Below are 144179 nucleotides of genomic sequence, written 5' to 3' on the forward strand. Positions count from 1 at the left end.
ACAAATTGTTCACTAAGTTTCCGAGTTAATGCCTTCCAACACTTTAATTTCTTCCTTATCCACTGGACAGTCCACATGACTGCAGGACTTTACAGATTTATAAACAACGTAACTTTGAGGCTAATGTATGTTACAATAAAGAAAAAGATAACCTCACTTTCTCTCTATTTGACATGAATGTTATTGTTTTGAACTTCCTGTTCTCCTCTAGTTTTGTGAACTGAACGATCACGAAAGTCGATAGACAGTTCTTTGCGCCTTAGATACAGCGTGTGACGTCAAAATGACGACATGTGTGCACAAAGTTTTGTGAATTGTAGGTTACCATGTTTAGCCACAGTCTAATATATCAGTTGTAACACTCTGTCTCGTTTTTATCACCCCAAGACGCAGCAGCACCCCAAGTGACCAGCAAGCGACATTTCTGAATACGATATCAGATGAAAACGAACACATCTCATAGGGGGGGAAGGGGGGAGGGGGCGCAGTAAGCAATGAGCAGAAAGGAAAGTAACACGTGTTCTCGGTTGTGCGTATGATGTCAAAGTAGAAGTAACCGCACCAAACAGAGCACTAGTTCGCATTGTGTGCAATAGTTTTTCCTTTATTCCATGGAATACTTTGATTTAGTTCTTCCCTTGGAAGTATACAGTCAATAGTGAAACGAGTTCAGGAGTGTTGCGATTTTTGCTGTAATTGCATAGTTTTCTTTCGGAACTTAAATAGTTAGAAAACAATGGAGAGTTGGATCAACATTGCGTTAGCCAGCTTTGTGGTTTATCCTGTAAAGTAACTACCTACTGTGTCAATGATGGATGTGTAGAAAGCAAATGTAAGTCTTAAGTCTGTAAACATTGGAAGTACATAATGTGACAGTTCTTAACTGAGGATAATTGAAATGAATAATTTACTTTAATTTTTGACAATACTTGGTTGTAATAGCCAAGTAACTAGCTACTGTGTGAATGATGGATTTAATGAAAGCAGATGTAAGTATCAAACCTGTAAATATAAGAAGTTTAATTTTAATTCATGTACAGAATTGTACTGTTTATTGACTGAGGATCATTAAAATTAATGAAACTCAAGTTTTTCTAATTACATTTTTGTAATGTGTTTATCTGACATGTTCCACACCCAAGAGGACCCCTCTTTTGTGGGTCTATGGAATGAATAATTAATCTAATCTAATCTTATACACTCGGTGTAGAATTTACAAGTGAGTGTGAAAATTTATTTTTACATTGGCAGGTTCTGTTGTTAAAGCCTGTTTTTCCTACAACTGGAACGCATAGGGAACTGGCATAACGTATCACAATTTCCCGTGTAATGAAATATTACAAGAACTATGACTGTCCAAATGTTATAGGAAAGACACGATTATGCTCTCACCATATCGCGTAAGTACAGTACATGAGGGATTTACGGTCTGAATTGGTCAGTTTGCCGCCAAAAAAAGTACACAACTCAGACCCAGTTTTATTGTGCGATTTGCCGTGTAGCAGTGCGATTTTCAATGTGTCACCTGCAACAGAAGGCGGAAGCAAACGGAATAAGAAACGAGAACTACATAAAGGATCTCTTGAGACTCTGGAAAAGCTGTCACCAAATAAGAAACACCTTAATAAGGGCATGTTTATGGGTGGCAGTCTTTCTTCTGGCACAGATTTAGTTGCTTTGATTAATGCTATAGCGGTGATAGAAAGAAGGAATGCTGGTCTTACAAACAAGTATGCAACTTAAAGCATGTAATAAGGATCTATGGAGTCAGCTATGAAGAACACAACTACTTCTGCATGAGGAAGAAATTACAAGGTGGTTCTTGTATCTTATAAAATTCCTCGTGTGTTGCGAAAATATTTTCACCCAATCAAATTGAAAGTTTATTAAATGACTGAAAAAGAGTTCGAGGGAGCAATTAGGACATTAGTGAAGCATTAGTCTGCATGCTATATTGCGGAAATGTTATATTTTCTGAGGATAAAAATCGAGTGTTCCCTATTGGCAGTGTCGACGTTGAGGACCTCGATAAGCCGCCCTTTTAGTTGCAGTCCTTGCATTTTGAAAGATGTTTTGATTATGAGGGAAATGTAGGATAAAAATTTCACCGACAGAGAAAGTGTGTGTTTTCGCTAGGGGACTGACTTTGAGAACTCCACAGTAATGTTTTAGTTGTTATAATGTGTGGACTGTTTGCAAATTGATATTCGCGTGACAGCTGACCTCTTGAATGAAATTTTTGTCACCTTAGCCAGTAATTCATATAAGCTTGTAGTCTGTGTTGCAGACATCAGTATAATATACAAGCTTTGCGTGATGCATGTAATGTTGTTTCCCTTTTCCTAGCGACATACGGAAACGTGGATGAGTGTTCGTTGATGCCCCACATTTGCTGATGCTCTTACGGTATCATTTGCTGGATGAAGGCATTATTATAGAAAATAAGGCAGTGACGAAATTCGTGTTCGAGGGGCTTTTGACTTTAGACTGTGGCGAGATGAAAGTGTGTCCAAAGTTAACACAGCAGCACATCACCTTTAAGGGCAGAGAGTAACAGAGGGTGCGTTTAGCAGCTGAGTTGCTGTCTTACACAACTTCTCAGGTCGTTCTGTATTTAATGCCAGGAGGAGACGCTAGTGAGTTCATACAACGGTCGATGATACTTTAGATGTCCTCAATTCAAGGACCTTCGAAAGAAAGAAACGTCTGGTGTGTGCCTTTGGAACTCATTTCGATGCACATGAAGAATGTCTGCACAAGTTCTGCAAATACTGAATTCTGAGAGCATGCGCATTCGTCATCAAGACAATTGTTACCTTTTCTGAAGGGATTCATGAAGTGTATTCAGTCATTTATAGGTATATACAGTGACTTAGGAGAATACAGTATCAAGTATATATTCATTACTAGGCTGAATCAGTACCATCTGAAAACTTCTTTTCTCTTGTAAGGGGTCTGGGACATTTTCATGACTATCCAACTCTAGTAGATGTAAAAACTAGAATGACACAATCATCGTTAAGTGCCAATACTTTAGATATTCCTCTATCTAATGCTTCTTTTGTAGAACCTGATGAAGAAGGAACATTTGTGACTGCAACAGTGTTCAGCGACATTCTTTCTGATATGTCTGAAGTACTAACAGCGCTTGAAGGACAGAAAAAAACTGAGGGGATAAAACTGATTGCAGAAATTTGTGAGAGTTCCTCAGCATCTGTGGGTTCGCACTGTAGTACAGAGGCATTTCAGGACTTTGTTGGATATTTAGGTCATTGGTGCTGGCAGTACGACAGAACACTGGGCACACCTTTTGAAGAGCTAATGTGAATCCCCAGAGAGAAACCCATCAGCTGGCTGTGCATGATTCCTAGCAGGAAGTTTAGTTGTGCCTTCAGAAACACGTTTCGAGACAATGAGCCAGTTCAAGCTGACTTTTGCTCAGCTTCATGGCAATGACTGTTTGTCTAGAGGAAAGTAAGTTGCATGCAACACTTGGTGTCCGGGTCCCCAATATATACAAGGAGATAATTAGAATTTACACTAGAACTCGCACCTTTATTAATTTCCGCCATCGAAAAAAAGGGAGAAAATGGCATGTTTCATCACAATAATAATTTCAGTACAAAGTCTAACTGTTTTGTAAATAACAGTTGTGTATATAGGTATGTACATTTTTGACCGAACCGTTGTGAATAGAAGGTATTGCGTGTGATAATGTGTTTGAAAACATCTCGCGAATTTTGTCACAGCTTACAAGACTGACGTAACAAATGTTAATACTAATTTACAGCACTGCTTAATAACTTCACTGCAGAGGATAAATGGTAGTAACAGTGTTTTTTATTTATATGGTCGTAATGAGCAGCAATTATGCTCTTAAGTAAATTTATTTCAACGTATTATATTAATAGTTTCTCATTAAATTTTGGGGCAACGTTTCGCATTTCAATTGTGTGTCAGTGTGATTGTAATCTGATATTTTAACTATGCGTAAGGCATAAGCTCATCAGTTTTAACTGTAATGTTTTAGCAGCAGAAAAGCAGTTTAGACATCTAAATTCCGGTATTCTGGCACTAAGAACATTTTCGTCAAGAACCTCGAATAAACGTGCTGCTTGTGATTGCCTGTTTCCATGCTGACACCACAGTGTCAGCCAATAGCAGAGCAGAGCGTTTACTGCCCAGCTTTATTATTTACATCTTTGACTGGCATTTCTATTGATTTGTAAAATAGTTTTTACAATAAGGAGGGTATGTAGTGCTACAAAAATTGACAATAACTGAAAGATTACAACATGTTTGTGATTATTTAGTTTCCTATGAGTCATGGGAGATACGAAATTACAGGACAGTTTACTTACGATTCTCTTGCAAAGTACAGACAATTACTGAATTTACTAAGAAAAAGTTGCTAGTAAACACCAGAAGACCTGACCTTTTACAGAAAGACGTCCTGTGTCTATCCAAATCAATGAATATGCAACGTAGTAAACCTAAATGGAATGTAATACCTGCGTTATATAATGTATCAAGTAATGAGTCACCACAACTGTAGCTTAAGAGAAAGCCTCACAGACGTGATAATAAATCGTCAATAGCTATAAAACCGTTTCGCAACACAGGAGAAACCAGTTCCGCAATTGTTGCTAAATCTGAACCAGAAACGGCAAGACTGTTCACACATTCGCTTTTGAAGCAAATAATTACATTTACAAAAATATTCGCGCATTAGCAAGTCGAGCGAAGCGTAAGAAAGGACTTCATTGGATAATTTTAGGTATCAAAGAAAGTGCCTGTGATAATAACAGCAGAATTTTCACGGAAATAAGCCGCACATTTTGAAATATTCGATAGTATTTCTCCATGAATTATTTGTAGCTTATGTCATTGACTCAGAGTGATTCGGCTGTTTTAAATGTATTTCACGATAATTCATGTCTCTTGGTAACTTACTAACACAGGGAACGCATTAATATGACAACCATTTCGTTCATTCAGTAGAGAATAATGAAAACCAAACATTATCCCTATGACCGCAGTGACTGTCTCGTTCCTGAACACTTGGAGCGCTGGTGTAACTCCAGCTGTCGAACGGTAAAAATCTCGCACCAGAGGGTGTAGTGAGATGAGTCGTGACTGTGGTTTAGCTCTCGAGCTGTTTATAAATATGAATAGGATGTTTGGGATGTTTTGTAGTCTCTGGTCGATTGCGTTGTAGCGCGGTGAATTTGTTTATTAGTTAACGAAGATGAATGGTTCGTTGTCGAAGTTATGTGACGGCGAAGATCAGTCGTATATACAAGGTTGGTAGTGCGAATTTTATTGGAAGTTGCTGTATTGTCTTCTATATTCTACAACTATGTAGACTGATGAAAACTCTTGGCTTTCGACAGTGTTTGGAAATGACAGAGAAAGGATTCTGAGTGTTTGATGTGTCAACTGTGACGACTGTTGAGAAACTGTTTTCTTTTTATTACTAACGACAAGTTATTGTATATTTTTTTATTCCAGAAAATATGTGCCGTTGATTTGGTCATGTAGAAATGAAATATTAGGTCTCATTGCTGTGGGCTGAAATAAAACAAATGCTGAGTTAAATCGGAAATTGTGCTATATATACACTGTGTACATATATAACTCCTTATAAAGAAAGTTAGGGAACAGATTTAATAACGCTTGGACATCAATTTTTGTGAAAACATCGTTACTTGGTTAAATTTTATAGGATTTCGTGAAGTAAAGTCAACACACGCGTAGATGTAATCCATTGAAAATTGTACTGAACTGCTTTTATTCTTTTTGAGCTTACCAAACTATTCTTTAACCCATTAACAGGAATACGTTGGAATCTGAAATGGGTTGTGACAGCTCGGCCCTCCCCTTAGAATTTTGGTTGTGATTATAGTGTGGTCTGTATTGTAGCTAGAGATTTCTTTTAAGTAGGAAGGTGGTAGTTATTTCTGTTCAAGAATTCGACGGTGGTTTCGAGGGAGTCATTAAGGAGAAACATCGTTACTAGTCACCACATTTCTCCATGACAAAGATAGACGTAGGATAATGTTGATCATTTTTTACTTCCAGTGTGGGATCCTTCTCCCACCCCCCATCACCCTTGGAATATTTGTTGTCATGACAGACTGATCCCTCGCGTAATCCGAGGTCTAGCTAAAAGTGAGTGATAATTTCTTTGAGTTAACAAAGTGAAATAAATTTTGTAGAAACACATTGATCTGTAGTGAACCTTCACGTCATCTTTATCGCACTTTTCATTATAAAAACAAAATTCAGAAACCGCATATAGCAAAAAAGTTAAATCCCAAGTAATTTAATGAATTTTGTGTGCGCGCATTTACAGTGCTTGAGTACTGTGCTTGCCAGGGATGTTTTTGAAATTTAGACTTCCTAAAACTTCATTTTAACACTTTTCTGGGCATTTTAAAAGTGTGAATTCAACATTTGTTTTACATAGGCCTAGCTTCTAGTGCGGCAAAAGTTCTGTCGTATCCGTACCATATCTCAAAATCTGCGGTTCTTGTCAAAGTTACCAGTACAGTGTACAGGCTCAAATCAAGTCTTGCTTATCTGACAAAAACTACAAAAAATGGAATGGGGTATCATTATGTAACTTCGACTACAGGCTTCATAAGGGAACAAATTTAATGTGAAGCTATTGTTGTTATTCCTGTCTGCTTAAAGAGGTGCATACAAGATGTATTTGTGTAACCCCACACACAATTAAAATACCTCTTCCCCCCTCCCCCCTCCCTCCCACCCTAGAAATTCATGTTTCTTATGTTTACATGTTGCCGAAGAGAGGAGTTGTCGCAGAACATGATTCCATAAGACAAGAGTGAATGAAAATATTCAAAATGTGTTAGTTACCTCTTTTCTATAACCCTAAAGTTGATATTATTCTTATGGTAAATGTAGGCAAACTATATGGTATTTGGGTGAACAGGAATATTTGATAAGAGTAATCATCTTTTTTTACTAACGTAATGTTAATGGCTGCTGTGACATCGCGTTTTGGTGCTTATATTCACCGTTTTCTTGTTGATAAAGGCATCAAATTTGAAAGGAAAAAGACCTACTTGTAGTGACAAATTGGTCTGTAGCCCACCCCAAAGTCTAGTGTAAGTTGGAAGGTGACAGTTTGGTTGTGAGTTGGTTGAGCCAATGAATGTGAAACTAAAAAATCTGGTTGTGGTGACAGACCGATCTGTAGCTTAACCCATTTGGAAAAATTGCCACTAATATTACATTGTAGTCACCATGTTGTTTACAACATTTGTCATGTTTCCTAAGTCACTGGTCAAAGTCGGTGACTTATGTTGAATGTTGCTCTTTATCCAGTTTTTCAATTTAAAATTTTAATCACTATACAGACTTTGAACATCTGAGGCAGTACAATAGTGGATGAGCAATTATTTTTCAAAGTTTCAAGAGTAGCATATTTGTACAAAACCAGTCAGTAATTTCTGCAAAGTGTCATTAACTATTTTCTCTGACACTTCTTTACTCGGTGCCATCTGCAAGCAGGACTAATTCTGTGTCTTGATTTGAATAAAATGGCAGGTTATTAACTTAAAAGTGAGAACAGCAGTGGGGCAATGCCAAATCGTGCAGGAATTCTGTTGTACTTTCTCCTCATCCAAATGGTGTAGCAGTTCTCTTTCTATTACTTGAACAGTCTAGGATAATTTTCTGCCTTTCTGTTTCTTAAATAAGAATAAAACAATGCATGTGCTGAATTATGTATTCCATAAAACTTAACTTCTCTAATAGAGTATTACGGCTGACAGTCAAACGCCTTTGATAGTCGCAGAAGATCCCAACTGTTGATAGTGCTTCATTTAAAGATTTTGTTATGGGCTCAGTTACTATATAAGTAGCTGGCTCAGTGGAGAGGGCATTTTGGAATCCAAACTGTGATTGGCGAACCACCTTATATATACATATTTTTGAAAATGGTGTATGGAGTGAACTGGGTGGTAATAAATGACATTGTATAGTCACCCTTCTTGTAGAGATGCCTAACAATGGCTGGGATAAACACGCGTACTTAATTATGATTTATGTAAGTGACTAAGAACATGTTGTAGTGTATGCCATGTTTTTTAGTGTTCCATTCCATGTGAACTTAGGATGAGGCCTCATCTTTATTTTAAGTAAGGGTGTGAGATTAATATTTGTTTCACTAAATTCCATGTACTGGTTTGCTATTTCTTATTAACTATTTACACCAATTTAAAAGAAAATTAATTATTAAAAATTCTACTGCACATGAGCTGTCTTTTACAATGCTCCTGTTCTCTTTAACAGCAAGGATATCTACAGCTTCTTTCACTGTCTGTTTCTTAACAGTATTTTATTTTATTGTCTGATCTGTCAATTTCAGACAAGACGTACATGTTCTGGGATTCTTTTAAAAATTTTCGGTATTACGGGAGTGTCAGATTCCACCCGTCTGCTTTGACCCATGATGTCATCAATATGGCGGAAATGGCTATTCTAAGTATTCCAATATGGCGCCTATGGTGTCACTACATACACGCGGCAACAAACACAATAATACGTATAAATAAGACAGTAACATCTCCTTCCAAATACACAATCAAACTAACGGGACAACCGTGGGAAATTTGGTGTTTTAGGGAGGGAACAAGCTAAACAAAATAGTAAAAAAATAAAAAGTTCCAAAGCACACAAAATGAAAAAAATTACAGAATCTACAGAAATCGGACACTTCCATTGAACTATATAGGTCAACCGCAGCTGACAGTACAAAAACAAACGCCTGCAGCAAAAACTATGATAATTGGAATCAGACATTTCCCTTAACCACAGCTGATGATACCAAAGCACCAATACCTACATATAAAACTATGAAAATTGCAATCAGTAATTTCCACTGACCTATATAGGTCAACCATAACTATTGACATGAAAAAACCACCACCTACATCTATGAAAACCAAAACCACAACACCTGAAAAATTTAAAAGTCAAACATCCCTATGTAAATTAAATAAACATTCAGTACACAGTAAAATACAGAAAACATTACAATTTGAGAAAGTTAGACCCAAAAAAAACAATTGCTTACCACCAACAAATGTCTGCACTGCAAAGTATTATCCAACATCCATTTACCACAAAGTTTACCTTGTATTAAAATATGACAAAATTAAGGGTATTACTATCTTGAGCAAATTGGATAGGGAAATTTGTCACTGATGCCATGTTCTTCAACATGGCTAATGGCACCTCTAGATCACTTTTTCTGCTGTATTTAGTCTAGAAGTTGATCATGGGATCAGGTCCTGCTTGGACTATGGATTTTCACTCTTTGTTATAACCATCCGTCATCTCTCAATGATATTAGAAGTAAACAGAAATGACATGTGGTTTGGATTTCACATTAAACTGTAGGTTACCTTTCCCTCGTTGGATAATGTACGTAGTTTAGGGACATGCAAGTCACCAAAATGTCATTCAATTGAGACTTTCACCAGGCAAATGAGCCTTACAAAGTTATTATATACCAGCTGAGGAACCCAACTTTGCCTAGATATTTGTAGCTATGCCTGGACTTCATTGTGTGAATTTTGTTTTCTTTGTGTAGATTGTATGAAGTAGTATGATTGCGGCATAAATGAAGAGCTTGTTTGCCTCACAAACACAGGAGAGTCATGTATACCTGGCCATGTGAAAAGCAACTGACAACAAGGACGACACCCACAATGCTCAGTTCTGACTTTATGATTTGTTTATGGTCATGCCATAATGTAAGCTCACCGGGCATTGTACATGTTTAAAGTGAAATAATAAATTGTTAGGAATAAGCTGGATTTGGGGTATAAAAACTCTCGCCTGCGCCACATGCCATCAAAATTGCCACTTCTATGACATTAGATTGAAGAGAAACAACTTTAAGCCTTTGTGAGTGCAGAGTTCTGAGGAGCGAAATAATGCATGACATTATCATCCAGAGATGTGTATGCCTTGCTTTAGGAAAGAGTTCACAAAGCTGGATGTTCTCGAGCTGCAGCAAGTCTCGCCTCAGAATCTTCACCAGAATTGCAATACTGTATGGTCCTCAGTATTTAACCAGTCTGATGTATTCAGAAAGACTTAGCCATTTTTTAAAATTCTTAATCAAAACAAAATTTAAAAAAAAAAATACATGTAGGCTTATCAAAAAGCAGACTCTCAAAATGAAATCGGTAAATCTGTATATCATAACCATGTAAATTTGATGTTAATTTGTGTTCGCAAAGTTGAGATTGCTGCACATAATTCTGTCTCTGGTGTAAACTTTTGAAAATATGTTTGTCACTGAGGGAAGAAAAAACTTGCTACTGTATTTGTTCTTTGGTGTACTATGAAACGTAACAGTGCTATCTGTTGGGTCTTTGGTGTACTACGCCGTGATTATTTAAATGTGAGAACTACTAACCTGAGCAGACATTTTAAATAAAGCTTTAATTTAGAACTTTTTTGTTTTGTTTTGTAAAGCCTACGTGTTACCACAAGCTACACTCAAGTTACCTGTGAAAACCCCATAGTAGTTGTGGAGATCAGTGATTCAGAGACACACAACATTTTTACAGTTTTATTATTAGTATTTATTATTATTCAAGAAATTTACAGCAAAATCACCGCACATTAATAATCCCTTCTTTTTCAGTGACAGCACAATAAACCATCGAAGTTTCATGTTACCATTTGTCAGTGTAGACATGCATACAATTGCTACATTCCCAATACTAACTCACAAACACACCCATAATCACTTGTATTAAGATTTTCTATCCCTGAGGTTGCAAGGCATTCAAAGAGAGAAATGACATTAATTTCTTTCCTACTGCTAAGATCAAGCGAACAAATTAACAAATCATTTACTTTATTTTAATGCACTCTCTTATACAAATTAATCCTGCAAGATAAATTCAGAAAACCAGTACTATACAATGGACAAGTCTCAGTGTTTTGGTACACATTATGTTTGAATATCACATACTGTTTAGTAGTGATAGAAAACAGCAGTAAGCTTTCTTCAGGTCGACCGAAGCGTTCGATGTTTTTGGTTTAGTTTGCGTGTGTGGAGTGTTTTTAGGTGGCGTATTGTTGCGGTCGGTGGTTTTCTCTGGTGGTGTGTTTATGGGTAGCGTGTTACGTGGCGTATGGGGTTCATTTGCGTGATAGCATTGCACGTGTGTGGTATCGGGACTGTGTTTTCAGCGGAATATTTTTCAGTGAGTTAACGATTTTAGTTTTGTTGTATCGACGTTATTGTAGGTTTTTTTTTATGTTTGTCGTGTGTGACTTTTGATAAAATGCTGTTTTTTATGTCTTTGGTAGGTATGGATATGACTGACAGGGTCAACAGTTTTCAGTTGTCAGCGATGATGGGGGACAGTGTGTTGTCTCTAATAAAATTTCTTCAACTATTCGGATTTTTGGATGAAGCCGTGAAGTGTTCAGTATGTCGTGAAGAAATGAGGCTTACTTAAAGTTCCGGCGTCTCGGACCAGGGACGGCTGTATGTGGAGATGTCGTAAGGATAACAGATCAAAGGAAGTGACTTACCATACGAAAGCGCTGGCAAGTCGATAGAAACACAAACACACACATACATACACACAAAATTCTAGCTTTCGCAACCAATGGTTGTTTCGTCAGGAAAGAGGGAAGGAGAGGGAAAGACGAAAGGATGTGGGTTTTTAAGGGAGAGAGTAAGGAGTCATTCCAATCCCGGGAGCAGAAAGACTTACCTTAGGGGGAAAAAAGGACAAGTATACACTCGCGCGCGCGCACACACACACACACACACACACACACACACACACACACACACACACACACACACACACACACACACACACACACACACACACACACACACACACAAGCAGACATTTGCCTTTACAAATGTCTGCTTGTGTCTGTGTTGGATATGTGTATATATGTGTGTGTGTGTGTGTGTGTGTGTGCGCGCGAGTGTATACCTGTCCTTTTTTCCCCCCAAGGTAAGTCTTTCCGCTCCCGGGATTGGAATGACTCTTTACCCTCTCCCTTAAAAACCCACATCCTTTCGTCTTTCCCTCTCCTTCCCTCTTTCCTGACGAAGCAACCATTGGTTACGAAAGCTAGAATTTTGTGTGTATGTATGTGTCTGTTTGTGTTTCTGTCGACCTGCCAGCGCTTTCGTATGGTAAGTCACATCATCTTTGTTTTTAAATATATTTTTCCCGCGTGGAATGTTTCCCTATTATAGATCAAAGGAAGTGTTAGATTCCAATTTTGTTGGTTTGTTGTGTTTTTTTGATGTAGTGATGATTGTGGACGTGGTTGTAGTTTTGGGTTTTATGATTTTGTATCGGTAGTTTCTGTTAACCTATATAGGTCAAGGGAAGTGTTAGATTCCAATGTGTGGTTGTGGCTGTGGGTTTTCCGGTATCTGGAGTTGCTGTTAAGCTATATAGGTCAAGGGAAATGTTAGATTCCAATTTGTGGGATCGGGAGCTGCTGTTGAGCTATAGGTCAAGGGAAGGGTCAGATTCCAGAGGATATTGTGTTTAGTGGAATTTGGGGAGTTTTGTGTTGTCGGTTTTTTTCGTCGTTTTGTGTGGTTGGTATGGTGGTGTGTGTCTAAATTTGTTTATATTTACTTTGTCCCCACCCAAAAACCCTTAATTTCCCACGCTTGTCCAGTTAGTTTCATTAGGTTTTTTGTGGAACGTGTGTGTGTGTGTGTGTGTGTGTGTGTGTGTGTGTGTGTGTGTGTGTGTGTGTGTGTTGGTTTGTCAATGTATTTTCGTGTTTGTGGTCATTTACGTGATGACGTCATAGGCGCCATATTGGAGTCGTCGTGTATGGTCGTTTCCGCCATATTTGTGATGTCATGGGTCAAAGCAGACGGGTGGAATTGGGCGCTTCTGTATTTCCCCTTCTTCTTTAAAACAAAACTCAACAGATTATATTTATGACACTGTGCGTGGCAGTTACACGTTTCAACCATTTTAACAATATGGAAAGATACTTTTAATTGAAATTCATCTATTATGAATAGCAGTATTAAATCATATATTTTAAAAATAAAATGGCCATTAAAGTATTCAAGTAGTAATTGAAATTATTTATTTTGCAGCTTTACAAAAGATGATGCACGCTGATGGCGATAGTCCAAGACCTCTTGAATGCTCTGCAGCTCACATAGAAAAAGTATTGTACCAGCAAATGAAGTCCCTCTTAAATCAAGCAAATGAAGTTGCTAAAATGAGAGGAGCAAAATCAATTGAAGCAATTGATTTTCTTTTCTTAATGCGAAAGAATAGAGTGAAAGTCCGTCGATTACTTGATTATTTTGGTAAGTATATTCATATATTTATTGCAAATTGTCATTTCTCATATAATCTATGTATTAAAAAGTTAGATCGAATTGCAATATCTGCCTCCCTTTCTCTTCATAATTCGCAGGCCCACCATATGTTGGATAAGAGTACAATTTTGAATGATTGTAGCAAATGCTCTCATCGTTATGAAAAGAGCTGCAACCAGAAGAACCCATCTGACCCACTGCAACTGGATGGGTATGTTGCTCACCCTTGACTTTGCCAATGATAAGGTTTTCATGATTCACTGTGCACTTGGGGAGGCAGATGGGGCAGTCGGGTTGTGCCCATCAATTGATGTAACAAGGTTCCAAATGACGCTGATGACCAGTGCATCAGCGGGTAGCATTACTAGATCATCACCTGAATGTACTCTGTGGGGCCACTGGAGCCTGAGGGTCCTATTTTTGTATTATGTGCCACACCAGTCGCACAGATACCACTAGTGCTTATTGTTGACAGCAGAGGATTCAAGAAGGCATGCATGTGTGGGTTTTAGGATCTGGATGTGTGACAAGCATCAAAAGCCGCCACTAACTCTTTGTCCTCTTCCGAAATATTTATTGAGTGAGGAAAGTGCTGGTCAAATTTACAAACATGTCGTGCCATACTCAAGGTTCCTGAATGAGTGTTCAGTAAGTTTTTACACAATTTGCATTGAGACACCTACTGATTTATTTGAAGCTGCCTCATACACAACTTTTCCCTGCTGGACTTGTGCTCGTATTTCATGACTTAGTATATATTTTTCAATTCTTAGTTTCTTCTCTGTGTCCTTTAAGTTTGGTGTCTTCATTTTTCTGCTCTTACCATTATGATAAATGAGCTGCAGAGAAAATTGTTACACAGACATATAGCTGACTAGTCATGTAAATTGACAGTGCAACCTGTTGTCAGGTGCAGCAGGCTGAACGGGTCCCATGAAGCTTGTCAGACTAGCAGGAACCTAGATCTCATGAAGCTTGCCAGACTAGCAGAAACCCAAGTTGGCCTGCTTTAACCACTGTGCTTCAGTACATGTATACTTGTGTGTCTCCATTGCAGCAGGTTGAGCTGCTTTAGTGGTTGAGGCAGAGATAGGAGCAGGCAGGCTGGAAATAAAATTTGTACACCTGATTTCAACAGGACAAAGCTTATCATAATGCAGCAACCTCCCATGCATGCATTGCAGCTTTGAACACTCTGCCATGGGCAGCTGCTTCACCCAGTCTCTGCCCGATCGATAGTGTGTGGGGTGCCATTAAGCATTTCATCGGGACTCACTTCCACCCTCTGATACATGAGAAATGTGCATCCAGGTGCAAGCAGCATGGGATGCAGTATCATAGGACTACATCAAAGACCTGTAGAACTCCATGCTGTGATGTCTGGACACTTGTATTCACAGCCACGGGGGCTCGGACACCATAGTAACATGTACATTTTGTGGCCATGTAGCGCAATAAATGTTAATCTTTCAGAGGTGAAACTGTAATTATTCTGTATGAGTGATACTATCTACCTGCTTGCATCACAATCTGCCTTGTCCTTCTGAGTTCAGCTCTTATTCTGACGATCAGTGTACTTTGATCCTATGGGTCGGAATGTCACACAGTGCAGTTTTCACATTGGGTCAATTCGACAAAGTGGTGTTTCTCTTTTGGATGTTGAGCATCTGTTCATATACCTATTCCATGGACATTCTACCTCCAATTATAGCAGAAACAATGAAGTTTCAATCTTGGCGAGGAACACAAATTTTTAGCATCAAACATCTGTTGTGTAAGGTCTCAGTGCTGACTGCCATGAGCCCTCATTACAGCAGAGCCAGACATGAAAAAATACAATTTTGGGGAAAGGAACCATTTTCAGTGTGATTTGGTTTACTTCTTCATTCAGGGATCCTCCCACAATGATACAAGATTTAAAAAATCTTGAATTCTTGGTGCTCCGCAGCTTGAAGATATTCATTAAAGGACTTCTTCCATGCAGCATGAACTCTGCTACAAATGTTTGTGTCAAAATTGGTTTTTGGGTTTATAACTCATCATCAGTGGCATTTTATGTACCTCTTTAGCACTGACATGCATGTCAGTTAATACAACAGGGTATGGAATCGGTTCTTTCACGTAGTATACGGGTTGTCTTGTATGTTGCTGCTGTCAGATGTTAGGCAGTGACAATTCTTGATTTCTTTTGACATAACTGTCATGTAGTGTAAACATGGAACTGGCAAATAAACATTTGTAATGCAGCTAATGTTGTATAGAAAATGTCCTTAAAGAGAGAGAGGATTTGTCACCATAATACAATGAAAATAAATATCTCAGAATATACATATACATAGAATATGTAAGTAAGCTTTTATGAGGATATAACTGGTAGTCAGCCATGGCCTTAATGAAGGAACCACCCTGGCATTTGCATGAAACCGTTTAGGAAAAATTATTGAAAACTTAAATCAGGATGACAGGAAAGAGCAAACTCCATCCTCCCAGATATATCATTGTCTTATCAACTGCACTGTCTCATTCAGTTTGTCTGTATTGGACAGTGTTCTTTTGATTTACACATACTTTTCTCCAGATAACTTATCATATGGAACCAAGTTTTGTATTTCATCATCACATACACTAAGGATTTTGTATTTCATTGTTGCATACACTAAGGCCGCCCACTGGTGACTCGTGAACCATGAACATGGTGCTATGCCCCTTGCACTAGCTTATATCTATTTGGAAAACTGCTTCTAGTCCCTTAAACATGCAACTATGTCTTCTGTAATAATCATGTCCTCGCCTCAATCTGTCTGAAGAAACTGAGTCAGTATCCCATCATACTGAGTGAGGTGTTGAACTTGCTGTATATCTCAGCACATAATTTTCTTGTCAAGTGTGACATTGTGATCATATATTGTAAAGTGTAGGGTGTTGCTCTGTCATTATCAACCACTACTCTGAGTCCTCTAAGTAATCTTTAATTGTGTAGTGTGCATTACTTGTGAAGAATGTATTAGCAACCTTTTTGAGCATATGTGTGTATCTCCTTGGGCAGTTTATTATTCGATTTCATTCCTTGATAGAAAATGCTGTGTTGAATTTGTTATTTTTTTATATGGTGTTTCACCAGTGACTAATGTTATCAGCAAAAATAACTTTTTCGCTTTGTCTTATCCTACTGGAAAAGTCACAGGTGAACAGACAGAATTTGGCCCAATACACTACCCAGATGGATGCCTGTGTTTGTGTGTTTCTTATCTGACAACTGTTTTACTAAAATATTATTATCAGCGGGCATGTCAACTATCTCTACCTTTTGTGCTCTGTTTCCCAGGTAAGACTGAAACCACTAATTTGCTGTTCCTCTTACACCTAGTGCTTGCTGGTTCAGTAATATTTTATAGTCAACACTGTCAGAAGTCCTGGACATGTCTAAAAATATGCCTGTAACATCATCATTGTTATCAGGAATTTAAAGTACCACTCTGTTAACTTTATGGCCAGATTTGCTTCACCCACTTTGGAAACCAAACTGTGCCTCATTAAAAACATTACACTTGAAACTTCCTGGCAGATTAAAACTGTGTGCCAGACCTCGACTCGAACTCAAGGTACTGGCAGAAGTAATGCTGTGAGGACAGGGCGTGAGTCGTGCTTGGGTAGCTCAGTTGGCAGAGCACTTGCCCGCAAAAGGCAAAGGTCGTGAGTTCGAGTCTCGGTCCGGCACACAGTTTTAATGTCAGGAAGTTTCATATAAGCACGCACTCAGCTGCAGAGTGAAAATCTCATTCAAGATTACACTTACTCGCGTAACTCTTAGCATGTCTTTCATGAGTCATCCAGTTATTTTTTTAGAGTGCAGATAATAGTGAAATTTGCCTGTAGTTTTAAATACTGCCTGCATGACCTTATTTTTTTACTGAGGGTACAACTTGTGCATGCTTTTAGAATTCTGAAAAAATATCTGAACTATATGAGCCATTTACTATGTTTGTTAATGGGCTTGTGTACATGCCTTCAGATCAGTGTCTGATTCTCATCTATACCTGCTGACTTCCCATTTTGTAATTTCTTCTTGACTTCAGGCCCTGTTGTGGGAAACATCATCACTGTGCCAGCTGTTTTGTAATTCATCATGAGTGCTACATGTTTTTAGGTAGATTTTGTTGCAACTTCTCTAAACTACCAGGCATTTATGAAATTTTCAAATTTCTGAGGATTTTCTATTACTCTACACCAATCTTTGATTTGCATGTTGTTATACTTGTCTGTCTTTTTCCAGTTTCATGTTTTATGACACTCCATACTACTTGGCTTTTATTTTCTGCATTACATATTATTTTGTAACTGAATGATTTTTTTTGCAACAAGCAGTACCCTCCTGTAGGCTACACTTTCTAAATCAGTGATAGTAATTTAGGAACTGTGGATTCATTTAGCACTTTTATAAATAACTGACAAATTTGTCTGGGAGGTCCTCCCAATGCCTGCAGTTGTCAATCTATTTTCCTGAGCTGCTACTGACGAAGTGGCAACTTTTGAGAATGTTTTTTGAAAAATTAATTTAAACAATTTGCAGAATTTAGACAACTTGGTGTCTACATTCTTTTCCATTTACAGTTCCTTAAAGTTGTCAGTGCCCTAGAGAAGTCAAGCATTTTGCATTCTGATAAGATCTTTTTTGTAGGCCTGCAGTTTCTCCAGGTTTTACCAAGCCTGCTTTTAGCTTTAATATTTGATAGTAATGATAAGAAAGGCCAAGTTCTTTTATAAATACTTTACAGTTTTCCCTGCCGATGTCTGTAAAATTACGTGATCTAAGATTGATGCCTCCCCCCATGAACCATGGACCTTGCCGTTGGTGGGGAGGCTTGCGTGCCTCAGCGATACAGATAGCCGTACCATAGGTGCAACCACAACGGAGGGGTATCTGTTGAGAGGCCAGACAAACGTGTGGTTCCTGAAGAGGGGCAGCAGCCTTTTCAGTAGTTGCAAGGGCAACAGTCTGGATGATTGACTGATCTGGCCTTGTAACAATAACCAAAACGGCCTTGCTGTGCTGGTACTGCGAACGGCTGAAAGCAAGGGGAAACTACAGCCGTAATTTTTCCCGAGGGCATGCAGCTTTACTGTATGATTACATGATGATGGCGTCCTCTTGGGTAAAATATTCCGGAGGTAAAATAGTCCCCCATTCGGATCTCCGGGCGGGGACTACTCAAGAGGATGTCGTTATCAGGAGAAAGAAAACTGGCGTTCTACGGATCGGAGCGTGGAATGTCAGATCCCTTAATCGGGCAGGTAGGTTAGAAAATTTAAAAAGGGAAATGGATAGGTTGAAGTTAGATATAGTGGGAATTAGTGAAGTTCGGTGGCAGGAGGAACAAGACTTCTGGTCAGGTGACTACAGGGTTATAAACACAAAATCAAATAGGGGTAATGCAGGAGTAGGTTTAATAATGAATAGGAAAATAGGAATGCGGGTAAGCTACTACAAACAGCATAGTGAACGCATTATTGTGGCCAAGATAGATACGAAGCCCACACCTACTACAGTAGTACAAGTTTATATGCCAACTAGCTCTGCAGATGACGAAGAAATTGAAGAAATGTATGATGAAATAAAAGAAATTATTCAGATTGTGAAGGGAGACGAAAATTTAATAGTCATGGGTGACTGGAATTCGAGTGTAGGAAAAGGGAGAGAAGGAAACATAGTAGGTGAATATGGATTGGGGGACAGAAATGAAAGAGGAAGCCGCCTGGTAGAATTTTGCACAGAGCACAACATAATCATAACTAACACTTGGTTTAAGAATCATGAAAGACGGTTGTATACATGGAAGAACCCTGGAGATACTAAAAGGTATCAGATAGATTATATAATGGTAAGACAGAGATTTAGGAACCAGGTTTTAAATTGTAAGACATTTCCAGGGGCAGATGTGGACTCTGACCACAATCTATTGGTTATGACCTGTAGATTAAAACTGAAGAAACTGCAAAAAGGTGAGAATGTAAGGAGATGGGACCTGGATAAACTAAAAGAACCAGAGGTTGTACAGAGATTCAGGGAGAGCATAAGGGAGCAATTGACAGGAATGGGGGAAATAAATACAGTAGAAGAAGAATGGGTAACTTTGAGGGATGAAGTAGTGAAGGCAGCAGTGGATCAAGTAGGTAAAAAGACGAGGGCTAGTAGAAATCCTTGGGTAACAGAAGAAATATTGAATTTAATTGATGAAAGGAGAAAATATAAAAATGCAGTAAGTGAAACAGGCAAAAAGGAATACAAACGTCTCAAAAATGAGATCGACAGGAAATGCAAAATGGCTAAGCAGGGATGGCTAGAGGACAAATGTAAGGATGTAGAGGCCTATCTCACTAGGGGTAAGATAGATACCGCCTACAGGAAAATTAAAGAGACCTTTGGAGATAAGAGAACGACTTGTATGAATATCAAGAGCTCAGATGGAAACACAGTTCTTAGCAAAGAAGGGAAAGCAGAAAGGTGGAAGGAGTATATAGAGGGTCTATACAAGGGCGAGGTACTTGAGGACAATATTATGGAAATGGAAGAGGATGTAGATGAAGATGAAATGGGAGATATGATACTGCGTGAAGAGTTTGACAGAGCACTGAAAGACCTGAGTCGAAACAAGGCCCCCGGAGTAGACAATATTCCATTGGAACTACTGACGGCCGTGGGAGAGCCAGTCCTGACAAAACTCTACCATCTGGTGAGCAAGATGTATGAAACAGGCGAAATACCCACAGACTTCAAGAAGAATATAATAATTCCAATCCCAAAGAAAGCAGGTGTTGACAGATGTGAAAATTACCGAACTATCAGCTTAATAAGCCACAGCTGCAAAATACTAACACGAATTCTTTACAGACGAATGGAAAAACTAGTAGAAGCCAACCTCGGGGAAGATCAGTTTGGATTCCGTAGAAACACTGGAACACGTGAGGCAATACTGACCTTACGACTTATCTTAGAAGAAAGATTAAGGAAAGGCAAACCTACGTTTCTAGCATTTGTAGACTTAGAGAAAGCTTTTGACAATGTTGACTGGAATACTCTCTTTCAAATTCTAAAGGTGGCAGGGGTAAAATACAGGGAGCGAAAGGCTATCTACAATTTGTACAGAAACCAGATGGCAGTTATAAGAGTCGAGGGACATGAAAGGGAAGCAGTGGTTGGGAAGGGAGTAAGACAGGGTTGTAGCCTCTCCCCGATGTTGTTCAATCTGTATATTGAGCAAGCAGTAAAGGAAATAAAAGAAAAATTCGGAGTAGGTATTAAAATTCATGGAGTAGAAATAAAAACTTTGAGGTTCGCCGATGACATTGTAATTCTGTCAGAGACAGCAAAGGACTTGGAAGAGCAGTTGAATGGAATGGACAGTGTCTTGAAAGGAGGATATAAGATGAACATCAACAAAAGCAAAACAAGGATAATGGAATGTAGTCTAATTAAGTCGGGTGATGCTGAGGGAATTAGATTAGGAAATGAGGCACTTAAAGTAGTAAAGGAGTTTTGCTATTTGGGGAGCAAAATAACTGATGATGGTCGAAGTAGAGAGGATATAAAATGTAGACTGGCAATGGCAAGGAAAGCGTTTCTGAAGAAGAGAAATTTGTTAACATCCAGTATTGATTTAAGTGTCAGGAAGTCATTTCTGAAAGTATTCGTATGGAGTGTAGCCATGTATGGAAGTGAAACATGGACGATAAATAGTTTGGACAAGAAGAGAATAGAAGCTTTCGAAATGTGGTGCTACAGAAGAATGCTGAAGATTAGATGGGTAGATCACATAACTAATGAGGAAGTATTGAATAGGATTGGGGAGAAGAGAAGTTTGTGGCACAACTTGACCAGAAGAAGGGATCGGTTGGTAGGACATGTTCTGAGGCACCAAGGGATCACCAGTTTAGTATTGGAGGGGAGCGTGGAGGGTAAAAATCGTAGAGGGAGACCAAGAGATGAATACACTAAGCAGATTCAGAAGGATGTAGGTTGCAGTAGGTACTGGGAGATGAAAAAGCTTGCACAGGATAGAGTAGCATGGAGAGCTGCATCAAACCAGTCTCAGGACTGAAGACCACAACACAAGATTGATGCCGAATTTTTTGATGCCCTAGTGGCTGTATTTTCAATTTGTGCCATGCCACAAGTGTTCAGAATATTTTTGAAGTTATTACTAATTTCAGTCTCAACACTTTCATATCTCCATCTATTATTATGTTCATTTTCGAGACTGAGGCTCTTTCCTGGACTACAGTTAATTCAGTTAAGAAAGTGTCCACATTACCAATAGGTGAGTCCTACTCTCACAGAATGAACTTTCAGTTAGTGGCTGTTAATTCAAAATGTTTATCTACACGAATTGTGATCAGATCATCCCTAACTTTAAAATGTGTGCCACCTCTGATATAAATACATGATCCCATGCCCTTTAAGGCAGTTCGACAGTAGCAACTTTCACATTCATAGGATAACAGCACTATATACTGTATTTCATTAGATTAGGTTAATTATTCATTCCATAGACCCACAAAAGAGAGGATGCTCCTGGATGTGGAACATGTCAGATAAACACATTACAAAAATGAAATTAGAAAAACTTGAGTTTCATTAATTTTAATGATCCTCAATCAATAAACAGTAAAATTATGTACATGAATTACAGTTAAACTTCTAATATTTACAGGTTTAATACTTACATCTGCTTTCATTAAATTCATCATTCGCACAGTGGCTAGTTACTTGGCTATTACAACCAAGTATTGTCAAAAATTAAAGTAAATTATTCATTTCAATGATCCTCAGTTAAGAACAGTAAATTATGTACAAGATTTAAAATTAAACTTCCACTATTTACAGACTTATGACTTACATCTGCTTTCCATACATTGGTAGGTAGTTTACTTGGCTGTTGCAACCAAGTATTGTCAAAAATTAAAGTATAATAAATTTTCATTAAAATGGTCTACTGCACTTGTTGACAAATTCATGGATGGAATAAGAGTTGTCCACCAAAAATTCTTTTAATTATGTTTAAATTGTGTATTGTCTGTACACCAGTCCTCTATAATGCATACCACTGTGTTGTTCAGACTGTAATTCAGCTTGAAGCTGGTGTCCTTTATTTTTAAGAGACTGACCATTTTGACAAAGATAAGGTAATTCTGAGCAAGTTTCTGCAGTGAACATTCTGTCTTTTGTAAACAAGTTGAAAAAATCCCAAAATTGCCTCACACACATTCTAGGTAGCCAATTGTCATGATTCATTTTTTTTTTATTTTTTTTATTTTATTATTTTTTTTTTTTTTAAAAAAAACCTGGTCCTGTGACAACAGGCTTTTGGCCACATGTGGCCCCACACCCACCTGCTTTACTCTGTCCACCAACTTCCCTTTTGCAGTCCTGTTGAGTTGAGGACCATGTCTAATGTGAGCCCATCTCCCAACATTCCCCAGTGGTACCAGTGCAATGTGCACTTTGTCAGCAGCCTCCAGCTCTGCACTGGCTCACTGTTCAGCACTACAGAGACAAGGCTGATCGTGCCACCAGAACAGATCAAACATACTCACTTTGGTGCTACCGATTAGCGGAAACTATCTTACTCAGGTCACCACCTATGTTGTACTCCCTGTCCCTATCCGACCTGTTCCCTGCCCCACTCACTATCACTATTTGATCATATTCTGTGAAATCCTTACACAAAGGTCCTAAATCCTCACTCACCTGATCCAGGCCAGCATTTGGCTTGAAAATGTTGGTTACCTTACACTCTTCCTCTAGCTTCTCCTTTGAGGCCCTATACCTCTACCATGACTGCAACCCAGTGACAGTAATCTCACATTAGTGTTATTTACAGATGTTGTGTAGGGATGGACAAGTATATTGAGTAGGTCCGGTGGACGACGGAATACTACTGTGGGAGAGGTGGGAAGGATTTTGGACAGGACATTCCTCATTTCAGGGCACGGCAAGAAGCAGTCGAAATCCTGGTGGAGAATGTAATTCAGTTGCTCTAGTCCTGGGTGGTATCGAGTTACAAGGGTAATGCTCCTCTGTAGCCGGACAGTGGAACTTCGGGAGGTGGAGGGATACTGAATGGATAAGGAACAGGAGATTTGTTTTTGAACAAGGTTGGAAGGATATTTACGCTGTGTGAAGACTTCAGTGAGACCCTCAGTATATTTCAAGAGGAACCACTCATCACTATAGATGCAATAGCCACAAGTGGCTAGGATGTATGGAAGGGACTTCTTGGTATGGAATGGGTGGCAGCTGTTGAAGTGGAGGTATTGCTGGTGGTTAGTAGGTTTGATATGGACAGAGGTACTGATGTAGCCATCTTTGAGGTGGAGGTTAACACATAGGAAGGTGGCTTGTTAGGTTGAGTAGGACCAGATGTAGCAAATGGGGGAGAAGTTGTTGACGTTGTGGAGGAATGTGGATATGTTGTTCTCACCCTCAATCCACACTGCAAAGATGTCATCAATGAATCTGAACCAGTTTAGGGGCATAGGATTCTGGGTGTTTAGGAAGGATTCATCTAGATGGCTCATGAATAGGTTGGTGCCATGCGGGTGCCTATAGCTGTACCCTGGATTTGTTTGTAGCTAATGCCTTCAAAGGAGAAGTAATCATGGCTGAGGATATAGTTGGTCGTGGCGACTAGGAAGGATGTTGTTGGTTTGGAATTCGTCGGGCACTGGGAAAGTTAGTGTTCAGTAACGGTAAGGCTATGGACATTAGGGATGTTACTGTTAAGGGAGGTGGCATCAGTAGTGACGAGCAGGGCACCGTGTGGTAAAGGGACAGGAATGGTGGAGAGGCGGTGGAGGAAATGGTTGATATCCTTTATACAGGAGGATAGGTTCTGTGTAATGGTTGAACGTGTTGGTTTATGGGAACAGAGATTCTCTTGGTGGGGAAGTTACAGAATAAAATTGAGGAAAATGTTAAAATCTCGCAAAATGTGAGCAAAAATGCATGTAATTGGCATACAGGATCAAAAACCACAATTCTCTCCAATACTTTGTATAAAATCCGTCTAAGTGAAGGAAATTAAAAGTTGAATACAAAGTTCGTATGATAATTTGTGGTAATGAACTTCATCAGTTCGTAATAACGGCAAGGAAAAACTCATCAAAAAATTGAATTGTAATTGAGCTGTTTTCTGACATGGTATGACTACAAATTATACCAACTTCCAGGATGGTGGTGTAACTAGGAAGCAACTTCTGTTAATCAATAGAACGAAAAACCAGTACAAGTTGCAAATATCTTATTTTTCACTCAATGACAAGTTGTGGGCCAAGACCCATTTTCAAACCAACACAACAAAGTCGAAAATGGCAGTTCTGAAGATGTTGAAAAACGTGTAATGTACATTACAGTGCATACAGGTAACATTTTTCGATGTCTTCAGAAATTCCATTTTCGACTTTGTTGTGTTGATTTGAAAGCGAGTCTGGGCCTGAAACTAGTCATCAAATTAAAAATAAAATATTTGCAACTTGGACTGGCTTTTTCGTTCGACAAATTATATGTTCAGAACATGTTTTTTTGAGAGACCATCCTTTGTGCTCACCCAGAAAACTGATGAACATGTCGAATTAAACCAAAACATCGCAGCAGCTAAGTGGTTAAACCATAAGCATAAATGCGCACATCTGCTTAGGGCCATAGTTTGTAACCATTGCTGTTATTGTTTAATGCTTTTCTTATGAGCCACACTTCACGTGCTCACCACTGTTAGAGTAACATTTTAGGCTTGATGAAAGAGACAGAGATGTGGAAAAATGAATTTACTCACCCAGTTGATGTTAAAAGTTTATTAGAAGTCAGGTGCTACAGTTTAGTTTCATGGCCTCTACCACTGCTGCCGATCTTTATGATCTACAGTGTATGGTGTGAGTGGTGCAAGGTATCTACATGAGTAGTGTATCTAGTTGTTGCATCTGTATCATGTCAGATTTGAACAAGAAAGTGTTTAAAATTTGCTATCGCAAAACCCTTGTTCTGTTTCCGTGTGACATCTCCATCATAGCACATTATCTGAACAAAAAGTATGTTTTCAGAACTTCAAAAAATGCTCTCAACCCTGCCTGCACTCCCACAGCTGAAGGCCACTCTCTCTCCTCACTTCCAGTAGGTGAGCTCATTTTACGTGTGTTACTGTGGTGTGATGGCTGCGCTGGCTGTTGGGTAACTTAACAAGTCACCAGGCGATAAGAGTAAACTAGCCAGAAATGGGTGACATTTGCTTGGTTATGACCAACTATATTCTTGGAGACACAGTGTCTGAATTTAAAAGGTTGATGATTGAGGTTGTTGCTGAATACAAGTACATCAGAAATACATGCAAAAAGATGAGACTGAGTTGTAAGTAGCACAAGAGAAGGTGTTGGGTGAGGCCGGTTTGTCTCGTAATGGCTGGTCAAGAACACTTTGCGTCGACTATCTCGTTTTGCATTACCACTGCAACCTAGCAATAGTTGTATCATAAATGCGAGGTGAAGCTAAATGTTGCAACTTGTGTTGGTTTGTCGATTACATTAGCGTTTCCTCTCTCACATCTCCCCTCTCCACAATGGCCTAAAATATCCCCTAAATTCTGCCACCATCTGTGGTGTGAACCATATGTCTTTTGAGCCACTTATATCTTGATTGGTCACATCAAATGTCAGTGGGAAGAAAATGGGATGAAGTCAAGTGAGATGTTGAGTAAACTTAGAATCAAAGTAATCCTTACTAGGAAGAAATGTAAAATTTTTAGCACTGATCTTGATTTTTCACAGGGGCTATGAATTTATGGTGCAGAATCATGGAAAACGTAAAATTGGAGAATGTAAAATCGAAGTTCCACTGTATAGCCTACCTACACAAAGGCAGCAGTTGCTGCACATTTCCTACTTCTACACCGTCTTGAGGCTTCACTCCCATCAATTCTGGCAACAGGAACCTATTACTGGCACACACAATGAATCTGTTTGACTGCATCCTCCTCCTGCTAGCCTTGCTACAACTGTTGGTTCCCAACCAACCCTCTCAACACTGTCATGCTTCATCCTCACTCTCTCTCGCCTAGCTTCATCCATGTGATCCAGAAGGGTGCAGATCTTCCTTTCCTGCCCCTCTGTTATCTATTCCTGCTGCATATTTTGCAGTTACAGGAGGGGGCCTCAGGAACCTCCTCGAAATCCTCCCCACTGCATTCCCCCATGGCAGCTTCCACAGTTTCCACTCATGCTAAAATAAAATGTCGACATCAAAGGGAAAAAAGTAATTCGTTAAATTAAAATATTTGAGAAATGTTAGGTTTATTTCACTATGAAGGAAGGTAAACTCCAATGATATGTTGAGTCTGCTACAAGTGGAACTCCATTACTGTCAATTGTATGAACATAAACACTATTGATTTGTGCAAATCCACATTCAGATGTCCTTGAAATCTGAGACACATGATTACACCAGACGTCATTAAAGAGACAAAGTGATTCAGCCCACCATAATTTTGTTTCTCTCTCTCTCTCTCTCTCTCTCTCTCTCTCTCTCTCTCTCTCTCTCTCTCTCTCTACAGCTTCAGTGTTTGAAAGCTGATGTTGTGCTGCAGGGCTTCATTGTCAATACAGTGTGTTTCATCAGTATTTTCATTAAATGCTGTTCTGACTACCTGGCATTGGCGCCAAAACTGTGACTGAAACCTGAAACAAATACTACTAAGGCATATAACAAAATTGTAATGACACTTGTTAAATCTACATCATTGCACAGCAGGCCACTTTACACAATATGCCACAAGTATATAGTATCTATCAAACATGTAGCTTGTCAGTATGGGATTAAGAAATTGCAAAAGCAGCCTAACGCAGAACATTTCTGTCAAATGAAATACAGTTATTAAAGTTCCAAATTCTACCAGTGGAACAGCAATTACTGATAGCAAACGGTCTTTAACTTCACTACGGATCCCACACTGATGAGCAATACTCAAGTATAGGTCGAACAAGTGTTTTGTAAGTCACCTCCTTTGTTGATGGACTACATTTTCTAAGGACTCTCCCAATGAATCTCAACCTGGTACCCGCCTTACCAACAATTAATTTTATATGATCATTCCACTTCAAATCGTTCCGCACGCATACTCCCAGATATTTTACAGAAGTAACTGCTACTAGTGTTTGTTCTGCTATCATATAATCATACAATAAAGGATCCTTCTTTCTATGTTGATTCACAATAATGCCACTGTTTTATTACTTGCTTGAAGTGAAGGTTGTGGTAAAAGTGAGTGTGTTGTAGCATAACCTCAGGCCTAGGTCAGCTTCAAAGACTGACCAGTTGTGAGATCACTAAACTGACAAATGTGGTACAACAAGAAGCTCTTTTTAGAATGAGTGTAATGACAGATTGATCTGTATCCCAGCTTGAGGTCTAGCTTTATTTGAAAGGTGGTAATTTGTTTTACTGGAGACAGCAAATGTGACATGACAAGAAACAATTTGTTGTAACAATGTTTGTAGCGAAAGCCTGATTTCACATATATTATAACAAAGACATTTTCTCCCCTATTCTGTGGTAATATAAAATGAGATGCCCTTCTTTGAACTCTTCTGGTGTCCTCTGTCAGTCCTTTGTGTTAAGAATACTGTGCAGTGCAGCTGTACTCCTGAAGAGATTGGACAAGCATAGTGCAGGCAGTCTCTGTAGTAGGTCTGTTTGTATCTGCAGAAGTGTACTGCCAACAAAATGCAGTCTTTGACTTGCCTTCCCCACATCATCTTCTGTGTGGTGGTTCTAGTAAAATTGTTTGTAATTGTAATCAGCCTTCCTGTGAACATGCTGTGCATTTTATCTTCATGTTGTTAGGATTTGACACTTGCTTTCTCGCTTTGTTATGAAACACCTTTTCCCACTGCTCTTTCATTGGCTACTTAACCAGTTGGCGATACGTTACTTTACATTCGTGTCATACCTCATAGTGAGTGCTTCTGATATTGTTCGTACTGATCCAGCTTCTTGTCCCTTCCATGTCCCTTTAGCAGTTTAATAAATTATTCTAATCCAAACTTTTAGCCTTTCCTTCAAACTGCTGAGAACAGCACTTTAAAAGAATGTGTAGATAATGATTAATGTGTAATCAATTGATAAAATTAAAGATTTTTCTTAATTGCACACAGACATAGAAATGAAACACAACAATGAAATAACTAATCCTGAAACCATTGTGACCAATTTAAAAAAAGAAACTGTACAGGTGTAGTCAAAGAATTGGTTTAAAAAAAACCAAAAACAAAATGTCAACCAGTAGACCAGAAAATCTGCACATATACGAAGTCAATATCCATTGGTACAGGCAGTAAAGATGATGTAAAAGCTCTCGGAGGATTAAAAATTATTATATAGTTGGCATTGACAATATTCCAACAGCAACTGTCATCAAGAAATGCGGACATACTATTTATGAACCACTGCCTCACCTCTGACTTTTCTTTCCTGGAGGTACGTTACAGAGTCTCTGAAAAATCTAAAAAATAATTCATGTTTTCAAAAAAGGAGACAAGGAGACCTGAGTAATTATTGGTCTACCACAGTGTCATCCTATTTAACATAGTTTTAGACAAATATTTGGGGCATTAAAAAATGATTGGCAGTAAAATTTTTTTGTGTTCATGGGAACCATGTGCTGAACAAATGGACACAGATTATGTTGCAGGTATTTCGTACTAGTGTCAATGCAATTTTGCCCTCATTGTGGCAGTTTCAATATTTGCAAGGTATTCCAGTGCCACTTATGGACAGCTGCATGAAGTTTGTTCTTGGTAGTGAACTTCTTACCCTGCATGACCTCTTTCATTACATTGAATAGGTTGTAATAGCTAGGAACCAGATCCAGTGAATGTGAAGAATGTGGCAGCACAGTAAACTCTAGTTCATGCAAGGTGGCAGTGGTCTGGTGACTGACATATGGTTGGTCATTGTAATTTTTGAGTAGAACCCTATGGCCCCATTTTCCGTGGTGGCGTTGTTCAATGCATTGGCAGGGCTGGAACAGTGATGTGCAGTACTGGTCACTGTTGAGGATTGTGTTGGGAGGGAGCCACTCCACCAGCAATGTCCCTTCTTGATCCCAGAATACAGTTGCCATATGTTTCTCTGCAACCTCTTGGGACTAGGGCTCCCAGTATGCTTCCACTACATAGAATGGCGTTTCTTTTCTAGGGATCGTGGATGAACCATGACTTGTCAGTGGTGACCAGGCACTCGAAGAACTCTGCTGAATCTGCAGTGTAGTGTTGCACCAACTGTTAGCGTATGTCCACATGCTTCTTTTTCTGGGTAGTGGTGAGGGAATGGAGCACCCATTGTGCACACACTGTCACCACTTTCAAATTGTCATGGATGATGGTATGGAGAGTTCCCCATGATAGACGTGTTGCCTTCATCAAATGTGATTCGCCTATGCCCTTTTATCAAAGTCATTGACATGCAGGGCATTGTTCGGTTTGTGTACAGTTGCTGAATGCCCAGGGCTTCTGCATTTTCCAGCAACAGATCCTACCACTGGAACACTGATATCCAACAAAACATGGACCTGCAACTTGATGCTGTTTCTCCACATATGGCTAATAACCTCTTGTGGATGTCTAAAGCAGTCACTCCTTCCCTCCAGAGAAATTGCATTGCCCGTCATTGCCCAAGTTTGTCTGCTTATACATTGTCTTATTGATGTCCACCAGCATATTTGCAAGGTGGAACAAGGGCTGCTTCAGTATGCCACCTGTGGTAAGCAACACCACCACCTGGTGGCAGTAGACAGTAGTATAGTCTATCTTCATGTATATGTCTACATCCACAGCAGACTGAAAGATTTATAGGTGGAGAGACGGTCAGTATTGAATGAATGAACTAAATAAAACTTCACAAACAGGCATTAATGCGGTTGTACGAGGTACGTCCAGAAAGAAAGTTCTGCTTGCCTCCAGAGGTGGCATGAGTAGTCAGATAGAAATGTGTATGCAGGAGTAAAGAGTAGGTATGTGGGAATAATTCAGTGTAGTTTGTCTTGTGAGAGCAGTGTGGTTACCACAGAGTGCTAGGATAAAGTGGCTGTTCTGATATTGTCTCCCGTCAACTGCAAGGTTTGTTCTGTTATCTGAGTTTTGCGTTCTCAGAAGCAATCTCCAGCAGAAATCAATCGCCAGTTGCACAACACACCTGGACATGACATAATGAGCAACAATATGGTCAGATGATGGTGCAGACAATTTGCTGAAGGGTGAACCAATATTCATGACATCAACTGTTGTAGTCGATTGTCCCTGGTGACATGAGAATTGATGGAAAGTGTACGGCAAGCAGTTTTGCAGAACCAACACTTCACAATTTCAGAACTGTCATGTCAATTCGCCCAGATGTCTTGCTCGCTGTTGCACGAAATTCTCCCCCAGTGGCTTGGTTTTCATAGAGTGTGTGCAAGATGAGTGCCAAGGCAACTGATGGATGAACACAAATCAAATGTCTGGGTGCAACATTGACATTCCTACAACGGTACGCAGAGAAAGATGAGTTTCTTGACCATGGTCAGTGAGGAAGAAACATAGATGTCACATGCCACACTAGGAAAAAAGAAAAAAAACAACAATCAGTGTATTGGCGGAACAGTGGTTCACCTGTTAGGACTAAACTCGAGCAGTTAATCTGTCAGAATAATCATTTGTGCTATCCTCTGGCATCAATGTGGGTCCTCCTGAACGAATTTTTACCACAGTGGGAGACCCTAAATGCTGATCAGTACTATCGGACATTGAAAAATCTGATGAGGGCGATCCATAAGGAGAGAAGTGGGATGTTAATAAGAGGCATTATGCTTGTGCATGACAATGTGTTGATTCAGTTTGGGTGCGAGATCTTAGACCATTCCCTCTACAGCCCCAACCCGCCCCAAGTGACTTTCGTCTCTTCCATCTCGTGAAGCATTTTCTGGCAGGAAAAAGTTTCCACAATTACAGTGAGGTACAGACTGAAGTGACATAATGGCTTCATATGTTGGCAGACTTCTACGACATGGGTGTAAAATTGATGAGCTGTTACAATGAACTCGTCTGCAATGGTGGTGACTACGTTTAGAAGCAGCCAGTGAATCTATGTAAATATTCCAATAAATATTACTTACTTAGTAAGTATCAGAACTTACTTTCTGGTTGCCCCTCGTAAATCATTTGGATACAAAACAAACCACTGCTGGCATATTAATAGATCTAGGTTTTTGACACAGTGGATCATAATATATTGCTGATAAAAATTGAATAGTATGGTTTCAGAGGACTTAAAAAAGATATTTATCAATGCGTGTTAGTAGCTAAAGGTCTGGATTTAATTATAATTTCATTTAAGAAAAAAAAGGATTGCATCTGTCCTAAGAAATTATTTCCAGAATGTCAGTCTGATGTACACAGGCAAGGAACTCAATTTAGTTACTGTGAATCAATGTAGAAGTTAAAAAGCTGAGCAATTTCTGACCCAAAAAGTTGAGCAAGGTGTGACCCAGGACAAAGTGCTGGGACATCTGATATTCTTCCTGTATGTAGATGCTCACAGAACTTCCTCAAAGGTAGCGACACAGCAGCAGTATAGAAGGCTGTGAAGTTTACTATTGAACGACTCTGAAACTGGACTGCAAACTATATAGTAACAATCATGATTACAAATACTGTTTCTATGAATTTTCACCACATACAAAACACACATCCCTCTCAACCACTTGTAACAGTAAATGAGTAACCTATAAAAACTAACACTGAATTTTGATTCCTGGTCCTGTTACAAAATGAACTGCAATGGAATGAACATACTTAATTCCATTTTATTTTATTGCAAGTTCCATTTATCCTGATTGCATTAGAGTCGCTAGAATAATAATTACGGACACGATTTTTTCACAAAATTTACATTAACAGATTCAGTAGGATACAATATGGTGTATGCTTGCTAATACTCGCACAACTAATGATACATCACAATACATGACATTCAGTAATGTATTTAATACAACAAGGCATCAGAATTAATATTTACACATGCACTATATGAGACACTCATCTTAGTAATATCTGAACACTTGAAAATCATACCTCTGACAATAAAAAAATAACTTATATTTATGCCCACTAAGTGGGACATCTCAGTTATTCAGTAACAATATACATGTCCACATTCTGTTATGATAAAAATGAATTCTTCAACAAGTATTCTTTCAAATTTGAATTGCTCTAGAATTTAGGCCTTTCAAGAGGAAGACTTTGGTATATCGAAGTTGCTGTTGTGGCCTTAGCTCAAAGATGCAACTTTTCATGTTACACTATCCTGTCTGAGCCTCTTCATCACCGAATAACTAATAGGACCTATATCCATCTGAGCATACTTACTGTATTTGTTTCTTGGTAACGCTCCACCCTTCCTCCCAATAATTGATGGTTCCTTGCTGTCTCAGAATGTGTCGTATCCTATCAATCAAACCTTTCTATTAGTCAGGTTCTGCCATAAATTTCTTTTTCCCTCAGTTCGACTGAGAATACTTTCTCAGTTATTTGATCCATTTATGTCATCTTCAGCATTCTTCTGTAGCACCACATTCAAAAAGACCCTCTGCGGGTCCAGGGGTTAGAATAGGCCCGAGGTATTCCTGTCTGTCGTGAGAGGTGACTAAAAGGAATCTCACATGTTTCAGCCTTTATGTGATGGTCCCCTGTTGGGTTTGACCTCCATTTTTCCAAATTTTCCTGAAGAGTGAGCCAGTTGCGAAAGGGTGCTTTACTTGGTGCATCGTCTTCATCATGCACGGAGACCCTTGCATCCTTTGTCAATGTAGATCTGCACTTCCGCTCATTTTCCAGTTGTTGGGTGAGGTCACCCTCCTGGGTGCGTTTCCCTCCATCCACTGTGCATTACCGTTTTCTGTGCTGACAACAATAATGGACCTGTTTGCTTGGTTGCACCTGATATCCAGCACGGTAGCCGGTCCATTGTGGTGGGGCTGCCATTTACCCGTTGGTTGTAGCCCCCTGACCATACAAGGATTGCTCTACTGATGCCTGCGCTGTTAACTTCCCACATATGCCAAGGTGTAGATGCCCATCACCCTGGGGCATTGGGACTCCTGGCAATGGCTGGCCTTTGCTGCAGCTGGGTGGCGCCTGTGGGGAGAGCTCGTGGTCAGAGGGGGTAGCATCATGGTGGGTGACACGCTATGAAGTGTACAAAGTCATCACTTGCTGGTGATCACGCACCAGCAGTTTAAGCATTCAGAGTCTCGGTGCAACACAAGGTAGTACAACCCTAAATCATTCCCCTCCCTGACCACACCATGGGAGGAACGCCAGGCTAAGGATGGCAGTGAACCTTACTTGCCCCTTTACTTCGTATGTATGAGGGCTGATGGGGACTCTTTTGTTTCAATGAAGTCTCCATTTTTTTTGTTGAGCATTTAGAAGACAAGTTTGGGGAGGTGGAGGGCTTGTCCAAAATGCAACCAGGATCAGTCTGGATAAAAACAGCATTCTCTGCCCAGTCACAGGCATTACTCGCTTGTGACACGCTGGGGATGTTTCCGTTACCATCACGCCGCATAAGAGCTTAAATATGATCCAGGGTGTTATATTCCACAGGGATCTGCTTTTGCAGTCTGACGAAAAGCCGTGTGAACTTAGAGCGCCGAGGTGTTCATTTTTTCTGGTGTGTCCATAGGGGCCTGAGGGATAACCAGGTTGCCACCAATGCCTTCATCTTAGCCTTTGATGGTGACACATTAGAAGGTCAAGGTGATGGTCTACCGCTGTGATGTCAAGCCATATATCCCTCTCCCGAAGTGGTGCTTTAAGTGCTGGAAGGTCAGCCATATGTCATCCTGCTGTACTTCCAGTGTCACATGTCGAGATTGTGAATGTCTTTCGCATCCCAATACTCCATGTGCCCCGCCTCCCATCTGGGTCAGCTGCGGAGAGCATCATTCCCCTTGCTCACCAGACTGCAGGATTTTACAGCAAGAAAGTAAAATCGTGCCGTATAAGACCCTGGACCGCCCGACCTACAGTGAGGCTAAGTGGAAATTTGAGCACCTCTGTCCTGTGGCTATGACATCCTCTTATGCTGCCCCTACGAGAATGGTTGTAGCCCCATCAGTTTCACAAATTCCAGTCGGCTTTCAGAGCCAGAAGACTACGCATGCCCCCTTGATTAGGGGGGGGGGGGGGGGGGCACTTCCCTCCCTGTTGCTCCCGCACCACCTACCTCGGGAGCACTGCCCCCCCCCCCCCCCCCTCTCCCCGCCCAACCATCGGGGACACCAGGAAGGGGTCCCTTCGGCCTTGGGCCACTTCCTTTCCAGTTTTCTGCTAGTGAGAAAGATGACACCTGCCAGTGGCTGAAGTGCCCAAAAGCAGCTGGTTATAGGGCTTCATGGTCATCCTCAGTCCCTGATACTGAACCAGTGAAGCCCTTCCAGCCAGAGAAACCCAAAAAGAAGACCCTGAAGACCAAGGGAATTGCGGTGGCACGCACACCACTGCTACCTACAAGCTCTACTTCAGAGGATGGGGTGGAGATTCTGGCCTCCGCTGAGGACCTAGATCTCGCCGGACCCTTAAACACAATAGATATAGACTGCTCAGGAAATGTCAGTGGCAGCAGGTGACCCTGAGGCGTAAACTGCCTCATTGAATGTTCCATGCCTTCCCAGCCTCATGATCATATTATCCTCCAGTGGCATTGTGGCAGTTTTTCCACAACCTGCTTGAGCTATGGCAATTGTTAAGCTTTACGCTTGCTTTCTGCGTGCCTGCTTCCCGTTAGTGCAGACTCCTGCCTTTGTGGCTACAGGGGATATTACAAGAACCATAGCGAATATCATAGTGTCAAGTGGAGTTTGCGTCTATATTCTGAACTCAGTATGTAGTGAGCCAGTGCTTCTTCAAACCCCTCTTGAAGTTGTGGCTGTCAGGATACAGACAATGCAGGAAATAACTGTCTGCAATGTATACCTTCCTCCAGATCGTGCAGTACCCCTGAACACATTGACTGCATTGATTGCTCAACTCCCTAAACCTTTCCAACTTTTGGGAGATTTTAATGCTCATAACCCCCTTTTGGGGGTGGCACCATGCTTATAGGCATAGGTGTCGAAACTTTACTGTCTCAGTTCGACCACAGCCTCTTAAATACTGGGGCCGCCGCACATTTCAGTGTGGCTCATGGTAGTTACTCGGCCATTGATTTATCACTTCACAGCCCAGGACTTCTCCCATCTATCCACTGGAGAGCACATAATAACCTGTGTGCTAGTGACCACTTCCCCATCTTCCTGTCACTCCCCTGGCGTCATGCCCACGAATGCCTACGCAGGTAAGGCTGTCACCGTTGAATCTTCCCCACGTGGTGCCGTCAGTGTTGTGTTTTAGCAGGTAATTACAATCATTTCTGCAGAAAAATACGATCCCTCATTCTTTGGAGTGCCCGCCCCCCCCCTCCCCCCCCCCCACGAAAGTCGGTACCTTGGTGGTTGCCGGAAGTCGCTGAGGCAATTAAAGAGCGTCAGTGAGCTCTGCAGCAACATAAGCGGCACCCTTCCCTAGAGCACCTAATAGCCTTTAAACGGCTCCACGCCCACTTTCGCCAGCTTATCAAAAGGTGGAAACAGGAGTGTTGGGAGAGGTCTGTCTCGACCATTGGGTGCCATACATCACCTTCCCAAGTCTGGATGAAGATCAGACGTGTTTTTGGATACCAGACCCCAACAGGTGTCCCTGGCGTTATCATCGATGGTGTGGTATTTACAGACGCAAACACGATTGCCGGGCACTTTGCTGAGCACTATGCTCAAGCCTCTGCATCGGAGAATTACCCCCCCGCCTTTCGCATTCTCAAACGGTGGATGGAAAGGGAAGTCTTCTCATTTACTATATGCCACAGTGAACCCTGTAACACCCCCTTTACAGAGTGGGGCCTCCTCAGCTACCTTGCACGTGGCTCCAACACAGCTCCTGGGCTGGATCGGATCCACAGTCAGATGATTAAACATCTCTCATCTGACTACAAGCGACATTTCCTCGTCATCTTCAACCGGATCTGGTGCAATTGCATCTTTCCTGGCAGGAGAGCACCATCATACCAGTGCTCAAACCTGGTGAAAATCCACTTGACATGGTTAGCTATCAGCCCATCAGCCTCACCGACGTTCTTTGTAAGCTGCTAGAATGTATGGTGTGTCGGTGGTTACGTTGGGTACTGGAGTCGTGTGGCCTACGGGCTCCGTGCCAGGGCAGTTTCCACCGGGGTCGCTCTACCACTGCTAATCTTGTGTCCCTCAAGTCTGCCATCTGAACAGCCTTTTCCAGACGCCAACACCTTGTTGACGTCTTTTTTGATTTATGAAAAACGTGTGCATCACCTGGTGACATCATATCCTTCCCACATTATACGAGTGGGGTCTCAGATGCATGCTCCTAATTTTTATCCAAAATTTCCTGTCGTTTCGTACTTTCCCTGTCCAAGTTCGTGCCTCCCATAGTTCCCCCCATATCCAGGAGAATTAGCTCACGCAGGGTCTGTATTGATTGTAACTTTATTTTTAGTGGCCATTAATGGTTTAGCAGCAGCTGTAGGACCATCGATCGCACCTTCTATCTACGCAGACGACTTCTGCATTTCGTATTGCCCCACCAGTACTGGTGTTGCTTAGCAGTGCCTACAGGGAGCCACCCACAAGGTACAGTCATGGGCTCTAGCCCACGGCTTCCAGTTTTCGGCCACAAATTTGTTTTTTATGCACTTCTGTCGATGTCATACCATTCATCCGGAACCAGAACTTTACCTTAATGGTGATCCACTCACTGTAGTGGAGACACATCGATTCTTAGGACTGGTTTTCGACGCTCAATTGACTCACCTTCATCAGGTTAAGCGGAAGTGCCCGGAGCACCTCAATGCCCTCCGCTGCCTGAGCAACACCAACTGGGGTGCAGATCGATCTACACTGCTGCAGTTCTACAGAGGCCATGTTCAATACCGCCTTTAATATAGAAGTGTCGTTTATGGTTTTGGCAGCGCCATAAGTGATGCGTTTACTCAACCCAGTGCACAAATGTGGCATTTGACTAGCGACATGAGCTTTTAGAATGAGTCCAGTGACCAGTGTCCTGGTAGAGGCTGGTTTCCCTCCTTTGAAGATTAGGCGTGCACAACTGTTTGCCAGTTACATTGTACATGTTCATAGTTCTCCTGCGCATCTGAATTACCGTCTCCTTTTCCCAGCTGTGGCGATTCATCTCCCGCATCAGTGGCCCAGGTCAGGGCTTAAAATTGCAGTTTGCATCCGATCCCTTCTATTCAAACTGGAGTACTTGCCTTTACCACCTATACTTGAAGTCCATTAACGTACTCCATAGTGTACACCTAGGCCACAGCCTCGCCTGGACCTAACACTTGGCCCTAAGGACTCGGTTAACCCCGTGGCTTTCTGCTGCCACTTTCTGTTGATTCTTGACATGTACTGAGGCCATGAAGTGGTTTACACCGATGGCTCAATGGCTGATGGTCACGTCAGCTTCACGTATGTCCATGGAGGACATATTGAACAGTATTCCTTGCCCGATAGCTGCAGTGTTTTCACTGCATGGCTGGTGGCTATATCTTGTGCTCTTGAGCACATCCATTCATGTGTTACGTGTGGCAAGGATGCCCATGAGGGTGCTTGTCCACCTCCATCCCCTCGTTGCATCAACTGTATGGGTGACCACGCTGCTTCCTCTCGAGATTGCCCCATTTTTAAAGACGAAAAGCTCATTCAGGAAATCAGAGTGAAGGAAAAGGTGTCGACCTTTGCTGCTCGAAAATTATTCGCCAGTCGACAGCCCACCGTGCCTCAGACAGGAAAATACAGCACTGTCCTTGCCTCTCCTCGGCCAACAAAGGAGGCGGCCACGCAGACTTGTGACCTTACCTTTAGTGTCACGGTCATCAGATCGGCCAGCGCAAAGATCGCCCGTTCAACCTCCCCACTTTCGCCTGCCCACTCTATGGCTCACCCTTCATCGGGTTCTGCTAAATCTCGAGCCCAAAAGTCAGTCACCAAGACTTCGAAAAAAAGAACATACTCGTGAAGATTTTTTACGTACCCCAACTTCACAACCATCGGTTCCTCCTTCATCTAAACATCATGTTTCCAAGAAGGCTAGTAAGAAACCCAGCTCATCTCCTTCTCCGCCAAGGCGTGTCTCATCTACAGCACCACTTGGCGGTAATCGCCCTCGGCCGTCTTCTGTGTCGCCGAGGTGCACTGCTGGCGGCCGATCAACCAGCCGATCGCTGGTGGCAGGAGCTGCTCCTGACCAACCTATGGATCAGGATCTTCTGCCTTTGGCTGACTGCCATTCCATGCTGTCGGTCACAAGCTCTGAGCAGTCGCTGAGTTGACGGCAACCTTGGTCACATTCCTCCATTTTCGGTTCACCCTATGTCCATTATCCACTGGAATATCCGCGGCCTTTGAGCCAATCGGGATGAATTGTCGATCCTCTTACGATCCTACTCGCCGGTCATCTTCTGTCTTCAGGAAACAAAGCTGCGTCCCCATGACCGCTTTGTTCTCCCCCATTTTCAGTCTGTCCGATTTGATCTTCCCTTTGTTGAAAGCACTCCAACACATGGAGGACTCACGATTCTTCTCCATGATACTCTCCATTATCACCCAATCCCCTTGAACACTTCCTCCCAAGCTGTCGCTGTCCGTGTTTCCCTTTCTGGACTTTTCACTTTGTACTGTATACATTCTATCGTCCACACCAATGGCACGAGCTGATATCCTTCATCTTCTTGGTCAGCTTCCACCCCCCTATTTGCTGGTTGGGTATTTCAATGCCCACCACCCGCTTTGGGGATCTCCACATCCTTGTCCACGTGGCTCACTATTGCTAGACGTCTTCCACCAAGCGGATCTAGTTTGCCTCAACACTGGGGTCCCTACATTTTTGTCTGCCTCCACGACAAATTTCTCTCATTTGGACCTTTCGGTCGGTACTGTTCCGCTAGCTCGGTGCTTCGAATGGTTCGCCCTTGATGATACACACTCGAATGACCACTTTCCATGTGTCCTTAGACTGCAGCCTCAACTGCCATATATGCGCCCGCGACGCTGGAATTTTGCCCAAGCCGATTGGACACTTTTTTCGTCTCTAGCGACATTCGATGACCATCAATTTCCTAGCGTCGACGATGAGGTCACACATATTACAGACATTATTCTTACAGCTGCGGAACGTTCAATACCACGCACCTCCACATTGCCCCAGTGCCCCCCAGTTCCTTGGTGAAACGAGGCATGCCGTGACGCAATATGTGAGCGTCAACGTGCTCTTCGCGTTTTCCGCCACCATCCTACTTTGACCAACTGTATCCGCTATAAGCAGTTCCGTGCACGATACCGTCGCGTCATCTGCGATAGCAAGAAGGCAAGCTGGAAATTCTTTACTATCTCATTTAACAACTTCACTCCCTCCTCGGAAGTTTGGTGTCGGATTCGACGGTTATCTGGCGCGCCTAGTTTCTCCCCAGTCTCCGGGCTCACTGTCGCGCATGATATGTTAGTGGACCCCGTTGCAATTTCTAACTCATTGGGTCAACATTTTGCTGAGATTTCGAGCTCTTCAAATTACCCGCCAGCGTTTCTCCCGAAGAAACGTGCAGCGGAAGTGCGACCTCTTGCTTTCTCCTCTCAAAATCGCGAAAGCTATAATACTGTTTTCTCCATGCGGGAACTCCAACATGCACTCTCTTCTTCTCGCTCCTCCGCCCCAGGACCGGATGGTATCCACATCCAAATGTTGCTGCATTTATCAACCCATAGTCTGTGTTACCTCCTTCGCCTTTATAATCGCATTTGGACCGACAGTACTTTTCCCAGATGGCGGGAAGCTATCGTCGTTCCTGTTCCGAAACCTGGAAAGGACAAACATCTCCCCTCTAGCTATCGCCCCATTTCTCTCATGAGTAGTGTATGTAAGGTTTTGGAGCGTATGGTGAATTGCCGTTTAGCTTGGTGGCTGGAGTCCCGCAGTCTTTTAACACCTGCCCAATGCGGTTTCCGAAAGCATCGTTCTGCAGTTGACCATCTTGTTGCTCTCTCCACGTATATCATGAACAACTTTCTCCGGAAACGCCAAACAGTAGCAATATTTTTTGATCTGGAGAGAGCATACGATACCTGTTGGAGGACAGGCATCCTCCGCACACTGTTCTCTTGGGGCTTTCGAGGTCGGCTGCCCCTTTTTCTTCGCGAATTTATGGCAGAGCGCACATTTAGAGTGCGGGTGAACACTACTCTCTCCCGTGCTTTCTCCCAAGAAAACGGGGTACCCCAGGGCTCCGTGCTAAGTGTTGTACTGTTTGCCATTGCCATAAATCCAATTATGGATTGTCTCCTTCCTGATGTCTCGGGCTCCCTCTTTGTGGACGATTTTGCGATCTACTACAGCTCTCAACGGACCAGCCTTCTTGAACGACGTCTTCAAGGATGTCTCTATTGCCTCCACTCTTGGAGCATCGAAACCAGCTTCCGTTTTTCTCCCAGTAAGACCGTTTGTGTTAACTTTTGGCGTCGTAAGGAGTTTCTTCCACCCTCCTTACATCTAGTACCTGTCAACCTTCCGTTTTTTGGATGTCACTAAATTCTTGGGTCTTACGTTTGACAGAAAACTGTGCTGTTCCTCCCACGTTTCCTATCTTTCGGCTCGCTGTCTGCGATCCCTCAACACCCTCCGTGTCCTGAATGGTACCTCCTGGGGAGCGGACCGAGTGGTCCTTCTCCGCCTCTGTCGCGCCTTAGTGCGCTCGAAATTGGACTATGGAAGCATAGTCTACTCCTCCGCTCGGCCGTCTATTCTTCGGCGTCTCAACTCTATCCACCACCGTGGATTACGTTTAGTGTCTGGCGCTTTTTACACCAGCCCTGTGGAAAGCCTTTATGCTGAGACTGCTGAACCTTCGCTGTCCGATCAACGAGCAGTCCTTCTGAGTCGTTGTGCTAGCCATCTGTCTTCCATGCCTGCTAATCCAGCCCATGACATTTTTTTCGACGCCTCCTTGGATGTAGGGTATGCAGGCTGCCCTTCCTCCCTACTACCACCGGGAGTCCGCTTCCGTCAACTGCTCTATTCTCTTTCCTTCCGCTTTCCTAAAACCTTCTTGACAACTTGGGGTACAGCACCGCCTTGGCTCTGTCCCCGGATCTGCCTGCTCCGTGACCTTTGTCGATTTCCCAAGGATGGTACCCTTTCACTTGTTTATCGTTGGGAATTTGCTGCTCTATGTGCGCAAATGAAGGAAGCCACATTTATTTACACTGATGGCTCGAAAACATCCTTAGGTGTAGGGAGTGCCTATATTGTGTGCGACACCCCGAATCGATTTCGGCTTCCCAACCAGTGTTCGGTGTATACTGCGGAGCTTTACGCTGTTCTCCAGGCTGTCCAATACATCCGCCGCCATCAGCGGATACAGTATGTTATCTGTTCAGATTCTCTCAGCTCTCTACTCAGTCTCCAAACTCTATACCCTGTCCACCCTCTGGTCCACCGGATTCAGGACTGTCTGCGCTTGCTCCACCTGGGGGGCGTCTCGGTGGCGTTCCTCTGGCTCCCAGGACACATTGGTAACTGTGGAAATGAGGCGGCCGATATAGCGGCCAGCTATTCGATCGATTCCCTTCGCTGATCTACGGAGTGTTTTATGTCGTCGTGTTGCTCTTTTATGGCACGCACATTGGTCGACACTCCCCAATAATAAATTGCGGGACGTGAAAGCTCTTCCCTGTGCTTGGACCTCTTCCTCCCGAACGCGTCGTCAGGAGGAGGTAATTTTAACTAGACTTCGGATAGGGCACTGTCTTTTTAGCCATCGACATCTTTTAAGCGGCGATCCTCCTCCACTCTGCCCCCACTGCTCTCAGCTGTGGACAGTAAGACACCTTTTAATTGAGTGCCCCTATTTTACTCCGTTACGCGCCCGTCTACAGCTGTCGCCTGATATATCATCCATTTTAGCAGATGACACACGCTCGGCCGATCGCGTTCTCGAGTTTATTAGTGCCAGTGATATGCAGTCATTTGAAGCTTTTTTTGGGGACAACCAACCCCTTTCTGTAGTGGATTTTTAAGCTTTCCTTCTGCTTTTAGTTTCTCCAATTTTTTGAGTTTCGTTCCCATAGCTGCTGGTTTCCATTTTCGTTTTTTACTGTTTCCTAAGTCACGGACCGGGCGCCAATGACCATAGCAGTTTTGCGCCCTAAAACCAAAACAAAAAAAAAAGTACACACAACAAACTGCATGTCATTAGGGAGGCTATGAATGTGTGGAAGCCTTCCATGCAGGCCTCTCACAGGGAATCAGTTGTCCTTTGCCGGCTCCACATTGGCCATACGTGGCTAACAAATGGTTGCCTTCTTCGTTGCGAGGACCCACCCCGGTGTCGCTGTGACTCACAAATGACAGTCGTCCGTTTCTTGCTGGACAGCCCACTTTCAGCTGCTCTGCGGTGAACTTTTGACTTTCTCGTTTGTTTTCTTCTCCCCCTTGTGCCATTGTTTTATTCGGAACAAGGGACCGATGACCAAGCAGTTTGGTCCCTTCCCCCCCTCTTTTAAACCAACCAACATTCAAAAAGCTTGTATTCTTTTCTTACCCAAACTGTCTGTTGTGCATGGTTTCCCTTCCATCCAGGCATCACTTTCAGAAAAGACTTGCTAGCACTTAAATTTGTATTAGAAGTTAACAAATTTCTGTTCTTCAGAAATGCTTTTCTTCCCATTTCCAGTCTACAGTTTACAACCTATCTACTTCAGTGATCGTTACTTATTTTACTGCTCAAATAGAAAAACACATCTACTGCTGTTAGTATCTCATTCCTTAAACTACTTGTCAGTATCTCTTGATTTAATTTGAATGTATCCTTTACTCTTATTTTGACTTTGTTGATATTCATCTTATATACTCTTTTTCAAGACATTGTCCATTCTATTCAGCTTCTCTCCCAAGTCCATTGCTGTCTCTGCAGAGTTGCTTTGTCATCAGCAAACCTTTTTATTTCATGTCTGTGAAATTTAAACCCTCCACCAAGTTTTGTGTTTCTTTCCTTGACCGCTTGCTTAGTGTACATGTTGAATCACATTGTGGGTTGGCTACAACGCTGTCTCACTCCCTTCTCAACCACAGCTTCCCTTCTATGCCCTTAGATTCTTATAACTGCAGTCCATTTTTTGTACAGGTTGTAAATAGCATTTTGCTCCCTGTATTTTACTCCTGCTACCTTCAGAATTTCAAAGAGTGTAAGAGGTGCTGCCCATAATAACTAAGACTTTCATTGTAAAAGTTAGAAAACTATATTTACATCATAATGTCCTCTGTCACCTCCCAAGTAGTCACCTTGGACATGTGTGCAACAATTCCAGCATTTTTCCCATGTTTGAAAGTACTCCTGGAAGTCCACAGGGTGAAGAGTGTTCAGGACCCATTGCAATTCCACTTGGATGTCTTCAGTTGAGACAAAACGACACCCTTTCAAACCAGTTTACATCTTCGGCGACCTGGTAGAAGTTTCACAGTGCTAGGTTGGGCAGGAGGGAGAATGGGTGCCATTGCCATGTTGTTTTTGACCAGGAATTCCTTCGCAACGTGCCAGGTGTGCATGGGTGCATTGTCATGGTGCACCAACCAGTCTTTCTTTTTTGACAGCTCTGATTGTTTGCTCTTAACATTTTTCCTCAGTCACCTCAAAACCTCACAGAAAAGCTGCCCATTGACAGCCCGACCATGTGAAACAAACTCCATGTGCACTAATCCCCAAACTTCGAAAAAATTATCAGCATTGGCTTCATGTCACTGTGAACTTTTTGACCGTTTTGCAGCCTTGGAGAAGATGATGATTTCCATTGTGGTGGTTGCTGCTTCATTTCATAACTGTGGACCCAAGCTTCATCATCTTTTATTACTCCGGATACAAATTTTTGAGTCCTGAATTCTTTGTTGCAGCCCAGTGCACGTCTGAATCTGAGGTTTTGTTGATCAGTGCTGTGAAGATGGACAAACTTTGCTGCAATTTCTCACATTCAGTTCATTGGCTAGAATTTGTTACATGTATAGTATGGCAGCCCAAGTGCATTATAAACATCATGAATTGTCTGCCTTCAGTCTTTGTGAATTAAATCGTGCACTTTCGTGGTCATTTCCAGTGCTGTGAATGTCTATGCTGGACCAGAATGTTTGTTTGCCTTTCATAGATTCTCAGCCTTTCTTGAACCAGTGAAATGTTCTTGCTTGATTCAGTACACTCACCAAATAACCCTGTCAGCATGTGGAGGGTTTCAGCTGCCGTTTCCTTCAGCTTGAAACGGAATTTGATGCCAATCTGTTACTCTTTCACATTATCCATTTCACAATTTGCGGAAGCACTGAAGCACATCCTGACATACACCACTACAACTCTCAACTGCGTGAACCAAAGATGATGCAACTCTGTGCCGCAGTAGCTAAGATGTGTACCTCGAGACGACATCTAACAGTGGACTGTCATACTGCTACTGGTTTTACTGCTACAATGAAATTCTTGGATGTTGTGGGTAGCACCTCATATTTCAATCAACGTTGTCAAAAGCTCTCTCAGAGTTAACAAATGCTTTAAATGTAGGTCTGAGTTTCTTTGACCTATCTTCTAAGACAAGTCATAGGGTGAGTAATGCATTGCATGTTTAGACTTTCTCTGGAACTCAAACTGATATTCCTCGAGGACGGCTTCTACCAAGTTTTCTATTCTTCTATAAATAATTTGTCAGTGTTTTGCAACTGGGACTTAGTAAGTTGATAGGTTGGTAGTATTCACACCCGTCAGTACCTGCTCTCTTTAGAATTTGAATTATCACTTTCTTCTTGAAGTTGGAGGGTATTTTGCCTCTCTCATAAATCTTAGTTTTTGTCATGGCTGGCTCTCCCAAAGATATCAGTAATTCTGATGGAATGTTGTCTACAGCAGGAGCCGTGTTCCTAATTACGTTTTACCATGATCTGTCAAATTCTTCTTGTAGTACCATATCTGCCATCTCATTTGTATGCATGTTCTCTTTGCTTTCGACAATATTGCCTTCAAATTCATTTCTCTTGTACAACCCCTCAATACAGGGTGTTACAGAAACGTACGGGCAAACTTTCAGGAAACATTCCTCACACACAAAGAAAGAAAATATGTTATGTGGACATGTGTCCGGAAACGCTTACTTTCCATGTTAGAGCTCAGTTTATTACTTCTCTTGAAATCACATTAATCATGGAATGGAAACACACAGCAACAGAACGTACCAGCGTGACTTCAAACACTTTGTTACAGGAAATGTTCAAAATGTCCTCCGTTAGCGAGGATACATGCATCCACCCTCTGTCGCATGGAATCCCTGATGCGCTGATGCAGCCCTGGAGAATGGCTTATTGTATCACAGCCGTCCACAATATGAGCACGAAGAGTCTCTACATTTGGTACCAGGGTTGCGTAGACAAGAGCTTTCAAATGCCCCCATAAATGAAAGTCAAGAGGGTTGAGGTCAGGAGAGCGTGGAGGCCATGGAATTGGTCCGCCTCTACCAATCCATTGGTCACCGAATCTGTTGTGGAGAAGCATACGAACACTTCGACTGAAATGTGCAGGAGCTCCGTCGTGCGTGAACCACATGTTGTGTCGTACTTGTAAAGGCACATGTTCTAGCAGCACAGGTAGAGTATCCCGTACGAAATCATAACGTGCTCCATTGAGCGTAGGTGGAAGAACATGGGACCCAATCAAGACATCACCAACAATGACTGCCCAAACGTTCACAGAAAATCTGTGCTGATGACGCGATTGCAGAATTGCCTGCGGATTCTCGTCAGCCCACACTTGTTGATTGTGAAAATTTACAATTTGATCGCTTTGGAATGAAGCCTCATCCGTAAAGAGAACATTTGCACTGAAAAAGATTGACACGTTGTAGGATGAACCATTTGCAGAAGTGTACCGGTGGAGGCCAATCAGCTGCTGATAGTGCCTGCACACGCTGTACATGGTACGTAAACAACTGGTTCTCCCGTAGCACTCTCCATACAGTGACGTGGTCAACGTTAACTTGTACAGCAGCAACTTCTATGACGCTGACATTAGGATTATCGTCAACTGCACGAAGAATTGCCTCATCCATTGCAGGTGTCCTCGTCATTCTACGTCTTCCCCAGTCGCGAGTCATAGGCTGGAATGTTCCGTGCTCCCTAAGACGCCGATCAATTTCTTCGAACGTCTTCCTGTCGGGACACCTTCGTTCTGGAAATCTGTCTCGATACAAACGTACCGTGCCATGGCTATTGCCCCGTGCTAATCCATACATCAAATGGGCATCTGCCAACTCCGCATTTGTAAACATTGCACTGACCTGTTAATGCTACGTACCAATTTGCTTGATGCTAGTACTGTAGAGCAATGAGTCGCATGTCAACACAAGCACCGAAGTCAAAATTACCTTCCTTCAATTGGGCCAACTGGCGGTGAATCGAGGAAGTACAGTACATACTGACGAAACTAAAATGAGCTCTAACATGGAAATTAAGTGTTTCCAGACACATGTCCACATAACATCTTTTCTTTATTTGTGTGTGAGGAATGTTTCCTGAAAGTTTGGCCGTACCTTTTTGCAACACCCTGTATACTTATTCTACCTTTTTTCACTTCTTTGCTCTTGATATTTGCACTGCGGCTTCTGTTTTCTCCAGAGGCCTCTTTAATTTTCCTGTTAGCCATACCTATCTTTCCCTTAGTTATATATGCATATATAGCCTTGCATTTTTCCTCTAACCTCTCCTGCTTAGCCATTTTGCTCTTTGTCAATCTCATTTTTTAGATGGTTATAATAGAGGGAAACATTCCACGTAGGAAATATATATCTAAAAACAAAGATGATGTCTGCTTGTGTCTGTATATGTGTGGATGGATATGTGTGTGTGCGAGTGTATACCCGTCCTTTTTTCCCCCTAAGGTAAGTCTTTCCGCTCCTGGGATTGGAATGGCTCCTTACCCTCTCCCTTAAAACCCACATCCTTTCGTCTTTTCCTCTCCTTCCCTCTTTCCTGATGAGGCAACAGTTTGTTGCGAAAGCTTGAATTTTGTGTGTATGTTTGTGTTTGTTTGTGTGTCTGTCGACGTGCCATCATTTTTTAGATGTCTATATTCCCCTTTGTCTGCTTCGTTTGCTGCATTTTTCTAATTTCTTTTTTCATCAATTTTATTTAATATATCCTCTGATATCCAAGAATTTTTATTAGATTTTTACACCTATTTTATTCTCAGCTACCTTCACTATTTCACCTCTCAAAGCTACCTATTTGTCTTCTACCATATTTCTTTCTCCTGTTTCAATTAACTGTTGCTTAATGCTTCCTCTGAAACTGTCAACAGCCTCTGGTTCTTTCAAATTATTCAAGTCCTCTCTAATTAATTTCCTACAATGTAGCGGTTTCTTCAGTTTTAATCTACGACTTATAACCAAAGAATTGTGCTTATAGTTCACGTCTGCTCCTGGAAGAGTCTTACAGTCTAAAATCTGGTTCCAGAATCTGCCTTACAATTGTATAATCAATCTGAAGGCTTCCACTTTCTCCAGGTATCTTCCATGTATACAACCTTCTTTCAGTATTCTTAAACCAAATGTTAGCAATGACTGTGCCAAATTCTACCAGGTGGCTTCCCCCCCCCCCCCCCCCCAATCCATATCCTCTTACTGTTATTACTTCTCGTCCTTTTCCTGTTATCGAATTGTGGTCCGTTACCACAATTGAATTTTCCTCTCCCATAACTAGCTGAATAATTTCTTTTATCTCACTATACATTCTTTCACTGTCATCATCTTTGGCACTAGATGGCACAAACTTGCACTCTGCTGTGGTGTCGGCTTCATGTCTATCTAATTATGCTGTTCATAGCAGCTTAATCACATTACTATTTTGTTATTCATTATTAGACCTACTCCTGTGTTACTTCTGTTTTATTTTGTATTTATAAACCTATACTCACCTGACAAGAAGTCGTGTTCCTCCTGCCACCAAACTTCACTGATTTCGACAATATCTATCTTCAATCTATCCATTTCCCTTTTTAAAGTTTCTAACCTACCTGCCTAATAAAGGAGTCTAACATTCCCCCTCCAACCCGTAGAATGACAGTTTTGTTTTTTCCTGATGAAGATATCCTCCTGAGTAGTCGCCCCCTGGAGATCCAAATGGAGGACTATTTTACCTCCAAATTATTTTATTCAAGAGGATGCCATCATTTAACCATGCAGTACAGCTGCATGCCTCAGGAAGAATAACAGTTACAAAAAAGTTTCCCTTACTTGTTGCTGTTCATAGTACCATCATAGCAAGTCCATGTTGACTGATGTTACAAGGCTAGATCAGGGAATCACCCAGACTGTTGCCCCTGCAGCTACTGAAAATGCTGCTACCCCTCTTCAGAAACATGTTTGTCTGGCCTCTCCATAGATAGCCTTACATTGTGGTTGCACCTACAGTAAGACTATCTGTATTGTTAGGGCATGCAAGCCACCTCATGTCAGCAGGGTCCATAGTTTGTCAAGGGGGGGGGGGGGTTGCTGTGTATCTCTAGTTACAGTGTTGAAAACTTTCATGCTTTTGCTATTGACTCCTTTCTGCACAAGGGTGAAGTTTGTCTGGTTGTTATATAAGGTTATTTTGACCTCGTATTGTGTTCATAATATTGGTTTGGAAAAGAGAGCAGTTTTTAGTAATGAAAACTATAAGGGAGAAGATATGCTGAGACATCATTGTAACAGCCTGTAGCTTCCAGAACAAATTTTGACAAGAGTGTGTCTGGGGAACACTCATAATGCATGTAATTCTCTTCTTTCTTTTCTGTAGTATACCTGTCCCCCATTTGTCAGTTGTTGCCTAAAGCTCCATTTGAAAGTTTCAACAATGTCTGCTTACTTACCTTTATCTAGACCCTGTCGTCCAAGTTTCTTACCTTTTTGCAGTATCTTTAGTTTTAATCTGTTGTTAATAATCAGTAAATTAGGGACAGAGTCCACATCTGCACCTGGAAATTTTTTGCAGTTTAAATCTGTTTCTGAAACTTGTGTCATACCATTATGTATTATATCTGAAACCTTCTAATGCTTCCAGGTGCCTTTCACAAGTAGAACTTCCTTTCATGCTTCTTAAACCAAGTTTTAGTTATGATTAAATAAAAGTTGAGTTAGAAGCAAAGGTACGTAATTTGAGTGGTCATAGTATTAGTGATTCTGAACAAAAAAATAGGCATAAACCCCATTGCATACGGTTTCTGAGATAGAACACATTTAATGTACATTGTTATGTATTTTCTTTATTAATCTGTGCCATTGTTTACAACATACCACAGTGTTGTAGAGAAAATTGAGAGGAACAACGTTATACAGGGCACTCAGGGTCTATCAAGCTGGGGAAACTACCTCATATTGGCCTACCAAAAACTTTCTAAGCTACAGCGCATGCCCGTAACACAAGACTTCCATTATAATTGTGCGCTCTACGTGCAGACTGTTAACCCTAGAGAAAAAATGAATAGGACCTTTCACGTAGCGAATTTAATGTAGTTTAATTTTGTGCTGCAACAAGTTTCCACTGGAGTTATTAAAGGAAAAGCTACAAAATCAAAGAATGGAAACTCCAGATAGGAAGCCATGTATCTCTTCCTACATTGTTGAAAAACCTGCAAAAGTTGTGTTAAATGTTTTCTATCTCTGAAAAGCCATTCGGAATAGAACATTTGACAACAGAAAGTTTTTTTGTTCAGAATCACCGATACTATCACACATCAAAGCATGTACCTTTCCTTCTGACTCACTGTGCTCTGTGCAAAATTCTACAAGGTGACTTCCCTTTCATTCCTTTTCCCAAGTCCATGTTTTTCTACAATCTCTTCGCAGGTGCAGATGTAGTAGACATTTAAACTTGTACTAATGTGGTAGATGTTGGCTTTGTATCTGTCTTAGCTACTGTAGTATTATCACTATACTGTACATAACAACTTACTCACTTTCCTATTCCCTTATTTATTATTAGGCATTCTTTTTCCACTTTCTTTTTTTCTTCTCTCCCCCCTCTCCCCCCTCTCCCCCCTCTCCCCCCTCTCCCCCCTCTCCCCCCTCTCCCCCCTCTCCCCCCTCTCCCCCCTCTCCCCCCTCTCCCCCCTCTCCCCCCTCTCCCCCCTCTCCCCCCTCTCCCCCCTCTCCCCCCTCTCCCCCCTCTCCCCCCTCTCCCCCCTCTCCCCCCTCTCCCCCCTCTCCCCCCTCTCCCCCCTCTCCCCCCTCTCCCCCCTCTCCCCCCTCTCCCCCCTCTCCCCCCTCTCCTCCCCTCTCCTCCCCTCTCCCCCCCTCTCCCCCCTCTCCCCCCTCTCCCCCCCTCCCCTCTCCCCCCCTCTCCTCCCCTCTCCTCCCCTCTCCCCCCTCTCCCCCCTCTCCCCCCTCTCCCCCCTCCCCTCTCCCCCTCTCCCCTCTCCCCCCCTCCCCTCTCCCCCCCTCCCCTCTCCCCTCCTCTCCCCCCCTCTCCCCCCCTCTCCCCCCCTCTCCCCCCCTCTCCCCCCCTCTCCCCCCCTCTCCCCCCCTCTCCCCCCCTCTCCCCCCCTCTCCCCCCCTCTCCCCCCCTCTCCCCCCCTCTCCCCCCCTCTCCCCTCCTCCTCCCCTCCCTCTCTCCCCTTTTTTTAGTAACCCAGTGCTGCCACACTTCACTATTTCACACCATATCAAACTAGCCATTTCTCTTTCTAAATTCTCAAACCCTCCTACAGGACTCTAACTTTCTGCACTAAGGTGCCAGTTCTGTTTCTCCTAGAAATCTGAATGTTTTCTTCTTGTTGTGGATACCCTTTCACTCCCTATATATTATCTCTGCTACTCTAGAATTTTGAAGAATCTATTTTATCTTTGGAGTATTTCAAGCAAGAGAATCCCATAATCCTGAGTCATACAGATATGCTGCTTATCCTCAGGAAGTATAACTGCTTTAGTTTCCCGTGTTTTCAACTGTTCACAGTACCAGCATAGCTATCATTCCAGCTGTTGCCTTGAAACTGCTGTGAAGGTTGCTGCCCCCTCTTCAGCAACCATAAGAGGGTAATTCCAAAAGTAAGGTCTCCTATTTTTTTATAAGTACATAGACCTGTTTATTTCTACAATGGTTTACATCAGTTTACAGCTTGAACATTTAGCTATTCTTCACCATTTCTGTTGATGCATTTTTGTAGACGCTGTGGCAGTTTTTGCATGTCCATGTCATACCAGCTCGCTGCCATGCTATTCAGAAATTTATGGACCTCGTCTTTCACCTTGTCATCAGAGCTGAATCGCTGGCACCACAATTAACGCTGACAGGTACTGTGAGACTCTGAGAAAAGTCAAACAGGCAATTCAGAACTGGAGAAGAGGAATGTTGAACCAAGGCATACACTTTCTCCATGACAACTCTCGTCCGCACATCGCTCAGCAAACCGTTGCTCTCCTGCAGCAGTTTCAGTGGAATGTAATCACCCACCCTATAGTCCTGACTTGGCGCCGAGTGACTACCACCTGTTCCCTAGGTTAAAAGAACATTTGGTCGGAAAGTGATTCAGCTTCGATGATGAGGTGAAAGAAGAGGACCATTACTTTCTGAATAGCATGGCGACGAGCTGTTATGACATGGGCATACAAAAGCTACCACAGCGTCTACAAAAATGGATCGTCAGAAATGGTGATTGTGTTGGAAAAATAACTTAATGTTCAAGCTATAAACTGATGTAAGCCCTTGTAGAAATAAACAGGTCTATATACTTACAAAAAAAAAAAAGGAGACCTTACTTTTGGGATTACCCTCTTATATTAGTCAAACATCTCCACAAGTATCCCTCTGATGTTGTTCCACCTGTGGTAAAACTGGCGACCTTTATCAAAGGTCCCCGGTTTGTAGGGTGAGGATGCATATTTGATGTCGTTTACATTATTGTCACACTTTTGAAACACACAACTAAAGAAAAGTTCAATGCTGTAACATTTATCGAGAAAGATGCCACAAGAATTATAATTTAATTAATTATAATTACTTTCAAAAGTGTAGAACAGAGGAGGACAGGAACAATTTTGGATAACAATTCAGTAAACTGTTGAAGAAATAAAGTAGTGAAATATTTACGTTGTCAGGAGACATTCAAGACATAGCACCAACGAAAGGTTTTGTCTCCCACCTTTTGCTTCTCCCCTGTTTTATCTAAGTTGTAGACGCCTATGCTAATGTGACTGTGAAATTATGATTTATGTTTTATAATGTTGTATTTACAGCTGTGAAGGATGCTAGAAGCATATTTAATGCAGAAGCCCTCAAAGCTGACCAACCTATTCAGAAATCATGCACTCTACAAAAGTGTTTAAAAGTATTGAGAAAGATTGATATTACTGGAGAACTGACAGACAGAAGGATTAAATTGTTTGATGAAGTCAAAAACAGGAGACGACTTCGTGCTGAACTTGTGTCTCGGTTATTAAATGAGAAGAGGTAGGACATGAAATGTTTCTATGCTTAATGGTAGGAGTATTATCTGCCAAGGGCCGCTTGTGCGCGCAAAAAGGTGCTACTTTTGTTTGTTTATTTAATCTGTATGATCTACCTTGTATTGGATTTATTACATACAGTTGAAATAAAATGTTACAGTAGATGCTGTATTCAGCTACCACAACTTTCACCAAATACTGTACATATATTCCATAACTGACACATAGAAGTAAATAAGAATTGTAATATTAATTTCCTTGAACTGTGTTTGATCAACCAAGAATGCCAATGAGAGATTAATGTACAGTATTGTTTGCAGATCTTGTCATATTCATAAAAGAAAGATAAGTCACATATTCTGTTATGCGGCTTAGTGTATAAATGCCAGACTGCTAATCAAAAGGCTGTGAGATTTAATTTTTGACCATGGTCATCAGTTGTCCTACAAGCTCTTACCAAACAGTTCCTCGAAATCTGAGTGTTACTGTACTTATTCATTTTACCTTTCCACTATGTTTTGGTTTTTAATTACCATTCCAGACTCACTATCATTGTTCATTATAGATCTATGCATCTGCTAATGCTACCCAGGTTGCGTGTCTACTAATTTCAAGAACTAAGGACAGGTTTCCCTCGAAAATGACACATTTTAAGTTGGGGTGTGAATGCTTATCATCTCAGCTATTTGTGCCCTAGAGCTCCAATAAACAGACAGACAAAATAAAGGAAAAAATATTTATGTGAAAATCCCCATGTTACATAAGCTTTGTATGAATGATGAAAGATCGGGGAAATATAGGACATCGCCAAGTATATTAGTGTTGCAATTAAAAAAAAAAAACTGATTCTTGATGTGTACTTGTATTACTAAAGTGTTATTCGGAAGATAAGTTCAGATAGGACGCAAAATGGAAACCGCTAGGAAAATAAAAAATGTTTCACTTGCAATAGTTAGCTAAAACTTCCAGCTACTTGTCTACATAGTCATTGCTCCGACTTAGACATTTGTTGTAGCATTGTACCAACTTTCCGTTACCGTCATCATAGAAGGCAGCTGGCAGTGCTTTCCACCAATTCTCTACACTGGGCTGCAGCTCATTGTTTGTGCCAAAATGTTGTCTTCATAACCAGTGGTTCATGTGAGAAGAAATGAAAATCGAAGGGAGCCAATTACGGGCGGTATTGTGGGTGATCAAACACTTCTGACTGAAAATGCTGCAGGAGCATCTTCACTGCCCCTGCAGGGTGTTGCTAAGAACTGTCTTGGAGAAGGAAAGTCATGAAGTTATGTTATATGAGCTGCGTAGCTTTACGTGATATTTCTCACCAGACCCTCGTACTTGGTGGGAGACAAGATTTTGTAGGCATTTTTGCATGCTCATGTGTGCTTAGAACTGAAGAGTGATGTGATGTGATTGATGGACATACTAGAGACACTGGCCAACACGTCTTGTGCAGAGCTTCATTGGATTTTCACAGCCGTTTCCATTACATGACCAATTGGAACTTACTTTCCAAATGGCCCTTATATTTTGATTTGCTGAGCTAGTCACATGCCATCATTATATAAGCAAATGGAAAGCATCTTTTTGAAAACTGGCACTTGAAATTTCATAACCTGTCTTTAAAAACTAAATATTGAGAATTTTCCAGTGTGGTGTTCTTCTCATTCTTCTTGCATAAGCCCTAAGCACCGTGGTCATAGACTTTATTGAAGGGTTTAAAGTTGTGCAGTTATTTTTATGAGAGCTGTCTTAGCGTACCTACATTTGTCACTGGACTGAGGATTTGTTTGAAAGCACATCAAAATAAAAAAAGGTTCATAAAATCAGCATCTGTTTTTCAGAGAACAGATTAACTCTTTAATGCAACAGAACATAATGGATACAATTTCAGACACAAAAAACAGAACTTCATTGTCCCAAGATGGTTGACAGCTACTGAAGTCAAACATTTTAAATTCTTAGGACTAAGGAAAGCTGAAAAACATTCGTGGTGGTATCAAATTCATGATCTGTAACAGAAATTATGTGCTGCTTTCTTCACTATTTGTATAATCTCCATTGTGTGTGGCATTGAAAGGCAAAAGTCTGTTTACTTTCATTACTTTCATTGTATCATCTCCTGTGGTATCACATTTTGGGCAACTCTGTGCCCTCACCAAAAATATTTTTAGGTCAGTAAAGGTGGACTGGGCAAATCTTCTGTGTTTGTTCAGAGACTTTGTGTAGGCCCTCATTCAGGTGTCTATGAATCTAAATCAATCATGTGGTTTGTCAAACTGACAGTATTGACTCATTCAAAAGAAACTGCAAAATTCATACATTGAACACTAGAAAGAAAAAGATTTGTACATGGATAACGCTTCCTTTGTATCATACAGAAGTATGTGCACTGTTCAGCAGGTTTAATTTTCAATAGGCTCTCGGAAATGCCAAGTCAGTTTGCTAGTGGCACCCATATTCTACTTTATGCAAGAGTTCCTTGCAGTAGCTGAGAACTTTCCTTTGTAATGCAATATTTATTTGTATACTTACTCACATTTTTTTGTGTTTTACTAATTGTTTGGTTTCTTTTGTTCATAAATTTTCTAATCGCCATTTTGTAAACTATGCACTGACTTGTTCCATAACTGAGCAGCTGTAGCTTTCATGGCCCCTCAGAACCTCTTAAATAAATATTGATGAAGGGAGTGTGAATATCATCGTAGATACTGCCAACAGGATGATGTGATGTTCGGGGACACAAATACAGTTCTTTTAAGATTAATGTACAACCACTTTCATTAAATGTTAATTTCTTGACGTACACTATGCAATCAAAAGTACTTGGACACCTGGCTGAAAATGACTTAAAAGTTCGTGGTGCCCTCCATCGGTAATACTGGAATTCAGTATGGTGTTGGCTCACCCTTAGCCTTGATGAAAGCTTTCACTCTCGCAGGCATACATTCAGTCAGGTGCTGGAAGGTTTCTTGGGGAATGGCAGCCCATTCTTCATGGAGTGCTGCTCTGAGGAGAGGTATTCATGTCGGTCGGTGAAGCCGGGCAAAAAGTCGGCATTCCAGAACATCCCAAAGGTGTTCTATTGAATTCGGGTCAGGACTCTGCATAGGCCAGTCCATTATAGGGATGTTGTTGTCGTGTAACCACTCCGCCACAGGCCGTGCATTGTGAACAGGTGCTCGATCGTGTTGAAAGATGCAATCACCCTCCCCGAATTGCTGTTAAGCAGTGGGGACCAAGAAGGTGCTTAAAACATCAATGTAGTCCTGTGCTGTGATACTGCCACGCAAAACAGCAAGGGGTGCAAGCCCCTTCCATTAAAAACATGACCACACCGTAACACCACTGCCTCCGAATTTTACTGTTGGCACTACACACGCTGACAGATGGCGTTCACCGGGCATTCGCCTTACCCACACCCTGCCATCGGATCGCCACATTATGTACCATGATTCGTCACTCCACACGTTTTTCCACTGTTCAATCGTCCAATGTTTATGCTCCTTACACCAAGCAAGGCATTGTTTGGCATTTACCTGCGTAATGTGTGGCTTATAAGCAGCTGCTTTACCATGAAATCCAAGTTTTTCTCATCTCCTGCCAAACTGTCATAGTACTTGCAGTGGATCCTGGTGCATTTTGGAATTCCTGTGTGATGGTCTGGATAGATGTCTGCCTATTACACATTATGACCCTCTTCAACTGTCGGCGGTCTCTCAGTCAACAGACGGGCTGGCCTGTACACTTTTGTGCTGTACGTGTCCCCTCATGTTTCCACTTCACTAGCACATAGGAACCTAGGGATGTTTAGGAGTGTAGAAATCTCGCATACAGACATAGGATTCAAATGACACCCAATCATTTGACCACATTTGAAGTCTGTGAGTTCCAAGGAGCATCCCATTCTGCTCTCTCACGATGTCCGATGACTACCAAGTTCACTGATAATGAGTACCTGGCAGTAGGTGGTAGCACAATGCACCTAATACGAAAAAAAGTACGTTTTTGTGGGTGTCGGATACTTTTGATCACATAGTGTTTGAGATGTGTGAAGTATACTGTGATAACACTATCACAGTAACATAGCCAAAAATAAGAATAAAATCAATAGCCTCAGCATTAGAAGCAGACAGGGCAAAATAAATGTGCAAAACTGGAAAAAAATCACACGAATAAAATAAAGTGCTCTGGATGACTTTCATGAAAAGAAAAAAAGAAAAAATAAGAATGACACTATTTAGTTGCAATATTATGAAAAGGAAACTTGCTACTCACCATATAGCGGAGATACTGAGTTGCAGATAGGCACAAGGAAAGACTGTCACAAATAAGCTTTGGGCCAGAAAGGCCTTCATCAAAAAACGCGCACACACGCGCGCGCACACACACACACACACACACACACACACACACACACACACACACACACAGAGCATATGTGCACGCAAACTCAACTCGCACACGCGATTGTAGTATCTGGCAACTGAAGTCACATTGTGAGCAGCAGCACCAGTGCAAGATGGGAGTGGCGACTGGGTGGGGATGAGGAGGAGGCTGGAGTGGGAAGGGGGAGGTATAGTGAAGTGGTGCTGGGGAGTGTGCAGGGAGAAGGTGGAGAAAGGATAGGACAGCTATGTGCAGTCAGGTGGCTAGACAGAGGGCAGGAGAGAGTTGGGGGGGGGGGGGGGGGCAAGTAGTGGAAAAGGGGAGAAGTAAAAAGACTGGGTTCAATGGTGGAATGTGGGCTCTGTAGTGCTGGAATGGGAGCAGGGAAGGGGCTGGAAGGGTGACGACCATGGCTAACGAAGGTTGAGGCCAGGAGGGTTACAGAACGTAGGATATATTGCAGGGAAAGTTCGCACCTGTGCAACTCAGATAAGCTGGTGTTGGTGGGAAGGATCCATATGGCTCAGGCTGTGAAGCCGTCATTGAGGTGAGGAATATCCTGTTCGGCAGCGTGTTCAGCAAGAGGGTGGTCCACTTGTTTCTTGGCCACAGTTTGTTGGTGGCCATTCATGCAGACAGACAGCTTGTTAGTTATGCCCACATAGAATGCTGCATAGTGGTTGCAGCTTAGCTGGTAGATCACATGACTGGTTTCACAGGTAGCTCTGCCTTGAGTATGGGGTCGGGAACAGGGGATGTGTAGGGATGGAAGAATATATTCTGTAGTTCGGTGGACAACAGATTACCACTGTGGGAAGGGTCGGAAGGATAGTGCGCAGGACATTTCTCATTTCAGGGCACGAGGATAGTTAGTCTAAACCCTGGTGGAGAATGTAATTCAGTTACTTCATTCTTGGGTGGTACTGATTTATGAGGGGAATGCTTCTCTGTGGCTGAATGGTAAGACTTTGGGAGCTGGTTGGAGACTGGAAAGATAAGGCACGGGAGATTTGTTTTTGTAAAAGGTTGGAAGGATAATTATGATCTGTGAAGGCTTCAGTGAGACCCGCAGTATATTTCGAGAGGGACCACTCGTGACTGCAGAGGTGACGTTCACAGATGGCTAGGGACGTGTTGGTATGGAATGGGTGGCAGCTGTCGAAGTGGAGGGATTGATGGTGGTTATATGGATGGAGGTACTGATGGAGCCATCTTTGAGATTGAGGTCAGCATCTAGGGCATTGGCTTGTTGGGTTAAGGAGGACCAGATGAAGCAAATGTGGGAGAAGCTGCTGAGGCTCTGGAGGAATGCGGATAGTGTGTACTCACCCTCAATCCAGATTGCAAAGTTGTCATTAGTGAATCTGAACCAGGTTAGGGGTTTATAATTCTGGATGTTTAGGAAGGATTCCTGAAGATGGCCCATGAATAGGTTGGCAGAGGATGGTGCCTTGCGGGTCAGGATGTAGTCGGTCACAGCGACTATAAAGGAGATTGTTGGTTTGGAATCCATCAGGCGTTTAAAAAGGTAGCGTTCAATAACAGTAAGGCCATGGGCGTAGGGGATGTCAGTGTAAAGCTAGGTGGCGTCAGTAGTGTCCAGCAGGGCACTGTGTGCCAAAGGAACAGGAACTATGGAGAGTTGGTGAAGGAAATGGTTGGTAATTTTTAATATAGGAGGATAGGTTCTGCCAACAGCCTTGCCACAGTGGTAACGCTTGTTCCCGTCAGATCACCGAAGTTAAGCACTGTCAGGCTGGGCTAGCAGTTGGATGGGTGACTATCCGGTTTGCCGAGTGCTCTTGGCAAGTGGGGTGTACTCGGCCATTGTGAGGCGAACTGAGGAGATAACTTGATTGAGAAGTAGTGGCTCCAGTCTTGGAAACTGAAATACGGCTGGGAGAGCGATGTGGTGACCACATGCCCCTCCATATCCGCATCCAATGATGCCTGTGGACTGAGGATGACAAAGAGGACGGTTGGTACCGTTGGGCCTTCATGGCGTGTTCAGGAGGGGAGGGGGGGGGGGGGAGAGAGAGAGAGAGAGAGAGAGAGAGAGAGAGAGAGAGTGAGAGAGAGAGAGAGAGAGAGAGAGAGAGAGAGAGAGATATATATGGGGGGGGGGGGGGGTAGGTTATGGGTAACAGGTTGAAGGTTTTGGTCTGCAAGAGCAGAGATACCCTCAGTGAGGGCACAGTAACTGGCAACAATAGGGCATCATGGGTGGTTGGGTGTATGGACTTTATGAAGTGTGCAGAAGGTAGGAGTATGAGAAGTGGTAGGAGTGAGCAGAGAGATGGACTCAGAGGAGAGGTTCTGGGATGGGTCTAAGGATTTGAGGAGTGCTGGATTCCTGGAATGGGGTCATTGTGGCAAGGTTCACAGGTGGATGCATCTGATGGCTGACAATCCTTCTGCCAGGTAATCCTTGCGATTTAAAACTACAGGGTTGGAGCCTTCATCCACAGGTAGGATTACAAGGTTGGGATCGATTTTTAGATGGTGGATTGCAGTTCTGTCTGCAGATGTAAGGTTAGATTGCACGTTGAGGGATTTGGGGAATGATGGTGAGGCAAGGTTCGATGTTAAGAAATTCTGGAAAGTTAACAGGAGGTGGTTTGGGGGTGGATCAAGGTTGGATGGAGGAGTGAACTGAGTCAGGCCCACTATCCTTCCCACCCCTCCCACAGTGGTATTCCACCATTCACCAAACATATACAATATACTCGTCCATCCCTACACAACCTGAGCTCCCAACCCCTTACTTACAGTTCATATCCATGTAATAGACCTGGTTGCAAGACCTGTTCCGTACATCCTCCCACCACCACCTGTTCTAGTCTGGTCACAAACATCACCTATCCCATCAAAGGGGATACCCTGTGAAACCAGTCATGTGAGCTGCAGGCTAAGCTGCAACCACTGTGCTGCATTCTTTGTGGGCGTGGCAACCAACAAGCTGCCCGTCTGCGTGAATGACCACCAACAAACTCTGGCTAAGAAACAAGTGGACCACTCTGTTGCCGAACACGCTGCCAAACAAGAAATCCTTCATGTCAATGACTGCTACACAGCCTGTGCTGTATGGATCCTTCCCACCAACTCAGCTATTTTTAATTGTGCAGGTGAGAATTTTCCCTGCAATACATCCTACGTTCCCGTAACCCTCCTGGCCTTGACCTTTGTTAGTCATTGTCCTCACCCATCCAGCCCCTTCCCTGTTCCCATTACAGCACTACACAGCCCTCATTTCACCATCACACCGTCTTTTTACTTCTCTCCTTTTCCACTACTCTCCCCCACCTCTCCTCTGCCCTCCGTCTAACCTCCCAACTGGAGATAGCTGTCCTCTCCACCTCGTCCCTGCACATTCCCCAGCAGCACTTCTGTCCCCCCACCTCTATCCTAGTATCTTGCATTTGCATTTGTGCGCGCGCGCGTGTGTGTGTGGTGCACGCCGCGCGCGCGCATTTTTGATGAAGACCTTTCTGGCCAAAAGCTGATTCATGACAGTCTCTTTGTTGTGCCTATCTGCGACAACATCCCCATTATATGGTGAGTAGCAACTTTCCTTTTCATAATATTGTTGCATTCTATCCTGGATTTTCTGTGGTTTGATACTATTTAGTTCTTATTACAAGTGCAAGCTAGTCTGTTTAGTACGAATGGGTAAATAAATAGGTTTCTAGATATTAGCTTTAGAGTTACTTTTGAAATTCCTGTACAGGTTAAATCGGGAGGGGAGGTACATGATGTGGATGAGTGGTAGTACTGGCGATTCTGAGCAAAAAACTTTGAATGAATATATGCATTTTTCTTAACCGTATTCTACAAACAGCTGTTTGAAAATCATAGGAGTCAGTCTCATGTCCTACTTCACCAGCACCCACATGTGAATACAACCAAAGTGACATTAGGGTATGTAGTTTTGTCTTTACTGGCCATTTCAGCATGCACCTTACTTGTACATGATGGGGCGACGAGTCCTACAAGTGTATATGTTGTTTACCTGACGCTTCATATAGCAGTTATTGCACCAGAGTACGTGTACAGTCAGAACAGTACGGATCAGTGTAGTGGAAATGCCACAGGTCTTCAGGCATGCAGAGTATGGTGCATGATCTTTGTCTACGTGTTCTGCAATGGGAATTCCAGTGCTGTTGTTCGTAAATGTGCACAAAGATTTCCTAATTGCAGAGTTCCGTGTAACATGGTATTTAACAGGGTGTATGACAGATTGTGTGAACTTAGGGTGCTTCCAGTGGACATGTTTTATGTGAACACTCCATCCAATGTCATCATATTGAAGATGAGAGAATGCAGCCTAGCTATCTACTCAAAAAGAATTACTGCATAGCTTGGTATTACACAAACACAAGTGATGCACACATTATATGAGCAGGATCTGCATCTGTATCATCGGCAGATTTACATGCAAATTTTGTACAGAGATGATGCCAAACAAAAGGAATTCTTTCAGTGGATCATTGCCAATGAACACTGTATTCCATGTATTCTTTTCACTGATGAATTGACATTTACTCATAATGACATCAGTAACACATGCATCTCTCATGTGTGGGCAGATGAAAACCTGCATGCTACAGTGGAAACAAATTTTCAATGATATTTCTCTGTGAACGTGTGTTGCGGTATTGCTGACGAACAACTCATGGGTCCAATTGTGTTAGCTAACCATCTTTTGTAATGTGGTAACTTGAAATGTGTTACCAGAATATCTGGAGTATATTTCTTTGGCAACATTGTGTCATATGTACTTTCAGCACGACAAACCTCTTGCACTTTTTGTACTGCCAATGATACAGTACCTCACTGAAACATATCCTAGGCATTGGAATGGTTGCCGTGGAGTCATTTCTTGGCCACCGAGGTTACTCGATCTTACGCCATTAGGTTGCTGTTTGTGGGATTGGCTTAAGAGCAAAGTCTACAAGTGCAGAGTGGGCATAGAGGAGGAACTTGTCATGGAATTTTACATGATGAGCTCAAGTAAAGGATGATATGAGTGAGCTCAGTTCAGCAACACAGCAGCTGTCTAAAACAGCTACAAAATGTACTGCAGTTGACCGTGGACATTTTGAACATCTTTTGTGAGGAAATGTACACAAAAAACATTACATCACAGTCATTTGCTATTACCAGCATTTCTCCTTTTCCCCACTGTTTCCTTTTGTTTCCTGTGGAAGTGTAGAGAACATGTCATATATATACATATCTTGTCCTTTATTTGTGCCTGTCTGCAATATGATTTAGTTTTCTTTATAGTAAGTAGCAGTCCATCTTTTCCTACGTTGTACATATGTCCAAATGACTTTTTTGTTCAGAATCACTAATACTATCGACCCTCAAAGCCTATGCCTTTCCTTCTGGGTCACCCTGTGTACGTAAGCAACGTATCAGATGCTTGTGTGTGCAGCATATGTGCCTATGGAATCAGTTCTCTTTAAATGTGGCAAGAAACATTTTCACTATTTACACAGAATGTTATTTTCATTTAAATCTGTCTTATGTTTAACATGCACAGATTTTAGGTACTCATAAATAATCAAATGTTTGTAACGCGATATTTCTGCAATTTTGTTTCTCCCAATTTTGGTGTTAGTTTATGATAGCTTATTTTTTTTAAGTACACTACATTTCTTATTTTTGTCGTATTGTATTTCAGCGTTACATTTGAAATGAAAACATGCCGCTCAAATACACAATATATATTCACATCACACATCATATTTATTTACATTGTAAAAAAAAAAAATTTCTGTTAAACCTAAATCTAATCAGTCAAAGAAAAAATAACTTTACAACAATACACTGTTGAAAGTTTTTCAAAAGAAAACATTGTCATACGCTCTAACTTCAAAGATCTCTTCTGAGACATTATGCTGAACACTTCACTATTGTGTGAAAACAGCAGTGCAGACCAAAATTTGGTTTCAGCACACCACCAGACATTTGAGAGTCCAGGCATGGAAAGTTGCTTTTCCACTAAATTATGAAGGGAATTTGTTTGCTTCAGAACATTCTGCAGGACTGAGACTTACCATTCAAGATAAATGTAACAGACACTTCGCCATGTCTGCATTAAAAGACTTTTGATGTCCTGTGGTTGAAACAAGAACATAGAGCTATGAACACAGATTTTCATGGATCTATGGTCATAAGAGTTGTTAGCCCAATTTGAAGGTGCAGCCCAGTGTGTTCCAGCATTTTTAACCCCTAATGCAAACAGATTGATGTCATAAGTTTAACATGTGTATCTGTCTGTGGCATCATCACTCCCATACAAATGGTCCAATTGTAATGCAGCTGCTTAAGTTTCATCAGCTAAATTACATGAAAATATTTTCCACCAGCACACTATTTTCATATACCCTATGTAATACATAAGAGCTACATCATATTATGTAGTACCAGACTGTAGAGCTCAAAAAGATGTTAAGTCTGTGAGAACATAGTGTTTATATTTTACGGTTGACCAACAGTGATGATTTTTGTCTTGTGAAGTCGTCTGTTTCGGCACCTAAAAGCAGAGAAAGGGAGATTGTGACTCATCTGCAAAAAATAACATTGCTCTCACATAGTTTTTGTAGTTCTGTTTGAGGAGTAAAATTCAGTACTAAATCAAATGATTTTGCCGTAGTGATTTAGGCATCCTATTGCAAGAGAATGCAATGGCAACTCACTTTCCTCTTTGATTTAAAATTATTGCCACTGCTTATTGCTTAGGTTACCTAAATTAGCTAAATATATACTAGACTATAGTAAGTGAATATGGTGTGAATTAAAAAAAGAAAAATGTAAGTCTCATAAGTGAAAAAGAACTCATCGAAATTTTGTGTTTTGTCCTGGAAAGTATTTGTGGGAATAAAAAAAAAATGTATTGACTCTTTAAGTTTAATATAAGTAACAATATTTTGATCAAAGTATCATCAGAAAATGTTAATGTATGAAGTTTAAATAGAAGTAAGCTATCTAGGCAGTGTAGACAAATATCAAAACAACTATATCAAATCACTGAGTCTAACTCATAATTAATTTACTGCAAAAAATTTGTAATATGGACACAACCATCAATGATGCCTGCCATCACGTTTGCCATTCGGGTCACTGCACTTGGTCACAACCCGCGTGCTGCATACTGTGCACTGTGTGACACAAGTTCACAGTCTAATGAAGCCTGAATTAGTGCTTTATTGTCAGACACAATTCTGGACACCGGCATCTTAAGATACATTAATGCATGAAACTATGTTCATATGTAATTATGTAAAAATATAATATAAAATAAATAGATAACTCTATCCTTTAACAATGTTAGGCCAGTTAAAGACAGATTGGTGTTCATATTTTATATATAATACGAAATTATAATTTTATTGTCTGTTGTGAAATGTGCAGGGCTAGAAGAGACAGTGCCAAACAGAAGTGGCTGACGATAATGAAAGTATGCTCTTCTGGAGAGGATAATTACTGTTAACTACTTCTTATTTAGTTGTCTCCTGGCATGATGCCACTTTCAAAATATTACTAAGTACATTAAACTTAAAGGGACAATACATGTTTCTTTTACTTTTTCGAGTTTTTTGTGTTGAGGTTTAAGTTTTATCTTCACCTCTACTTGAAGTATTCACACCACTCTCCAAATCTTGCTACTTTAATCACGACAAATTCATTGACCCACGACATCTTCTCTTTTAACTTGGAATGTAGGTAATCATTTTATCTGGTGGCGTCAGATTTCCCAAAATTTTTACCCAACAAAACACACCAAAAACAGCACTGTTAGGGGTATCTTTAATGTGGTTCATGTCACATCGGACAACATGACATAACTTTATGCAAACATGTTTCTGGTGCCAAAACAGAACACTGAGAATATTTATTTCAATGTTATTTTTGTAATATTGTTTTTACTATTCTATGAATGATGTTTGTGGTGGCAATAATCAGTTGCATGGATGGGGCCTAGATTAGGTTGAAAGGTGATTATACCATGTTGTACTACTAAAGTTCTGTCGGTATTTGGTATTTATCACATTTACACAAGTGTACTATGAAACTATGTTCTTTAATATGCATCAGATTGATATCTTTCAAAAGGGCATCTCTTTGTAAGTAGAGCCATTAATTCTTTACATTGGAAATAAACTGTCATTTCAGCTGATATGCAATTCTCAGCTTTGAGAATCCAGTTTCAGCATTCAGTAACTATCAGTTACCAATGACATTAATCTGCCACCCTCAGGTCTTTGATATTTTTGCACGGAACAGGGAAAATACCAAATTCCGAGACGTTTTGTAACACATTCCAGTTTTGTGTTATGTTACTAAAAAAATGCAGATTTTGCATTAATTTTAGCTTTAGCATTTACGTGAAAATTTCCTGTCCTTGCATATTAATACTGAAGAAATATTGAAACATAAGTCATGTACTAACACTATTTTTATATAAATAATATTTTTTATTTCTCTTTGGTTACTCAACATTGAGTGCCCATACATACATCTGCCTTGTTTTAATAGATCAGTCTCCTTCATTTTGACTGTACTGATTTGTTCATCAAGTTTGTAGATTGCCTTCTTACTAACAGTGATGTAGCACAAATCTGCCTTTATTATTTGTCGTCCCTGATTACTCCATTCCACTTGATCTGTGTGTTCAATTGCAGAATGACAATCATTCACATATGATCATTATTTTTCCATTAGTATTTTTTGACAGAGATACAGGTTCTTCCCATGAACAAACTAAGTCTATTGAAAGATATTTTCTACATCATAATAAAAATTTTCATACTTTCCTCTGTATTGGTTAATATATCTCCATTGTGCTGAGCTACCATGGGATCTTAGCTATTATATTTGCTGATTGTTCATCTAATGCATTTTGCCATCTACATAACAAAAAATTAAGATTTTCTGTAATTATGAACTGTTCACCCTGTGGAGATACATATGAGGAAAAGATGAATCGCAGATAGCCGTGATTATAGGACTGCTATACACTTCAGCTTTTGGCCAAAAGGCCTCCTTCTGAAGTAGAAAATACTCACACATTCCTGAGTTTCACACACATGACCAATGTCTGTGGCTGCTGCATGCAGACTGTGAACTGCAACAGTGCCTGATGGGAGAAACAATCTGTGGGTGGTGGGGAGGGGGAAGCTAATAAAACAACTGCCTCAGTATTCTTGTGTGAAGTGTAAAAATAAACCATTCAAATGTTGATATTACTATCGATCTGCTCTCTAGCCCTAGCAGATGCTGCTCAGGGCAAAGTGGTGGTTAATCAGCTTTCCAGTGGAAAGTTCCTGATATGGATGCACCCAAGATTGAGTAGTGAATGAAAGGATAGCACAAAAAATGGGTGCTCAGCAAGGCTAACTGGGGTGTATAGTCAGTTTTTTGTGTTTGTACATCATGACAGTGCCATGGAATGTGTGGGTTATATTACAACCGTGATCCACCAAGCTACAGATGCCATACATTTCAATGTCTTCTGTCCACTTACAGAAGACTCTGTCCTCTGATGAAATAGTACAGGTTGAAATTCTGTCAACAGTTGATAATCTCATGACTTGGCAAGGACCAAGTCTCACTGTACTGTTAAGTAGAGCTAACAGAGATTGGGGCATAAATTTCTGAACACCATAAAAAATTTCAATAAATCCTTCTTAATATGAGAACCATATGCAACTCTCTGGGTGTGATGTTAGCTGCCCAGATATCTGTGTTATGCAAAATGGTAGTCTCCAAATGAACCTGACACACATCATGTGTACAGTGATGAAAAAATTTTACTAATACTTTGGATCCAATGTTCCAACATCACAGTGTGATGACCAAGAAGAACTATCGGGACTTATGGTCCAGTAGTGAGTAATCAGTGACTGCAGCTTCTCCACGTGTGACGTAAATTAGGTGTTATCCACCAGTAATGGCATGGCATGGCATGGCATCAAGGTGAGGATAATGGGTGACATAACAAGTTGATACACCTCATGAGGACAGCATAAAAAAAATCTTTCTCATCCAGTTCATCAGTATTTTAGAGGGAGGATGGCAGATGTGTGCTGGAATGCCCTCCTAATATCCCCCCTGAAACAAGAAAAGGACTCTGCTTGCTTGGGTAATTGTTCTAGTGTTTTCTTCACTAGCTGCATAGGAAAGGCCTTACTACAGAAGTTGAACAGTCTTCTCTGGGTTCAAGAACTCAAACAGCTCCTTAGAAGTTGTTGCTTAATGAAGTATCACTTCACTGATAACATTATGCTGATAGAGGCAGCTGTACAGCAGATTTTTCTATACAGGGTAAAATTTTCCAAACTGCTTCAGTAGGGCTTCTCTCGGTGTGTCCCCAACTTTTTATGACTGTTCTTGTCACATTTCTACTTCATGTTTCTAGTCACAGAAGTCCTAACATAAAAGTTTGAACAGGCGATCTCTGTCCTTCTGGAGGCTATCCAGAGCTTTATCACCTTTGCTATCACCATTAACACCATGATGTCCATGATTAGGAAATCAGTTAAAGCTTTTCTATTTGTGGATGATTGTACTCCTTCTCCCATTCTGCAATGGCAACATCAAAAAATTTTTCACCAGAGTAATTTATGTGTTGGTTTCAGCCAGTCATGGTGCATTTGAAACTCTCTATCACTTGTCATGAGGGACATCATTTTGAAATGAATGATGCAACGAAGTTTTTCGGCCTTGTTTTGGACACCCCAATGTCTTGGATACAGAAAGTGAGGAATTTGAAAGCTGGATGCAAGGCAGCAAATGTCCTGAACTGTCTGAACCAGTTTTTTCAGAGTCTGCTCTAATTTTATAAAGCCTTTCTGTGGTCTCTCTACGTTTATAGGTATCAGACACATTGATCAACAAAACCTACATATAATAAAGATTATAACTACTCATCTGTGACTAGATTATGCTGGCTGCAGGTTCCCACAGTACCAAACTTTGCCCAGGCCGGTGGTGACATCTGTTCAACTCCTCGCGTTGTGACAAGCCTATAAATTCTTATCTTGTCCTCAGTCACTGGCATTCTACCTGATTCCTCAACACAGTATGCAGTTTGGTCTTGTAAACCACCTGCACACCGTATAGTCATTTGGGAAGATCATATTTTGCTGGGTACCAATGTATGTAAGAATTCAAGGTATAGGCTGGAAGCCTGTACATCTGCAGTGCCGAATTGCTAAAGCCTGAAAAGTTGTAACGTCCCTCATGATGAGCAAGATCATGTGCCATTGAGTGAAATGTCTAGAAATGAGTAAAACATGTTCTAGTTAATGAAACCAGCTCTCCTACCATGACATAACTCCTTCCAACCACCGAGGCAGAATGAAAACTTGCTCTCAAAGAGCCACATGGTTTCCTCCTCCAAAAGTAGGACCCATTACTGTGCAGTTCATGTGGAATATGTTTACAGGGTGGCAATTATTGAACTATATATAAAGTTAGTTACTAACTATGGCATGCACACACTTACTGAACATGTAAACATCACAACAGATATTCAGACTTGGGTTATGACATGTTCGATATGCCTGCCATCATTGGCGATGGTGTAGCGCAGATGAATAGCTAAATTCTGCATAACCTGCTGAAGTGTCGGAACATTGATGCTGATGCTGTCGATGACCTCCTGAATGGTTGTTTTCAGCTCAGCAATGGTTTTGGGATCGCTGCTGCACACCTTGTCTTTAATTTAGCCCCACAAAAAGAAGTTGCTTGTGTTCAGATCTGGAGGGTCACTTTAGATAATGGGGATGAAATCATCTTCCAAAATCTTCACATACCATTCGGTAGTCAATGTGCCATAAAGGAATATTTCATCAATTATTCTGTGCCTGGACATTCCACACCATTGAGGGTGAATCGACTTCTCGATCGCGAAATGCAAGTTCAGTCCCCCAAATGCACCAATTTTGCGTATTGACTAATCCATCCAAATGAAAGTGGGCTTCATCACTAAACCAAACCATATTCACATCAAAGTCCTGCTTGTTAATTCTGTGGACTATACGAGGGGCGTTTGAAAAGTCCATGCACAGTCCGAGAGACGGCACCACCAGCACGTATCGAGGTCATTTTTAGTTAGTAGCATCTTTGGAAAGAACGCACACAAAGTTTCAGCCATATTGGTCTATTTCTTTGTGTTTGGCATTCGTGTGAATCAAGGAAGTTGAGAGTGATTGGAAAAATGGACAAAAAATAATTTCGTTTGGTGATAAAACATTACTTTATGAAAGGCAAAACACCTCAGGAGACTAAAGAGAAGCTTGATAAACATTACGGTGACTCTGCACCTTTGATTAGAACAGTTTATAAGTGGTTTCAAAATTTTCGAAGTGGCCATATGGGCACAAGTGATGCTGAACATTCTGGATGCCCTGTGGAAGTTAAGACTCCAGAAATCACTGATAAAATCCATGATATGCTGATGGATGACAGAAGAGTTATGGTGCGTGAGATTGCTAGTGCTGTGGGCATCTCGAATGAATGAGTACATAAAATTTTGCATGAACATTTAAACACGAGAAAGCTATCCGCAAGATGGGTTCCGCGATTGCTCACGCATGACCAAAAACGGAATCGTGTGAAGTGTTTTAAGGATGGTTTGCAGCTGTTCAGGAAGAAACCGCAGGACTTTAAGCGTCATTTCGTCACTGTGGATGAAACAGTGGATACATTACTATACTCCTGAGACCAAACAACAATCTAAACAATGGTTTACCAAGGGAGAATCTGCACCAAAAAAGGCGAAGACCATTCCTTTAGCCAGAAAGGTTCTGGCGACTGTCTTTTGGGGTTCGCAAGGCATAATCCTCATCGACTATCTGGAAAAGGGTAAAACTATTGCAGGTGAATATTGTCCATCGTTATTGGACTGTTTGAAAACAGAGCTGCAAGAAAAACTCAGACGATTGGATTGCAAAAAACGTCCTTTTCCATCACGACAATGTACCAACACACACCTTAGCAGTTGTGGTAGCAAAATTAATGGAAATAGGTTTCCAACTCGTTTCACCCCCCCCTTCCAATTCTCCAGACTTTGCACCCTTGGACTACTATTTGTTCCCCAATTTGAAGAAATGGCTGGTGGACAAAGATTTTATTCAAACGAGGAGGTGATTACAGCAGCTAATAGCTATTTAGCAGACTTGGACAATTCTTATTATTCGGAAGGTATTAGAAAATTAGAACAGTGTTGGACAAAGTGTGTAAGTCTAAAAGGAGACTGTCTAAAAATAAAAAAGGTTTACTCCAAACGCGTAAGTAGTTTTTATTTTTGCACGGACTTTTCAAACGCCCCTCATAGTGTTGGCGAAACACAACCGCCGTTCCATGGCCATGGGGCTTAGTGGCTGATGGGTTTGAATTTTGTATAGGAAGAGGGTTTTTAACAATAATTTGTCGCAGTGTCTCCTGGTTGATTCCCACCTGTTGTGCAGTTTGTGTGATTGATTTCCTGTGGCTGGTTTGAAACGCACACAATGCTTGTCTTCTCCATGTTTTCAGGCATTTTCAGCCTTTTTGGACGAGTGACATTGCCAACACTGTAATTCTGAACACTACCCGTTCTCTCAAACTTGCGAATCAAATTCTTGATTCTTAGCATACTTGGACCGGTTGTCTTCCGCTTGGACTCAGTCGCAAACTTTCTTTGAGCTGCAGTTGGGCTGTTACTGCTCTCATAGTAAGCCTTCACAAGCGCTATAAGCTCAGGCATGCTGTACTGTGATATTTTCACATGCAAATGGCCGACAACAACAAGACGCGTGCGCATGTTCATACTAATTCCCTTCACGCCTCAGTCAACAATGCAGTTTGAATGTCCTAACGCAAACCGTTCAGAAGTTATGACAATTTTATTTCATATAGTTTAATAATTGTCACCCTGTATGTGCATGTTACATTTTGGGCAAGTGCACCCGGTTTGCACCAGAGGAGTAATTCATAGTTCAGCTAGTGAGTGGTGCATTAGTTTAGGTTTTTACAACATTTTTTTTTAGATCATGGATTTTTGCTACTTTACAGTAATTTTTCTAAGATGACTGTACCATATCTAAGACTAAGCACTAATTAGTGTGTCATCAGCTGCTGTGCACCCGAACAACAAAAAATTTACTCACCCTTATAAATTGTGAATTGTTGTTGTTGTTGTTGTTAATAATAACAATAGTAGTAGTAGTAGTAGTAGTAGTAGTAGTAGTTTGGTGACTTCACAATTTCTTCTTCTCTAAAGCTAACCTTTTTGTACACTTATACCTCCTATCGTTTTTCACATCATACACCACAGTTTTTCAGTTACAACTCGTAATTCACACTTTATGCTGTCAACAATTGGTGCATAAGTTCCTCAGTTGCAGTGAGTCACTTTGAAGAGATTCATTTACATCTGAACTCTGCAAGCTGCTTGATGGTGTGTGGCCGAAGGTAGTTCTAGTACCACTGTCATCTTCCCACTTTCCTGTTCCGTTTGTGGATGATGCAACTGTCAGTAAGCCTCCTCATGAACTCTGATTTCTCTGATTTTCTTGTTGTGGTCATTCCAAGAGGTGTGTGTGGGAGGAATGCATATGTTACCCAAGTCTTCATGGAATTACGCTCATGGACTTCCAATGGTGAACCTCTCTGAGATGTACATTGCCTCTTTTGTAACATTTTCTACTGGATTTCATAAATCTGATATACTTGCTACATTTTTCACACATACATGGAGAATCTGTAGCGAATGTGCATATTGTTAAAAGAAGGTCCCAGGATGGAGTGGAACAACAAAGGGAAAAGAGCCACTTAGTTCAAATGCCTTCATGACCACACTGGCATGGAGGAAAACCGTTTTCTCTCGGTGTGGTCAAGTGGCACCACTTCAGTGGGCAACCTGAGAGCCTGGATGTAACTCCTGCCCCACTCCATAAGCAGCAGTAGGGGAGGTTAGTGCAGCCTCGTCCGTAAAGTCGGTTCCAGGGACTATATTGTACTAGTGGAGGCACGTCACCTACGCAAGCTCTTCATGAAATTTGGTGCAGAAATTTGCTGCCATTGTAACTAGCTGCCTGTTCTGGTCTCCATCACCTTGAAGTCAGATGTGCATAGCATAATCACTATAGGGATCTGGACACATTGTGAGAGGATGGCAGTGGATACTACACTAAAACTATATTTGCATGCCGACGCTGCAGTGGTATGAGTTGCCACACTTGCTGACCTTTGCATTTGAATGTCATTCGCTCTCATGGTCAAACCATGTCCCCTTGCTTTCTCACAGAACTGTTTCCCACACTTTTTGCCAACTAGATCTTCTTAGGGGCTGGGTGAAAGCTTTTGTTTTCTTCTTATATAAGCTCATAATCACATGGAGGACATGCAGTTACTATGGCAGTGCAGTGGCAGATGTCCAACAGAGAGGGACATCCCTGTAATGGTAGCGACTGTAGCAGTTGGCTGATACACAGTAATTTAGTTTAATTTCCTTTCTTTCCCACGCCACATGCTTCTGCAAAGAAATGAACTATATCTATGTATTTTACTGTGTAGACTAGTGTTTAACATCTTACTTTTAGTTTTTCCGTTGCATGAATCTTAGTGCATATCCCTGTGTGAGAATGCTTTCACCATCAAAAGTGTCACATCACTTGACAATGTTTAAATCTTGTGTTAGTGCACAGTGTGTCATTTAGATCAGTGCTTTAGATTTTGCATATTTATTTCCTGCAGTAGCTTTCGTGTAAGCAGAGTTTCTAGTTAAAAGTAACTGTTAGTACATCCATTGTCAGTAGAGAAATTTATTTCTGTTTTAAGAACTTGTCGCTGTTTGGTCTCAGCTATAGTGAAAACCCTCCAGGGCAGATTTTAGTGTTTCTTTATTCATCTTGTTATCTTTTGCATACATTCCAACCCACCATCAGGTAATTTTCTTTTTTGTGGGGATGTATTAGTAGCTTCTAATCTATTCTTGACTGCTTTGCTTGTATTTTTTGAGCTCTTTAAGTTTTTTTACATGGTACGATATGGCTAGGTGCTGTGTTTGTTAGTGGAAACAAGGAGAATAGGCTGCCATCTGAAAACGGCTGGAATCTGTGTTGGCCACAGTCAGCAGGCTTCTGGCTACTGCTCAAAGGTGTGGTAACTTTGGGGCACCACTGACCAGACATGTGACACCTTTGGTGCGTAAGTAATCTCCTGGTGACCAGGTTGTCACTGAGTCTTCTGATACACAGCATCTGACCAGTCTATCCTTACTCAATAGTGAGTTGTGGACAGTGGTTGACTCAAATGTCATGGGGCTGGAGGCAAAAAAGGAAACAGGCTCTGTGGCCAGCTTCTAGTGCCTCAGCAATAGATATGAGGTAGCATAATACTTCTGAGCCAGCATAGGATGCCTCCCTTTTGGGCCACCAGCTGATTATTTGCCCAATCCTTACAAGTACAGAGGGCAAGTAATGGAACCCCTCGAAGAAATAGTGTGCAGGGTGGGAAAGAATGCCAGTGTGGACTTGGTATGTTTGCCAGGAAACCTCATCGATGTGGTGGAGGCTCTGCTGGCAGTTATCGAGTGCACTGGCTGTAAATAGTGGCACATGTTGGCAAGAATGATGCCTACTGCTTGGGTTCTGAGGCCATCCTCAGCTCCTTTCGGCACATGGCTGATTTTGTGATGGCAACTAGCATTGCACGTGGGGTGCAGACTAAGCTGACTATTTGTGTAGCACCGTACACAGGATTGATCGAGGCCTTCTGATTTTGAGCAGAGTGGAAGGTCTCAACCAGAGCCTTGGATGACTCGGTGTTGGTACCAGATGCGAATTTCTCAACTTCTGCAATTGGGTGAAGAATTGTAGGCTTTCCCTTAATATGTCAGGGGTGTGTTACACTCAGAAAATGGTTGCCGGGATAGCATAGTACGTGGGGTACACATGGGAGCTTTATAGGTTAGAGAAACCTCCCTTGGTACCAGAGACGAATTGCCTGCCAAAATCATAGTTACATCAGCCACAATGTTCTCAGAGAGTGGTCATCTTTGTGGATTTGATGTAGAAAAGGTTAATATAAGTAAACTGCAGGATCACCCAAGGAAAGGTCCCAGAATTAGGCTCATTGAAGGCTATAATGCCCAGATAGTTTTAGGAACAGAAATTTGGTTGAAACCAGAAGTGAATAGCAACGAAATCCTAAGTTCTGATGGGCATATTTGTCAGAAGGATAGGCTAATTGCCAATGGTGTGGCATATTTATTTCAGTAAAGGACTTGATAATGAGGAGCTCATTTGACATTAAGTACTGAGAAATGTCACTGTGTGCCAGAGATAGTCAACTATTTAGGGCATGTGATCAGTAAGTACGCTTTAAGGACTAATCCTAGATTAGTGCAGTCAGTGCAAGAGTTTTCTGTTCCAGTAACAACCAAAGAATTAGAACCTTTTCTGGGTCTCACAAATTATTATAGAAAGTCCTTGAAGGGGTTTGCAGATATTGCAAGTCTGCTTACGCAATTATTGAAGAAGGGTGTTAAGTTTGTGTGACTGAAGGAATATCAGGGAGTATTTGTTGAAATTAAAAAGGGGGTTAAAGTCGCATCCTGTGTTGGTGTTTCCAGACTTTCAGGAGGAGTTTATATAATCATGTGATGCATCAAATCATGCCCACTCCTGGGTTTTGAACCAAGAGGTCGATGGTTATGAACATACTACTGCCTTTGCATCAAGACAGTTGAATGCAGCAGAGAGGAATAATTGTATGGCTGAGGGAGAAATGTTTAGCTTGGTGTATGGGGTAACATACTTCCAGTGTTACCTATACGGAAGAAAGTTCAAGGTAGTGACAGACTGTGCTGCTTTGAAGTGGTTACCAGGTTTTAAGGGCCCATTGAGCCAACAGACAACATTGGCATTAAAACTCAGTGAATTTGAGTTTAAAATAATTCACAAACCAGGAAAGAAGCATGGAAATGTGGATGAGTTAAGCAGGAAAGTAGCAGTGGTACAAGCATTAGGTCAGGACCTTGGGGAATGGCAAGCAGCACAGAACATTGACAAAGAGTGCAGACAGTATGGTAAGCAACAGAGGCTTAGCATGCATGATGGAATACTGTGGGAAGTGCTGACCAAGTTGAAGCAAGAAATACTATGTGAAATGCATGATCATGTTATATCGGGCTATGGGGGACACAAGGCAATGAGTCATAGGATGACATAAAATTACTGACAAGAAGGAAGAATGATGTTGATAAGTACTTCAGAAAATGAGTGGCAGGCAGCTTTATATCAACAGAAGGTACTGTTACAGTGATTGCCAGAAGCAACTGAAATGTTTATTTTCATTGGGGCGTATGTGTAAGGCCCATTCAACTGAACATCAGCAGATGGTCATTTTTTCATGACCATAATAGATCATTTTTCTCATTACATCAAGATGGGGCTGATGCCGGACCAACAAGCTTTCACAGTCTCACTGGCCTTGGTTAATAGTCGGATATTGAAGTTTGAGGTGCCGGAGACAATAATTATGGAGCGAGGGATGATCTTCATGTCAGACTTGATAAGAGTTGTGTCGCTTCTTAAAAGTAAAAAAAAAAAGTTGAGAACTTCATCAAAAAGCTCACAGAAGGATGGAAGTGTTCATCGGAGAACTGGAAAGATGCTTAATCGTTATGTGAATGCAGACTGGAAAATGTATGTATCCTTCATAGTGAGTACATACATCTCCAAAGCACACAACTAGGACAGGGCTGTTGCCATTCGGTGGATTATATGGAAAGAAAATGCTGTTGCCATTTGGTATATTTAGCAAGAAAGAAGACAGGAAGGGGGAGTTCGTCTGAAAATTTGCAGGAATTGTAAGAGAAATGTGGAGAAAGGTCCAGCAAGCAGTTGCTAAGTCACTGGAGAAGCAGAAAGAGGCAAGAAACGAGTGGGGACATCACCTCCATGTGAAGTAGGCCAGTTGATGACGTTGTTAAGCCCATATTCTCTGAAGGGAAAAATGAAGTTCGAAAATGGTACCAGGGCCTGTATGAGGTACACTCTAAGGGGGGAAAAAACGCGCCATGAAGAAATTATCCTAATGAGACAGAAATTGGCAGATGTGACTTACATGCACAGACCAACAAAAGATTGCAATTTCAGAAAAAGTTGATGATTTATTCAAGAAAAGGGGCTTCACAAATAGAGCAATTCAGTAGTTCGTTGGCCCACCTCTGATCCTGATGCATGCAGTTATTCAGCTTGGCATTGATTGATAGTTATTGGCTGTCCTCCTGAGGGATATTGTGCCAATTTTTACCCAATTGGCACATCAGATCGAGAAAATTGAGGTGGTTGGAGGGCTCAGCCAGTAATGCTCCAAATGTTCTCAATTTGGGAGACCTTACTGGGCAAGATAGTGTTAGGCAAGCATTAATATAAGCAGTAGAAAGTGTTGCTGTGTGTGTGGGCGGACATTGTCTTGAGGGAATGTAAGTCCAGGATGGCTTGCCGTGAAAAGCAACAAAACAGGGCGTAGAGTATTATCAACATACTGCTGTACTGTGAGTGTAGTGGATGACTACCAAAGGGCCCCTGCTCTGAAAAGAAATGGCTCCCCAAACAATCACTTCTGGCTTTCGGGCCATATGGTGGACAACAGGTGGATTGGTATCCCACTGTTGTCCAGGGTGTCTTTAGTCTGGAATCTCACTGATTGGAGACAAATTGCCTTAAGTGATGAGTCCCACTTCGAACTGAGCAAAGACATGTCTAGAGATGCCCAGGACATTGGTGGGATAACAACCTGACTGTTGCCTGCCATAAGGGCTGACAAACAGTTGTGATGGTCTGGTATGCTATTTCTTTTCATAGCCAGTTCCACTTTGCCATCCATGGCACCCCTAAAGCCCAGCAGTAAATTGACGATATTTTACTCCCCGTTTTGTTGCCCTTTGTGTCAAGCGATCCTGGGCTTACAGTACTGCAAGATGATGGCTTCCCACATGTAGCAACAATTTCTGCTGCATGTCTTTGTGCTTTCCAAACCATACCTTGGCTAGCAAGGTCACCAGATATTTCTCCAATTGAGAAAGTTTGGAGCATTATGTGCAAGACCCTCCAAGTAGTTCAGGATTTTGACACTCTAACATGCCAGTTGTACAGAATTTGGCACAATATCCCTCAGGACAAAATCGAATAACCCTGTCAATCAAAACCAAGCTGAAAAACTGCCTGAATAAGGACCAGAGATGGACCAACATGTAGTTGTCTTGCTCAATTTGTGAAGCTCTTTCTTTTGAAAAATAAGCCAGTTTTTCTGAAACTGTAAACATTTGTTTGTCTGCACATGTACATAACATCTATAAATTTATGTTAAATCTGTGGTGTGTCTTCCCCCCCCCCCACCCCCCCACCCCCACCCCACCCTCCCCCTGCAAGAGTGTAACTGAAACCACTACTTCATCAATAAATGTAAAGTTACAGCTGCCAATGAGGTCAACAATTGTGCACATTGGGCATCTACAGCCATTCAAGTGTGCTCCAGGGGCAATTCCATTAGAGGTATTAGTGATAGTGAGGAACGAGGCAAAGAAGAATCAGAAGGATGAGCAACAGGAGAGGGAGGACTTGATACCTCATGTTCATTATACATTGAGGCCAAAGAAGTGATTAATGTGCATTGTGATTCCTGAATATTATTCTTTTGTGTATAGTGTAGAGTCTTGTACCATAAGTAGTATACTTCGCATATTTTCATACGCTTATGTCATATGGTATTATTTTTTGGGGTAATTCTTCTGATTCAAAAAGGGTATTTTTGGCTCAAAAACGGGCTATTCGAGCTATGTATGGTGTAAGTTCGAAAACCTCTTGTCGACCCCTATTCAATAGTTTGGGAATTTTGACATTGCCCTCACAGTATGTATTTTCTTTAATGTCGTTTGTTGTTAGCAATATTAGCTTATTCCCAAGAGTTAGCAGCTTTCACTCAGTTAATACTAGGCAGAAATCAAATCTGCATGTGGAATGCACTTCCTTGACTCTTGTGCAGAAAGGAGTGCAGTATTCTGCTGCATCAATTTTCAATATGCTACCACAAGAACTCAAAAATCTTAGCAGTAGCCCAAACACTTTTAAGTCTAAACTGAAGAGTTTCCTCATGGCTCACTCCTTCTATTCTGTCGAGGAGCTCCTGGAAGAGCTAAAAAATTAAGCAAATTCCAGTGTTACATTCTTGATTTTCTTTATTTAAACTAACGACTTGTCATCTGAATATGTTTCTTATATTTCATTTTATCTGTTTCTACAATCGTGTTATAATTTCATGTATTGACTCGTTCCATGACCATGGAGACTTCTCCTAAATGTGGCCCCACGGAACAATAAATAAATAAATAAATAAATAAATAAATAAAGAAGCAAGGGAGAGAATGTTGTTGTGGGTGGCTGGTACCCTCTTTCTACAACATAAATGCACATGTGAATCAATACGGTTCTTTATTTACATGAACTGGAAACAGTTACTTAACTTGTTTAGTCCATTAGTTCATCAGTAATTGTCCTCTTGTAGACTGATGTCAATATTCACTGCTAGTAAAGTACATTTCTGGTTCTGGTAAACTAGTCCTGCTTAGTAACTAATCTGGTCACTATGTACTGTCATAACCTCTGACAAACTAAACTCGCTCCTGAATAAACTGACAGACACCAACTGGATGATTGAGTGAGAGAGGGCCTCCGGTCAGCAGCGGCAGCCTAAATGCATGCTGTCGAGAGGGCATTGGCGGCATGTTGCTTTTGTGTGTGTGTGTGTGTGTGTGTGTGTGTGTGTGTGTGTCATTTCTTGTGATAGGCGAGCTTGATCTAATGCGTACTAATCTATCTTTGCCAACCGGCGTGGTGGCGACAGCTTACATCCCCCCCCCCCCCCCCCCCCAAAAAAAAAAAGCCACACTGTTGTCGTGTAGGGAGATAGAGAGGATGTGAAAGACGACAGGGGGGAGAGAGGGCAGGACGCTGGACGTAAAGGTGAACTGGGAGCTGTGATTGTGGAGGATGGCATACTACTGACTGTATCCCGCCATCTGGCTTGCGAGGCAACAGGAACATACTCCAGAAAACTGCTGTCTGGACACACGTCTAGACCTGAGTGCATGTCCTGGTGTGAAAACAGCAACAGTGACAGTAACGACGGGTCCACGTCCATCGAGTTGGCGAGTGGGGACGGCAGAGACAAGGGTGCATCGTCCATTTGCTCCTCCTGGGGTACTCTGGTGGCACCAGCGGGTGGCTGCAAAGTCTGTGCGGTCCCATGAGACCGTGAATCTGGGGGAAGAAGAGCAGCAGAATCACAGGGCAAGTGACGTGCACGAATTTGGTTCTGGTGGCTCCGCTGCAAACTATCGGGACCTGCAATCAAGTACTTAAAAGAACCAATGCGTTCCTGGGTCACGCCTCCTTCCCAGCACCTGCAATTGGCATAAACCCTGAAAATAGCAAGATCATCTGTCGCAAGGCAATACTTGCGAACAATTGGTAGTGCCTGGTGCTGCGGGTGGGTTTAGCAAGTGTAGCAGTCTCCAGTGGCAGTGGCCATGCAGAAGTTCTGTTGGTGATGGTCCGTCTCATGGGTGGGAGTGATAGGGGTCAAGAAAGAGTTGTGGCACCTGTTCGTGTGTGTGTGTGTGTGTGTGTGTGTGTGTGTGTGTGTGTGTGTGTGTGTGTAACTTAGCCACATGTTGTTAAAAGTTCTTACAAAGTGTTCTGCTTCTCCATCGGACGGGGGGTGAAATGGAGCACTTGTTAGATGATGAATGCCATTTCATTCATGTGAAGTGAACTGTGATCCATTGTCTGAGACAAACACTTGTGGCAAATCTTCTGTGCAAAATATTGAAGACAATGGTGCTATGTGATTTGGTAGAGTTCATAGACACCGCAAATGGGAACTTGCTAAAAGAGTTGCCACTATGAGCCAACGAGTGTTCAAAAATGGTCCTGCAATGTCTATGTGCACTCGTTGCCATGGAGATAGTCTTAGGCCAAGCTGAGAATGACTGTGGTGGAGCGTATTGTTTTTCCGCACCCCCACGACACTGTGATGTCATCTGTTCAGTGTGGGCGTTCATGCCCTGCCAAGTACAGTGCCAGCAAGCTGAACGTGCAAATGATTCCCCAATGTCCTTGGTGAAGAAGTAGTAACACATCTTCTGCAACACTTTGGGGAAAAGCACACATGATTGTCCACTGTCATGTTGAACTAAAATCACATCTTGTTGAACTGAAAGGTTATGCCGACATGCAAAAATTTAGTGCACGACTGAGTTCTGGATACTTTTGTGTGAATGAGGCCATGACGTGCAAATGTAATGCAACAAAATCTTGATCTAGGCCTTCTTCAGTGGCCTGTGCAAGTTTTCTGTAGTGCAAGAGAAAATATTCCAGCAATTAAGAGTCCTGTGCATCGATTTGACAACAATGTGTAGCAGATGCATAAAACTAAGAGTCTTGGCCAATCAGAAGGTGAGATGGGTGTCTGCATTTCCGTGCTTTGCTGTAGGTCTGTGCACAATTTCATACTGATACTGTGAAAGCAACAAAGCCAAATGTTGTTGCAATTTTTGAGCAGTGTGCGTAAGAACCAGCTTTGAAAGATGAAAGGAGGATTGCAAAGGCTTGTGATATGTCACTAAAAATAACTTGTGACCATACAAATAGTGATGGAATTGGGTCGCACCATACACAGTAGTGAGAATGTCTTTTTCTATTTGAGTATGATTGCACTGAGTTTGGGTTAACAACTTTGAGACAAAAGCAATGAGTCTGTCTCGTGCATCAATTCTGTGTGAAAGCACAGCACCAATTCTGTAGGAAGAAGTGTCAACTTGTGAAAGTACTGCCTTGTCAGGGGCAAAATGCACTAAACATCTGTCACTGAGCAAGGCATTTTTGAAATTCTGAAATGCATCTTGACAGTCGTTAATCCACACGAAATGTATGTTTTTGTGACGCAATGGAGCCGGGACCTGAGCGGTATTAGGTGTGAACCAAATGTAGTATGTCATCTTGCCTAATGCTGACTGCAGTTCACACACATTGTGAGATTCAGGCAAGTCACGGATTGCAAGCAAATGAGATTGGAGTGGGTGCACACCCAGACTGTTTATCAAATGACCTAAATACTGTAGTTCAGTTTGAAAAAAGTCACACTTTTCGAGACAACACTTCAGTCCTGCTTGTGACGACACTCAAAAAAGAGTATCAAAATTGGCAATGTATTCCTCTGGTGTACGACCTGAGACAATATCGTCAATGTAGTTTGAACAAAATGGCCCTTTTGAAGTCAGCTGTTCAAAAGTAACATTGAATGGCAGGTGCGGAAGCACTGCCCAAGGGTAAGTACAAATATTTGAACAGTCCTAAGTGTGTATTTACAACAAACACTTTCTGTGATTCTTCAGCCAATGGAATTTGCAAGTAGGCATCACAAAATCTGTCTTAGAAAAGTAATGTCCTCCACCAAACCTGTCCACAAGTTCCTCATTGCGAGGTAACGGATAAGTGTCAACTATTATTTGTGGGTTCACAGTAGACTTGAAGTTAACACAAACGTGAATGCGACCAGAAGGCTTAGGCAACAAAACAAGAGGACTTGCCCATTGACTAGTTTGATTGGGAGCAATTACACCATTATTTTTGCAATTATTTCAATTCACTGGCTACTTTGTCCCTTAAAACAAGGAATGGGGTGGGCCCTGAAATCTTAGGCTGTGCATTGTCTTTCAGTGTAACATGTACTTCAAAGTTATTAGCTTTTCCCATTGCTTCTGAAAATAATTCAGGAAATTCTTTAAGCAAGCTAGCTACACTGTCTTTTGGTTCAAAAGCAGACACTGCAAGTACATTGTCTTGGATGCTAAATCCAAACAAATCAAAGGCATCTAAACTGAATGTGTTCTCACTGCCTTTTGATGTCAACACAGTAAAATTCACTGTCGTAGTGTGGGATTTGTAAGTGGCAGGCAAAGTACACTGCCTGAGCACTGGGAATTTCCTGTCCTTTGTAAGCAGTGAGGTGCTTGCTAGATTTAGAAGGGCGTGGTGAGCTTAACTGTTCGTACGTGGCAAGATTAAGCAAAGTTACTGAGGCAACTGTGTCTAACTGAAAATTCACATGGTGGTCATCAATTCATAATGAGACAAATAGTTTGTTAGAATGTCCTTGCACAGCACTAGGGTGAGGAGGCGGGGGGAGTGGTCAAAGTTGGCATTTTTGTGCCGTTGCAAACTAACTGCTTGGACTTTTCCTCTTTTTCCACATGTGTATCATGTTGCGTTACATGATTGGCATTCCTGTATTTTATGGTGAGCAAAACATCTTGGGCAAGACTTCACTAAATTCACAGGCCTGTTTACATGTCTGCGTGGTTGTCCATGCAGCTGTGTACGTGCTTGCTGTTGTGGCTGGTTGGGTCAGTTACGAATAAGAGGCGACTCGACCCAACATATCAGGGCCTGGTCAGACTTATTGGCCACTACAGCACATGAAGATGCTGTAAGATTCGCAATACTTGAGGAAGTGATGGATCAGTCCTTTAAGATCTGTTCCCATATTCTGCTATCTGGGACACTGAATGTTATTGCATCGGATATCATTAAATCACTGTAAAAGTTGCCACAACTGCATTGAAATTTACACTTCCTAGTAATGCCCGTTAATTCTGTGTACCTCTCGCGGTACGTCTGTTCTGGCTTTTTCTGCTAGCAAAAGAACTAATGTCAGACTGCAGCTACTTGGACTTGGTGGTCGTAGTATTGAGTTACTGCAGTGATTACTTGATCACAGATGAGTTTGTCGGGAGATGTGGTTGGGAATAGTTTTCATATTAATCTGAACACTGGGACCCCCACAATCCTGAGGAACTATTGTAACTTTATAGTACTTTGAACATGGTTAACTTGACAGTATGCTTGGGACTGAGTCAGGTATTCAGTCCATTCCTCCTGTGTTTCTTTAAATTGCAGGAATGTTGGTACACTGGTCGGCGGCACTTGTTGGGCCAATTGGTCGGTCGGTTGTGATTGTGTGACTGACGCAACTTGTGCAGCCAGTAATTGTACCGTTGTCAGTAAGGTAGCAGTTTGTTGGTTCTAAAACTGAAAAACTTGGTTCAGATCGATCACATTGGCTGTCTGCAGCTGAGGCGTAGGGGCAGGGGGTGACGGAGCAGGGAATTCGTGGTTTACACAAATACTTTGTATCAAAATGCAAGCAAAGCCTCAGAAAAGGGAAATTTGATTAGTTCTGCGGCTCCCCTCCTGGAATACATGCAAGAACACAACAAAAAATTAGCAAATAGAAACACTCGAACCCAATCACCCCTGCAAGCTAAAACACAAGAGAAGCAAGCAAAATCTTTGATTGCCCCTGAATTATCCTCGTTCACCACTGTAGTGTCTTATACCGTAAGACAGCAGGGAAGAAGACACACATGTGAATTAATATGGTTCTTTATTTACTCGAACTGGAACACTTACGTAACTTGAATAGAATCCATGTTGTGGTACAAGCTCTTCAGTAATAGTCCTCTTGCAGACTGATGTCAATATTCACAGCTAGTGAAGTACAATTCTGGTTGTGGTAAACCAGCCCCACTATAATCAATAATCTAGTTGCTATGTACTGTTGTAGCTTGTGACGAACTAAACCCGCTCTACAAGTACACTGACAGGCTCCTACCAGATGGTTGAGTGAGTGAGTGCGTGCGTGCGGCCCTCCGTTCAGCAGCAGTGGCCTAAATACACGCTGCCGAAAGGGCGTTGAAAGTGAGTTGCTTGTGGGTATGTCTCTAGCCCCTCTCGTGATAGCCGCACTTGATTCAGTGCCTACTAATTGATCTTTGCTTCACCTTTGCCGACTGGTGTGTTGGTGACAGCTTATGCCAGCTTATATAGTTTAGGGCATTAATCTTGTTTAGATAAGGTTACATGTTTGTGTCGGTGTAGGATTTATAGTGCATTAAGATGTGCTGTTCGGAGACAGCAGGCTTCTGTGGGTAGGGAAGTGATATTGATCCCTGTCCTCATGTTGCCATAAGAGAGGGGCGAGAAAAGAAGAATGCTAGGGTTGGAGTGGGGGCACTACAAGAGCATCACCTGGACGATGAAGTTTTCCTTTCCAGGCAACCAGATGTGATATTATCCAGGCGCAAAGCATTACATTTAGGTTTTGATGTGTGGGAATTATGGAACAAAATTAGGAGGCTGGAGGAGATGTTCTCAGGGGTACAGAAGTTAATGGATAGTTGTGGAAGTCTGAGAGAGGTCTCAAAGGAGAACTAGAAGTAGCTTGGGACATATGCAAGATTAGAGGAGCAGGTGCAGGAGATGACTGGACTGGTACCACAACATCTCAGGAAGTGAAAAGGGGGTAGATACATGCTGAGGGTATAATACTGAAGACAATCTTCGGGGCAGTAGATGCAAATTGAACGCTACAGCAGAGGCCACAAGGGGGTTAGTGGAGGCAAATAAAGTACCTATGGAGTGGCATTCCATGCAGATTGTGTATTTGGAGAGTGGCTTGTTAAACAACACGCATGCTTTGACAGCTTACTAAGGAAGTAGTGGATTATGCCAGGGTCTCGGCTAGCACTCTGAAACAAGATCTGGAAGTGGTACAAACACTGGTGCAGGTACTAGATTTAAGAATAACAATGACAAGACTATTGCAATCACTAGGGGATACTATATGGGATGCAGCAGTGGAGTTAACAAACTTGCAGGAAGCCTCCATCATATGCTACATTCACAGGTAAGTTCAACCTTGCTGCCATCTGAGCAGTATCTAGAGGGATTGAGTAAGGTGTGAGGAGAATTACTCCAAGAATTATAGGTAGTAGCAGAGCCAAGCAAACAGAACTTGCTATTGTACAACCGTTGTGCTATGGTGGGTGTAACAACAGATAATGTGCAGTTGTACGTATCAGTAAAGGCACCAGTAGCAAGCGTGCATTGTTCAGGTGTTACATAGTGTGCGCTTATCTGGTGAAGATAGCAGCAGTTGGAAAATTTGTGCAAGTGAGAGAGGAAGGGGTGGTGCTATTGGCTGAAGATGGTTATTAACACATGGTGACGACAGAGTATGCGATTCAGCTATGTCAGAGTGAGGTAGCCACAGTATGCCAGGCTTGTGAGATTTCGATGCATGGGAGCACGTGCATCATGTGATGTTTCAGAGGTAAAACAGAGGGACGTCCCTGCCAAAAGTATTTCCTGGGAGCAGGTTTACATTGGATATACTCGGTGTACAATGAAATAGTAGTCGTTGCTAGTTGCTATGTGGGAAAGACGATTAGAATTGTGAGGTAGTGGACTGTTAATAAACGGGGCAGATTGCAGTATTACAGGGCCCACATATCATTTACCAGCTACTGCAACAGAAATTACTCTGCCAAGTGAGACACAGCTACAGCTGTATTGAGCAGACGAACCTCTAGAGATGTTGTCCAAACAAAACCATACCTTTCTTAACAACACCTGGGAACTGAGACGAACTGTTCATCGAGTCACACGGTAGCAGCGCAGGAGGGGCGGATCACTGCAGAGCAAATGTTGCAGCATGTGGAACAGTATTGGGACAGTGGTTAACAGGTAAGAGTGACCTTGAGCATCACAATTCGTATTGCTATGGTGACTCCAATTTACACTGCCTAGCTCTGATGTATTTGAAACAACAAGCCATGGAAAAACTCACTCCAGGGGTAGTTAAAGTTCCCGTAGACTGGTTCCCCCAAGTGAGGAATGAAAGATAGATTTATGAAGCTGCAGATCAAATAGCAATTGTGTAATAGTTAGGAGTAGCCATTTTAGTATTATGTACTTGTTTTACAGATAAGGGTAAAAGTAATTACAGTAGAGAATTGGGCGGAGCAAGACCCGAGGGACTGGGTCTTCTCTATGGAGGGGGCAGTGTAGTGCCGCTACGCAGTCTGTGGGTAAAAGTTGTAAGTCCTTAGCCAGGGTAATAAGTAGTGAGATAGCTGCCATGGAGCATTGCATTAGCTGCTGCGAGTTGGTAGCTGCCAGTGTTGCGACACCGTCACTATAACAGATATGCAAGTAGATTGTGAGGTGAGGACAGCTGAGTGCAACAATAAGTTGCACTGCTTAGTGGTAACTGAATAGCAAGCAGGGTGACATTAACACACTAGGGAAAGTCTCTTATTGCGGACCATGTAACGAGGTCCCAGGTTTTGGTGAAACAAATGTGCGCCAGAGGAATATAAGTAAGTGTGGCTTTGGAGGCAGGCATCACTTCTTGTTACGAGAGACTAGTAGCACCACTACAGCACCAGAGCTATGCCAGTCAGTGAGACAACCGGACACTGCCAGCAACAGCCATGGGTTTGAGACCGGGCTGTGCCTGCCGCCAGCACTAAATGTTTGTGGGACATGGTGCCACAGCCCCACTGACCTGCTGTGCGTGCAAGCTGCTGCCAATGCTGAGTTCGTAATAAGACTTGGCACCTCAGTGCCAGCCACTGTCTGACTCCTACCAGAGGGCAGAGTGTCGTATCCTGCGCACAGCTGCACTGACGTGCGGAGCACAGGGCCACCAGGGCTCCTTGCTACGGAGGGAAGAAACACATCACTGATGATGTCAACAGCTGTTGCTTCTAAAGCCTGCCAGCCTACCGTGAGCTCGCCATTAGCATTGCAGGGCACCAGCTCAGCTTTCAGAGCAGAAGATGCTGCCTATACATCAGTGAGAGGCGTGTTTGCCTCTCTTTCGTTGTGTTCCCCCAATCCATATCGTCCTTCTATTTTTTATTCTCTTCTTTTTCCTACTATTGAATTCCAGTCTCAATCGCAATTAAATTTTTCTCTCCCTTAATTATCTGGATAATTTCTTTTATCTTGTCATAAAGTGTTTCAATCTTTTCATCATCTGTGGGGCTAGTTGACATATAAATATGCACTACTGTGGTTGGCGTTGGCTTTGTATCTGTCTTGGCTATGATAATGAATTCACTACGCCGTTCATAGTAGCTTACTCGCATTCTTGTTTTCTTATTCAGTATCAGATAAACGCCTGAGTTACCTATACTTGATTTTGTTTTGTATCCCTGTGCCCACATGACCAGAAGTCCCGTTCCTCCTGCCACCATACTTCACTAACTCCCACTAGGTCTAACTTAAACTTACCATTTCCCTTTCTAAATTTCCTTCCTGATCAAGGGATATAACATTCCACCCTACAATCCGTAGACTGGCAGTGTTGTTTTTCCTGACAAAGACATCCTCCTGAGTAGTCCCCACCTAGATATCCAAATGGTTGATTATTTTCCCTCTTAAATATTTTACCCAAGATGAGACCATCATCATTTAGCCATACTGTAGAGCTGCATGACCTCGGGAAATAAAACGGCTGTATTTCCCCTTGCTTTCGACCGTTTGCAGTGCCAGTACCAGCACAGCAAGGCCATGTTGGCTGTTGTTATAAGGCCAGATCAGTCAATCATCCAAAATGTTGGCCTCCTTCAGGCACCACACATTTGTCTGGTCATCCAGCAGATATCCTTCTGTAGTGATTGCACCTATGGTATACTTATCGCTATCATTCAGGCACACTGCCAATGGTTCATGTGGAAGGTACATTTTCTTAACATTCTTAAAATAGTAATTGCCCTACAACACTTCCTTAGGATACCCCCAAAATTACCATAACTTGCTTACTTTGCCATATGAGAATTATTTGATGAGTTCAGTCTGAAAGATAGTAAAGAATCCAGTCACAAATCTGGTCTAATACATGGTATAAACTTTTCTTTTGTTCACTAAAGAACAATGCAGGACTGTATGGAATGCCTACTGAAAGTGAAGGGACATGGAAATTTCTTTGAAGCTGTGTGTTGATTTGCTGTTGGGAAATGTAGTTGCATTTCTCTTGTGGATAGAAGACATGTGTACTTTAAAACAGGAACTCCTTACACTGCACTCTCAAATTTGAGAACTAAAGTTTTGAACCCTAGGGATGACATGTGTTTCAGTAGTTTATTGACCAAATATTGCTTCTTGACTGGAGCCAGAATTGCTAAGAGTGCTTTATCAGATATTTCGGCATCTGTGTAAAGTAAATTACAAAAGCATTTTATGATTTTAATGCATGTGATGATTTCTGATGTTGTCAGTACTGAAAATAAATTTAGTTCCTATGGTGAGGCCATTGCTCACGGTTCAGAGACATCACTGCACATATGTATTTTATGAATGTTATTGTACTACTATCAGAAACATGGGTGATGTGTGTTCCTACCACAAGACAAATCTGTTTTATAATTTTTTTATTGTTTTGTTGTGAATTCATTGTGCGGTATGAGCTCTGATGTGTTCTTCATAGAAGGCTTTCTTGTATCCCATTTTCTCATGGAAGATGCGTTCCAAACAGTTGACTTAAAGTACCATTAAAGGATTTCTAATTTTAGTGACAGATTTTGAATTATTCACAATAATAATAATAATAATAATAATTTTTAAAGTTCTTTCAAATAAAAAACCTTTTTCTTGCAGATACTTAGAATATGCAGCTGCTCGGACAGTGTCCTTCACATTTGCACCAAAGAAGAGTGGTTTTAGGCTTAATATGTGGCTTCTTTCAAAGGGTGAAAAACTTCCAAGATTGCCAAAGGAAAAGTCGCTTGGGTGTCAAATACTCTGTAAGTTTTGACAAACATGTTTTCTTTTTTATATCATGTTATGATACTTGAAGCACATGCAAAGCTGTGATGGAATAGCTACCATTATGGAACTAAGCACTCTCTCTACTTATAGACCAACTGTTTATTGTGGTGGAGTGCTGTGTGGAGTTAACAGGTACTTGAACATTTACCTCTGTATCTAATGAGTGGTGGTCCAACTAAAAACATTGTTACCTAGCTGTTAACATTTGTAAGCATTACTTGTACTTTTCTGATGCAGAAAACAAGACAACTAATTTCCACTTTCTGGTTTCTACTACCAATGTATATACTAATCTTCATGTGCTGTATAAACTTTGTTTTTTTTCTGTTTTTAATAAGACTACCCAGATTTTTTTAAGTCAAAAGGATGAACCAACATAGCAATGAAACTGTGCTACATACTTACATAATATTAAAGGTATGAGGCCATTGGTTGTTACGTCAATTAATGGATAAAACTGTAAACGTGAACTGGCACCGATCTTTTTCTAAATGCCAAGTACCTAAAACATCATTTCACTATGATATTTACATTTCTCTTGCCGATATTTATATTGTTCATTTCATCTTAAGCCTGTTTGTGTGTATTTCAGTGTTGTGACATACTCTTTTGTTGTATTAGTTTAGGTATAGACAAAGAAAATAGCATCTTTCACATTTCCATGTCAGTGACATTACACTTTCTTAATTAGAGTCAAAGGTTAGTCTTTGAACCAGACATTCATAATGTGAAAATCTTTATGGATTTTGCACCAATTTTCTACTGATAACATTTCTGATACAGAGTCATCTGTAAACAATTTCAGATAACTTTTAACATTGCGAAGAAGAAGAAGTAGTAGTAGTAGTAGTAGTAGTAGTAGTAGTAAAAGACTCATTAAATTTTTATGGAGTATACCAGCTGCTACTTTCACTTCTGATAATGATGTTGCCTCACTTAATTCTACAAATTGTATTGAGTCTGTAAGGGACTCCCACAGTCTCTGGCTGCCTCAGCAGCCAAAGACAACAGTGGTGTGTGTGTGTGTGTGTGTGTGTGTGTGTGTGTGTGTGTGTGTGTGTGTGTGTGTGTGTGTCCACCTCTGGCCCTTTATGCAAGCAGTTGTTTGGCTTGGCATTAATTGATAGAGTTGTTTGATGTCAAGCTGAGCCAAATTCTGTCCAATTGGCATGTTAGATTGTCAAACTTCTGAACTGGTTGTAGACCCTGCCCATAATTCTACATACGTTTTAAATTGTGGAGAGATTCAGTGACTGTGCTGGCCAAGGTAGGATTTGGCAAGCATGAAGATGAGCTGTAGAAACTTTTGCCATGTGTGGTTGGGGATGATCTTGCTAAAGTGTAAGCCCAGGATGGCTTACCATGAAGGGCAACAAAACTGGTCATAGAATATTGTTGATGTATCACTGTGTTGAGTGTGTCAATGAATGACAACCAAAGAAGTCCTGCCATGAAAAGAAATAGCATCTCAGACCATCACTCTCGGTTTTCAGGCTGCATGGTGGGCAACTGGTCACGTTGGTATCCCACCGCTGTCCGGAGTGTCTCCAGACAGGTTCTCACCAGTCATCGGGGCTCAGTTCAAAGCAGGACTTATCAGTGAGGACAATTCTGCTCCTGTCAATGAGATTCCAGGCTGGATGTGCCTAACACCACTGCAAATGGGCTTGTTGTTGTACAGAGGTCAGTAGTACTCAGCAGAATGGGCATCTTTAGCTCACCCCCATTCTGTGAATTGCCTGTTAGTAGTCCTTGTGGTTATTGAAACACTAATTGCACATTGGACTTATAACAATGATGAATCTGGGGCTCTGAGTGCCTCTATGATGATTGCTTGGTCTTCATGTTCGGTTGCCTCTCTAGGTCAACCGCTTCCTTCTTGACACTGTGTTCAGCCCTGGTTCACCCATTCCTGCCAACATTGTCGAATAGTGACATCACTCCTATTCAGATGTCGAGCAATTCGCGGATTACTCCAACTGGCTTCCTTGAGCCCAAGTACATATTCTCTGTAAAATTGAGAGTCTGCATATACTGCTCGCGTGCCTATCTCCAAGGCATGATTACTGTCCAGTTGAATATACGTGATGAAATTTGCAAATACTTTACCCATGATTACTATCCTTGCCAGATGCGCAGCGAAACTGTGCTACAGCATCATACATTCATCCATCGGCTACCACACTTTACAATTTTTTTTCAGTTGACACCTGTATGAATATTATTTTGTGACCAATTTGCAGATCATCATTGCCGTGTATTCTTTTCTTTTTAGCGTCTGTGTAGTCAAGATTTATTTCTACAGAAGACTAATTTTGTCTCCAAAAAGCCACCTTATAACATACCAAAACATATTCTTGTGCCTCAGACTTATTCAGTGTGCATGCCAAAATTTTTTTAAGTTTTCACCCAGCAACCACAAAACCGAAGAGACCAGCTCTGGGCCAATGTGCCAATAGGAATATCAATACAGCTTATTGCTGATGTAGCAGAAGACAAGGCCCCAGGCAGGCATTGTCAAAAAACCTCAGAGCAAGTTAAACAAAATAGCAAATACTGTGATACATCATAGCAGGCCAGTTTGATGTAATGAAAGACCTGAGCTCAGCAAACCAGAATAATTATCGAGCCAACGCATCAAGGCAAAGAACACTGACGAGTCCGATAAACTGGGACAAATTCAGTCATCTACCTGGAGCTGTCGCGTCATACATTTAGGCTCTGCTTCTTAAATAACGGAGCTTTTGGAGATCACAGACACACTCAGTCAAGTCATCATTTTGTCCGTATCCCCATTACCAGAGAGAATGGTGGTCTATAAAGTTTCAGTGAAATCACAAAAAGCCAATTGATGATGATCTGCCTACTACATGCTTGCTGACTTTGATACCAAGACCCAGCCAACCTGATGCGAGCCACCGCCATGTTCTTCCATCGCAGCATACATGGACATTACAGATGAGGAGAAGACTGGTTTGCTGGCAGCCCCCCCCCCCCCCCCCCCACTGAATGAGGATGATTTTTAGATGATCTGAATGCTGTCATTCCCACACTGTCCAGGTGTGTCATGTTCTGTAAACATGTGCTGCCAACTTGGTCTTCCCAGGGAGGGAGGCCAGGCCCCATCCTTCATGACAACTGTCAACCTGAATCACGCAGTCAGCTCTGCTCACCAAAGTCCACGATGGTCTGTCTGTGACAGTACTGAGTTGTAGAACTGACCTGAATTGCAGAACATCTGTAATGAGCAACAGCCTCCTATCCCCACTTGCGCCTTCAAGACAACACACTGGCTGCAGTTCACTGATTTGCAGTACCAGTGTCATAACTCACTGACGAGGCACATCAGCAGTTTTCTGCAGTGTGCCTGGTGCCTGTGTGCTGCATGAAACTAAAAGCCTGATAAATTTATTATCAGGATGGATCCACACGAGTAATTTGTCATTGCAGATACCATTGTGTTACTAGCATCCGAAGGAATAGCACCCAACCATTCTACACCACTGCTCAGCATACTGACATGCAGTGGCATGGGCTAGCCTAGGTTGCTACAATTTTGCATCAGGAAGTGATCATCAGATACTCTGACACCACTGTGTCTGGTGGCAACAGTAACTGTCATCTCAACAATTCGACAATAACACATCAGCATCAATGTCTTCTCACAGTACTGGCACAAATGTGGTTTGGTGAATCAAAGTTTTTTCCTTTATTGATTGACCTTTTGTTTTGTATGTGTACCTTGTTTGGCCATGGTAGGATGTAGGGATCTTCATCGTAACTTTCAAGTTGCCCTCGTCAGGCCCCAGGAGCCTGCAGATTTATCACAGTTTAGAGGGAATCGTAAGCAAATGTATTTAACGCAGGTATGAGTTGTCAGGCACTAAGGCTGTGCCAGCTGCATGTAGCAATTTTAGACAGTTTGGGTATTTGGCACAAGATTGTTTTGAGTTCAGTTGGGCAATGAGACAGTGAAAGGACTACTAGATAATAATTTTTTGCGTGTGTTTAGTGAAGTTTGTGTATTTGTGTTTGTTGGTGCTGTTGTCATTCTTGTTGTAAATGGCAGTTGTAGGTCATTCAAAATGCCAGACACATGTTCTGCTGCTATTACAGGTGAGATGTTGCCTCTTTGCCAGAGTAAATATAGGCATTGTTACATGTGAATTTCCAGCAGCAGTAGGGAGAGTTACGCATGCAGGTTGTAGCTTTACAGGTTGTTCTGCAACAGTTGCAAAAATGAGTCAGATGAAGTTGAGAGTGCCCTCAGCTCCTCTCAATGCAACTAGCTTAATAACATCTTTTTCCTGCAAAATGACTGAAGTTGTAACTATGTTCATTAACAATGATACTGATACTGCTGCAATGAGTGATCAGACAAGACTTCTGTCTGTATGGCTAATTTACGATTGTCAGGCGAAGCTAAAGCATATGTTTTGTCACAAAGTTCTTAGTAAGGCAGAGATGTTTCAACAGTTGGCTGACTGTTTATGTTAGCTTTATCATAAGCAAAATAGAAAAAGTTTCTTCCAAGAAAAATTGAGTATTTTTAACACAGAAGTGCAATGAATCAGTAGAGGCCTTTTCAGGTTTGGTCTGGAAGATCACTGAGCAGACGTACAAACTGATGCAAATTGCAGTAACCAATAGTCTTACTGTGGGGAGTTGAAAATAGAGGTTTAGATTTTTTTCTGCATGGTATCCTCACTGAGATGTCATGTGGAGTGAGGGTGGAGAATTCTGGTGACATGGCCACAGTTCTCAACGTTGCTATGTGATTACAGGTGACAGACATTGCCCCCCAAGTGGATGTACTAACCATTGTGCTCATATATTAAGGATAAATGCAGAATGTGGTGCCACACAACGTGGCACTACACAAGACTGGCACTAACAGCATCGGCACATACGGAACACACTCAACACAGATCTGTAAGTCCATCGTAGTGGTGATAAGTTGAGAAAAACGTCCCGAAAAACGTGCTACAGAACGCCACTGTTTCCTGCGTATGTATCCAGACATCAATATGAGATATGATCACTATGCACCCGTACACAGGCAGCACAACGGGTTGGCATACTCTGGATCATGTGGTAGAGCAGCTGCTGGGGTATAGCCTCCCATTCTTGCAACAGTGCCTGTTGGTGCTCCTGAAGTGTCCTAGGGGTTTGAAGAAGTGCAGCAATACGTCAACTGAGAGCATCCCAGATGTGCTCGATGGGGCTTAGGTCTGGAGAACAGGCAGGCCACTCCGTTCGCCTTATATCTTCTGCTTCAAGGTACTCCTCCATGATGGCAGCTCGGTGGGGCCATGCGTTATCATCAATCAGGAGGAAGGTGGACCCACTGCACCCCTGAAAAGGTGGACATACTGGTGCAAAATGGTGTCCCGATACACCTGACATGTTACAGCTCCTCTGTCAAAGACATGCTGGGGTGTACATGCACCAATCATAATCCCACCCCACACATCAAACCACGACCTCCTTACAGGTCCCTTTCAAGGACATTAAGGGGTTAGTATCTGGTTCCTGGTTCACGCCAGATGAAAACCCGTTGAGAATCACTGTTCAGACTATACCTGGACTTGGCCGTGAACATAACCTGGAATCACTGTTCCAATGACCATGTACTGTGTGCTTGACACCAGGCTTTACGGGCTCTCCTGTGACCAGAGGTCAGTGGAATGCACCTTGCAGGTCTCCAGGTGAATAAACCATGTCTGTTCAGTCATCTCCAGACTGTGTGTCTGGAGACAACTGTTCCAGTGGCTGCGGTAATGTCTCGAGCAAGGCGACCTGCAGTATTCCGTGGCTGTCTGCGGGCACTGGTGGTGAGATATCAGTCTTCTTGTACTTCAGCACCTGGACATGTTTCTTGTCTGCTGGAATCATTGTCATAATCTTGATATCACATTTTGTGGCACATGCAGGGTCTGAGCTACGACCAGCTGTGTTTGACCAGCCTCCAGTCACCCTAATATTGTAACCCTCATAATGTCATCAATATGTGTTCTTTGAGCCGTTTTCAGCACACAGTCACCATTAGCACATCTGAAAACGTCTGCACACTTAACTCGCTGCACCATACTTTAACATGCACCAACACATCTCTGCGTACGTGAACTGTTGCCAGTGCCATCGTGTGACGACCGCAGGTCAGATGCACCGGATGGACATAGTGTTGTTTCACCATGTATCAGCATTATCCTTAATTTATGAGCATGAGTGTAGATGTGGGCATAGAGGAGGTCATGTACGGAAGCAGTGTCGGCAACCTGAATGTAGGTAGGAAGAGACTTGGGTCTCCACATTTCAAATTACATGGTGTTGGTGACAGTAACTTAGTCATTAGGTATGAGGTTGCTCAGGTTTAGTATAGTAACAGAAATTCTTCATGAGCATTTGGATATGTTATTGTGTAAGGGTGAAGGGTCTTCAGCAATTCTTGGATTAGATTTTCTCAACAAATGTCATGCTAAAATTGATCTTTCACAGTGTAAAGCAGAACTCAGTGGATCTTTGTTTCCATTAGGGGGCTATAGCTGCAAATGAGGCAATGTTGCGCATCACACCCATCATGATGGTGTTGCTAGCGAAACTGCAGACATGCACGCTAAAGGTTAGCTCCCATGATGTGATACTGGCAGGTATGGGAAAGTTGGTGTGGGTTTTTGTGAATACCGATTTACCATGTGAAGCATTATACGAAGTAGACTCACTGGTGAATAATGAGGGATTGGACAAAATGCATTGTTTTGTGCGCAAAAGCATAATGCATGTAAGTAGTATAATGGCGAATTTATGGTTCCTGTAAGATGGGATAACTTGGGCATGGATGATGTTAGTTTTCAAAGGGCTTAATGATTGCCACTTTAGATTATTAGACAGAGAGGATATTGACAAGTCATGTGGTGACCAGAGCCACAAGCAATCCACAATGTATCAGCGGTACTTAGGAAAGAGGGTCACTTGCAAGGCAGTGATCGGCAGGCAATGCAACTGTTGTTTATGCCTTTATTTAATATGGATGGTCCTCTACCAGCAACACCTGTTGTGTGGCACTGTATCTACAGGTAGTAATGGGAAGCTGTACCACACATCAAAGTATACCCAAGCTGTAATGTATGAGTTTATAGATCACCATACTGGTGGAAGGGATAACAGAGCCAAAGACTGTCGCTGACACATATACCATCCCTGGTATTATGGAAACACTGGACAACTGAGGACAATGCCACTACTTAACAATGATGGATCTAAGAAGTGGATATTACCAGCTAGAGGGAGCCCCAGAGAATAGACCAAAGACAACTTTCACAGTGCCATGGGGTCATAAATGCACCCTCCATATTTCTGAGGTCAAAAACGCATCCTCCATATTCCTGAGGTTTTTAGACGGGCTGCTACGTGGACCGAGCCCTAAAACAAGCATAGTATTTTTGGAAAAATCATTTTCTTCTCAAAGGATGTGCCATAACATGTGAAATGCTTAGAAGAGTGTTCAGCAGCCTATATTCAGTGTGTCCGATGCTTAGCACAGGTAAGTGCCATTTTGCACAGACACAGGTGAACTATCTTGTGCACATGTTTAGTGGGAAAGATGTTCAAACTGATGCTCACCTAACAAAGGCAATCCAGGACTTCGGAACACCACAGACATTGAAACAACTACATTCATTCCTGGACTTATGTAATTATTTCAAAAATTTGTAAGAAACTTTGCATAGATTGCAAAACCATTGAATCAGTCATTAAGGAGGATGTGAAATTCCAAACAGTGTTTGAAACATTGAAGGCAGCACTAATTTCTGATTCAGTGCTGATCTCTCCTCATTTTGAGAAGGAATTTAGCCTCTGTTGCAACATCAGCATGAGGTGGCTGGTCATATTCTGAGTGAGAATATCGATGAAAAGGAACATGTAGAGCATATACTTAGATAGCTGAACAAACCAGAGCATGACTACTCCACTACAGAAAAGATAATGCTAGTGGTTATACATGAGATCACATGTTTTTGTTGTTCTTTATATGACCAGAAATTTAAGGCGGTAATGGATCACACATCATAGAAATCTGTTAGGGCTGAAAGATCCTTCAAGTAAATTAACAAGGTGGGCCCTCAAACTCAGCGAGTTTGATGATGAGCTAATTCACAAACCAGGTAGGAAACACATACAGGAGTATCTTAAGGGAAAACATCACCATTTGTTCAGCCAGAAGGGTGCAGCTTGATGTGCTGACATGCAAAATGGAAGTGTTTGTAGCGAAAACAGAAGCAACAGAATGCCTGAAGGAAATTTTGTCCCCAAGGTAAGAGCTCATTGGATCTACTCAGATTTTGCCCTGGGAACTGTAATCATGAATTGCTATAAGAATGGGAAATAGTTGGGGGGGAGATTAAATTCAAGTTACATAATAGTGGTATTTTGGTGAACGGCACAACTTGTGTCATAGCTGGGATGAACTTTTGCCTCCCACCTACACTCACTGTTAAAACTATACTGAAACTGTTGAAAGTACTGCCAGCACCAAATCTATCCAGTCTTAACAAAAGTCTAAATCTAGCCCTGCTGCGCGCACATTAGATGAACTAATTGCATCTGGGCTAGGAAAAATTTCATTGGGACAAATGTTTCAACTCAGTCTACAACATCAAGAAAAGTGATAACAAAATATCATAACCATAAGCATCACAACCACCAGTTTTGCCATGTTTCTAATGGCAATTTGTGTTCTTTACTTTTGTCTAAGACATTATAAGTATCCATTCTCCTGGCCTACCAACACACCAGATACCTGTTGAATGGCTAATTGATGTAAACCAGAAAGTAGAGAATAAGGAAAACTGTAAACTTGTGATAGCTTATAAAAACAGAAACGGAGATAGCACAGCGATTACGTAAAAGTGGTTCAGTGAACCAAAACTTATGAATAATGTTATAGAATTAAGAAAGAAAAGCAGGGCCCATGTGGTTCAGCTTACATGAGCAAAGACTTTACTGCAGTGAGTACATTGTACAATTAGGTATGTAAATGTTTGAGATTGTTGCAGAGCAAAAGTAGGGATGAAGTTTTTTGGAAGGAGGAATCCAGTGTGCATGCCTAAATTTTTTGAAGTTTTTACACACAGAGCTCAGAGCCAAGGTGGCCAGATCAGGGCTGGTGTGCCATTCAGAATATGAATGTGGCATACTGCCACTGTAGTACAAAGGAAGACACTATGAGGGCATTGCCACATAACTTCCAAGTGAGGCAAGAGAAAGAGCAAACACAGCAAAAGTCATAGCAGGCTAGCATGAAATAATGCTCCATAGCTTCAGGCACTGGAATTCCACTGCAATAGTCAAATGTTGCAGTAAGACCCAAGCTCGCCAAGCCAGAATACAGTGAGACAATGAACACTGACAATTCCAGTAAATAGCGGCAAATTCGCTCATCCACCTGGAGCCACAGTGTCATAGGTGGGGCTCTGCTGCTTAAATACTGGAGCTTTTGGAGCTCACAGGCACATTCAGTCATGCCGCCATTCTGTCCTTGTCACCAGTAACGGAGAGAATGACGGTCTACAGAGTTTCAGTGATGATGGTCTATCTGCTACCTGCTCACTAAATATGATGCCGAAATGCAGCCAACCCGCTGCAAGCCATAGGCATGATCTGCCAGTGTAGGCTGCTTGGAGATCACGGATGAGGAGAAGACTGGTGTGCTGCCAGCCCTCCACCAACCGAGGGTCATTTGCATCCCCACACTGTCGAGGTGTGGCTCCTCCTGTAACCATATGCTGCAGATTAGTCATCCCATGATGGGGTGTCAGGGCCTGCCCTTCACGACAACTGTCGTCCTAGACTGCACAGTCAGTTCTTCTCATCTAAGTGCACATCAGGCTGTCTACAAAATAGCTGACGTGTAGAGCCACCCTGGGCTACAGAATGTTAACAGGCAACGCCTGCTTTTCTTCCCTGCTGCCACCCACCTGCACGACAGATCTGTGGCATCAGCACCATGACACATTGATGAGGTGTGTCATCAGTTCTCCACAGCATGTGCTGAAGCCTGTACATCACATGACACTATGAAATAGTTACATTGCTCTGTATTCATTGTTGCTAATGCCCCCACGGTGTAGTACCAGTGTAGTACCCACACCACCTCTTGGCTCCCTGACTTGTAGCAGCTTTGGGCAGCCTGGTTCACTACAATTTTTTATAATTCTCCAAGAAGTTGACATCAGCAAAATGTGTAATTAGTCATGTGTATTTCTCTCTCTCCTGCAACCTTTAATTATAGGTGTTACAGCAAGTAGTCTTTTAAGTTATGTGGGAACCTCCATTATTATTATTATTATTATTATTATTATTATTATTATTATCTTCTTTCCTTTCTCAGACCTTAGGTCTGGTTAAAAATGGAAAGTGACGCGGAGCTTGATCAAGCGTGACTTCCTTTTAACTGTACAGTATGTTACATTGCATTTAGGAACTTTCGGGTAGTTGAACAAGTTTTATTATTATTATTTCTGCCAGAATTCATGTCTTCATGTGGCTATTTTCAATCTTCTTCTCTCTTTTGCTGCTCTCTTCATTTCCATGTAGCTTCCCCTTCTCTTAATGTCATCCACAATTTTGTACCATCTCCTTCCTTTCATTCTTCTCCCACACATTCATCCTTCCTGTGCATTCATCATCAAACAGTCCTGTCACAAAATGTGATCAAGCCAATTCTTCTGTCTTTTCCTTATAATTTCCAGCAGTCTAAACTTCCTGTTCCATTGTTTAGTGGCAAATCAATGCAGCTTGCCTCATCAGACCGGTGTATTAAAATTTTTTTTTTTTTTTTTTTTTTTTTTCATACCATGTTATTCACAGGTGTTATTCAGATCTTTTAAAATTTCTATATAAAAAAGAAAACACATTTGCCATAAATTACAGAATATTACACACCCAGTGATTCCCCCCCCCCCCCCCCCCCCCCCCCCTCCTGCAATATTGGAAGTTTTTTACTTCCTGCTATTAAGATCATACGTTGTCTTATTTATCACTTCACAAAAATGAGGCTGTGACTTGGTAATGGTATTAATTCTTCTGTGCATACCAACAATTCAGTGATACATATTTCTTCCAACAGTGGGCAAATTGGCAGAGACCTTGGTTGCCAGAAGTCTGCATTTTGACTGTAGCAAGAATCAACATGTGCGACTATGTCCTGTGCAAAATTAAGTGCAGCATAGTTGTGGAGCGGAAGCACCCCTTTGGACAGCTTCATCTTGATGGCCTTCCATAACCTCACCAGGAGATTACTCCTGTGATGGTTTGCTCCTTAGTACCTGTTTACTTCTTCCTTAAAGAACATAATAAAGTACAGAAACGAATGGGAAAATTCATGTGTGGTTAGATGCGCCCTATAGTGCATATTGCTACTAGACTTACAAACAGCAAGCTTTCTTGGTGTTGAGTGCTAAAAGGAAATGGGCTATTCTAACTTTCTCTGTGGCCACTTCATTATGTCATGACAATGAGCAACATAAAATAAGAAAACAATCATTACTGGTGAAAAACTGAATGATAATGGGAGAAAATGGGATGATCGATATCTTTCAACTTATTTTAGAAGTCTAGTTTTGAAATTAATTGATAGTGAGTGAGTATATTATAGATTCATGCTACAGCTTGTGCAACAGAAATTAACGAAGTAACACACTGTGATGAGAAAAGCAGTTACTTTTTCTGATTAGTTATTGGTTATTCTAAGATTCCATGCCACTGGTAAATCGAAGTCTATTGAAAAACTATACTTTTGGTATGAAAACATCTGCACTGCCAGCACCACTTCTCTTCTAGGCCTCAATGACATATTTTTCTCTTCTGTACAGATCTTTAATTTTCTTTTTAATTTCCTCTGCTGTTTTCTGTGATCTATGCTCTTTTAATATACAACGTATTTCATTTGATGCTGTGTCATATTTATTCCTTTTGTGATAATTTTTAGTTCAGATGTAAAAAAAAGGGCATGGATTCAGTTCATATTGTTCAATTAAAACACTTTTTTTGCCAAAAATTACCACATATTACCATCTTTCGTCTCGAAATCACTTTGACAGTATGCTGTTCAAGCTGTGAAGTGCACAGCTGCAGTTGTTACTTGAAAAAACGCTTGGCTTCTATTGGAAGCATTCGTGTAACATCATGTGCATTTTCATGCACAGATAGACTTGTTTGGTCCTGTGCAACAGCAGGATGGGTGTAACAAGTTCAGCCACTCTGCAGGATGACAGGGACTCTTGTCGTATGTTAAAAAGGGTCATGTAAATGAGCATTACAAGCATAATCTGTTAGCATCACACAACGGCAGCCCTCAATAACATCCCCCATCACATTGCACTTTGATAGTTGAGTTTTCGCCTGTTTTGGCGTCATTGAATCCATGTGTTTTCACACCTTCCTGTGCTGCTTTGTCCCAGGTCCGTAGTGATATAAATACACGTTTATGGTGATTAGGCAGTTGAGGAAGTTATCTAGATTGATCTGGCACAACTAAAACTGCTGCCTCAAATCAGTGGGCATTACAAATGGGTGTGAGTATTCATGGAACCCAGTGAGTGGCAACTTCTTTCATGTTCAAAGTGTCTTTTGAGACATTGAAAATCCACGATTGATTTTTTACTTTCTCCACTATCGCCTTATTTGTGATTCACCAGTCTTCTGGCACCAGGGCCTCCACTCCTCTTGCAATTTCCGGTTGTCTCGACAGATAGGTGGTCTGCCATTTGTTGTTCATTGTTTAGCCTTGTTTGACTAAAGTAGAAATGTCTGTCACCTAACTACTGTGTCATATAGGAGAAAATCGTTATTTCCACCAATTGACTCAGTTTGTTGCACCCTTGTTCCTCTTCAAATCCAGGAAAAAATTATTGCTTGATACTTCACTTTATCAGTGGGTTGCACCATTTTGTTTTGGCTCTTCTAGTGGCATACTACTGTGCTGTGATGTGGGATTTCAATGTGCACCTGGGATGCAGAGGTACCTGCACAAAAAAATGAAACTATTGTTTTTGAAGTGATGATCAAAACTTTGGCTACTCTCTTAGAATCTACTGAGTGTCTCATCGTTAGTGGCTTAGTTACCATGCTATATACATCAGCCATTTTTGCAACCACATCATAATTTAAATCTGGCATTTAGGTACAATTTTCTTTTCAGAAATAATTGCTGAATATAAATTCAGAATTTTATCCTCCATTTTAGTATCTTGTATGTCAGTCATTGAAGAGTAAATAATTGGTTTCGAGTTTACTGATACTGCTAAATACCAAAGATTCCAGGGCTCCATGGGTAGACTGGTTAACAGTCTTCTGCTTCCATTAGTGCTGAATGCTGGAATACTACTTCAGTCTGATATTATTCATCACTGCTGAGCAACATTACCTGCGAAAAGCATTTTTAAAATCCTTAATGAAAATTATTATTTACTTGTGATGAAATCGGAGCTGATCTAGCTTTTCAGACATATTACAATGCTTTGCTCTAAGATGCAATAACTTTTTTGTGACATACAGATATACTGTATAGATCTATACATCTTATGTCATCTGCCTCTAAAAGGCACTATTGAGACATGATATTATTGTTGTTTTAAAACTTCTCATTTGTTATTGTTAAAAAAACTTTTTCCTGTTTCTTCTGCCTTTTCCCATTTCTGTTATGGGATCTGCATTGTTACCAGGTTTTGTAGTTGGAGTCACGTATGATGGCGGTCGTGTATAGGCTTGTTCTGCGCACGTACATCATGTGTTGCTTGACAGCCAGTGAGCATTCAGCAGTGTTCAGAGTGCTCTGCTGTAAATGTAGTATGCAATGCGAGAATTACACGTGATTGTAATGAATTACTCAGTGAATTTTTATTCCTTTTGTTGCAAGTTGTCTTAGCTAATGGTGTTGGTGAGCAACAAAGACCACACAAGCAAACGAGAGAGAATTTGTGGGATAAATGCCTTCATCAAGCGCAGAGCAGACACGTGAGCTCGGTGCAACCGTCAGTTGGAACTGAGAACAGTGCACTCCCCATCCTTGTCGTAACATGCATGGACCACCATCGTTCATGGATCGGACTATACCAATTTTAGTTATAATTGGTGGCCTGATGTCCTTCCTGATGCCAACTCTCTTCCCGGGACAGAATTTGTGTACCCCCATGTGTCTGGAATAATGTCATATTTAAGTGTGAGAACTATTTAATTGGATAGATAAAAAATCTACTCCCCAGGCAGTGGCAGAACACACACATAAGACTGTTGTGATTGGCAAGTTTTTGGAGCCTGTGGCTTGTTCTTAAGGCAGAAGGGTTGATGGGGAAGGAAGAAGGGTGAAGGGAAAGTAATGGAGAAGTTTAGGAAAAGGGTAGCTTTTGGAAAAGTTACACAGAATTGCAGGTCAGGTGAGACTTACCGTATGGGATGAGAAGGAAAGGCTGGGGGACTGCATCGGACGAGATTTGAAAACCTGGTAGCTTAAAGGTGGAATACAGGGTAATGTACAAGATACATACATTGATGACATCTTTACCATATGGACTCAGGGTGAGGCTGACCTAAAATTTCTGGAATCTCTGAATACCTTCTCCCAATTAAATTTCACATGGTCCTATTCCGAATCCCATGCCACTTTCCTTGATGTTGATCTTGTCCTCACCGAAGGCTAGCTACACACTTCTGTCCACATTAAACTTACCAACAAACAACAGTACTTACATTTTGACAGTTGCCATCCTTTCCATGTCAAACGTTCCCTCCCATACAGCCTTGCCTTCAGAGGCAAACGTATTCATTCAGATACAGACTCTTTACTGCAATACACCACCACACTCACTTCAGCCTTCACTGCATGTAATTACCCCATCTGCCTAGTTAAAAAGCAGATTTCCCGAGCCATCACATCCAAACCTGGTACTGCTGATCCCTCAACAAAACTGCTTCGGAGCACTCCATTGGTGACTCACTATTATCCTAGTCTGAAATGTGTCAATCAGCTATTTCGACAGGGCTATGACTTCCTAAAATCTTGCCTGAAATGAGACCCATTCTGTCTGAAATTTTGTCCTCCACACCTAGAATAGATTTCTATCACCCTCCCAATCTCTGCAGTATTCCTGTCAGACCCTATGCTCCTTCTGCACCCATCTCCCTACCCTATGGCTCCTACCCCTGTGACCGACCCCGGTGCAAGACGTGCCCTATACATCCTCCTACTACCACCTATAATAGCCTTGTAATTGGCAAAACATATACTATCGAAGCGACAGCCACCTGCAAAATGACACATGTCATATACCAGCTATTATGTAAACACTGTTCAGCATTCTACATCGGCATGACTACCACCAAATTATCATTAGGATGAATGGGCATAGGTGGAGGGTGTCAATTAGGATGAATGGGCATAGGCGGAGGGTGTATACTGGCAACTCGTGATATCCTGTTGCAGAGCATGCTTTACAACATGACATTCATGACTTCGACACCTGTTTTGCCGCGTGTGCCCACTCCGTTTTAGTGTTCTACATCTTTCATTATCTTTCTCGTCTATTTTTCACTGCCCCCTCCCACTTCTGTTATGTACAATGCATGTAGCTTTTCACTCATATTAACTATTGCATGATGTTCTAGTAGTAATCTCTTGTCTTGCATATTACCCTGACTGCCACCTATCTCATCCGATGCAGTCCCCAACAATCAGTCTTTCCTTCAAATCCTGTATCGAAAGTCTTCCCTGACCTGCGGTTCTGAGTGACTTCCCCGAAATCTACCTTTTTTTCTAGACCTCTCCAGTCCTTTTTCTTCACCTTTCTTCCTTCCCCTTCGACCCTTCTGCCTGAAGGAGGAGCCACTGGCTCTGAAAGCTTGCTAGTCATAACAGTCTTTTATGTGTGTTTTCTGCCGCCTCTTGGTGAGTAGATTTTTTTATCTGTCCAGTTAAATAATTTTATCAATAATTGATTGTGTTCACGTGTAAGAATATTTTCCTAAATGTTTCCATAGCACGTCCCCGACTTGAAACAAAGGGACAGCCAGATATTTACCTAATTGGATGTACCAAACTGCCTAAAAACCACCTCCATGGTGGCCACATCAGTCCTCTTTGCTTATCCAAAAGGCGAATTCTATCCAGGGCAGACTCACCTCCCTGTATGCCAGAAGCCATGTGTCAGTGTGCTCGGCTGTCCTTGTAGGTGTTTCAGCTGTATGAGTCATATTTGGATGAAAAATACATACTGGGCTCATTGTATGTCGCTGATTGCAGTTGTGGTTGTGGAGGAAATTCCAGCTTTTCAAATTATAAAGAAATAGGATTTATGAACTAAATGTCCTTTGTGGAGTGCAACTAAACCACTGCATGTGTGGTATTGTGAGGTGGGACTGTACCGTATGTTCAGTCTGGCAGTCCCCACTGCTGTTGTCATGCAGAAGGAACTAACCATAGTATGCTAGTGCGTATTTACACATCCCAGATCATTCTGGCTTGATGCTGTTAAATATTCTTCAGGTATGTTAGAAAGTGTAGTAGGGATATGTTTATGATTGTACAGTTAGTACATTTATTGTTCTAGTTGCAGGTTTTCACATTAATACTATAAACTTTTGTTTTTCAGCCAGCGGGCATCACAACAATACCATTCATACAATAGACATTTTACAAAACTATCTGACAAAATTAACTGTGTATCGTAATGTGATGGGAGATGAAACTGAAGACCTTTCTTTTGCATATACACTCCTCAAACTCATTAACAATATGTTCTTTGGAGAAATATCTCCGATCAAACAATTTGCCACCAATGCCATACGCTCATTATTATTATTATTATTATTATTATTATTATTATTATGAAGGCTTTCACGACCGGATGACATATCTTCTGGTAAACCTTCCGGGATGTAAGGTCGTGGTCCATGAAACTCTTCAGCTCCTAACGTTTCGTCCAGAGCTGCGCTGGACATCTTGAGAGGGGTGTTTCTCCTCTGGTGAGTCTTGCCGACTGACGGGTCGGACGTCTGAGAGCGACTTATGTATCGTAGAAAGTGGGCGATACATACGATACATAAGTCGCTCTCAGACGTCCGACCCGTCAGTCAGCAAGACTCACCGGAGGAGAAACACCCCTCTGAAGATGTCCAGCGCAGCTCTGGACGAAACGTTAGGAGCTGAAGAGTTTCATGGACCACGACCTTACATCCCGGAAGGTTTACCAGAAGATTATTATTATTATTATTATTATTATTATTATTATTTTCTTATTTTCTTTCTCAGACCTTAGGTCTGTTATTATTGTTGTTGTTGTTGTTGTTATTATTATTAGATGTTAACAATGAGAATAACTTTTTTGATGGTGAATCTTTTTATGGAGCCACATAATTGAAAGTGGAAATGACAAGTTTTTTCTACAAGTGAGTATGAATTGTCATCACCTGAAAGAGATAAACAAAGAGTTGACAGAAATCACTATAGAGACATATAAGAAAATGAATGCATATGCAAAAAAATTAAAAAAGAAGCATAATAGAAAGTATTTGTCGGTGACTGCAAGGAAGTTTAATTCTGCAACAAATGTAGTTAATAAAGTTGTAAGAGTTTGCAAAATCCATCCAAAATAGAAAACATTTGAAAATGTCTGCTTGTGTGTGTGTGTGTGTGTGTGTGTGTGTGTGTGTGTGTGTGTGTATGTATGTGCGGATTGGTGTGTGTGTGTGTGTGTGTGTGTGTGTGTGTGTGTGTGTGTGTGTGTGTGTGTGGGCGCGCGCGTGAGTGTATACCTGTCCTTTTTTTCCCCCAAGGTAAGTCTTTCCGCTCCCGGGATTGGAATGACTCCTTACCCCCTCCCTTAAAACCCACATTCTTTCATCTTTCCCTCTCCTTCCCTCTTTTCTGACGAAGCAACCGTTGGTTGCGAAAGCTTGAATTTTGTGTGTATGTTTGTATGTCTATCGACCTGCCAGCACTTTTGTTTGGTAAGTCACATCATCTTTGTTTTTAGATATATTTTTCCCACGTGGAATGTTTCCCTCTATTATAAACATTTGAAAAATTTAGATAGTATAAGGGTCATGGTCTGATTGGCCATGATTACAAAAAAACTTTGATTATTTTTTTCTGCCAAAAAAACGTGATTGTAAATGTGTTGCTTCAAAAAGAGAAAATGAACAAAATTTCTTTCTAAGGAAGAAATAAACATAAAAGATATAATGGATTCTGCCACAGCATTTGTAAACTAGGTCAGTGCCTTAACTGCAGACGAAGGATATAGTGGAAACAGTATTTTCGGTGCAGACCTATGAGAATTTGAATATGAACTGGCAAATGGTCGAATTTTATCAAACATGTATGCTGTAGCAGAATCTATTTTATTTGTAACACATTCTTACAGTGTCCCAACTTCGTATGTCATTATTGATACAAAGATGTACTACTTTTTTTTCTTTTTTTCCACTCCCAAGCACAAAATGGACAAATTGAACCAAGGGCGAGGCAGAAATAACGCAGAAAACTCATTTTAACATAGTTGTTGAACTGGCACCTTTGGCAAACTTACCAAGAACCATATTATTCATTGGTCAAAATGTTTTCATTCCAGGTTTAAAATACACCATCGTAGTGTTGCTTGACACTTGGATTGGGCAATCAGTGGAGTTACATTTAAAGAATGTGAAATTCAGAAATCCTTAAATGGAAATCATATTCACCAGAGATCATGAACCACTAAATACATCCAGCTGTGTACTTTTTTAGACAATATAAACTTGTTGTTCACAGGCTGGAAGATTGCATTAGAAATAAATTTGTTCTGAAGACATCATAAGATGCATTACAATGAAACTACATTTAGTTGTTTATCACAAGATGTCTTCTCTAGTTGTCTTGGACTTGATCATTTATGCCTGACAGACGTGTGGATATTGGACAGAGGAAACCATAATGAATTTTAATGTCATACTAGAATCAGTGTTATGAATAGGAAATAGTGATTTTGGTATAAAAAATTGTGAAGTCAATGCTGTTATTGTTTGCAGTGTTCTCAAAAGTTATGCCCAAAACATTTTGTAATAAGAACACTTTGAAATAAGACATATGAGCACTGTCATATGATGCAGCAAAGAAATGCCATTTTACAGTAGGAACGTCAAGTCCGTATTTGTCGAAAAATTGTATCTTATACTGATTGTGAATGAACATAACCTTTGTCCGTATAATTATGCATGTATCTATGTACGTACATACGTTAAAGGATGAAAATAAATGTATTCATTAGTGTTTAAACAGGCTTTCCCATTACATACTGAAAGTATATTGTGGAGTTTATTTTTGTTAGGGAATAACACTGCCATTCGCATGCAAAACAGACATATGGCTCATGAATGAATGATCTCATTGCCCGAAAATGAGGCATTTCCTTAACAGCAAGTGTTCACCACTTCATTTACAGACTCAAAATGAGCTTGGTATATGAGTTTCACCTGAACACAACTCGTACAGTTGAAACACCTACTTTGTGAATATTTTGTGCAATCAGCCTTTAAAGAAAAAGAAAATGAAAAAAACTGTAATTTCATATGAAGCTTTTTGTTGGACGATTGTTTAAAATTTCTTAAAGGCCAAACTCAATAACAAAGTGTCTCAAACAACTATGTTCAACTTCGGTAATAAATAGAACCTACAGAGAATTTTGTTTATTATAGGTTTGACCAGAGCTCAAATGTAAGCGCAACGAATTGCCCAAAAAAATGTGACAGAGGAAATGTAAAATCCTTGTACAACATTGTAACAGGAGATGAAACATGACTATATTCACACAGTCCATACACTAAGCAGTTGTTTGCTGTTTACAGTTTACAGTATGAACCGAAATCAACAAAATGGCTTGTTCATGAACCACTTCCAAGAAAATGGTTTCTTGTTCCTTTGGTTACAGTTGATGAATTGCAATCATTGCTTAGAGAACTGAAAAAAGTTAATACAGAATGACATGCAATAATTTGTTTGCTACCAGCCATCGATAAATAAGGAATAACAGCTGAAAACATTGCATCATTCATCATCATCATGACGCCAACTGTCAAATGGCACACCATGCAATTGTTTATTTGATTGAGAAAATATTTGAATTTGTTTTATTCTTGTTGTTTATTACCTGATGGTGTCTGTTTTTTTCCCCCCATATGTCAAATAAAAAATACATGAACATCGATTATCATCACTTCAAGAAGCTGTTGAATTCTCCCAAAACCATGTTTTTGAGCCACAAACATCAGAATTTAAAAAGTAGTTTCAAGAATTCACACATGTGTAAAAATGTGTAAATTTTGAAAGTGGATATTTTGAGATACGATAAAGGATTTGTACCTAAAAAAAATTTCTCCCTCATGTTGTATAAAGTGAATCTGAGAATGAATCATCCATGCAAATAGAGTAGGTACTGAGCAGCAGACTAGCCTCCTCTTCCCTCTCCACATAGAAATATCTCAATTTAACATTTTACAGTAAAATTTTCTCTGGTTAATTCTAACACATGACTTTTGATTTACAGGTTATTTGGCTCGAGAAACTGTGTCACAAATAATGGACCTTACCTTTCTAGCTAGAGAAGATATGACAATTACACGTGATCCAGTTAACAAAAATTATCCAGCACTGTTTGGACCAAATCTGCCTCAATTTCCTATGGAAGGAGTAGAGAAGATTGTAAGTGTTTCACCTTAGGTGTAAATTCTACTTCTTGGTGCTTTTCCTAACCACTGCCTCAACAAACATTATGTCCTTAAAATATGACAGATCAAAGCTTACACAATCCACAGACAAATGGGATACAAGGTTTATCTCCCTTATGGTAACTGAAGACTATGGGAACAGAAAGGGTATTTGACCACAAATCTAAAACAAATAATCACAGAATCAAGTGAATGATGTGATCACAAGACAGTATCTATGAGAAAAAATGAAAAAGGAAAAGGAAACATTCCTTTTGTACAGATATACGAGGGACGTTTCATAAATAATGCACCCTAATTTTTTTTGCTTATACATTTGTTTGTTTGTATATTTCAGTCTCTCTGTACAGTCTTCCAATATAGCCTCCTTGCTTCTCTCTAACTGAATCCCAATGTCTTGGAAGATCTGTTATTCCATCCAAGACACTACTACTGTCCAGCTGTCGAATGACATGGATAACAGTGGTATAGAGCTCTTCCAGTGAAATATGACGACATCCATGCCAAGGTTTTCTTCAACTTCATGGACAAGCTGAAGTCTTGTGGACTCGTGTCTGGGCTTTAGGGAGGATGTGGCAAAACTTCTCATCTGTTTTCGTGCAGTCTTTTGGGCTACAACGTTGCCGATATGTGGATGAGCACTGTCATTGGGAATGAGTGGCTCAGCTTTAAGCAACTGAGGACAGGTTTCGTTGTGCATTTTTCTGAACAGGTTTTGCATGAAGTTACAATAATGCATTGCTGTGAGACTTGATCCTCATGGGACACTGTCATGGAGATTCCTTGGTGATCATAAGCAAAAATCACCATTTAGTTGAGCTTTTGAGCACATGGATTTTTTTTTTTTATCTGGAGAATCTGAAGCTCTCCAGTCACTGGACTGTGATTTTCAACTCTGTTTCAAAGTCTCTAGTCCATGTTTCATCAGTAGTGACATTTCAACACACGAATCCTTGACCTTCACAGTTGAAGCGTTGTCTGATCAAGGTTACAATGTCAAGGCATTACTGCTTCTCTCCAGCAGTAAAACAGTGTGGGACCCATCTCACAGAATTGTTTCTTATCTGATCAAGGTTACAATGTCAAGGCATTACTGCTTCTCTCCAGCAGTAAAACAGTGTGGGACCCATCTCACAGAATTGTTTCTTATCTTCAAAACATTTGTCAAAGTACAGAAGCCTGATGTTGGAGGAATTCCTGTGGCATCAGTGTGTTACTCACTAGTCACACTGTGATCTTCTTCAAGAGCATCTGCCACAAGTTTCACATTTCTCTCATCTGTTGACATTTTTGGCCTTCTGGGTCTTATTACCTACTCGTATGTTCATACGACCACTGCAAAAATGATTAACCCAACGTGAAACTGTACTATGGTCCACTGTAAACTCATCACAAACTTCACTTGATGGGCTGTGGATTTCTGTCGGGTTTTACCATGTAAAGGTTACATATTGATGTACAACCTCTGCTCTTGAACAGTCACAGTACCCAAAGCTCCTGCACAGTCCATTTCTACCTGTGTTAGAGTACACAGTGAAAAAACAAAAACACATGCTTCTTCCTCAAGCTCCCTACTACATCTGGTATAATTTTCAGTGTTGTTGCATCAAAAAATCCACAGTAATACCAACCTGTATGAAATGTTGCTCGTATTTAAAGTGAAGCAGTCTTCAGTTCAAAGACTGTTTTAAATATCACAATGCTTTACTAGGCATGGTCCTGTTGGAGGCAGTATGTCATTGCCTTCCTCTGACTTTTCCTGCCAGTTATAGGAGAACCTACAGTTTAATGTGGTTTCCATTGCAGCTTGGCATTTTTCATACCAACAAATATTCGTGGAGATGGAAGAAGTGATAAGTGACAGATAAAAATCCTATGCTTGATCAGGGATTGAACCAGAGATCTCCTGATTTGTAATGAGGCATTTTACCATTGAGCCACACAAGAAACAAACAAAAAAATTGCTATTTACACTTATTTAGTAGTTGCCTTTGTTCCCAGTTGATGCATAAATTGATTTCTCTTAGACTGCTGTTCACTTGGGAGTGTCTATCCCTGAGAGGTACTTCAAAAAATTTGTTTTTGTGTCTCTGAATAATTTTCAATATATTCACTATACCAGTTGCTCTGGCTGTTAAAGTTACTACTGTTGCAAAAATGTCATAACATTATGTAATGTAAACAGTATTTGGAATTTGTAAATACTAAATACACTCTGATACAAATAACTTTCAATAAATAAAATAAAATACCACTCTTTAAGCAAATATAAAGTCTACACTCCCCCTCCCCATCTTATTCCAGTATTCTGTTGAAAGTACAATACTGTGTACAGCCATGGAGAGCGTAAACATAAATTCAACATTTCCTGGAAAAAAAAAAAAAAAAAAAAAAAAAAAAAAAAAAAAAAAAAAAAAAAGAAACAACTTATGTCACAGTTTCTGTGTATCTCATCTCATCAGCCCTGCAAATGGCTGTTCAGTTCTTTTTTATGTGAGGCATAGTAACAATGACTTTACAATATTATGACAAAATAGCATCCTTTCTCTCTATTGGTTTCTAAATTCCAAGTTGAAACACTTAGTTACACGATTTTTTCTTGAACATGCCTGCATGGAATAGCATTAATGGCTTTACTCTTATTGTTTTTAATCCTGAATTTCTCAGATGGATGGCATCCATCACAATGTTATTACATTTTTGCACCAGTATTAATTTTAATATCAACAGGAACTGGTACACTGTATATATTGAAAAGTACAGAGCAGTTACAGATGATTGGTGTTCCTTGTTCAGCCACAAAAAGCATCACAGTAACAGGGGAATCGTTAGTATGAGTTTAGTAAGACATATAGTGGAGTGAATATTAAGTAAATCAAATCTGCATGTGAGAAGAGACACGTAAGGCACACAAAGATGGCAAAGGACTGCAACAGCCATGTAACAATGAAATGCAGACAGTCAACAGGTCATAGGTGAGAACTATGAGGAGAGGAAGAGGGTGATAATACCCAGAGGTGGATGTTGTTTTGTTCAGTGTCCTCAACCAAGCTCCGTAGTTCTGGATCGGTAGAAGTCATTGGACTTTGCCCTGCTGATGTTTTGTGTCTGCCAGCTGACAATATTGCCAGGCTATAACAATACACTACATGAATATACCACAGCTGTTACGAAGTGACTGTCATGTCAAGTCAACCAGTAAGCTTGGATTGTCCTCACCTCCTGCCTCCCCCCACCCACCATCTCTCCTCGTGGCTGCCCACGTATTGGGCTGGGAGTCGGGGGGAGCTTGCTTCCTCCACTCCTTGCACTCCCCTGGAATTCATGTAGAATGTTGTAAACAAACTATATTTTTGATAGACGTGTGCGAGAGAGGGACTATTAAAAAATAAAGAAGACCAATGAGAAAAACTAATTGAAATAAAAGTACATGATGGGAGTCGTGCTTTAAATAATGAAACAAATACCTATGTGTCTTCTGTTTTGTTTTTGGGCATGCTTAGAAACAGTTTATTCAAAGCTGATACTGAAGACAGTGTTAGTGACAATGGATATAAATTGATGCAACTGAAGGCATAGGGGACTCACAAAAACATGAAAACTGGAAAAGGAAAATAAAATTAAAAAAACTTGCAAAAGGAAATGAGGAAACACTTGAAAACATCCAACCTTGGAATAGGTAACAGAAAATGTGGAAAAGGCGGCAAAAGAGCAAAGTGATGGTAAAAGAAATTGGGGAATCAGGAAGAAATAACTAGAAATGAGAAGGGAGTAGGCTGTAGATGAAAGGACAGAAAGTACTAGTAAAAGATACTGGAGACATAGTTTGTGTTGGAGAAATAGTTTCTTCTTGTAATCACTTGCGCTGGCAACATCTCCAAGGAAGACACATGATTCCCAACATTTATAGTTGTAATTAATATTGGTCTTTATACTGGTTGCTGGTGAGGAGGAAATTTAGTTATTAGTATTTTATTAATTATCTCATTCATAAGCAGCCATAACACAGTCGCTCAAGAAAGTTATAATTAAGCTTTACTTGTTTAATCAGAACCGGACGATGACTCTCCTTGTCTGCAGTCTCGATGATTCGAAGCGATCTGCAATCCTGTGTAAATAAAATGTCTCGGTTTTCTTGCGTTGCGTACTCAGTTGGAAAACCTCAGATCAAGCAGAAATTTTGCTTTGATAGAGTTTAATTATCCGATGAAATAATGGAGCTCTTGGATCTAATAATTGCAGGTTTGTTTCCAATTCATCGGAAGTTCCCTTCTGTTTACCAACAAAACGACGCCTCCACGCAAATTTCCAATTAGATAATACATATATAATACACACCTTTGATGTAAATGCTACATATATATTTTCTTGAGTAGCATACAATATATTTTCGATTTCTTTCTTCCAGTAATCTCAATAGCAAAATTACAATTATTCACTGTGGCTATTCGGCACGGAGAAGATCCTAGAAGTCCTCTCAATACATACCAGAGATAATATTACAAAGAGTAATTATGCGCTCCTGGAATAGTAATAGTACTGTACTACTTTTCTCAATGATTTTGTGAGTATATAGATGGTCAAGTAGGAAACGTAATTCACTCATAGAATTGTGCAGGGAGAATTAGTAGAATATAAAGAGAGATTACACATTCAACATAAAATATTTCTCTAATTGTGTGGCTTTCTGATTAATATTAAGTACTTTTTGCATATATAATTCACCCTGTTGTGAACTACTATTGTCTGCACATGTATATTTTAAAAACAACTGTGAAGTAGAGATGCACATATACAGACAAAAAAAATATTAAGCAGCCAGAAGACCCGGTTAGGTATCGGTGTAACTTCGCTCTCTCTCTCTCTCTCTCTCTCTCTCTCTCTCTCTCTCTCTCTCTCTCTCACACACACACACACACACACACACACACACACACACACACACACACACAGAGTGGCTAATGTAACTGATTAGAGATGCAATTCTTTGTCACAGTTAGGCCAACCACCAGTGTGTGTTAATACAGTTCATGTTTAGTGTTGTCACCAGACCTGTTAGTGTATGTAAAATGCGTAAACAGTGTTAAAAGTTGAGTGATCACTGTGGAAGTTATTGTTGTGTTATCTTGATGAGATGCATTATCAACACTTGACAGACTTCGCAACACTTGACAGACTTTGAAAGGGGCCTCATCAGCTGGCTGGCCAAATCGTGCAGTATCTGAAATTTTAGGACATTTGGAGGTGACAGTAGCCTAATGTAGGAGCACTTGGAAACATAAGGGCAGGCTTAATTGTCATCAAAGTTCCAGTCAACCACATCTGACCACAGCAAGGGATGTCTCGTACACAAAGTATGTCATAATCCCTTCATACCTGCATCTGCTGTCTTGGAACAAGTAGTGGACTCCATGCAACATCGTATGTCATTGTCACTATTGTTTAGGGACTAGCAGTACCTGGGTTAAGGAATTATCATCCCATATTTGGGCTACTGTTAACACCATAATACAAATGGCTGTGCACGGTGTGGTGCTATTACCGGGAAGCATGGGCTGCTGTTAAATGGTGTTGCATTGTGTTCAGTGATGAATGCAGTGCTGCACTACCCTGGATTACCGTTGCCAGCGAGTATCATGGAAACCTTGTTTTGGAGAATCACAGCAGTGTCACTTCTGGTATCATGTGACATCAGGTCGCAGTTGGTAGTAATTGAGGGAACTTTGACGGAACAGTGTTAAGTCATTGACATCCTACTTCCTCATGTGCTACTTCTATACGAGAGGCAATACTCATCCTCATAAGGCGTATGTGTCTATGAACTGTCTGTGTGATACTGAGTTACTCACATGATGAGTAAGATCCCCAGATTATTCCACAATATTCCCAATTCTGACTGTATGTTGAGATGGTCAATTTAACAAAGCAGCTCAGGCACTAGGGTAGGTCTAAAAATAGTACATTACTAAAATGTTGAACAGCAATCAACTGTGGATGGTGAAGTACATTGAAAAATAACAAGATAATTATTCTTACTGAACATAGAATAGGTCATACATCGTCTTCAGAATACGGTTTTAAAACCTTTGAAACAATGTTCAAGGTTTAATAAACTCGTATTATGCAACTGGTTGGCTGTTACTTCTAATGTACTGAAAAGCTCTTGCATGGACAGTTGCTGAATTGCAGCCATGTTCAAAACCTTGAGATTTTTTTCTGGGTGATTAAATAAACGACAAATTACACTACAGGATAAATTAGTGAACTTTTTAATGTTCCTTAATAAGAAGCAATAAGTAAAGCCAATAGCAGCTGTCATACTCCTGTTCAGTCGTTGGTATAGCTTATTGTATACCATTTTGTTGTGAATTCTTGAATTGTATCGATTGCCATGAATTTCTTTCTTTCACCAATTCAGTTATGTGCTACAGGAAAGGCTAGAAACATAAAGGAGATCGGCGAACTAAATTGATAATGAAACAGTAATAATGTTTTCATTAAGAACCAAATCATGATAATGAGTGCCCACAATGAAACAGTGTGTTGCCTGATGGCATTGCAGGTACATGACATGGTTAGTAAAGTATGTAAGTGGAGCAGATACAAATGGAAAATTGTTCTAGTGATGATACATGCTGCAGGTGCAGAAATCCAAGGACTTTTAATGGCCTTCAAAGCACACATTCTTATGGTCTGCCGGCCGAAGTGGCCGTGCGGTTAAAGGCGCTGCAGTCTGGAACCGCAAGACCGCTACGGTCGCAGGTACGAATCCTGCCTCGGGCATGGATGTTTGTGATGTCCTTAGATTAGTTGGGTTTAACTAGTTCTAAGTTCTAGGGGACTAATGACCTCAGCAGTTGAGTCCCATAGTGCTCAGAGCGATTTTTTTTCTTATGGTCTGGCACCTGGGAACAGAGTTCTCAGAAATCAGTGAAGCTGGTTGATACTACTGTCCTAAGTGTCATTGCAGTGAAACCGTGAACAATCGACAAGGTGTTGCAGATCCCATGACATGAGAGAAGCAAAACAAGATGGATGGCAATCTGTGGAAGATTGACAACATAGTACATTCCTGGTGCAGACACAAGTGTTTTGATGGACACCATTCGGCACACAGCGATGAACATGGGGCTGTGCAGCAGATAATCCATGGCCATGGGATCATTGAAATTTGACCACCCTTGCAGATAAAACTCATTTCTTGTTACTCAAGGTTGATGATGGTGTCTGAATAGGCTATTGTCCAGGCAAAAGACTGCTCAAAACATGGACCATGCTGTGAACAAAGGTCAGTGGGGGCGTTATTATACTATGAAAGATGTACAGCTGGTCTTCCATGGGACCTGTGGTAGTAGTCAACAATTGGTGGTAGACTTCATGAACATTATTGTGGACCATCGGCATCCCTTCATACTTGATGTCTTCTCCACTGGTGATAGCATCCTCTAGCTGTATAATGTCCATCTCGCAAGACTAAATCATGCTACAGTAGTTAGAGGAACATGCTAGCGAACTCACCTAGATATTGTGGCCACCAGATTTGCTTGATCTGAACCTTACTGAATGTATCTGGGATGCTATCGGGCACCAGCTCTGTGGACACAAATGAGCAACCTATAATTTTTGGAAATTGTGTGACATGTACATAGACATCCAGTGAAACATGCTTCCAGAAACGTACCAAGGACTTCTGGAATTCATACCGTCTGTAATCACTTCTGTATAATGTTGCAGCGGTGGACCATCAGCTAATACACAGGCAGTCATAATGTTTTGGCTCATCAGTATATTTTGATTTTTTGTTTTTGGAAATTCTATGTTGTTCATTACTGATGCACAAAGATTTTTCTCTGGTCTGTTATGAAACAGTTAAATATCACAGATAATAACAATCTTGTGAAAAGGAAAGTTGCTACTCACCATATAGTGGAGATGCTGAGTCGCAGATAGGCACAACAAAAGACTGTCACAAATAACAGCTTTCAGCCAGTAAGGCCTTCTTCAGAATTAGACGGCGAACACACACTAGAACACTCACGCAAACGCCACTCGCACACACATTACTGCTGTCTCAGGCAACCGAGGTCACACACAAATCCAATCTGCATTTGGATTGCACTTCATTAACTTCTGTGCAGAAAGGTGTGCAGTATATTGCTGCATCCATTTTCAATAAGCTACCACAAGAATTCAAAAATCTTGGCAGTAATCCATGCACTTTCAAATTAGAACTGAAGAGTTTCCTTGTGGATCACTCCTTCTATTTTATTGAGGAGTTCCTTGAAAAATTAAACTGATTCTTATATTATATTCTGGATTGCATTTACTTAAACTTATGGCTTGACTGTTTTGGGTTCATAAACATTTTACTTTATCTGTTGTTACTTTTTGTCATAATTTCATGTACTGACATGTTCCACGATGTTGGAGATTTGCTCCTCAATTTGGTCCTATGTAACTATACAAGTAAATAAAAAATAAAATAAAATAGAGTATAAATAAATCATTAGAACTCATCAAAAAACTGACAAGTTCAGTATCTAGTCAGCAAGGTTATTATGAGTGATTTTTAGTTCGTAGGATGATGAAATAAATCTGTTGTGGTCATGCTTGAAGGATATAGGTTAAAACTTAAATTAGGGTAGCCAGACAGTGACTCCTTCTCCCAAATGCGTATTAATTGTAGCATTATCTCATTTAGTCTCGGACATTATATTTGTATGACCCTCAATGGGATACATGGCACACTTTGAATTGAAAGTTGTGAATTCTATATGCAGTTTCCCAGGAGGAATTGTCAATATTCACATGACAGGATTGATCTTCCAGAACAAAAAAGTCCATTAAACAAAGGCCCTAAAGTTTAAATCATAAGACTTATGAGCACTTGTTCATCCTCAATACTGTGAAGCAAATCTCTTCTATTGAACAAGTGCCCATAGGATTTAAGGTACACGTTTTAGAACTCGTGTTTACTGGAAAATTTCTTGTTTTAGTCCATACTACCTCATCCCAGAATATGGAAAGCAAAGAGATATTTGTTTCATAGTATCAAAGATGATGATGTTAGCTCCTAAAATCTATAACCTGAACTGCTGCTGAATTGTTACTAATAAGAGAATACTCCTGTCATGTTTTATTCATATGTGTTCATGCGTGTGTGCATTTGCACAAATTTTATGGTCCTGCAATAGTTTTCTGAACTGCTGCCGAATTGTTACTAATAAGAGAATACTCCTGTCATATTTTATTCATATGTGTTCATGCGTGCGTGCATTTGCACAAATTTTATGGTCCTGCAATAATTTTCCAATATTGAGGAGTATGAATGCAACTTTATTCCTGTGAACTTCTTGCAAGTGTTGATAAAATTAATTTTTTTTCCTTTCATGTTTTGTTTGTTTCAGTATGGCATAACACCAGTAATTCCTTCAGAGATTGAAGCGGCTTTAGCACGTTATTGGTCTCCGTGTTTCTATCCATTCAGTACATTTTCACGAAATGTGGGACCCCAAGTCCATAAAAGGCTTCTAGCATGCTGACGGAAGGAAAAAAAAAAAAATCATACAGTTGATACTCCATCTTTTTCAGATATTGTCTGTAGGTTTCACGTGACTTACTGACATGTTGACTGACTTTGTACTGATTAGCACTTTAAAACAAGGTGAAAATGATATGTAAGTTGTACAGTGTATTTAGGTAATTTATTTTATTTCTGCTGTTTTTGTAAGTAATTGCATTATAAATGCTTACATAGAAAAAGGTAAACTGAAGAACAGTGATTTCAAACATTATAACTGTAAGCCTTACTTCATTTAGATGTTGACATGACAGAGAGAATTGGTACACATACTGTCGAATGTGTCGAATGTAGCCTTGTAGTAGTATTGGTGCAAGACATCACTAATCAGTTAGGGGACCAGCAGTGAATGTTAGAGATAATAACAGGTACAGTATAATGGATCTAGGGCCTTTCATTGTTTGTGGAAAGTGTAGGCAAAAATATTGGATATTTGCATCCCATTTCTGTTGGTAAATTGATGTATCCTTACAGTGCCATCCTTCAAAAGGATATCATAAATATTAATCTGTCAGACAGAAACAGAGTGAAAATTGAACTAAAGTCAGCAGTTGCAGCAAACAATCCACTGCAGGTACCTATATTTAAAGGAAAAATCCTGTATGGGTGTATTCCCAATTTATTGTTATATAAATATGTGATCATATATTGTATTGATACAATGCTAAAAGATAAACAAATCTACACAAAAATGCAGGGTTAATACGTAGTTACTAGCGTTAAATGATACACACGGAAGGTGACAATACTGGTCTGCAAGACTTGCGTGTAGGTCACAAATGTTATCACTTCATGTTGAAATATGGCATCCCGGCTAAGACACAAGTTGAAAATATGATCACTATTTTTTATTTACTTAAATTTGCCATATTTCGTGACAGTACCTTTTCCGTTAGATGTTTGCAAGGCGTTATTAGTCTTGGCTTCAGTTGTCTAAGTATGATTCCACAATGCATCTATGTCAGCTGCAGAAGTGACGTGGTTCAACGTGTTTCTCTCATTTTGGTGTTTCAAATACAGTTTCTTCAAATGTAGTTTCTTCTTTTTAGTTAATACAAAAATAATAGTAACATAATTCAAAATTATTTATGACTGCGACCTTCACATTGTTCTTCCGTCAACACACACCAAGAGTTAGTTGCCGACTGACTATAGTCAAAGACGACTCCATCGTCAAAGATATTTTACACAATTCACAAGTTTCCATTTGTAATCAGTCTCTTTGCTATTCTTCGATACATTTTCTAATAGCAATCAATATGCTTTTACTCTCAAAAACAGAAGTAAATTAACATATAATAAGACAAATTATAATAACTTCTGACAAAAATATAAGAAAACATTTACAATTCGGTATCGACAAATACGGTAAAAAAATAACATCTCCCAGATCCATTACAATGTGATGATCTTGGGTAGGAGATACTCAATAAAAAGATATATTGCTCCAGTAATGCAATGCAGTGATTGTTTATGATATAACTATCATGTCCCACAGTGCAAAACCAAAACTAGTTGCAGTAAATGCTATGGTCTGCATTCAGTAGATGTTTGCATCCAAGAAGTGCCGTGTTGTGTATACTGTCACAGTGCACTCCTTACTACAGAAAAGACAGTATTATGAAAAGGATAGTCGCTTCTCGCTATATAGCGGAGATGCTGAGTCACAGATGGGCACAACAAAAAGACTGTTAGCAAGGAAACTTTCAGCCAGAAAGGCCTTCATCTGCTGCTACGTAGTGGGCAGCCACTGTCCTCCTCATAATATTGTCATTATCCATTCCTGGATTTTCTACTGTTTGATTTCACTACAGACAAGTCATGCCAATCTCATAAACACCAACAATAAAATGTGCAGAGATAACGATTTTTATATATATATATATATATATATATATATATGATATGGTTATAATAGAGGGAAACATTCCACGTAGGAAATATATATCTAAAAACAAAGATGATGTGACTTACCAAATGAAAGTGCTGGCAGGTCGACAGACACACAAACAAACACAAACATACACACAAAATTCAAGCTTTCGCAACAAACTGTTGCCTCATCAGGAAAGAGGGAAGGAGAGGGAAAGACGAAAGGATGTGGGTTTTAAGGGAGAGGGTAAGGAGTCATTCCAATCCCGGGAGCGGAAAGACTTACCTTAGGGGGAAAAAAGGACGGGTATACACTCGCACAAACACACATATCCATCCACACATATACAGACACAAGCAGACATATTTAAAGACCAAATATATGTCTGCTTGTGTCTGTATATGTGTGGATGGATATGTGTGTTTGTGCGAGTGTATACCCGTCCTTTTTTCCCCCTAAGGTAAGTCTTTCCGCTCCCGGGATTGGAATGACTCCTTACCCTCTCCCTTAAAACCCACATCCTTTCGTCTTTCCCTCTCCTTCCCTCTTTCCTGATGAGGCAACAGTTTGTTGCGAAAGCTTGAATTTTGTGTGTATGTTTGTGTTTGTTTGTGTGTCTGTCGACCTGCCAGCACTTTCATTTGGTAAGTCACATCATCTTTGTTTATATATATATATATATATATATATATATATATATATATATATATATATATATATATATATATATATATATATATAATAGAGGGAAACATTCCACGTGGGAAAAATTATATATAAAAACAAAGATGAGGTGACTTACCGAACGAAAGCGCTGGCAGGTCGATAGACCTGCCAGCGCTTTCGTTCGGTAAGTCACCTCATCTTTGTTTATATATATATATATATATATATATATATATATAAAAATCTCACCAACAAAATATCACCAACATGGGGCTAATTCTCAATATTACATATTGAGTTTGTTGCTGTGATCTTCAGTCGGAAGTCTAGTTTGGTGCAGCTCTCTATGCTACCGTATCCTATGCAAACCTCTTCGTCTCTGAGTAACTACTGCAATCTACATCTTCCTGAATCTCCTTACTGTAGTCATCTCTTGGATTTCCCTCTATGGTTTTTAACCCCCTTACTTCCCTCCAGTACTAAATTGGTGATCCCTTGATGTCTGAGAATGTGTCCTATCAACTGATCCCCTCTCACAAGTATCGTGATCGACCCATCTAATCTTCAGCATTCTTCTGTAGCACCACATTTTGAAAGCTTCTATTCTCTTTTTCTCTGAACTTTTTATCGTCTATGTTTCACTTACACACATGGTTACGCTCCAGACAAATGCCTTCAGAAAAGACTTCAGAACACTTCAATCTGAATTAAATGTTAACAAATTTCTCTTCTTCAGAAATGCTTTTCATGCCCTTGCCAGTCTCCATTTTCTGTCCTCTCTACTTCAGCTGCCCAAATAGAAAAACTCATCTACTACTTGAAGTGTCTCGTTCCCGAATCTGATTCCCTCAGGATAATCTTATTTAATTAAACTACATTCCATTATCCTTGTTTTGCTTTTGTTGATGTTCATTATATGCTGCACTCAAGACAACGTCCATTCCATTCAACTGCTGTTCCAAGTCCTTTGCTGTCTCTGACAGAATTACATTGCCATTGCCAAACCTCAACATTTTTATTCCTTCTCCCTGAACTTTAATTTCAGTTCCAAATTTTTCTTTGGTTTCCTTTACTGCTTGTTCAGTGTACATAATGAATAACATTGTGGATAGGCTACAACCCTTTTCAACCTCTGCCTCCCTTTCATGCCTCTCGACTCCTGTAACTGCCATCTGGTTACTGTACAAGCTTCTTCTTGAAGTCTGTGAGTATTTCACCTGTCATGTACATCTTGCGCACCAGATAGAAGAATTTTGTCATTGGTGGCTCTCCCAAGGCTATCAGCAGTTCTGATGGAATATTGACTAACCTCAGGGCCTTGTTTCAACTTAAACCTTCCAGAGCTTTGCCAAATTCTTCTCAAAGTATTATGGTTCCCATCTCATCGTCATCTATGTCCACTTCCCATTCTATAATATTGCTTTCAAATCCATGTCCCTTGTACAGGCACTCTGTATACGCCTTCCACATTTCAGCTTTCCAATCTTTACTCAGAACTTGTTTACCATGTGAGCTCTTGATACCTCTCTTCCCCAAATGCCTCTTTAATTTTCCTGTAGGCAGTATCTATCTTTCCCGCAGTGAAGTATGTTTCTAAATCCTTACATTTGTCCTAATGCCATTCCTGCTTAGCAGTTCTGCACTTCCTGTCAATCTCATTTTTTAAACATTTGTATTCCATTTCACCTGTTTCATTTTTAAGTTTCCACTTTTCATCAATTAATTTTATTGTAAAAATATTTAAGAAGCTGAGTCCATACCATCATGAGCCATTCGCATACAGTCTCACAGTTATGAGGGTTGTACCAAAAGTAATGCTCCCAATGAGCTACAACCTCGAGAGAAGGTGCTAGGCTAAAGCAGACAACAGTGCCATGGCCAGTGGTTCCCCCCACTCTTGAGCACGCCCGTCCGCAATTCGCTAAGCTGCTTAGTGTGGGCTTGGCAGCCGACAGAGGTGGAAGTGCTGATAGCTGCTCCCGCCAAGTGCGATGTTAGAGCCGTAATCCGGTTTCTCCATGCAAGGAATTTGCTGCCCGTGGAGATACATCAGCTACTGACTGAGGTTTATGGTGAAGAGGGCATGTCCGTTCAGCACATCCGCAAATGGTGCAGTGCTTTTGCTGAGGGTCGCATGGAAGTTCACGATGATGAACGGAGTGGAAATCCACCGGCCGGTTCCAGATGCAATTGTCCAGATGATCAATAGTGAGCTGCTCAAAGATCGTAGGGTCACTGTCCGTGAACTTGTTCAACGCATTCCTAAAGCTTCCCACAGCACCACTGAAAGAACTGTAAGAGAAACATTGGGTTATCGCAAGGTGTGTGCTCGCTGAATCACCGGATGCTGACTGATGGACACAAGGAGCAACGCCTTGACTATGCTCGCAAGTTTCTTCAACAGTGTGAGTGGGGAGGCAACAAGGAGAAGTTGTTGGACTCTGTTGTCATGGGAGATGAAATATGGGTGTTTAATTACACCCCTGAAACAAAACAACAGTCTTGTCAGTGGCGTCACTCCGGTCCACTCACACCAAAGAAATTCAAACAAGCGCAGTCGGCAGGAAAGGTTATGGCGACTGTGTTTTGGGATTTGGAAGGCAGTACTCCTCATAGATTTCATGCAACCTGGGACGACAATAAACTCAGACAGATATTGTGAAACATTGGCCAAACTCTGGTGAGCAATCCAGAATCGCCAGAGGGGACAACTGAAGGAGGGAGTAACCCTTCTTCACGACAGCGCTCAACCCCGCGCCACTCGTCAAACACAGGAGCTTTTGAAGAAATTTGGGTGGACTGTTATGCCCCATCCCCCGTACAGCCCGGACTTAGCCTCCAGCGATTATGACCTCTTCCCCAAGCTAAAAGAACGCTTAGGTGGCAAATGCTTCAACAGCAACAAAGAAGTCCGAGCAGAGGTCACACACTTTCTCAACAGGTTGGAGGGAGACTTCTTCGACTTAAGAATACAAAAGCTGGAGCACAGTCTTCAAAAGTGTGTCGAAAAAAATTGAGACTATATTGAAAAATAGACAAAAGTGTAAGCTTTTCAACAATGTATAAATTAATAACAATAAACTATGTTTTTTATTTGTAAAGAAATATTGGAACCTTATTTTTGGTACAACCCTTGTACTTGCCTGTTCTTATCTACTAACAACAAAACGTCTGAAGTATGAAAAAATGGAAAATCCAGGATGGAATGTAACAATATTATGAAAAGGATGACTCCTACTCACCATATAAGGGAGATGCTGAGTCACAAATCAGCACAACAAAAAGACTGTTGAAAAGTGAGCTTTTGGCCAACAAGGCCTCTGTCGAAAATACACACCAGGAATGGATATCTTAAGAAAGGAATGCCACCATTTAATGAGTTAGATAGAATCGCCTTACCTTATTTGTGGAGATTTTAATGTCCAAGGCCATGTTTGTGGATGTGACTGTCAAGATAGTTATGTAGCAACATTATTTGAAATTGTTGATGAATTCGGTTTTTGTTTTGAATGGTGGATCATCAGCATTGATTCTGAGAGTGGGACAGTGCCTATCTGATGTCAGTATAACTTTGTGTTCACCTCGCTACGGATCTACAGTGGAATATTCTCAACTGTCCCATGGGAACAGAAAAGTGTGCCAAAGAGATACATATTATTCAAGATTACCCTTGGGGACTTACAACCCATCAAGAAAGGGGAAAGTAAACTTAGAAGACTGGATGAAATATCAAGAAATAGTAGCAGACCACATTAAGACAATAACCACACAGTCACAGATGAAAGTCAAGAAACATCAGATGCAAAGTTCATAAGGGGAACACTAGACTGAGGCAGACAACTAAATTAGCCATTGCCAAGCACTGTCTGAAATTCAACCATTCCATGATTTATGATGAGACAAGGGTTCTGGCACTGATCCCCGGATACTGGAACAGTGTTATAAAGAGAGTCTACAGAGAAAACCTCATGAATCGTGTATCTGATATCTGGCAGAATACCCGATCGCTCAAGATGTCAGGAATGTCTGTCGTAGCACGTGTGTAGCTACTTACCATATAGTGGTGCTGTTGATTCGCAGACAGGCACAACAAAAAGACTGCTAAACAAGTAAGCTTTCAGGAAAAAGGCCGCCTCCTGAAATAGACAAAAAGAGCGCGCGCACTCACCCACCCACACACACACACACACACACACACACACACACACACACACACACACAACCACTCTCTCTGGCTGTCGAAGACAGACTGTGAGCAACAGCACATGACAGGAGAAGCAATCTGGGTGGTCACGGTAAGTAGGAGGCTGTGAAGATGGTACAAAATCGTAGGCATTTCATTCAAGAAAGACAATGCTTAATTCAGCGACTGGCAAATCAATACTCGCTGAGATTATTTCTTCTTCTGACATCTCACTGATCATCAAGTAGCACAGGAAATTTTTAAAAATCCCAAGTAACAAAATTTACTGTGTGCAACCAGTAAAGCCTGCGTATCACTAAAAACTAGTTTAAAAAACCTGAAAATAGGGATTTTCTTGTAGTAAATCTTTTGTTGTATTAACATTAACAAAAACTAATGTAAAATTCATTGTTTGAACCTCATAAGCAAAGTGCAGGTGGAGTTTAATACTTTGTGACTACATAACTGATTAACACTTCATATGCAATCTCCCTGAATTTATATATAACCCAGTTATTTCACTGTTAATATAAACTATTTTTAAACAGTGACTTAAGCCAACAAATAACATGTTATTGTCATTGTATGACATACTAGGTTTAGGACCAAATTGTTTAATGAAGCGTTATATTTCACACTTTTAGACATCAGCAGTGAGTTTTCATGGTTCTTACAGAATCTGAAGGAAAAATTAATAAATTTGACTCAAAGGTTGTGATGTTGTCTTTTATCAGATTTTGTCTTGTAATTTACTGATGATTCCTTTTTGTTGCTATTATTAATGAAATAATTAATGATGTGAATGACATCTTACACAGCTTAGATTTTACCTTGAAATAAAAATAACGGAAACATCATGAGAAAATCTAGTCTGCATTAGATGTCTTTAAAGACAACGGTCCGAGGGAGGTGACACAGTGATTAGGAAAACCAGACTCCCATTTATGAGGACAGCACTACAAATCTCCATCTGCCCATCCAGATTTAGGTTTTCTGTTGATTTTGTAAATCACTTACACCAAACGCCAGGATGGTGCTTTTCAGAATCACATCGCTAATATCTTTCTCTATCTCTTATCAATCTGAACTTGTGCTATGTCTCTAATCCTTTCATTTTTGATGGGACCATAGACCCTAGTCTTCCTTCTTTCCTTTTTTAAAATCAACCATTATGGCAATAAGAAAGGGACACTTCCAAAAGTGGTGGGAGTGGCCAGATTATTTTTGAAACCCTTACAAATGTGTCTTTAAAAATTAATGGTAGTTATAAGCCAGTCTGAAGACCAGTTGAAACATCGTAATGGTTAATATTAATTAGCATGTGGGAGTAGTATGTCTTATCCAACTTGTGAACTAACTTATCCAGTCAAGTACAGCAGATCCAATAATTTAATGAGGAATTTGAGTCAATTAGAAGTAGGAGTATCTCGCACATTCGTAGCACTTACAGAAGTTAAAGTAATAAGAAGCGTTGACTGACACAGATTGCCCTTTTTTTAATGTCTTAAAAAGTTTTCTGTTCTCTTCCTGAAACAGTAGATTGCAGCTTTCAACAATGCGATTAGTTTTGAAATATTTTACTCATTTAAATGTGAATCATAGGTTAAAACATTTTCATTTTGGTCCTGTCAATCACACGACATGTTGAAGCACCTTTATTTATTTATTTATTTACATGAATTTACCAACTAAGGACCACGTTACAAATTCTATTTCATGTTCACTTTTTTCTTTCTCTTCTCTCGGGCTGCTCTTCTGCCTCCTGCCATTTTTGCCAGATGTTCAGCTGTTAGTTTCGTGCTGGTATTCGGTTTTGGAGCCTCCAGTAAAACCTCGAATGCAGTTATTGCGTCTCTGTACTTGTCCCTATTCATTGCATCCATTTCTGTAAGTCAAAGTTCAACGAGGTCTGTCTTTATTCTTTGCAACCAGGAGTTGGGTGTTTTCCTATGTTGAATTATATTGAAGATTTTCTTCATTAATCTGCCATCATCCATTCTCACCAGATGGCCAAAGAACATCAGCCTTCTCTTTTTCATTTCCGTTGAGACTGGTTTAATAAATTGGTAGATCATCTCATTTCTCATCTTTTCCCATTTTTCACCATTTTTTGTCCACCAACAATCTTCCTTAGAATTACTCTTTCCTTCTTCTCAAGCTCATCTATTAGTCCTTTGTTCTTGAAGTAGTGTGTTTCTGCTGCATATTGAACTTCTGTTCTTGTCACTGTATTTTAGTGTAATAACTTTGCATTTTGAAATAGGCATTTTTTGTTGTACAGCTTCTGTGTTAAAATGTGTGCCCTCCTAAGTTCATCTACTCGAAGTTTGCCAGCTTCTTTTTCTATGCCGGTATCCATTATTGTTCCTCCCAAATATTTCGATACATCCAGTAATTGTGTGCAATGCTTTGATTTCCTTATATTTTTTAGACATGAAGTTAGTTTTTTATTGTGATATCTGTAAACCAAATTTAGCTTCATGCTTTGCTAAGATTTCTATTTGTTAAATTGGATCTGCTATATTTGTGGATAGGAGAGCAATATCATCTGCAAAAGCTAGTGCATGTATCATAAGGCCTTTAACTGATCCTCCAGAAGAAATTCCCTTTACTTTTTGTTGTGTGTATTCCTCCAATGTCTCCCTCATAATCTTTTCCAAATTCCTCCAGAGTTCTAATGACCCTTTCTCTGTCTATGGAGTCATACGCTTTTCTAAGATCAATAAACATCTTAACATGAGGTTAACCGGCACATGTTCTAATTATGTTTTTAAGGTTAATAATTTGCTCCAAACAGCTTCTCCCTTTTCTAAATCCACCTTGATATTCTCCTATCTGTGCATTGAGAACTGGTTCAATCCTGTTTAGTAATATCTTGGAAAGGACCTTGTATGGAACGGATAGAAGGGAAATCTCCCCCCCCCCCCCCCCCCCCCCTGCAATTGTTCACATCTGATCTGTCACCCTTTTTGTGAAGTGGATGAATAAGTGCCGTCCTCCAATCTTCTGGGATCTTCTCAGTTCTCCAAATTACCTTAATAATTGTACCGAGGTGTAGTGCTACTTTTTTCTCACCTAGTTTCAAAAGTTCAGCTGTGATTCCATCTTCACCAAATGATTTGATGTTCTTGAGGGATTTTATAGCTTGCCAGACTTCATTTAGAGTTGGTGGATGTGATTCTGCAGGAATTTCTTCTGGAGTTTTGAATTCCGGTTTTCCTGGAGGCGCCTTACAGTTGAGAAGATCTTCGAAATAGTATGCTAAAATGTTGCAGTGTTCTTTGTCATTTGTATCTAATTTCCCTGATTTGTCACGAAAATATAAAGTGGTTGGTTCATAACCTTCCAGGTGTCTTTTGAAAGATTGATAATAGTCTCTGGATTTGTTTTGAGTAAAATACACCTGTATTTGTTGAAGGAATAGTTTTTCATACAGTCTCTTTTTCGTTTCTGATTGTGTAGGAGGCTATTTTTCTACCTTCTCTGAACCTTTCTAGGTTGTTTAGTGTCAGATTAAATTTAAATTTTTGCCATAGCTTTTTTCCAGAGCTTCATTGCTCTTTCCATTCCATCAGATATTCTTGTGTTTAGTTTTGGTTGGAAGAGATTCTTCTGCAGATATCATTAAGACTTCATTTCGTCCCATGTCTCACCTTGTAATTTTGATTTGAAATAATTTTTAGTATATGCCTCAATATTCCTGGTTTCAAAATGCTTTCTGATAGGTTTATTATTCCTTCCTGAATTTGGGATGAATTTAATTTTAGACTTAACAAGATAGTGATCTGTATTTATTTTGGCTTCTTTCTGTACCTTAATATTTTGAATTGTCTTAAATTCTCTTCTAGAAATGGCTATCTGGTCAATTTAGAACTCTCTGAGGAGTTGATTTGGTGCTTTCCAAGTCTTCATCTTTTTGGGATGTTTATTGAAGTGTGTAGTCATAATTTTGAGGTTAAAGATTTGGCAGAGTTCCACAAGTCTTAATCCATTGTTGTTTGTCCTCTTATGCGCTGGGTATTCTTCAATGATGTTTTTGTATTTCTTCTCCTTGCCAAGCTGTGCATTAAAATCCCCGAGCAGAATGATGACATTTTCTTTTGGAATCTTCTGAATGGTGTCTTCTACTTCTTCCCAGAAAGTCTGTACTTTGTTCAGATTTTTTTATTGTCAATATTTGTTGGAGCATGAGCATTTAGTAGTGCATACATTTTGTTTTTACTTTTGATCATCAATGATGAGAGCTTGTTGGATGTAGAGCTGAAGTTTGTTATGGACTCCGTTATATTTCTTCTAACAATAAAGGCTGTATCTAATAGAGGGCATTTTCCAAAGATATACTCTGCTGGTTTTCCTTTATAAATTCTGTAATTGCCCATTTCAAAAGAATTTTCATCAGTATAGTGAGTTTCTTGTAACGCCAGAATTTGGATATTACGGTGTTCAAGTGCTTCAGTCAGTTCTTGATGTTTCCCTGTTCTGATCAATGAGTTAATGTTCAGTGTTCCTGTATTATATTTCTTCTAGAATTTGAGTTTTTCAGGTTCTTTCGATAAAACGAGCAGAAAGTGCAGGCTCCCCTGAATCCGAAATGCCTGCTTGCAACCTGAGGTCGAGAGCTTTTACTCCATGGGTAATTTGTTTTCTTTTCCACTCATAATCCATAAAACTTGTAAGGTTGGAATGGTGGAGCTTTCCGAAGATTGCTCAAGATGTAACTGGAGTGTTAATACATAGGATTTGTGTTTGGTCTGTGAGAGCTATTTCATTTCGCTCAAGTCTGCTGGCAAGTCAGTGAGGACCCCTCCTATCCGCCACCTGGGGATGTGCCACATCGGAGTAGCACCTCTCCGCCTGTTACGACAGCGTAATAGGTTCATAGTGAAGCACCATTATTGTATTTGTTTCTACACTTTCCATACCTGAAAATTAAAATATCTGTACATGTTGGGATCTTGAACTCTAACATGTCAAAACTTTATCACCAATATTATCCTCAAATAGTGTTCTCATATGTGGTCTAATTATTTATAAAGTGATTTCTTATAACACGCTGATTTGAGATTCCTCACTGCAGAATCTTTCATTTATCACTACAGATGAACAATATGGCTAAATTAGTGAACTAATTTAATTGATTTCAATGTTTCCGTGGTTAATAACATCACCTTGTCTGTGATTTAGACCAGAATCTCTTCTAAGTCCAATCCTCTTTGCTGCTGTTCTCACTTCCATCATTGGAGAACATCTAGTTTATTAGGCAGTAAAAAGGATCAAATCATTGGTGATATTGCAGGTTTGCATCACTCTTTCAGACGTGCTCAGATGAACCAAACAGTTAAGGCAACTGCTCGGAATAAGCAGAAGATCCTGGTTTGACACAGATTTTCATTTATCTAGATAGATGAAAACTATTGCTGTGAATGTGTTAGTGAACTGATTTCTACAATTTTAAGGTGTACGTGGATGTTGACTTCTTACCATTCTTCTTCATCTTCACTTCTTGGAGTACACTACACAGCCTATTCTGGAAACAATCTTGTCCTTGGACGACCTGCAAAACATATATTAGATGATTAGTCTATTGGTAGTCATGTGTATGTCAGAAATAGCTTCAACCACAGGAATAAAATTCTTTATTCCATAATTATAAGTTTCTGCAAAATTCCGTATGAAAGCTGATGCATCCTTAGTATGAAAAAAACCAGTTGAGAGGAGGAAGAGGAGCAGCAGCAGCAGTAGCAGTAGCACTTCTTTTTCCTAGTTGCTTATCTAGTAGGACAATTTTTTGAATTTTTGTGTTTCTTGTATCCTTACATTGATGACTTCTGCAAATGTCATTGTTTTGCAGTAACCAAATTGTGAGAGTATTTGTGGAACAACTGATATATCTTTTTATTCCTTGTACTACATTTAGTTCAGAACATTTTAAGTTAATTTTATTGCTTAACAATGTTACTGTTGTTGAAGATGCTTGGAAATTCTCTTTTTATTATAAAAGACTTCAGTTTTACTTGTACCAAAACACGATTACTGCCCCGTGTTCTAAGCAACTTTTTTACCACATATTACCATTCATAAAGGGTGTTCAATTTTTTGGATGACCGCACATGCACGATTATGTTTGCCAGCCACTAGAGCTGCACATGCTGGTCAAATGGGTCCCATGTTATTCTGTTAATGCCACACTATGTGCCTTTTTGGCCAGTGTCAATTGATCAGTGAAACAAACATCATAAATGTAGCAGTGAAATCTGCAAATGCAACAATGGCAAGACCCAATTATTCCATTCCACAAGGAGTGTTTATTTATGATTTGCTTGTATTGTGCAGAGTTTGTTTGAACAGAAGTTTCCAAATGTCTGAATTCAAGTTCGTTATGCAATTCACAAATTAGTGAATAAATTTTGTGAAACAGGAAGTGTTCATGACAAGCAGCATGAACTACAACGTACAGTGCTCGTAGGAGCTCACCTCAATGACATTGTATATTGCCTGGAAAATTCTCATAAAAAGTCTATTAGACATCTTTCAGAGCACACACAAAGTTCTTGCACATCTGTACAAAGAGATGTTAATTTACCTGAGCTAAGGCCCTATAAAGTAACCATAGAGCAAGAACTTAAACCTGGTGATTCAACACACAGGGTTGGGATTTGTGAATGGGTTTTGAAACAAGTGCGTAGTGGTGAAACAGTTCCTCACCTTTTTGTGTTTCCAGAAAAGGCTTGGTTCCATTTAAACAGGTATGGTAATTCCCAAAATTCTCGACTTTGGAGCACTAGCATCCTGCTTCCTTAGGAATCCCTTCAAGATCAGAAAATAGGAGTGCGGTGCGGAGTTAGTGGTTACAGAATAACAGGTATGATTTTTTTATGACACAGTTGACCATGAAAGATATATGCAAAATATTTTGCAACTATTTTTTAATGAATTGAATGAAAGAGAATAAAGCTTCGTGTTTGTTCAACGGGATTCAGCAAGGGCTCTTACGCCAATGTTTCTTCACGTGCGATTCACGATGTGTTCCATGATAGAGTTGTCAGCAATAATATCAGGCCCACTCGAAGTCCCAAACCACATGTGATTTCTAAAGGATAAAGTATACTCAGCAAATCTACGCACATTACAGGAACTCAAGAATTATGTCTGCAAGTCAATTAATTCCATTTCTCTTCGAGAATTACATCAGGTGATAAATAATTTCTTGAGTAGATGTTAGAAAGTTATGAAAAACAATGGCAGGCAGTTCCAGTGTCTCTTTACATGTACAAAATTTATTTGCATTTATTTTAAATTTAGTTTTATGGTAGTAGACTGGTGACATATCTGATTTGCCAGGCAACAGTGTGTTTGATGTCTGCCATCTATTGCGCTGTGTGTTCGATCATTAGGTAAATGGAACACACTGTATACAGTCGTTGAACTTTTAATTTAATTCATTATGTTTTATTCGTTTATTGTGAAGTTGCATGGGATGATGCAAGCTGTAGCTATTTGGTCATTAAATGAGTCTCAATTTACAGAATGCTGATTAGAAAATTTGTGGAAACTCTGCCATATCTGGTCCAAATCTCAGTTGAGAAAGGGGGAGGGTAAGGAATAACATCTGAGTAAAGAAACGTTGGTTAATGTGACCTGGGTGATAATACCTTGTAGGAGCCCCTGCCAGGGCCACACCAAAGATTTCATTGGCAATGAAGCTGGAGATGGAGACCATTAGAATGGCTGAGTTGTCATATGAAACAACTCTAGTTTTAGAGGTAGTATAAAACCTCATGAGACAAATCTCTGAAGTAAAAACCAAGCAGTGCCTGTTCTCCAGGTTAGGGGTGCCTAAAATTAACTCTGAGGCTTACAACCTCAGTTTTAAATGTGAAGAATTGGCCATAACCACTCTATGTACTGTAACTGGAAACTGACATCCCCCCCACCCCCACACACCCCACTGTCATGATTGGTTCAATCAGGCTGTCAGATTCTGGAGTGTCTGACACATCTTGTAGAGAAGAATCAAAGTTTCCCAGAAACTCAACACAGAAATATGGCCCAAATGAACATATCTGCCTGGAACCCTTAATATCAATACACTCTTGGAAACAGGGAAATTAAAGCAACTGGTCAGTGTTTTGCAAGAGACCAGATAGCTGGACAAAGCTCAATGGATTCAGAAAGGTACAGATTCGATAAGAGAGAACCTGCAGTAAAAATAGCTGAAACATTATTATTTTAGGTACAGCCATTGTAGTCAGAAAGAATAAAAGTGAATCTATCATCAGTTTTACGTCACTATCAGAGAGGAGCTCACTTCCTCCCTTTAAGTCTGAAAATAAAGCATACTCTATTATCAATGCAGTGCCTCCAGAAAACCCAGAAAAAGTGGATGACTTTTAGGAAACTTTTGAAGGTGAAAAAAAATTCCTCACCATTACATAAGAATCTTGCTCGGTGACTGCAGTGCTAAAGTGGGTAGGAGAAAAAAATACAGAACAATACCAGTAGACTCCCTGACATATATATGAACCAATAAAAATGGGTAGACAATTCAACCTGTAATTTGTGTCTACAGACTTCAAAGCCCACCCAAGGAAGAAGAATTTGTGGGGGTTCTTCCTACACAATACGAGGGGATTTCCAAATTGATCATGCTGCAGTAACAAGCCAAAACTGAAAAGAAACACTAAACATCAAAGTAAGATACAGTGTCAAGATTAACACCACTAGCTGTGTGAGACCAAAGTAAGATTTCAGCCGAACAAGGCCAAAGCTTAAAGGAAGCAAGAAACCTAGAACTGACACACACTGCAGATCAAAACAAATATAAGTACTTAAAAATTTGTCTAATATGAAGATGAACAGCTGGGAAGAAATGGAAGAATCCTGAACCAAAGCATCTGAAAGTTTAGTAAGCCGTCCATGAGAACTGAAGCACAAGTGGTGGGAATGAAAAGTGTCGTGAGGCATGCAAAAGAACATTAAAATGCTGGAAGAAGTGGAACTTTAAAAAGTCTGAGGAAAAATGGGAATATTTCAAGAATACAAGGAAAGCAATGGCCAAGATTGTTAAGAGCAAAGAAGAGGAAGTAGATTCAAAAAGAACAATGCCAGGGAATATTACAAAATCTTGAACGAGGAGCTATGGGGGTATCAACCACCAAATCTATGGTTGAGGTGCATGGGTGGAAGCATAGTAACTAACAACAAAAAAGAAGTGTCAGCAGTTGCCAGAGTATTTCAAAGTGCTGCTAAAATACAAAGAGCTTCAGAAAGGATGGATGCTAAAAAACAAATCCACACTAATTTACTTCTAGACTGCCAAGTCTCAGTGCAATTAGGCAAGTAATCAAGGAGCTCAAGAATAATAAAGCACAATGTGAAGACAATTTGTGTCAGTAATGTGGAAGACTGAAGGCTAAGTCAATGAGGATGACATTTTGCGTTGTAGAAGAAATATGAAAAACTGAAAAGATATCGAAAGACTGGAAATATGCGTTCATACAGTCATTCCATAAGAAAGGTAACTGAATGGATCCAAAGAACTACAGAGGGTCTTACTACTTTCAGGTGCTTATAAGGTACTCCCAAAAGTCCTGCTGAGAAGAGTTGAACAGTCCAGTCACATCATTGGTGTGTATCAAGCTGGTTTCTGAAAAGGCAGTCATGCATGGAACAGATATTTAACCTCAAGAACATTCTGAGAACTAGAGCGATAAGAAGTCAAATTTTTGTCGATTTCAAAAAAAAGCATATGACTATACTGACAGACAAATTTTATTTAGGGTTATAGAGGAATTCGGAATCTATAGAATACAGAGGGAAATCATAAAACACTCTCTGACATATACCATCTTGAAAGCTACATTTCCCTTTTAACCAGAAATGGAAGGACACGCCACACCATACAACACAATAGAGTGAAACTAAGCGAAGTTTCAGTGTCGGAGACAGTGGAGATTTTTCTTATAGTGAAGATAGCAGCATTCAGTTTCTGCACAAGATGTTGAATGTGATACTTGCAAGGAAGCATCCCATCTACCCTCAGCCTTAATAATTTAAAATGGTTGACCTTGCGGACTACCTTGGGACAATGAAATTTTGCTTGTACAAAAGTGTCATTTGTTTTGTTGACAGTTTAGCATTAATCTGTTTTCTGAAAGCTACGTGCTGATGTTACTGAATATTCTATCAGTGACATCATTTGTATTATATAAGAGGGTATGGTGAATCATTTCCAATTGCACTCCAGTGCAATTTCCTTTTTATTAAGTAATCGCTGCTGGAAGTGGGGAGGCTTATTTACATTTAGAATTAACATGGAGTGCTGCTTGTTTTTTTTTTTTTTTTTTTTTTTTTTTCCACACCTGGAGCAGTGGAACTTCAATGTAGGAAGGTGATTCAGTTAAACTCAGGTTGCATACCCCAGTATGACTTTTGTAGTGGAACAGTTTTGTTCATTAACTTATCCACTAGGTGAGAGGCAGTTTCTCCATCATGCACCTTATTCAGAATCCATTCACAAAACTGCAGTCTTTTTGCAGGATTTTCTGGTTTAAATTCTTGCACTAGTTATTTTATAGAGTTGTAAACTCAGTAACTTTGTACCTATTTGAATAGAGCCATAAGAAATTCTCATCTGCTGAGAAAGACGTTGAACTGATTTTCTAGGAGACCTCTCCATAGCATACCTGATATTATCCAGAGCTTCTTCCGTGAGTACTGTATGTGATTGTCTATTTCCTGTCCAGAACACTTCCCCTTTCATGAAATTTGTTTATCAGTCAATGAGTCATACTCGATTTTGAAACCTGAACATGGTTCAGTATGCACTTCAGACTCATACATGAATACTCTGTGGTAAACAGAATACCTACATTTTTCCATTTCACTTGAAACACTTTCACTCAACATATTGTATTGTGTCACATAGCAAACGTGCTACCTGTGCAAGAGTTCTACACAGACTAAGCCATTACCATGGATGGGGAAATGTACTCCCCACCAGCAGTCCACTGGCTGGTTGCCAATGGGAAAAAAATTCCCCACCAGGCAGATGTGTCCAGGTTTGATCAACCTGTATTGATAGTTTATTCATATTTTTCTGACTGTTCAACATTCTGATGAATCTCCTCGCTGTGAATCCATTGGAACAAAAAGTACACCTAATCTAATCTACGTATTCCAGTAGGTTTGTTGCATACTCATTCAACTTCAAACTTGGATTTATCATCAAATTTCATTTCAACAGTTTGACACAGTCAACATCTTGGGAAAAAATGAAGGAAAATTAGGGTTTAATGTCCTGTTGACAATGAGGTCATTAGAGACAACCTTTTGCATTTTGTGAATTACATATAGTAAGTTTTTTTCCAATTTTAAGAAGGGTGAATTGTGTAGAAGCCAGTTATAAATGTTGGTGAAAATTTTGTCAGCTCTTTCTAAAACTATATTTAATTTGCTATTTATTGAAATTATTGTCATTTTCAAACAAAACTATTGGCATTTGGTAATATTACTATTTAGATTAACACATTGACTACTGTGTGCATAGTGGTGTATGTTTTACTGCCAGGCCACAGCATCCGGGGTGAGGCTTGATTGTGGCTTCGGCGGGCTCATGTCATTATGCATAATGTTCTGCTCATGGCAGTCACCATGTTAATTCACACACACACACACACACACACACACACACAAAGTGTGAGCCAAAAAATGGAACCCTACTGGACACAATATGTAATTAGTTCCCATTTATGAACTTCCTGTTGCTGCTTATTTTGATTTTTCAGCAGTTTGACTGTTCTGCTGTGGCAAAAAAACATTATACAGACCCATGCCAATGGCATGGTAGAGTCAGTCAGTCATTATTATGGAACACTGCAGTCTCTCTAGCTCTACAAAAATAGCGTTAGTAGCAAATGAGAATGACCTTGGCATGCAGAAGGCAGTAAGTTATGGTAGGAAAGCAATCTGGTTAAGTCAAGAGTAACTTTCATGTATTTTACTGTTATCACACTCTCAACACGAGTAACTAATATGGGGAAGATACAACATGTTCAGCCGGCGTATGGGTCATGTAATGTCCTCCACTCACTTACACAGTACTGGTCAGATCAGTTAGTGTTTTTTCCTTACTAAAAAGGAACTTATGTGTTGCAAACACTCGGGATAATTCTTAGAGCAAAACAGATCGTTGACTCCATGTACAGGTTTCTTTACATAGTCCATATAATTTAAGTTTTTGTCAACATTAATACCAAGTACTTTTGTAGATTCTTCTGTTTCTAAAACTTTTATCATTTGACTTCATATTTAGACTTTTATTTTTCCTTATTTCCCCAATTTGCATGTAATTCGTCTCATTAATGTTTCTGTCAACCGGCTCTGAACCAGGATTGGACATATGTGAGAACTTTATCAGTAGCTGTGTATAGGGTTTCCTCTGAAGCATCCTTTGATGAATATAATATATACAATATAACATGACTTTGCCTGAATTTTCCGAAGTGTATCATTAACACATTGTCTACCACAATGCCATTGATGGCCACAGCATTGCCTCATGCCTTATCATGATGTGTCTGGGCAGGCCCGGCAGTAAAACATCCCTCACAATGTGTGTGGCTGTCAACATATTAATATAAATGAGACAAAGAATGGGACGTCGAAAATTGTGCAAATGTCTGCACACATCACATCTGTGCAGACAGATTGTTGTGTATGAGCAGGAAATTTGTGTAGATATGAGATGTGTGCAATCTGGAAGTTGGAATTAGTGGTTTAAGCAAAATTGAACAAATCTTTGGGCATCAACCTCACCTGTGCAGATGAATTGTAGCGTGTGAAAAGATCGCCACAAATCTGATCTGTGGCATGTTTGAGACAGCTGTTTGACCAGTTTAGTGTTTCTCTTTTATGTGTGTATAGTACATTTTAATATATCATATACATGCCAGTGCTCTAGATAGTTCATTACTTAATTTATTGAAATGTATAGGAGTCACGCACGTTCGTAGAAAATTAAGAGCAGGAAATACAGTGATCAAGATAAGGCAGCTGCTTATAATTCTGCAGTAGAGAAATTATGAGCAGTTGATCCCATGACAAGCAGGGAAATGGTAACAAAAAAATTAAAAAACATTGTGGACTGTTTATGGCAAAGTAACAAAATCTATTTGATCTGGTGCTGGGGGGTGATGAAATATATTAGCTGAGTTTGTTCTGTTTTGACATCCTCTGCTTTCCAAGTGATTCCAATGAAGAGGGATCATATGAAACATGGTTTAAGGTTTATCTTGTAGATAACAGTAACAATTACTTGTGTTTTGCTATTCTCTTATCTACAAGAAAAAGGCATACAAGTAACACAGTTTCACCTAAGTTCTGTTTTAGATGTTACTGATTGGAATCTTTCGTTGGAGTAGCCTTGAGTCTGCAGCTGTCTAAACAAATGACTATGTGAGTACTATTAACCACCAACACAGTGAAAGAGACTCTACACGTCATAATCAGTAAACACTTTATTCAACTGCAAAGGCAGCTAGTTGACGATGAATACTATATTGAGGCATTTTACATGGAAGTAGAACAGACCCAATGTCTAGAACATTCATTAGTCAAATGTAACTCTGTAGCTAATTGACAATGGAAGTACCCCCACAAGTGTCGTAGAATGCAGTGCCTCTGGCAGTTGGCTCAGAAGCATTACAAAATTATGCACGAAAATCTCACATTTTGCACTGCACTGTAGTGTCGCATTGTGTGCTCATCAGCCTCCACCAAGAAAGAGGAGCATGTCCAAAAACCTCGTAGGGAAATGGACTTGCCGACCTAATCATGTTGTGTGTTCTGAGGGTTACTTCACATCGATGGTTGGCTGAGCTGGCAGTAACAAAGCTGTTAGAACTGTGTGGGGATCGTGCTGCGTTGTCCTAGTTCGAATTTCGTCTTGAAGGAGGTATGCAGGTTTCACATGGTGCAGTGAGACAGAAGTGGTTTTGCCATTAATGATGTAACAGGTTGGATTTTAGTGACACTAGACATTCAGTGTCAGTGACAGAGGGGAGCAAAGGTCATTATTGTGTCGGGGATGGCAGGAGAGAAAGCGACACTTTGTGGGCTGTGGAATGGGGTATTTACTTGGCTCAGTGGGTCAGGTGTGAGAGAAATATTGGTGGTTCCACTGACAGTCATTTATTAAGACACAAGACCCTTTAAACAAACAGAGTAATACAATGTGTTTTGACTTGCTCAATTTCTCGTGGTAGCAAAGCGGCGGAGTCATAGCCAGCAGGTTCCGGTGACCGCTGATGTATGCTCATGGCATATTTTTCCATTCAGTACCATACCCGTGGCTCATTGCAACGGTGGCGTGGTCTTCTCCTTGTGAGTTCGCTCGTTGTGTTATTAACAAGTGGCTACGGTATGGCATGAGTTCTCCATCCTGGAATCGAACCAAGAACACTCATGTTTGGCGTCTTCTAGTGGAGTTCAACAACCTCCGAGTTCAAAGGTGACTCATTTGGTGAGGTCACAGTCCTTTCATTCTCATCCGCCACCGGGATAAGTACCACATGAACTTTTTTCTGATAACATCTAGGATGGCATCTTCTGCATTGCCCTATTAGCGCAGTTCCATCATCATCTTCTGTCGAGTAGTATGACATCCGCTGACTAACCATCGGTCTGGTCATCCAGGCAATGTTTCTTCAAGTCTCCTTTCTCCCCTCGAAGGACCTCCTCACACCCTTTTGTCGGAGGTATTCATTCGGTGTCACGAAGTTTCTAAGGCAGTGATTGACTCTTCAGTTGTCGGTCTATGCTTCTCATGTTGGAAGGAAACATGACCAATGTTGACACATCAGCTGGCTTTGCATTGTTTTACCTTTCATCTTCCTCTGCATCATCACATACATCGCACATGCTGACAGTTACTGGAGTGTTGACCACTGATGTGCAAATTGCGCTGGTCGTTGTTCTCCTTGGAAGCATTGCCCGTTTGCTCAGTCGGTCTGTCGAAGTGCTGACTGCTGCTGCACAAACTCTGCTGGTCATCGGACTTCTCACGTTGGGCAGAAAGGTGACCATTGTCGACACACATGCCACCTTTCTTTGTTCGACTGCTTCTGCTTGCGAATATTGTTGCGTAACATGTCAGTCTCCAATATGTTCACTTAACCTATAATAAGTCTTTACGAATTTTTCTGCTGTGAACAACCATAAAGAACATATAATTATTATACACTCTGCAACGATAATGTGAGGCATGTGGTCTCCTTGTTGTACCACTTTACATGGTCCTAAGTAAGGTGACTGTAATGGCGGTTTGATGCCATGTGAGCATAGCATTATGTTTGTGCAGGTCTTGGTGTACATACATAGGACCGGTGCCATGTCTGGATACTTGCCAATGCCAGATGTAGTTGTGTGGTCTCTCAGTTGACAAATAAAAATCACAATCTGTCAAGTTGGGTAATTACAAGGGCTGTGGATCCACACACTACCTGGCAGGAATAACGTTCCACCTTACACAAGTTTGGCAGCTGAAGTCCAAATGTGGCTTTTAAATGTTTCTCAGATCAAGCAAATCACAGGTGGGTCTGTAATTCAACTTGCATCATGCGACATCAGGACTGCCATATCATTGTTAACACTTTCGCTGCGGCATCGGTGCAGGTGCGCAACAATCCAGTGCGGCCCGGCAACATGCTAGTGCGGACCGGGCAGGTACCGCTCGGAGCCGACGCTCCGAAACACACCTGGCTGACGTCAAAACCTTGTAGGATCATGTTCTATACTGGCTTAATAACGACACCTTAGGTGCATTACTTCAAATAAGCTTCGACTGTATTGTGGTCATGTTTTTAAGTCCATTTGCTGTCTGAGACTTACAGGGGTCACAGGCGTCATTGAAATATTCGTGATTTGTCGTGTACCAAAAATATAATTCAAAGAAGCAACAAATCCACTGCATTCAGGAAAAATTTGGATTCCAAAACGCAAATTCTTAAGAGGGAAAAAGGAAATTGGATTCATTTGAAATTATGTTTACTTCAAATGCGCATTTTTAATATTGCCTCTGATAAAGGTAGTCAATTTAGTAGCATGTTTGCTCCTGGTATGAGAGAATTAGCCATCTACATTTATCATAGAAATTAGTAAGCGAATCACACCCTACGTGGAGACCTCTTGTGTCCCCCATCGCTTCAATTGCAGGGCTATTAAAACAAATTTAGCACAACAAATTCTTTCGCAAAAAACTGAAGAGAACGTTTTACAACGCAATAAGAAATAAGTCGACTTAACACAAAAGAAAATCTCATTTTCTGAGTGCTCGTGAAAGAAGTTCAAACCTTTCACATCATAAAAAGAAACCATGCAATGTCAAAAGAAATAAAAGAAGTTGTATTTGATAAGCGGTATTTCCCCCCGGTATTATCACGTTTTTGCTACTTATGGGAAATTATACTGCAGTATCCAGGTTTGTCTGGCCAGGTTGTACACTCGTATTGTGTATCACTGCGCTTGCCTTGTTCCGCGCACTTCTTACACCACTTCCTCGTAACTTGCTTCTTCCCTGTAGTAGTTTCCCGCTTTTCTACAACGTTTGTTTGTGATGTTTCTTGCGCACATTTCGTGGAACGTCCATTGGTGGAAGAAAGCCCTTTATAATGCTCATTCTGTAATCGTACAAAGTCATTTTATTTGAGGCGGTCCGTTGCAAAACGTCTTATCCAATTTTTTTTTACGAAATGAGTGAAGCCTACTCCGATTTTCTTCAGTACACGACGTATTGACTGATTAGTATATATCCACTCAAAAGTTGTTCTTTAGCGTAGAAATCATTAGCTAAAAATCGGTCATCGTTCCAAAACTTGCCTTATTTACTCTGAGTGTCGTTCCAATAGTCGCCTATAGAGGTGGCAAAAAATAACGTAACTGATAGAAATAACGGGTTACTGAGAAGTAACGGTTACTGCGATAACCGTTCCTCTGATTCTGGCAGTTATTTCAATAACTGTTTAGTGTCAACAGTGCTTCGCGCCATCTGTTGACCGAAGATCGTACTGCGCATTTGGAAAGCGTTCTATAGACCATGGGAATAACTGTGAGACTGCGCGCCATCTGTTGATAAGAACTGTGTACTATTTCGTGGGCCTTCGTTACTTTTAGCATAAATAATTAAATAATGTCCGAGCCGTGGCTGATAGGAGCTGCAGTACAGGCATTAACAAGTACGTCGTTCCCTTAAGCCACCACCTTACGTGTTAATTTAGCTTGGACGGGTAGTACAAGGAAAGTTACTATGGAAATAACTGTCAGAGACCGGTATTCTCCTCTGGCAGTTATCATTATTGGCTCGTAGTTCTAGTTCTCTGGTAGTTATCGGGCTACCACCACAGATAACCTGGAAGCTGGTAACGGAATAACTGTGTGTCTAGACGTTCCTAACTCGGTGACTCCAGTTAAAGGTCGTAGTTCCAGGTGATATTCTCCAGAGAGGATAGTAACTGGAGCGAACAAATATTTTCGTACTGCTACGGAAATAGCCGCTGGCCATCGCGAATGACAAGTAACATGTCGGAAAGTATAACATAATACAGTGGAATATAATAATTATTATCCTCATCATTTGTCAGGAGATTGTCAAAATATGTGAATATATCACAGTAACTGCTAATATTTACAGAATTGGTACACTGACAGAATAAAACACAGTTAAGTACTTTTAATAAATTTATCGTACACAGAATACCCGACTTGTCTGTTGCAACCAAGTGCTGTCAAAACTGAAATATAGCAGAATTTTTACCTAAGCTGGTCTATCAGTCTCTGTTAGGATATTCATCTACAGAGTAGAAGGAGGGGTCAATGGAAGCGTCTGATTTCACCCGTCTGCTTCGACGTAAAGTTGTTGTGGTGTGTGAATGTCATTACGTCGCGGTGTTTGAGTTGGTTTTT

At 40.8% G+C, this 144179-nt stretch overlaps 1 protein-coding gene across 3 annotated transcripts; it reads left to right on the forward strand.

Annotated features, from left to right (window-relative positions):
* The first annotated feature begins 5143 nt into the window (after window positions 1-5143).
* Window positions 5144-119687, forward strand: LOC126457450 (transcription initiation protein SPT3 homolog). Of its 3 annotated transcripts, none has more exons than XM_050093730.1 (6): window positions 5144-5303; window positions 13154-13372; window positions 52822-53035; window positions 88992-89137; window positions 109739-109893; window positions 119327-119687. In XM_050093730.1, exons 1-6 carry the CDS (start codon window positions 5249-5251, stop codon window positions 119459-119461), a joined length of 924 nt encoding a protein of 307 aa, XP_049949687.1. In that variant the 5' UTR covers window positions 5144-5248; the 3' UTR covers window positions 119462-119687. The 3 variants fall into 3 exon arrangements, with proteins under 3 accessions (XP_049949687.1, XP_049949690.1, XP_049949689.1); XM_050093733.1 differs by lacking the exon at window positions 5144-5303 and adding an exon at window positions 5427-6171; XM_050093732.1 differs by lacking the exon at window positions 5144-5303 and adding an exon at window positions 6813-6873.
* The last annotated feature ends 24492 nt before the right edge of the window (window positions 119688-144179 follow it).

Source organism: Schistocerca serialis, chromosome 2 (genome assembly GCF_023864345.2).
Source record: "Schistocerca serialis cubense isolate TAMUIC-IGC-003099 chromosome 2, iqSchSeri2.2, whole genome shotgun sequence".
NCBI classification, from domain to species: Eukaryota; Metazoa; Arthropoda; class Insecta; order Orthoptera; family Acrididae; genus Schistocerca; species Schistocerca serialis.

Coding starts and splice junctions, on each gene's coding strand:
- LOC126457450 (XM_050093730.1), top strand. CDS start 5,249: ATGAATGGTTCGTTGTCGAAGTTATGTGACGGCGAAGATCAGTCGTAT. Junction 5,304..13,153: donor AGATCAGTCGTATATACAAG/GTTGGTAGTGCG, acceptor TTTATTTTGCAG/CTTTACAAAAGATGATGCAC. Junction 53,036..88,991: donor CGGTTATTAAATGAGAAGAG/GTAGGACATGAA, acceptor TTTTTCTTGCAG/ATACTTAGAATATGCAGCTG.